This window comes from Oryx dammah, unplaced genomic scaffold, assembly GCF_014754425.2.
Source record: "Oryx dammah isolate SB20612 unplaced genomic scaffold, SCBI_Odam_1.1 HiC_scaffold_27, whole genome shotgun sequence".
Classification (NCBI taxonomy): Eukaryota; Metazoa; Chordata; class Mammalia; order Artiodactyla; family Bovidae; genus Oryx; species Oryx dammah.
In genome coordinates this window covers 45,988,334-46,110,229 of record NW_024070211.1, presented here as the reverse complement: position 1 = coordinate 46,110,229, position 121,896 = coordinate 45,988,334, and the positions used below count along the sequence as shown (strand labels likewise).

At 41.7% G+C, this 121,896-nt stretch overlaps 3 protein-coding genes across 11 annotated transcripts; all 3 read left to right on the top strand.

Moving 5' to 3' along the window:
- The first annotated feature begins 3,327 nt into the window (after positions 1 to 3,327).
- LOC120854627 (28S ribosomal protein S33, mitochondrial-like) lies at positions 3,328 to 4,178 on the top strand. Its single transcript, XM_040228821.1, has 2 exons — positions 3,328 to 3,374; positions 3,517 to 4,178. Exon 2 carries the CDS (start codon positions 3,597 to 3,599, stop codon positions 3,915 to 3,917), a length of 321 nt encoding a protein of 106 aa, XP_040084755.1. The 5' UTR covers positions 3,328 to 3,374; positions 3,517 to 3,596; the 3' UTR covers positions 3,918 to 4,178.
- Positions 4,179 to 9,764: 5,586 nt separating this feature from the next.
- CFLAR (CASP8 and FADD like apoptosis regulator) lies at positions 9,765 to 60,235 on the top strand. 9 transcript variants are annotated; one of them, XM_040228814.1, is made up of 11 exons: positions 9,765 to 10,203; positions 10,702 to 10,773; positions 28,567 to 29,174; positions 31,275 to 31,380; positions 32,929 to 33,064; positions 34,057 to 34,142; positions 38,972 to 39,029; positions 43,656 to 43,705; positions 44,390 to 44,471; positions 57,417 to 57,933; positions 60,071 to 60,235. In XM_040228814.1, the coding sequence occupies exons 3-11, from the start codon at positions 28,813 to 28,815 to the stop codon at positions 60,207 to 60,209; spliced, it is 1,536 nt and encodes a 511-aa protein (XP_040084748.1). In that variant the 5' UTR covers positions 9,765 to 10,203; positions 10,702 to 10,773; positions 28,567 to 28,812; the 3' UTR covers positions 60,210 to 60,235. The 9 variants fall into 9 exon arrangements, with proteins under 9 accessions (XP_040084748.1, XP_040084747.1, XP_040084746.1 ...); XM_040228813.1 differs by having other exon boundaries at positions 10,676 to 10,773; XM_040228812.1 differs by lacking the exon at positions 10,702 to 10,773 and having other exon boundaries at positions 9,767 to 10,203.
- Positions 60,236 to 92,407: 32,172 nt separating this feature from the next.
- Positions 92,408 to 100,417, top strand: LOC120854625 (caspase-10-like). The gene is made up of 5 exons (XM_040228811.1): positions 92,408 to 92,780; positions 95,309 to 95,662; positions 97,200 to 97,293; positions 99,430 to 99,563; positions 100,202 to 100,417. Exons 2-5 carry the CDS (start codon positions 95,316 to 95,318, stop codon positions 100,206 to 100,208), a joined length of 582 nt encoding a protein of 193 aa, XP_040084745.1. The 5' UTR covers positions 92,408 to 92,780; positions 95,309 to 95,315; the 3' UTR covers positions 100,209 to 100,417.
- The last annotated feature ends 21,479 nt before the right edge of the window (positions 100,418 to 121,896 follow it).

The following is a 121,896-nucleotide window of genomic DNA, read 5'->3' as shown; positions in this document are numbered from 1 at the left end:
AACTGTTGCATCTATAGATGTATTCTTGATACATCCATGGAGAGAGATGTACTCCATGTCCACCTACTCCTCCACCCTCTTGAGCCCCTTCTGTTTCTTCCTTTTTTACTGCTGACTACTGTTCCATTTTATAGATATACTCACATGGTTAATCCATTTGCCTTTTGGTGAGTATTTAAGTTATCCCTAGCTTTGGATTATTATTAGAGGAGCTGCTATAAAAATTAATATGCAAGTCTTTGTATATATATTATATATTATTTCTCTTGAGTAAGTGCTTAGGAGGGCTTTTGTTTTATTATATGCTAAGTGCAGCCATGAAATTAAAAGACGCTTACTACTTGGAAGGAAAGTTATGACCAACCTAGATAGCATATTCAAAAGCAGAGACATTACTTTGCCAACAAAGGTCCATCTAGTCAAGGCTATGGTTTTTCCAGTGGTCATGTATGGATGTGAGAGTTGGACTGTGAAGAAGGCTGAGCACCGAAGAATTGATGTTTTTGAACTGTGGTGTTGGAGGACTCTTGAGAGTCCCTTGGACTGCAAGCAGATCCAACCAGTCCATTATAAAGGAGATCAGTCCTGGGTGTTCTTTGGAAGGAATGTTGCTAAAGCTGAAACTCCAGTACTTTGTCCACCTCATGTGAAGGGTTGACTCATTGGAAAAGAGTCTGACGCTAGGAGGGATTGGGGGCAGGAGGAGAAGGGGACGACAGAGGATGAGATGGCTGGATGGCATCACCAACTCAATGGACATGAGTCTGAGTGAAATCTGGGAGATGGTGATGGACAGGGAGGCCTGGCATGCTGCAGTTCATAGGGTCGCAAAGAATCAGACACGACTGAGCAACTGAATGAACTGAAGTGTACTTTATCACAAATAGCCAAACTGTTTTCCAAGTTTTATTATGTTACATTTCTGCCAGTAATGTATGTTGTAGTTATTTCACATTCTCACTGATTCTTTGTATTGTCAACTGTTTGGATTTTAGCCATTCCTGTAGGCTTTTAATTTTCATTTCCCTGATAACTAATGATATTGAATAGTTTCTCATGCACTTATTGGCCATTGCGTATCTTATTTTGTGAGGTAGCTGGGCAAAGTTTTTGCCCATTTAAAAAATGAATCATTTGTTTTATTATTCAGAGTAAGAATTCTTCATATATTCAGGCTTTATGTCCTTTGATGATATATATTGAAGCCCTAATCTATGGTTTGCCGTTTCATTTCTTTAAATAAAACAAAACAAAACATTTATTTATTTATTTGGCTGCTCCAGGCCTTAGTTGTGGCACCCAGGATCTTTAGTCGTAGCATGCAAACTTTTAGTTTTGGTGTTTGGGGTCTAGTTGCCCGATCAGGGATCCAAATCCACGCTCCTCAGTGGCAGTGCAGAGTCTTAACCACTGGGCTGCCAGGGAAGTCCTATTTTTATTTTTTTTTAATGAGGATATTTTGAAGGAAAGATTAAAATTTTTAATTTGTAAATGTTTTCCGCTATGAGCTGTGCTTGTTTGTGCTCTAAGAAATCTCTGCCTACCCCAAAGTTTCAAAGATTTTTCTACTCTGTTTTCTTCTAAGAATTTTATAGTATACAGCAATGAAAATCAATTAACTGTACTGACATACAACACAGTAAATCTCAATGAACATAATATTGAGCATAAAAAGAAAGGCACAAATAAATATGGTTTGTTTTCATCCATATAGAGTGCAAAAATAGTAAAAACTAAGCTGTATTGTTTAGAGATGCATAGGTAAATGGTAAAACTTATAAAGTCAAGAAAATTCTTATCTCCAAATTTGAGATAGTGGTTATCTCTTAGGGGAGAACGTGGGTTATGATAAAGGATGGGCTCACAGGGGCCTCTGAAATGATCCTATTTTGTGCCTTTGGGTGGCAGTTACATGGAAGTTTGATTTACCATTCATTATTAATATATGTATTCATGTTTAGTGCACATTTCTGAATTTGTTTGCATTTCACAATCTTCAAACATTCAAGGAGCCTTAACTACATTATTATTCTTAACTCTGGGATTAAAAAAAAAGAAAAGAAAACCTTAATAGAAGGGTTAGAAAATAGAAAAAGTATCCCCCAAAATACAGATGAAAGACAAATAAAGAAAATAGGACAAAAAGTACAGAGCAAGTTCAGGATGGGCAATGTTAAAAAGAAGGAAAGAATGAAAGGAAGGAAGGAAAATAAAAGAAACAGACAAAAATGGATAGGAGAGATCACCAGCTAAATACTTAAAGTCTCCTAGAACTTAAGGATGTATTTCCAGATTGAAGACTCTGAGTATGAAGCACAGCAAAGTCAAATAGTGGATGTACAGCATGTACTGTGAAATTTCAGAATACCTAAGAATAATGAAAAGATGCTACATACTTCTTATACTAGTCATAGTCCTCCAGAAAAATAGGACCAATGGTGTATAAAGAGATTTAAAGTGATTTACTTTGAGGGATCACCTCATTGGTTATGGAAACTACATCCTATGATTTGCAAGCTAAAAACCCAGGAAAGCCGGTGGTATAAGTCTTCATTCCAAGCCTGAAGGCCCAAGAATTGGGAACACTAACATTCGAAGGCAGTAGAGGATGGGAGAGAATACTTGCAAGTGAAAGTGAAAGTGTTAGTTATTCAGTCATGTCCGGCTTTTTTTTGACCCGATGGACTAGCCCATCAGGCTCCTCTGTCCATGGAATTTTCCAGGTAAGAATACTGGAGTGGGTTGCCATTCCCTTCTCCAGGGAATCTTCCTAACTCAGGGATCAAGCCAGGGTCTCCTGCATTGCAGGCAAATTCTTTACCGTTTTCAATAAGAGACTTGTATCTAGAAAATATAAAAAATTCTGACAACTCAATAATAAAGAGACAAATAATTTTTAAGTGGGTAAAGGATCTGAATAGACATATCTCTAAGAAAAATATACAAATGACCAATAACATGAAAAAATGTTCAGCATCATTAGTCATCAAGGAAATGCAAACCAAAGCCACAATGAGATACCATTTAATACTCACTAGGAAGGCTAGAATCAAAAAGTCAGATAATAACAAGTGTTGGTATGGATGTGGAGAAATTGGAAATTTCCTATACTGTTAGTGGGGATGAGAAATGGAGTGGTCACTTTAGAAAACAGCCTGGAACTTCCACAAATGATTAAAATAGAATTACTGTATAAACCAGCAGTTCTACTCCTAGCTATAAACTCAAAAGAAATGAACATATGTCCATGAAAATACTTGTACACAAACGTTTATAGCAGTATTCTAGCCAAAAACAACCCAAATGTCCCTTTACTAATGAATGTCTAAACAAAATGGGGGGAAAGGGATTACAGGAGAGAAGGTCACAAGTAGGTAAGGCCCTACGTGACTTTTAGGGGGGCTCTGTAGTGAGTTGTGGGCGATGGCCTTAGAGACCGAAAGGGGGTCTCCAACCTTGTAGAGTCGTCAAGAATAGGACGAGTCAATTTCATTAACCAGCTCGGAGATTTCACAGATAAAGTTGAAAGTTTCCGTAAAGGGACATACGAGGATCCTGAAAAGTCCTAGGGCCTCTTATTCCTTGCTGCTCAAGAAATGTCTTCACTTTCAGAATATGCCTTGCACATGAGTCGTCTGAGTGCCCGGCTATTCGGTGAGGTTGCCAGGCCTACTGATTCCAAATCCATGAAAGTGGTGAAGCTGTTCAGTGAGCAGCCTTTGGCCAAGAGGAAGGAGACTTATGACTGGTATCCAAATCACAACACTTACTTTGCACTCATGGGGATACTACGTTTTCTTGGCCTCTGCAGAGACGAACATCAGGACTTCAAGGATGAGCAGCTGCGTCTAAAGAAGCTTCGTGGAAAGCAGAAGCCAAGGAAAGGAGAAGGGAAAAGAGCAGCGAAAAAGAAATAGTGCTGGTCCATCAGGGGAGGACTTCTCTCTCAGCAGCTCAAAGTAGGAGGAAGTGTATTTACGGTCTGTCCACATCCTGGAGGAGTGTCAGCTTCCCAGGTTGAAGACTGTTTGGAGGAACACCATCATCTCCGCATTGAAATCTAACCCAGTTGAATTGTGACTGGTTTCATTGTAATTCTGCAAAATTATCTGCCTTGGTTCTATAATCTGAGGTTTACCTTATTCCCCAAAGAAATGGAATGCATGACTAAAAAAAAATAATAATAAATAAACAAAATGTGTTATATTCATACAAAGAAATATTCAGTTCAGTTCAGTTCAGTTCAGTTGCTCAGTCATGTCTGACTCTTTGCAACCCCATGAATCATAGCATGCCAGGCCTCCCTGTCCATTACCAACTCCTGGAGTTCACTCAGACTCACATCCATCGAGTCAGTGATGCCATCCAGCCATCTCATCCTCTGTCGTCCCCTTCTCCTCCTGCCCCCAATCCCTCCCAGCATCAAGAAATATTATCCAGCCATAAAAAAGAATAGAGTTACTGACACATGACATAATATGGATGAACTTGAAAAATTCTGTGTGTGTTAAAACCTACCTTGCACTCCTGGGATAAATCCCACTTGGTAGTGGTGGAAACCACACTTATTTTTAAATGTTACTGGATTCAGTTTGCTAGTATTTTGTTGAGGACTTTTGCATCCATATACATAAGATTGCCTGCAGTTTCCTTTGCTGTGATGTCTTTGTCTGGTTTGGGTATTGTAGTAATAATGGTCTCATAAATTGAGTTGGAGAGTATTCCTTTCTTTTTATTGGTTAAATTGTGTCCTACACCCTTGTCCCTACCCAAGTACATAAAGCCCTAACTCACATTCTGTAGGTTGTCTTTTCATTTTCCTGATTGTATCATTTGAAGCATGAAAGGTTTTAATTTTGAGGAAGTCACATTTATCTATTTTTTCCTTTATTGCTAAGTCTTTGGGGTCATATCTAAGAATCCTTTGCCAAATCCAAGATCATTAAGTTTTACCCCTATGTTTTTCCTAAAAATGTATAGTTTTAACTCTAATGCTTTAGTCTTTGATTAATTTCACATTAATTTTTATATATGGTGTGAAATAGTGATCCAACTTTATTCTTTGGCCCATGGAAATATATTTGTCCCAGTGCTATTTGTGGAAAAGACTATTTCTCCCTTGGATAATCTCAGCACTCTTGTCTAAAATCAGTTGACTATACATATATGGGTTTATTTCTGGGCTCTTAATTTTGTTTCATTGATCTATATATCTATCCTTCTGCCAGTACCACACTATTTTATAATTCTTTTTTTTTTTAAGTTATTCCTAAGTTTAGATGCCCTTTATAAAGTTGTGGATTCTCTGGTATCCATAGCCCTAATTCCTAGGACCTCACAATGTTACTGTAGTCACAGATAAGGTCTTTAAAGAGGTAAAGGTAAAATGAGGCTTTTAGGATGGCCCTAATCCAATATGACTGGTGTCCTTATAAGAAAACATGCAGAAAGACAGTGGCATACAGAGGAAACAGCTTGTTGGGACACAGCAAGAAGACTGCTGTCTAAAGTCCAGGACAGAGCCCTCTGAAGTAACCAACCTTACTGATGTCTTGGCTTCAAACTTCTAACCTCTACAACAGTGAGAAATAATTGTCTGTTGTTTAAGTTACCCAGTCTGTGGTGTTGTGTTATGGCAACTTGTTTTGCAGTGCATCCACTTCATGTGTGAGACTTCAAATTGTAGGGAGGGGGGGGCTCCCACATACAATCCCAGGCTGCAAATTGATATCATAGTCAGTTTGCATGAAAAAACCGCAGTTCTGGCTTTTCTGTAACTTTTACAATGCCTATTGTTTCACCTTGTGAGGCACAAGATTTTCCAGACCCCAGAGGCTAGACAGGTCCACAGGGCTCAAGAAATTCCAGGACCCACTCCTTTTCTTATCTAAAGTGCCACTGGACTTGGTGGTAACAGTTGGTATGCTTGCAGGCAGGTATGTAGTCCAGGAAGGGTCAAAAGTCGGTCAGAGGCGCGCTCTCCTACTTCTGAAGCCTGAACAAGACAGTTTCCATTTTAATTTGTCTAACACGACCCCAGCAAACTAATACACTCCTCTTCTGTTTTTTGGAAGAGTAAAGATTATTCTTCCTTCAGAGTTTGGTAGAATTTACAAATGAAACTGAATCTGAGCTTTTCTTTGTGGGTAGATTTTTAAATTTCTTCACCTTTTAAAAATTAATTAATTAATTTTTTATTTTTGGCAGCACTGGGTCTTCATTGCTGCACAAGGGCTTTCTCTACTTGTGGAGAAGGAGGGCTACTCTCTAGTTGTATAGATCTACAAAATGACAATCTGAGTGATTGTCTATTTCTTCTTGAGTCAGTTTTGATAGTTTGTGTCTTCCTAGGAATTTGTCCATCTAGGTTATCTAATTTGTTATAGTACAATTATTCAGTGTTCCTTTATAATCCTTTTGGTTTCTGCTGGATCAGTAGTAATGTACCCTATTTCATTTCTGAGTAATTTGAAATTTCTTTTCCTCTTGGTCAATGTAGCCAAAGATTTGCAATTTTTTTCACTTTTTCAAAAAATTATTTTTGGAGACTTCCCTGGTGGCCCACTGGTTAAGAATCCACCTGCCAATGCAGTGGACATGGGTTTGAGCCCTGGTCTGGGAAGATTCCACGTACTTCAGGGCAACTAAGCCCAAGAGCAGCAACTACTAAAGCCCAGGCCCTAAAGCATGTGCTCAGCAACAAGAAAAACCACTGCAGTGAGAAGTCCACACAACACAACGAGATCAGTAGCCCCCACTCACTGCAACAAGAGACAGCCTGAGCACAGCAATGAAGACCCAGCACAGTTAAAAAATATATAAATTAATTAAATTATTAAAAATCAGCTTTTTGCTGGTTTAATTGATTTTCTCTATTGTTTTTCTATTCCACTTTAATCTGTATTATTTTCTTGCTTCTGGCTGCTTTAGGTTTTGTTTGCTCTTCTTTTAACCATATCTTAAAGTTGAAGTTTAGGTTATTGATTTGAGATCTTTCTTTTTGCTTATATGGACATTTAAAGTTATAAATGTCTCTCTAAGCACTGCTTTAGCTCTACTTCACAAGTTTTGAAATGTGCTTGATTTTCATTCACCTCAAAGTATTTTCAAATTTTCCTTTTGATTTCCCTTTTGACCCACTGGTTACTTAGGACTGTGTTATTTATTTTCCACAGACTTGTTTTACCCATTTTCCCTGTTATTGGCTTCTAATTTCATTTCACTGTGGCCAGAAAACATACTTTATATTATTTCTGTTCCTTTAAATTTATTGAGGTGTGTTTTAGAGCCTAGCAGATGGTATAGCCTGGATAATATTCCATGTGCACTTGAATGTATATTCCTATATAGTGATAATGTACATTCTGTTGTTGGGTGGAGTGTTCTATGGCTGTCAGTTAGGTCTAGTTGGTTATGGCATTGCTCAAGCCTTCTATTTTTCTTTTTGACTATCTGTCTAGTTGTTCTGTCTGTTATTGAAAGTAGAATGTCAAAGTTTTCAGCTGTTATTGTTGATTCTTCTATTTCTTATTTATTGTTCTAAGAACCATTGGACCTATGGAAGTCTCCATAGATTTTTTTTTTTAATCCAGTCTAGCAAACTTCCCTTTTGATTGGATCATTTAATCTATTTTAATTCAATGTTATTATTGTTACAGCTGGATTTGCATGGCTCATTTTTCTTTTGGTTTTCTATTTGTCATATGTCTTTCTTGTCCCTCTGTTCCTCTTTTGTTGTTTTCTTTTGCATTAAGGAACTATACTCTAATAAAGCATCTTAATTTCTTTAACCATTTTTCACTATATATTTTTTGAATTGTTTCAGAGGTTGCTCTGAGGTTTACCATATATAATTTATCAGAAGCAGCTTTGGATTTACACCAGTTAATTCCAGTTTTATATAGAAACATTACTTGTATATAGCCCTACTCCCTTCTTCCTGCACCACCACCACTTTGTTGTATTTTATTTTATATATATATATAAAAAGTATCAATTAATGTTATACAACCAACAATACATTGTTATTATACTACTTTACAGTCTGTAATCATTTCTTTATCCCAATGTAGCTTTTCTCCCACCCACCTCTTTTGTGCTGTTATTAGCAAATACATTACACATATTAATTTTATGTTATAGGCACAATCATCCATTCTATTTTTTTAATAAAAATTCATTTATTCTGTCTCTTCTATTTATACAATTGCCTTTTCTGATGTTTTGTTTTTCTTTTGGTATAAATTTGAATTACTGTGTGGGATTACTGCTTTCAACCTGTTATTTGTTTTTCTCCTTTAGTATTTCTTGTAAGACACATCTGCTAGCAAAAATTCTCTCAGTTTTTGTTTGTTTGGGAAACCATTTCACCAACTTATTTTCATAAGACTGTTTCTTGGAGCACTTTGAATATATTATGATATTGCCTTCTGGTTTCTCTTGTTTTTCCTTAAAAGTTAGTTATTAATCTTAGTGGCATTAACTTGTAAGTCATGAGTCATTTTTCTCTTGCTGATTTCAAGATTTCTTCCTTTGACTTTCAGCATTTTTGCTGTGTTGTGTTTGTAGATCTCTTGCATTCATCCCATTTGGAATTTGTTGAGTTTCCTAGATATGTGACATAGTTTTTCAATAAATTTGGAAAGCTTTTAGCCATTATTTCTTGGAATATTTTTTCTGTTCCTTCTTCACTCTCCTGTCCTTCTAGTACTCCTATATGCACGTGCTGGTGCTTAATGATGTCCACATTTCTCTGAGGCTCTTTTTATTTTTCTCTGTTCTTGGGAACATAATCTCTATCTATCTATCTTCAAGATAGCTTATTCTTTCTTCTGCCAGTTTGAGTTTCCAGTTAAGCCTCTAATAAAGTTATTTTAGTTATTGTACTTTTCAAATTCAGAAATTTCTGTTTGGTTCATTTCTATAATTACAGAGTCACATCCCTGCTTTAGGGGCTGATTATATCTCTATTGATATTTCTATTTGGTATGACATTATTGTCATTCTTTAATCATGCTTTTCTTTAGTTTTGTGAACATGCTTATAATAGCTACTTTGAATTATTTTTCTGGTAAATCCGACATCCTGTTGCTCTCAAAGACAGTTTCTGTTGCCTATTTTCCCAATGTTTGGGTCATACTTTCCTGTTTCCTTGCATGCCTCATACTTTTTGTTAGAAACTGGACATTTCGTTTTGTATCTTAAAAATTTAAACAGTTTATTTTCTATTGGGATATAGCCAATTAACAGTTTTGTGATAGTTTCAGTTGAACAGCAAAGGGACACAGGCATACATATACATGGATCCATTCTCCCCCAAACTCCCCACCCATCCAGACTGCCACATAACTTTGATCCACCTGCTATACAATAAGACCTTGCTGGTTATGTTTTAAATATAGAAAGGTGTACAGAAAACTGGACATTTTAGATAATATAGCAACTCTGGGTACTTGTTTCCTCCTCACTCACCAGCCTCACCAACCTCTCTTATTGTTGCGTGGGTGCTTATTTATTTAGTGGCTGACTGAATTACTTAAGTGAAGTTTACCCCCTCCCACCTCCAACCCCTACCGCTTAAATTTTGCTAAACCTCTTCTGATGTTGTTATCTGGTATTACAGAAATTCAGGTAGGGCTCTGGGAAATGGAATATTTTCATTTCCAGTTATTTTTGCAACTTTCCTGTAAGTTTAAATGTATTTCAAGAAAAAGTTAAGAAACTTAAAAAAATATCAGAAGAAAGTAGTTGTGAAGAATAAAGCATATAGCGCTTTTACATTTGCTATTTATTATTTTCCAGTACATCAGCAACAAAGCTACTAGTGCTTGTTGCTAGAGACAACTAGAACTGCTTGGTAAGCAACCGCCCAGAGTTCATAGCAAACACGTAGAGAAGTAAAAACAGGAAATAGCCGACAAAGGGGCTGTGGCCTGGCACCGGTTCTGCTGGAAGGGCGGGGGAGTGGGGTCTCTGGGTCTAACATGGTGAATGTCGGACCATCAGACTTTCATAAAGTGAAAAGTTTTTATCGAGAGAGACAAGTCCAGGGAGAGGAAGGCCAGAGCGCTTGCGGACTGGACAGGAAAGCCACGTCTGCTTTCAGGCTTTCGGTTTCTTTTTCTCCATCTTGCCTGCGGATTTTCAGGCGTCGGAGTGAAGTCTGGGTTGCCGCCAGAGGAGAGCCTCGCCGCAGGCTGGACGGTAGGTGCACCCCCCCCACCCCCACCCCCACCCCGACCCTCCCACGTTGCCTCTCGAGTTCACCAGGACCGGCGCTTCCTGGCACTGCGCCTAGGCGGGGGTGTGGGGCAGGGGGCAGGGGAGGGGTGGGACTTATAGCAGGTGACTCAGTCCTGGAGAGAGAGAGAGAGAGAGAGAGATATTATGTTCATGAATTTTTAAGTTTTTAATTGGAGGACAATTGCTTTACAGCGTTGTGTTGGTTTCTGCGGAACAACCACCAAGAATCAGCCATAAGTATAGTACATCCGCTCCCTCTTGAGCCTCCCTCCCACCCTCCAGGCCCCCGTCCCACCCCTGCAGGTCCTCGCGGAGCGTGGGGCTGAGCTCCCTGTGCTATACAGAGCTTCCCACTAGCTGTTTTACACATCGTAGGGTATAAATGGCAATGCTACTCTCTCAGTTCCTCCCACCCTTCTCCTTCCCCTCACAGATCTGTTATCTTCGGTTTGCCCCCAGGGCCCCAGACCAGCTGGAGCGCCCCGAACCCCCAATTCCCTGGAGGGCCGCCTGAGTCTCCCAGGATCCCAGGTGCCCGTTTGGGCGCGCGATTGCCCAGACCCAGAGACTCTCCCAACAATGAGTTGCCCCATTGTTCTGGGGTTCTGCGGTGCCCCAGAACCGCAGCTTTGGCGGCAGATCCCCAGCGTCTTGTAAACTTTGCTTAAGGACATCCCGAGGGTTGCTCCCTTCCGGGCGTGACCTGATGAAAAGTTTGGCAGCCTTCCTTTGGCAAAGTTGATGAGAACTGGGACTTTCTGTGCTGTAGTGTGTGTCTCCGCAGAGCGACTGCTAGGACGGGAATTTTTACTCTTTTGCAATAGCCTGGTGAAGTAGGTTAGGGCTGCTCTTTCCTAAAGCAGTGTGTGATGTGTGTTTTGGCAAACTGGAAGAACAGCTTGCCTTAGGAAAGTTCGCAGTGACTGATTGATAAGACTTTTTGTAGAGCCTTGAAATAAACTTGTTCCTACCTCCCCCGCGTTTTCCCTTAAAAGGAACTGGGGAATGTCTGGTCAGGGCATATTTTTTAAAATATTAACAGTGGAAGGCAATAGAACAAAGGCCACTGAAATTCAGAACAAGGTTTTAGTTGAAGGTTACAGGAAGTAAGTTCAAGGACACCAAGATTCTCCAATAGTTTCATTTGTTGACATTTGAAATTTGTTTACATGTTGAGATGAAGAGCCAATAGAGAGCTTACTGGACACCGACAAAACATGATTTAAAACTAAGACAGGGCTCTGAGGGTTGACCTGCTTCAGGTAAGAGATTTCAGATAAGATAAACGGAGTTCTGGGTAATTTCCCTTCAGTGGTTCCCCTAAATAATCTTTAAAAAGTTTCTTTGGGAGAGCAAAAAAAAAAAAAAGAAACTTGGCCTAACTCCAACACTTGAAAAAAGACTAGGGTTTGTAAGGGAATTTTGAATGTGTTTGCCCTACAGAAGTTGCATTTTTAGTGTTAGCACTTGTTCTACTTATAGCTTCTGGGTTGGACATCCTGATTAAAATGGCTTTTCCTAAGGACTTCATGTTTTATATTTGAAAGTGACATTTGCACTTCATTTAACACTGTTATTTATCATCTGGCACCCGCTCTCCAAGGTGAATCCACCTGCAGGCCTGCAGGGTCCCCTTGCCCCTGCCCCCTGGGAATCTTGCACAGTTGCGGTGTTGCGGGGGACAGTCATGGGTAGTTCTTCTGAGTGGTGGCAGTGGACTTGTTCATAACTGTAAAGGAAGTATAGGTTTGGTCCCTGGGGTGACCTCAAGCCCCATTACCAGCAACAGCTATGCCCACTGTTGTCTTGGCTTGAGACAAGTAATCCCCAACCACCCCGCCGCCCGCCCCACACACACACCCGCCCAACGCCAGGTGGGTTCTTTGCCCACACAAGGGAGAGTCTACTGTCTGGAGAGACAGCATGTGATGTGCACCTGTAGAGTTTTTAAGGTGTGGGGGCAAAGAGCTCTGGAGCAGGAAGTTTGGTTTGGGCTGTGGTTCTGGCAGGCTGCCAGGCAGGAAGCCCACAGGAGCTTCATGCCCGCCTTGGAAGCCACCGCTTGGTGCCTCAGATGCTGTCCTCCGGTTTCTGGTCTGGCCCAAGTATAGTAAGTCCCCAAAGTTCCATTCAGAGAGAATGTTGGTAAGTCCAGTTTGTTCCTAAGTCCAATAAAGTTAGCCTAGGTACCCAACTAACACAATTGGCTATACAGTGGTGGTGGTGGTGTAGTCACTAAGTCATGTCTGACTCTTGTGAACCTATGGACTGTAACCTGCCAGGCTCCTCTGTCCATGGGAATTCTCCAGGCAAGAATACTGGAGTGGGTTGCCATTTTCTTCTCCATGGCTATATAGTACTGTACTGTAATAGGTGTATAGTACTTTTCAAACAAATAATACATAACAAACATAAAACCAAAGCTTTCTGTTTTGTTGTTGCTCTGGGGTAAATGATATAGTCATTAATCTTTTTTCTTCTTTGGTTTTTTTAAATCATCCATTCCTCAGTTTCTTTTTTTAAATTTTAATTTGTATTTTTTATGATAGGTCAAGAATTCTCTTACTTTTTTTTCTTTTTAATTTTGACTGCACCAAATGGCATGTGGGATCTTGTTCCTCAACCAGGGATAGGTATGATCTCAGGTGGCCTCAGCCTGCAGTGACTTGTAGGGGAACTTCTGTTCCCCGGCCAGAGGTTGAGGCTGGGTCACACCAACGAGAGCACCAAATCCTAGCCACCTGACCAGCGGTCAGTGACAAGGCCCTGGTCCTTTGGTTTTGAGGAAAAGAATTCCCACAAAGACAGAAAGTAATGAAACAAGTTAAATATTTATTAGGAGGAAAAAGAGTACCATATGTGTGAATAGACTCATGGTGAGAGTCCCTGAATCAGAGTGAGAGTCCCTGAATCTTGCCCTTGTGGCAGTTTTAATCACTTTTATGAAGCATTTCTTCTGGTTTTCCTGTGGCCAATTATTTTGATTTACCTGGTTCAGAGTCTGTATTTGGTATATCTCAAGATCCTCCTCCCATGTGTGTGCATGCATTGTTAGCTAAAATAGATTCTACCACAGAGGTGTTTGGGTAGAATATCTCTTGGCCTTCTTCTCTTTTGACCTCTAAGTAGCCTTTCTGCACATGTATAGTCTAAGAGGTCTCCTGACTTTGAGAATGAGAAATGTGTGGCCTGCACAGGGCCCAGCCTCCTCGCTGTCTCTTTTTTTAAGGACTAAGTGATATCATTTATATAGTAAACATTATACTAGTCCTGAAGGAGATTTATGTGGAATCATTTATGTGGAATCATTCAGGGAACCTCAAGGAGTAGAGAAACCTGAATTAGAAACCTGAATTAGGCTATGAGAAAAGTTTGCCTGCGTGCTCGTCGTGTCCAGCTTTTTAAGACCCTTTGGACTGTAGCCCGCCAGGCTACTCTGCCCGTGGAATTTTCCAAGCAGTAATACTGGAGTGGGTTGCCATTTCCTTCTCCAGAGGATATTCCTGACCCAGGGATGGAACCGACATCTCTTGAGTCTCCTGCATTGGCACGTGGATTCTTTACCACTATGCCACCTGGGAAGCTGGAGAAAGGTTTCGATATTAATTTGTAGAGGTGGACAGTAAAGAGGACATTCCAGATGGAGGTAAATATTCTTGCAAAGTTACAGAGTTAGGACAGAGATTAAAGTATTAGGGAAGGAGTTGGGGACAGTCCAGCTAAATTTAGGGGTTTACCTGCTATGTAAGTTTTCTGTGGCTGCCCTCAGTCTTCCTTTCTTAATTGTCCTGCTATTCTTGTCTTAGAGTTTCTGTTCACAGGGAATGAATCTCCTATCACTTTTACCCATCTTCCTCCTGCTTCAGAACCCAAGCCTCTTGCATTGAAAGCACAGAGTCGTAAACAGTGGACCTTCAGTGATGTTCCAAGAAAACATTTTAAAGCTTACAGTACAGTACTTTGAAAGTACAGTAGTACAGTAAATAGCTGGCCCACAGGGGCTGGCATCAATTGAATGTCCTGGGCTTGTAATACTGTACTACTGTATTCGATACAGTGTGTGTCCTCAGTCACTCAGTTGTGTCCGACTCTTTGTGACACCATCGGCTGTAGCCACCAGGCTCCACTATCCATGGACTTTTCCAGGCAAGATACTGGAGCAGGTTGCCATTTCTTACTCCAGGGAAGTTTCTCAAACCAAGGAATTGAACCTGCATCTCCTGCATTAGTTGGCGGATTCTTTACCACTGAGCCAACAGTGAGGCCCGCATGGAGCCTCACCCAGTTCTTAAACAACAGCATTGTTACCCCACAGAATTGCAAAATCTTCCTTTCACAAGCTCTGTCTCCTGGATCTGACAACCAGGTTCTGAGCATGTTTCTTATTCTACCACCATCTCCATCTTGCTTCCTTGTCGATTATGTAAGGATGAGTAGGCATGACACAAGTGCCTGCCTGCTGGGGCCCTGTAATGATGAGCAGTCTGTTCGAGGCCTAGGAGGGTAAACTTGGCAGTCCTGGCCAGGACTCCACTACAACTTAATGTAGATGAGTGGGAGCTTACCGCATATGACAGTACTCAAGAAGAAAGTAGGTAAGGGAGGGGAGGTAATTTGGAGTGCTTGTCCTCTCTAGGGGAAGTTTGCCTTAGTGAAAATTTGCTTTGATTCAGGAGGAGTGGGCCAGTGCATTAAGCAGTTTTCCCTAGTGACTCTGCTCATGTTTCAGTACAGTTAGATGACTCACCATCTCCTTTTGGTCTAGATTCTTTCTCCTTCTGGGATTCTTTCATTCCCGCATTTTCTGCAGCCCATAGGAATCAGAGAAGTGATGTGAGGTAATGTTATGTTGAAATTTGTAGGAGTTTCCATGAGAGTCATGGGGCTGAGCTTCATCAAAGAACTTTATAAGATATACCTTCTAATTTTATGTCATTTTATAATTGAGATAACTATAGCTTGTGGGCAATTTGCTGTAATTGAAATGTATGATTGGGAAGCCAAATATGATAATTTTTTAATGCATCCTCTTAGCCACTGATGGGCTTCCCTGGTGACTCAGTTGGTAAAGAATCCGCCTGCAGTGTGGGAGACCCGGGTTCAGTCCCTGGGTCGGTAAGATTCCCTGGAGAAGGACATGGCAACCCACTCCAGTATTATTGCCTGAAGAATCCCCATGGACAGAGGGGCCTGGCGGGCTACAGTCCTCAGGGGTTGCAAAGAATTGACACAACTGATTGACTAAGCACAAGCACAGCACAGCCACTGGTACATTATGTATTTTCATATACATAATGTATCAGTGGGTAAAAGTATGCATTAAATATTAAATTAAAAAATGAAACATATGAAAAATTTAAAATGTGCAATAAATAATTCCAAATTGGAATGCATTTATGTTTCTGCTTCAATACATGGTCTTCTAGACCGTTTCTGCAGCATTCCAGAAACCAGGACCCACGTGATGATCTCTTACTAAGCATGCTTCTTTAAATAATGGGCACAAAATGGCATTTTGTGCACTATCTTAGGGTTAAAATGCCTATGGATGGAGAAAAGCTGCTTTTGTTATATTGGCTGCTCAAATTGCCACACACAGAGCCCACACTCACAGGTTCTGTACACAAATGGAGGAGGAGGAGACGGGTCCTGTGGATGCACTGAACTCCTATAATGTGGTCAGGATCATGTAACCTTTTCTTCATTTATCTCTTTAGAAGCTTCTGGATGACTCTCTCAGGCACTTTGTCTTCATATGTCAGTGGGGATTCCCAGACACCTGAAAGTTCCAGGTTTACATGCTGCTCTCTGCAGCTGGCAAGGCAGGCTTCTCCACTTTGCCACTCAGTTGTGTTGTGTTGCTGGGAAATTACATTTGCTTGCATGCTGTGGCTCAGTGAACATGACCTTGCTTTCAGGCCATGCCATGAGCCAAGCAGTACAGAGAAGGGACTATTAAGTGTATCTGTCCTGGAATAGGTTTAAGTATGCCAGGAACCAGTCATACTGGCAGTTATGCTACTGGGAACGTTACGTGCTTTTGATACCAGATGGTTTGTGGGCAAAGCTGGCATTCTGTGAGAAACATTGAAAAGCCTGATAAAGTGACATTTTACTGTCACCTACTGGGGCTATGCTGGGTGCCGCAAAGCTTTATATACATAATATGGTGATTGAACAAAGGAGCTGCTGACCAAGTCTGGGTGAGTTCTTCCCGGAAAACCTTTACATGTAGGAGACACTTCAGCTGGCCCTGCAAGCTGAGCATGGTAATCCAGGCAAAGGTGCAAAGGTGTGGGTAAGAACTCCTTGTTGAGGTTGGTTTGAAGCTGAATGTGCGAGGTGTGTGTTAATGAGAGGTAAAGGCAGGTGCCCGACCTGGAAGAGTCTTGAATGCAAAGGAAATTGGAACCTGCGATGGGAGATGAGTCATTGAAAGGTCTGAATTTAGGAAAGTGCTTTGGTCTAAGCACAAACTTCAGAAAGTTCATTCTGATAGACCTCTTTGGAGATGGAGAGACCACAGGCAGGAGGAACAGACAGGCTAGCATGAGAGATGGATGCTAGGGCACCCCCTCATTTAAGAAGCAGGTACAGAAAGAGTGCTGAGGGGTTGGAGAAGGTCAGAGGGAGACAGTGTAAAATGTAGTGGTGTGAAGTCAGCCAAGGGAGAAGAGTTTCAAGGAAGAGTATCAGAACGCTTGGGTAAAAAATGACTTCCCTGTGACCATGGATTTGGCCACTAGGAGGCCACCAAGGCCTCTAGAGGAGCACCATCAGGTGAGGACACTCAGGTGAGTGAGCGGGTGAGTGAGGCAGTCATTTCAGGCCCATCACTTAAGGGGGTGTGAAAAATCAAGATACATAATATTTTAATGCAAGATTTTGAAAACATTGACATGAATGCCAAAAATCCACGATGAAGCAAATATCAGATTTCTCAATAAAGACAGTATCCACATTAATGACGTTTCCTTTGTTTTGGGTTCCAGTATGGCACTGAGTGTCACTGTGGAAAGGGTGTGGGGTGGAGGGGATACCAGTGGAGGCATCTTGAGTGAATTGAGACACTGAAGGACCTGACGCATTGCAGTCTCTCCCTTTCTGAAATCCCAGCTTCACATGAAGGGAGAAAGAGTGAAAGATTGGTTAAGTCTAGGAGATCTCAGGAGGAACAGGTTTTTTGTTTTCTTTATTTTTAAGATGGAAGAGACTGAACATGTTTACAAGCTGAAGGGGGAGGAGTCCCTGAAGGCAGAGAGAGGTTCATGAAACGGTGGAGACAAGAGGGCAAATGGGGAGTGGATGGCCCAGGAAGGTATGGGACAGCAGGGGAAGGTGGAAGGTTGCAAGAGATCACTCAATCAACTGCAAGGTTGATCAATGAGAAGTGGCTCCAGTGTGTGGTGTTTGGATAGAAGAAAGCTGTGAGGGTGGAAGGGGTGAAGGGGCTTTTCAAAGGAACTGACCGCAGTCCTGAAATAGCATGCCAAGCAGCAGTAAGGGGCCAGCCGATGTTGAAAGTCACACAAATGTGGGATGATTGTCCCCCTCCATTCAGCACGACTTCTACTCTAAATTTGTGAGTGGTGGACGCTCACCATCTGAAGATGGGATGCTGGCGTGACCATTCCTGTTTGTCAGTGAGGAATTTCGTGGACAATGGAAATTTTAGTGCTCAAACTGGAAAGTTCTGGCATACCAAGGTATTGCAGAGCTGGTGGTGAGGAGGCAAAAGGGCAAGAGAATTGAGGTGCTAGCCGGAAAAGGGTTTGTAGCCCTTGCTTCTAGGTCCTGTCTGGGAAGCTAAGAAAGTGAGGCCGTTGCCTTGAAGCGAATTCTGAATCTATTCACTCATTCAAATACTAATTGAGTGCTTACTAGGAGTCAGGCACTGGGGTCTGTGCAGAAGATCTAACCACAAAGACAACAATGTTCTTTTGGAATATCCTTCTGTCAGTTGATGTCAGTTGGTGTTCAGGACCCGTTCTCATTTAGGTCTAGAGAGTGGAAAACCACAAACTGCATTTCCCAGACTCCTTTACAACCAGGATGTTAATTAAGGTACATGTGGGCGGGATCTGTAAACAAGTGGAGGAGAGACCAAGTAGCTGGCTGCTCTTGGTTTCCCTGCTGGCAAGCATGGCGGTGGTGATGGGGTTCAAGTCCAGTCACCAGCTGTGGGGACAGAGGAGGCAGATGGGGGGCTGATTGACCCTCTGATCTTGGGATCATTGACTGAGCTGTTTATTTTTTTTTTAAGATTTCTTTATTTTATTTTTGGCCGTGCTGGGTCTTCCTTGCTGGATGCGAGCTTTCTCTAGTTGTGGTGAGCGGGGGCTACTCTTTGTTGTGGTGTGCAGGCTTCTCATTGCAGTGGCTTTTCTTGTTGCAGAGCACAGGCTCTAGGGCACATAAGCTTTAGTAGTTACAGCACATGGGATTAGTTGCTCCTCAGCCTGTGGGATCTTCCTGGACCAGGGATCGAATCCGTGTTCTCTGCATTGGCAGGAGGATTCTTAACCACTTGGCCACCAGGGGAGCCCCGAGGTGTTCTTCAGCTCATTGCTACTGTTGACAGCCTCCTGCGTCCCCACTGCCTGGGCCAAGACGAGGTCTTTCTGGGAGCCCTGGGAATCTTTCTCAGAAGCTCAGTTAGGAGACCATTCCTCAAGCCCTTACAGCACTTTTGTAAGCACCTGTATCCACCTATATCAATGTTTTTCTACTCAGAACACCTGGAGTGGTTTCTTCTTCTAGAAGCTGAAACCCTTTCCCTTTCCATTAACCAGTGGAAAGGAACCCTCATGACTTACATCTGCTTTATTTAGTGTATTCAGTGATCATTCGCAACTAGTTGAGAAGTGAAACTGGAACTGCTCTGACTCTGAAGGTGGGGGACAGTTTGTACCATTGTGGAAATTTTGTGTGGGTGAGGAGACGAAGGAGAGACAGTCATTAAATTGAAATTTGCCAGAGAGGAGGTGACAGAAAGGGGAATTCCTTAAAAATTCTACAAACACACACAGCTGCCAGTTTTGCCCTGCTGGGAAAGGTGAATGACTTAAGACAGTGGGCGTGAAAGAACACTAACAGAAGTCTCAAGTCAGTCCGGAGGGCTGGGTGTTTGAAAGAAGGAAAGAGAAAGAATTGGGCTTGGACAGCTCCTTTGTCTCTAAGTGAGGTGAAGCCATTGACTTCAGAGGAGGTGTGTGGTGCTGAACTAGGAAGCTTAGGCGGGACGGGGCTGGTAAGTAATGAGCATTCTCCTTTCACCAAACTCTAAAGAACTCATTCTGCCTGCCACCCCCCTCCCCATCCCTTCTACCCTATCTTTAAAAAGTATATATTTATTTGATTTTGGCTGTGCTGGGTTTTTGGCATTGCTGACTTTTCTCTTGCTTTGGAGAGCAGGGACTACTCTCTAATTGCTGTACATGGGCCTCCCATTGAGGGGGCTTCTCCTATTGCAGAGTTCTCTGGCCCTTGGGTTTCAGCAGTTGGGACACGTGCACTCAGTAGCTGCAGCTCCCGGGCTCTAGAGCACAGTTGTGGCACGAAGGTTAGTTGCTTCGTGGTATGTTGGATCGTCCCAGATCAGGGATCAAACCCAAGCCTCCTGCATTGGCAGGCGGATTTTTTATCACTGAGAAACCAGGGAAGCCCCCCTTCTACCCTATCTCTTGAATCATGTTAAATAAAATTGGACTTGTTTTTTTTTGATGGTAACTTTGGGATGCTTCTAGGCTTTCTTGTTCTAACGATTGTCTATGTATACAACAAAAAAGCTCTGAAAGCATTTTCAATGCTATGAGAGAGTTTCTATATGGCATGCTCTGGTTGTTTTCATGCAGAACTTGTTAACTGAACTGGTAAGGGCTAAATGCAGTAGAGAGAGAGAGAAACTCCTTTTTTTAGTTCAAGAACGTATAGGGTTTCCTTTTGGCTAATTATTGTCTTCTAATTTTATTGCACTGTGGTCAGAGAATGTGGTCAGAGGTGTATTTATTTTACTGTCTGTATATCTATTGCTGAGCTTATGTAGTAAAATATTACAAATTTAGTCACTTCCCCTCTGTATTTTTATTTAGTGACATTCTGTTAATCCCAGAACAGAAACCACTTTTCTCTGTTAATTATTCATTATTACTATATGTTTTAATATTTTTAATACACATATCCCTAAACAATATATGGTATTGTTACTAACATTTAGGGTCTTAATGTAAGTTGAGAGTGCTCAGCATGTGTGCGTGCTCAGCCGCTCAGTTGTGTCCAGCTCTTTTGCGACCTCATGGACTGTAGCCTACCAGGCTCCTCTGTTCATGGGATTTCCGAGGCAAGAATACTGGTGTGGGTTGCCATTTCCTTCTCCAGGGGATCTTCCCGACCCAGGGACTGAACCTGCATTTCTTGTGGCTCCTGCATTGACAGGTGGATTTTTTACCACTGCGCCAGCTGGGAAGCCCCAAGTTGTTACTAACATTAAAGATCTTCAGTTCAGTTCAGTTCAGTCACTCAGTTGTGTCCGATTCTTTGCTACCCCATGAACCGCAGCATGCCAGGCCTCCCTGTCCATCACCAACTACCGGAGTTTACCCAAACTTATGTCCATTGAGTCGGTGATGCCATCTAACCGTCTCATCCTCTGTCGTCCCCTTCTCCTGTCTTCAATCTTTCCCAACATCAGGGTCTTTTCAAATGAGTCAGCTCTTTGCATCAGGTGGCCAAAATTTTGGAGTTTCAGTTTCAACATCAATTCTTCCAATGAACACCCAGAACTGATTTCCTTTAGGATGGACTGGTTGGATCTCCTTGTAGTCCAAGGGACGCTCAAGAGTCTTCTCCAACACCACAGTTCAGAAGCATCAATTCTTCTGCACTCAGCTTTCTTCACAGTCCAACTCTCACATCCATACATGACTACTGGAAAAACCATAGCCTTGACTAGATGGACCTTTGTTGGCAAAGTAATGTCTCTGCTTTTTAATATGCTCCCTAGGTTGGTCATAACTTCCCTTCCAAGGAGTAAGTGTCTCTTAATTTCATGGCTGCAATCACCATCTGCAGTGATTTTGGAGCCTCCCAAAATAAAGTCAGCCAGTTTCCACCGTTTCCCCATCTATTTGTCATGAAATGATGGGACCCAATGCCATGATCTTAGTTTTCTGAATGTTGAGCTTTAAGGCAACTTTTTCACTCTCCTCTTTCACTTTCATCAAGAGGCTCTTTAGTTCTTCACTTTCTGCCATAAGGGTGGTGTCATCTGCATATCTGAGGTTATTGATATTTCTCCCAGCAGTCTTGATTCCAGCTTGTGTTTCTTCCAGCCCAGAGTTTCTCATGATGTACTCTGCATAGAAGTTAAATAAGCAGGGTGACAATATACAGCCTTGACACACTCCTTTTCCTATTTGGAACCAGTCTGTTGTTCCATGTCAGTTCTAACTGTTGCTTCCTGACCTGCATACAGGTTTCTCAAGAGGCATGTCAGGTGGTCTGGTATTCCCATCTCTTTCAGAATTTTCCACAGTTTCTTGTGATCCACACAGTCAAAGGCTTTGGCATAGTCAATAAAGCAGAAATGGATGTTTTTCTGGAACTCTCTTGCTTTTTCCGTGATCCAGCGGATGTTGGCAATTTGATCTCTGGTTCCTCTGCTTTTTCTAAAACCAGCTTGAACATCTGGAAGTTCATGGTTCACGTATTGCTGAAGCCTGGCTTGGAGAATTTTGAGCATTACTTTACTAGCGTGTGAGATGAGTGCAATTGTGCGGTAGTTTGAGCATTCTTTGGTTTTGCCTTTCTTTGGGATTGAAATGAAAACTGACCTTTTCCAAATGAAAGTGACCTGGAGCCACTGATCAGTTTTCCAAATTTGCTGACATATTGAGTGCAGCACTTTCACAGCATCAACTTTCAGGATTTGAAAGAGCTCAACTGGAATTCCATCACCTCCACTAGCTTTGTTCATAGTGATGCTTCCTAAGGCCCACTTGACTTCACATTCCAGGATGTCTGGCTGTAGGTGAGTGATCACATGATATGCATGCTTCAGCAGCTTTTTGCTTTAGAAGAAATATTTGTGTTTTTTTTTGTCTGTTTGTGAGATTCATTCATAGTTCCTCATTTTGCATGGCCTTATTGTATTTCACAAAGGACTGGGACATTTTATTCAGTCTCTTTTAATAGACTTGTAGGTGGTTACCATTATTGTGCGCTAAGATTTACTGATGCTTGGAACATTATGTACATGTCTTGGTATTCTAAGAATTTTAAAAGTATATTCATTTAGGAATAAAATTTTCATGTCATAGAATAACATATGCTTTCATCTTTACCAGGTATTGCCAACTTGTTCTTTAAAGTGGCCAAATCAATTTATAATTTCTCTAACAGTGTGTACAGTTTCTAATTTCTCTATATTTTCTCTGACATGTAGTAACAGATTTGACCAATGTGAAATAATATCTCACTGTAGTTAAATTTGCATTTCTCTGAATACTATTTTGCCTTCAATATCTTTTCATATGGTTTGTGGCTGTTTGGGGTTTCTTCTTCCGGGAATTGCCTATTGCTTATTTTCTTCTTGGGTTACTTGTCATATGCTTATTGATTTGCAGAAATGCTTTCCATTACATAATTCTTAAAAAATTACTTTTGTATTTGTAGGTTATCATACTGTTCTTGGAGAATCTTTTCTAGACATTTTATGTCCAGGACTTTAGTACTTGTGGGATTGGCTTGTAAATGGTATGAGCAAAGGATCCCAGTTTATCCTCTTTGTATGTATGGAAAACTAGTTGTCTCAGCACCCTTTCTGGACATTAATGTTCTTTCCCTCTTGATTTACAGGACCACCTTAGTTGTCAGTGTGTGGATTTATTTCTGAGTTCTCATCTATGTATTGGTTGTTCTATTAGCTATACCTGTGTCATATTGCTATACATTTATAATAAATCTTGATATCTTGTAAGACAGCTTCATTCAACTGGTTGTTCTTAAAGTTTGTACTGGCTATTCTTGGCCCTTCTTCTCTATATAAGCTTAAAAATCAGCTTGCCACGGTCCATGGCAAAATTTTTTCGGTGTTTGATTGGACTTAAATTTATATAAATTCATTTGGGAATTGATATCCTGATGATATTGAATCTTCTGTCCATGATTATCGTATATTTCTTCAGTTATCTTTGTCTTAACTGAAGTCTTCCTTAAAGTTTTATAATTTCTTCTTTAGTGTCTTGTGTATCTTTTGAAAGGTTTTTTTCTGTATACCGTATAACTTTTGCTGCTTTTGTAGATAGTATCTTTTTTAAAAAAATTTACATTTTCCTCCTATTTTTTGCTAATGGATAGAGATATAATTTCATTTATTAATCCTATATCTCCAAGCCTTAACCCCTTATGCATTCTAGCATTTTGTCTGTTGGTATACTTGGGTTTCCTATGTAGAAAGTCTTATTGCCTGTGAAGATTGATAGTTGGTTCTTTGGTTCCTATGCTTATGCTCTAATTAAAGTTTTTTCTAAAAAAAAAAATAAATAAAATAAAGTTTTTTCTTATTTTAGTGCTAAGCTCTGTTCTCTAGTACAGTGTTGAATAGAAGGGTGGTCATGCTTGTCTTCAGCCTCATTTTTAAGGGAATGTTGCTAACATGTCACCACTAAGTATAATATTTTCTGCTGACTTTTCTTTTTCTCATATTAATAATTACTATTAAACTATTTATAAATTGTTGCCTCATAAGTCCCTTGCTTTAGATCCATAGATCATTGATTTTAGAGAACTCACATCTTTATTATATTCAATCTCCCTACTCACAAGGAAGGTAAAAGTGTCCATTTATCTAGGTCTTTATTAATGTCTTTCCAATAATGTTTTATAGTTTTTTTTCTGTTAATGTTTTGCGTATCTTTGTTAGACTCATTCCTACATGTTCTCTGTTTTTATACTGTTGTATATGGCACATCTTAAACAGCTTATCACTGGTTTTTAGCTGTTTTTTTCCTTTTGTATTCCTACCAGTTTGCTTTCTTACATGTTCAACTGTATATTTGAGCACACATTTTTAATGTTTTCTTTAGCATTTCGGTATGTATTATAGTCATTTTTTCCAGATTATCTAGTGCACAGTTTCTCAGTTTTGGAACTGTTTTACTTAGAGCTGAATAATTCTTTGTTGTGGGGAATATACATTGTGTAATATTTAGCAGCATCCCTAGCCTCTGTCTTGTAGATGCCAATAGCCCCACCTGGTTATGATGACCAAAAATGTCTCAGATTGACCAAAAATTGCAAATGTCCCTGAAGAGCAAAACTGCCCCTGATTAAGAACCATTGAGTTGGCCTGTCAAATTTCAAAAATTGCCCTTATCTTCTTGAACCTTTGAAGATACTTTTTTTTGTTGTTATTTTTTAAATTAATTAATTTATTTTAATTGGAGGCTAATTACTTTACAGTATTGTGGTGGTTTTTGCCATATATTGACATGAATCAACCATGGGTGTACATGTGGCCCCCATCCTGAACCCCCCTCCCTCCTCCCTTCCCATCCCATCCCTCTGGGTTGTCCCAATGCACCAGCTTTGAGTGCCCTGTTTCATGCATCGAACTTGGACTGGTCATCTGTTTCACATATGATAATATACATGTTTCAATGCTATGCTCTCAAATCATCCCACCTTCGCCTTCTCCCACAGTCCAAAAGACTGTTCTATACATCTGTGTCTCTTGCTGTCTCACATACAGGGTTATCGTTACCATCTTTCTAAATTCCATATATATGTGTTAGTATACTGTATTAGTATTTTTCTTTCTGACTTACTTCACTCTGTATAATAGGCTCCAGTCTCATCCACCTCATTAGAACTGATTCAAATGTGTTCGGTTAATAGCTGAGTAATACTCCTTTGTGTATATGTACCACAACTTTCTTATCCATTCATCTGCCGATGGACATCTAGGTTGCTTCCATGTCCTGCCTATTGTAAACAGTATCTCTTTCAATTCTGGTTTCCTCATTGTGTATGCCCAGCAGTGGGATTGCTGGGTCCCATGACAGTTCTCTTTCCAGTTTTTTAAGGAATCTCCACACTGTTCTCCATAGTGGCTGTACTAGTTTGCATTCCCACCAACAGTGTAAGAGGGTTCCCTTTTCTCCACACCCTCTCCAGCATTTATTGTTTGTAGACTTTCTGATAGCAGCCATTCTGACTGGCGTGAGATGGTACCTCATTGTGCTTTTGATTTGCATTTCTCTGATAATGAGTGATGTTGAACAGAAGATACTTATTTTTAAACTCTTTCAGATACAGGATCCTAGTATGTGAGTTTCACTTTGTCTGCTGTCATGGTGCTTTTTTTGTTTATGCAGGTGATTTTTAATCATGGACTCACCTTCAGCAGAATGTATGTCTCATATCCTCTGGGTTAGGAAGGTGACCTTATGGGGGTGGCTTGGGCTTTGCCTCTCAAGACCTTACTGAACTTCCTTAGTCTGAAAGTAGTTTTTAATGTTAATTTCTTGGTTTGGGATTAAAAGGAACTGTAACAAAGTAGTGAGTATTTGGACTGTAGCCCCACTTCTCCCTTTCATGCTCCCTTCTTTCAAGTGCCAATCACTGCTAGCCTCAGTTCACTGTCCCCAGCACCACCCCAACACATAAGCACTCGTATTTTGCTGCATCTGGTTGGCCTGAGTCAGCACAGGATCTGTAGTTTTCCTTTTGATATTTTGTTTGACTATGCCAGATGCTACCACTGAGTAATTTGGATTTTGCTGACAAACTATACTTCCATTAGTACAGAGGGAAGACAGCACTCCAATTCTCTTGCTGAGTGTACGTGACTGGCAGAAGGCAGCCTTGGGTGTAATGGCTAGAGGAAATGAACTGAGCCGATAATATTTTAAGAAGCAATTATCTAATTTTGTTAACTCTTGATGGTATTATTATATCATTGATGGTTATGAATTATAAAAATTACTGTTTTAAAAAAGGGGGAATTGGACATTTCATTTCTAATAGCTCTGTTTGGTTCTTTTTCAGTATGTCTAGTGAATGTACATAACATCTCATTGCTTTTTTTTAAAAATAATTTTATTTACTTTTGGCTGTGCTGACTTTTCTCTAGTGGCAGCATGAGGGAGCTACCCTCTAGTTGCTTTAGTTGCTTCCCATTCTAGCTTGCTCTCTAGTTGCTTCCCATTCTAGCGTGCTCTCTAGTTGCTTCCCATTCTAGTTTGCTCTCTAGTTGCTTCTCGTTACAGTGGCTTCTCTTGTGGTGGAGCACAGGCTCTAGGGCTCACAGGCTTCAGTAGTTGCAGGGCATGGGCTCAGTAGATCCGACTCCCAGGATCTAGAGCACAGGCTCCATGGTTGTGGTGCATGGGCTTAGTTGCTCCACAGCATGTGGAATCTTCCTATCAGGGATCAAGCCTGTGCCTTGGATCCTTTACCACTGAGCCACCAGGAAAGCCCCTTATTTCTTCTTGTGTTTACTTATTTTATACTTTCTAGTCTGTATAAATATTTTATAGATTAATTTATAATAATAGCAACTGCAGAATTATGACTTTTAATGAATAGAAAAAGAACTTGCTTCCTTTTTTTGGAAACTAGTAGGTAGGTTTAAAGTCTTGTTAGCCTGTGAGTAGAGTACAGATTTAGCCTCTGCAAAACACATAAAATTAGCATTAAGCTTTCAGATTAGAAAAATGAAGTAGTCTGAGTACCAGTTTTTCTACTTTGAGTAAACAATCATTTTAAATTTCATTTCTCCAGTTATTCAGAATGGCTGTGTTTAAGTGAGGCTTGGATGAATGAACATGGGATTGGCATAGACACATTAATACTTATTAACAAGCCTACATTAACTAAAGTGTCTATTTTATTAAAAACTAACCCTTTTAGACTCTTGAGAGGAAGGCTAGTGTGAATGGTATGCATGAATGGCTTATTTTAAAATAAGATATTAAAAAAATTTTTTAAATGAAATTTTAAATAAACATAATTTTGTTAATTTCAGACACTATAAGTACTCATTAATATTTCCATTGGTGGGGAACTCCAGAACTCTAGGGAAATTGTGCTTCCTCTAAGAATCTTTCAATTTTTCTTATTTTTGACAGCAAGGGCTATTTAACATCCCATATATCCCTTTTTGCTTTGATTGCCAGGAAGCTCGGGACACATTCAGAGTCTGCTGAAATCTGTTTAGGCCTTTCTGGCCTGCATATTTGCATTGTATTCTTTATCCCTCCACCTCATTTTGACTTTCTAATCTAATTATTTTCCTCCTTGTTCTCATATAATTTTTTTTCTATTTATGTGTTTGTTGTAAGATGCCTCATCTTTTGTAACCCAATAGTGTATATCAATAAATAAAATAGAATCGGTGTTCCTTTCAGTAAATCCTGCTAGTTTAATACATGTGTACACAAATATGCAGCAATAGTTATCAACCTACAGTTAGGTTGTTTTCCAATTATTTTTTGCTATGATTAGCTTTTAATCTGAAATGTTCTCTGCTAGAAACCGACAGGGTATTGTACCAGAATGTAAAAGCTTATTTAAAATAAAATATAGCTATGAAACTTTAAACAGTGATCCCCATTTATAACTTAAATTTTGAAAGAAAATAGGTTGAGTTCCAATGGAAGAAGTTAAGAATACACCCATGGCATGAACACCCCACCATTCCCACCCAATTCCTGGATCTTTCTGCAGATCTGCTCAACCTCCTTTTTTCCACTGATGCAATCAGCAATGCTAGTGACAATTGCTGTCCAGCAATGTGTTGTGAGTATGGGCTTCTGACCCTCCCAAGGGGCTCAGGGTCCAAAGAGGTGATCAAAACTTGGCAAGGCTTATGTTCAGTTATGGTGACGGGTGCGGTGAGCATTCATGATGACACTGTGTAAAGTGCCTGCAACTTTGGGGGATGGCAGCTGGTGTGAATGAAGGGTTTCCAAGTAGGAGAACAACTGGAAAAAAAAGGGTGAGGTAGAGACAGAGACCGGTTTTCTCCCATCATTTTTGACACCTTGCAGAGTCCCCTTTGCTAAGATTTGTGTTTGTTCAAGCCTACTGGGAGTTCACCAAAAAGGGGTTAACCCCCATGACCTCAGTTTCTGTGGTCCAGAGAGCAGCCTAGTCATTGGGCTTTTCCTCTGCCCCTCACCATTCATCTGACACTTTGTCATTAATTCCTTAGTAGTGATTTTCCACTTACCACACTTTACACTCTGATAAATTGTGATAAAGCACATGGGATTTTTTTTTTTGAAATAATTTGTCTCTGGTTTCATTTCTTTTAAAATGTAGGTTATCTTCTTTGTCTGTCCTGATTTTGGGATCAGTTGCTTTGTCTCCGGAAAGGATCAGTTCTGTAGACTTAACAACATGAGTTTAATCTGCTAAATTAGACCAGCAAGAAAAGAAGAGCCTACACCTGGATTTTGAGGCATACGTTATTTTGGAAGGAGGATTAAAAAAAAAAAAAGTTCCCTGTTAACCATAGAACTCCTCCATTGGAAAGGATTTTGAAAGAAATGAAGAAAACCACCAGAAATGAAATCAGTAGCTTCATGGCCTTCTGTTGACTGGACTGGACTGTTCTTCCTGCCATTCCTTGGAATGACACTGTACAGGATGTCTGCTGAGGTCATCCATCAGGTAGAAGAAGCACTTGATGAAGATGAAAAGGATGCACTTCTTTTTTTGTGCCGAGATGTTGCTACAGATGTGGTTCCACTGAATGTCAGGGATCTTCTGGATGTTTTAAGAGAGAGAGGAAAGCTGTCTTCTCTGGGCTTGGCTGAGCTGCTCTACAGAGTGAGGCGGTTTGACTTGCTCAAGGGCGTCTTGAATATGGATACTCCGACAGTGGAGGCCCTCCTGCGCAGGCACCCACATCTGATTTCAGACTATAGGTAATTCATCAGCCCCTCCGAGGCTGCACCAGTAGGAGGGAGGGAGGGAAGAAGGTCTAGACTTCAGAACCATAGAAAGGAGGACATTAAGAAAAGCAGGTTCATCCCTTTACCTACCCACCAATTTTATTCCCCTGTTGATGTTCATTCTTCTGAAATGTTTGAATCCTTAGTACATGTTTGCTTAAAGTAACCGGGTAGAAGGTCAGAATGAAACTGGAAAGGACAGATGGTATGTGTTTGCCTGATGGGTAGAATGGTAGAGAGACAAATGACTAAGAGCTAGTACTGTTGCAGGCTTCTAATTATGGGATCTGCTGTGTTCTTTGCTAGCCTGTGATGTCAGAGCTGGGCAATTTCCTGTTCTGAGAAAAGAAAACAACAAGCCTGACAGTAATCTTCCTGACCTTTGTAGAGCTTAGTGATCCTTCCTGAATCCCCTCCGGTCTTTCCCCTGCCAAGGAAGTGAGTGAGTGAGCTAGCTTTCTCTGAGTTTCTGTGAGGTCCCTGGTCCAGGAGGCTCTGGGGAGCCCGGATTGAAGGTTTCTTCAATTAACCACATCTAGACTCCCTTAAATTCAGAGAGGAATGGCCACTGGACTTCCCTTTAGTTCAGACAGCCTTTGAACTGTTCCTTCCTCCTGGTCACAGAGCATTCTCTTGGAGGCTCAGAGGAGCACAGAAACCACAGGAAAGGCTGCATTTCTGTGGAAAGAAAGATAATTTGTAACCTTAAATTTGTGATTCTTTTTTCTCTGGACCACCCTGGTCTTTAGTTATATCATTAAGGTATATTTGGAGATGATATACATGATTAAAAACTGTATTAAAGAGAGTTGCAAGCAGTGTGGCCCTTGGAACGTGGATGAGACTTGAGATTAAAGGTCTGTTTGAAGCCTCAGAACCAATTACAAGCCACATAGGCTGAGCCAGCCACTGCCATCAGTTGGGCCTTCATTTTCCTACTTGTGAAACTAAGAATAATATCTGATTTCACAAGTGTGTTTGTAAGGATTGATTGTGATAATTTAGTTTGTGAACTATTTTTAAAAATTATTATATTTTAAATTATATAAAGAACTTTTTAAAACCAGGTAGCGCTTTACCAATATAAGGGTTAATTATTGTTGTTGCTGTTTTTCTTAATCATCTTCCATTTCTCCAACCATTATATGATGTCAGAAATCTTAAAACTTTTCAGGAAGCACTGACTGGGTTTTTGTGAAAAAGTCAGGGGACTCTCTCCGTCTTCTGTTTCCTTGCTGTAGTGAATGGAGGCAGTTTGGGGACCTCTGAGGAGAGAGGCCAGGGAGTGCTAGATTCATTTATTCATCTATTGAGTGGGCTTTATTGTGGGTTGACATATGCGAGGTGTTTGGTAAGCGCTAGAGCAAAATGAAGAATCTTCCATCCTCAAGAATCTGAGAGTCTAATTGGGAAAATGGGCTTCTAAGCAGTGATGCCAATGACCAGGCACTAATGACAATCATGAGATGTCCTTGGGAGCCCCAATAAAGCATGCTGGTACTCCAGCTGTAACAGAGGTGGCTATGTGAGGAGGGGCTTTCTACCCAGTCACAGTTCCCAGGATGTAGGTGCCTTTTACCCTTTGAGTTCTGGAGCGAGCCAGGACAGCTTAGGCGTTACTTTGCTTCACAATCTTGTGATTGAAAGTATTGTCCCTGTATTAGCAGCTTCAGCATCACCCGGGAATTTGTTAGACTGAGAGGATGAGATCATTTTGAATTCTATTTACATCTTTCATCTTAGTCATTTAGGTTCTTCATTTATTTCACTTATAACTTCTGCGAGAGCTAGGGGATTCTTTGGGGAAGTTTTTATTCTCTTGTTCTTTTCATAGCAGATGGAAAAAGAGGTACCATGTTCTACTGAACACTCAGAAGGGATAAGTTTCCTTTTTGAATTGCCTTAAGATCTCCTGGGGTGATCTATGCTTTCTGTTTTCTGGGGGACACATTCAAAATAGGGGCAAGAATTAGTATTTTAACCAATTTTTGGCCTAGAGGAGACCTATACTCTTAGTATATTCTCACTAGGACTTGTGTCTGAATTTACTAAAGAACCTTGTCTGGTTTTCAGGGTGCTGATGATGGAAATTGGTGAGGATTTGGATAAATCTGAGGTGTCCTCACTAATGTTCCTCATGAGAGATTATACGGGCCGAAGCAAGATAGCCAAGGATAAGGTGAGTTTGCTTGCTTTTTCTTAATTCATGTCCCTAAGAGTCTTATCAGAAGTTGGGAGTTGTTCTCTATAGTATGAAGAAAGGGACTCGGCACTTAAGCAACAAGGCCCAAATTGAGGGTGAAGGTGGGAAGGGAGCAGAGTATGAGGGTTTTTTCATAGTAACACTGATGGGAGGAAAATTGGTTCATGAATGGAGAGGCAATAGAGTGATGTTGGCTGGTGTGGCCCTGGGTGTTTCATCTTTGTGTTTTATCCTTTATTTATGTAACATCCTAGGTCTGGCTTATATACTCCAGCTTCTCTCCCTGGTTTGGCAAATCATTTGGGAGGGTTAGGAGTCCCATCTGCTCACACTGAGTGGAAACAGATGGGAAGTGCTGTGCACTGCCATCTTGCTCTCTGCTGTCTCCCTCTCCTCAGCCAGTTCAGGGTCCGTGTGGAGTCATCAGGCTGCGGGGGAGATGGGTAGGGGAAGGTCCTTGAGACTGATGAATCCAGAGAGTGGCAGAAGTATAGATTTGCAATTGAAAATGAGCTAGGGGTGAAATCTCAGGGATGCTGTGGTCACTGGAAAAGTATTTAGATCCCAGCTGGCCTGATAATTACTTCCAACCTGTGGACAGGCCAGGAAGAGCTCGGGTCTCTAGTATCAGGGACCTGCTTCTGAGGACTCTGGTAAATCATTGCTTAAGAATCTCCTCACGTTTCTTAATGATTGTTGTTTCATTTCTGAGATCTAGGAATATAGGGCAACTGTATGCCCCCATTATCAAATGCAAAATGGAAAGTAAAATAAAAAAAAAAACCTCACTTTTTGGCGTTCCCTAATCCACTTATTTCTCAATCATTTATTTAGATTTAATTATGATTATTAATTGAAAAATAAAGATAGCACATTAGTAACCAAATGTTAAACAGAAAGAAAATAAAACCAAAAGTGATGCCTATTTCTGAAATGTAGTTCTTTCACAATCCCTATGTTCCAGGCTGAACAAGTAGCAAAATACCCTAACCTTGTAATTTTACCACCTCATGTCTGTCCACTGTATCAGAATGAACTGGAGTTTCCAGCATTGATTAAAATATTTTAGGAACTTCAAGACTATATCATTTAGAATTTTTCTAGTAAAAACATTTCCCCAGCTACCTTCTCACTTCTCTTTTTCAGTAAATCCCTTAGAGTTTTTCAGTATGACACCAGCCTGGCTTTTGGGAAGAGAATTAACACAGGAGGATTTTATTTTCAGGCCTGCTTTCTTAATCCTTCATGCAAAAAAATGACTCATGCATCTATTCCCAACCTGGGTGCAGGTTGGTCCCCCCCAAAGACTTACCTCTTTCCTGGGTAAATTCCAGGAGTGTAATTTGCTCATGGCCTTGGAGAGACAATAAAACAAAGCACTCTGGTTTAGGATCCTTGAAGGTCACTCAGACGGCTCCTCTGGTCACATTTTCTCATTGTTATAAATTATGCAGCCTGAGGTTTGCATATGAGGCCTGATGGTCAGCCTTACTGACATTTGTTTCTTGTTAATGGTTCTCTTAGAGTTTCTTGGATCTTGTGGTTGAATTGGAGAAGCTAAATCTGGTTGCTCCAGATCAACTGAATTTATTAGAAGAATGCCTACAGAACATCAACAGGATAGACCTGAAGACAAAAATCCAGAAATACAGGCAGTCAGGTGAGCAGCATTTTGGCCCTCTCTGTGGCCTAAGGAAGTACCTATGTGTAGTGGGTTAGGTTGGTAGAGATTCACGTGTACAATGGGTGGATGGAACAGAACCCAAATGTCCATGGCCCTCACCAGCCTGACGCTAGCAATCAGAATCCTTTATATCCTCTATACCCCATATCTGCTAACTTCATCACCCAGCACCCCTGACCACAGAGTCTTGGCCCTCTGCAAAATGCCACCAAGCAGTTGTTAACATTCTGGTCTTCAAGAAGGAGTCGGCACCCCAACTTTCTGCACTGGCTGGTGGCACTGTGTGCACTCAGGGCTTCTGAGTCTATGCCAAGCCCTGCTGCCTTGCCTGACCACCATCCAAGCTCTGGAGACATCCTGTCCCTGGGGTCCTGTAACTGCCTTGCATATAACCTCCTTGTGGAAAGGGGCATCTTTTCTGCTGAACCCCTTCCATAAAGGGGACCAGTGCACACTGGCCTTCTCTCTCACGGCACCCCTTCCCGTGTCTCTTATTTATTTATTATTTTATTTTATTTTTAACTTGGAGGCTAATTACTTTACAATATTGTGGTGGGTTTTGCCATACATTCACATGAATCAGCCATAGGTGTATGTGGTCCTCATCCTGACCCTCCCTCTCACCTCCCTCCCCATCCCATCCCTCTGTTCCCATGTCTTTTAGACTCACACTCCGTATGGGCTCTGCTAGCAGTCTACTGAGGGCATGACTGATACTCAGTGATCTGCACACAGCCCTCCCCCATCCCCATGAATGATTCAAGATCAAGAATAAGAGTATCACTTTTAGTCTGTTCTTAATGACATTGGGAGAAGAGTCATCTGATCTGACATTTTGGGTTCAGTAAGTGGCTGGAAAGTTTTGGGTATTTTGAAAGATCATGACTGACTCTGAAATGAGCCATTGTTGAAGATTCATTTGATGATAACTTGTCAGTCTTAACTCAGTGCCTGTCTTCTGCTTGTAGCTCAAGGAGCGGAAACAAATTATGTAAATGCTCGTCAGGCATCTCTGCCAAACTTGAGTGTTAAAGATCCTTCATATAACCTAAGGGTGAGTCTGGGGCAAATGTGTGGAATCCTGGCATGAAACAATTTCAGAACTTTGATAAAAATGTACATATTATCCTCACATGTATTTCATTTAACATCTGAAAAAAATTGTGACATAAATATGCATTGTTTATAAAATATGTATAAATTCTTATCATTTCAAAGCTAATGTGTTTATTGAGATAACTTGGAAAATACAGAGAACTATATATAAAGGAAAGAAGATAAATCACCTCCATGTTAACAGTTGTTCTCCTCTAGTCTTTTTTCCCTATGTGTTTATGTGTCCACATATACAAACATTTTTTCCATTGTTTGTGTGTTCCTTTGAAAATTTACGTTTTTATTTTTTAATATTTATTTATTATTTACTTGGCTGCACCAGGTCTTAGCTGTAACATGTGAACTCTTTGTTGTGGCATGTGAGACCTAGGTCCCTGACTGGGGATCAAACTTGTGTCCCCTGCACTGCAAGACAGATTCTTAACCACTGGACCACTGAGGAAGTCTAGAGAATTTAACTTTTTAAATAAAATAAGTAGGACATACCCATGGACAAAAAATTCAAAATGTGCTAAAATGATTTTTTAAAGTCTGTTTCCTCTTACCTAGTTCCTTTCCCCAGAGGCAGCTATTGTTACCCGTTTCTTTCTCTGACCATTTGGAGATAGCCTGTGCACATATCATATTAATTTTTATTTTATTCTTCTTCTGTACAAGTGGTAGCACACTATGCCCACTGTTCTGACCTGAGAATTCTTAGAAATTTTTTCGTATGAATCATATGGGCCTGCCTCTATTTAATCATTGTTTTTAGTGATTGGACATAGTTTCACTTTCTGGCTGTATCACAATATGTTTTATATATGTAGATTTAGATTTTTTTCTAATCTTTGTTATAAGACAATACTTCACAATAAATATCCTTGTATTTACCTCTTTGTGCATTTGCTTTTCATTGAGCTTATTTTAGTGATTTCAACAAACGTGTAAAAGTGTTCTTGTCACTGAGTGACTGATCTGTGACCGTAAATAACAGATAGTCACTTCTGGTGGTTGTGTTAGTCAGCGGTGCAAGGGCATCATCAGAATAATTGTTTGGTTAATCTTTCATATTGAGAATTTAATCTCATTGTAATCTCATCCTCATCCACATATAAGGATATATGGAATGTGTAGTCAGGACCACAGTTTATAATTTGTGATGAAATCATAAACACTTTCATAAAAGTATGTGATGAAAATATTGACTATACCTGTAATAAAAATAGTTTTGTGGAGAAGATAAGTTGTAAGAGAGCATTAAGCAATGGAATTTCTGAACTCAGATGGATGGTGGTAGGCATTAACTGCCCAACCCTCTCATTAAATAAATAAGGACGTTTAGGCCTAAGTACCTAAGGGCCTCCTTTGAGGCTGAGCTGGTAAAGAGTTGGCCTGCAATGCAGGAGACCTGGGTTCAATCCCTGGGTTGGGAAGACCTCCTGGAGAAGGGAAAGGCTACCCACTCCAGTATTCTGGCCTGGAGAATTCCATGTACTGTATAGTCCATGGGGTTGCAAAGAGTCAGACACGACCAAGCAACTTTCACTCAGGCCTAAGGAACATTGATTGCCCACTCTACCTACCACCAGACCTATGCCCATCCATGGTGCATCTTCCTTCTACACCATGGTGCATTTTTTCCAGAATTAAATATGCTTTTCTTTGTCCTTCTGAACCTCTGTGATACCAAATCATGAGAGAAGACTGATTTAGGATTCAGATCCCGATTTTCTGAACTTTCTTTGCTGTGATGTATCTAACAGAAATTATACTGTCATTCTTAGTTAAAAGCCTGCTGTATTTTTATTATTGCCTTTCTACTTTGTTAATGCAAGTAATTGGATTCACTGTCTTTGTGGCTTTTTAGGAACCCACATGCTCTGTAAATTTTGCCTTAAATTTGCTATATTAATCTGTGGCCTTGGTCATTCATTCATTTAGTTAGCAGGCACTATGGCGTATGAATTCAGTGAATTCCTCACAAGATTTAAGAGCCTGGTTGTTAACTCATACAAGTTTACAAAGGTGCTTTTAAAATTACAGTAGCATTTGCCATCTCAACTTCCAAAGATTCCTGGATGCCCTTAGAGAAGTCTTATCCACTTACCCCACCCTCAGTGTCCTATGTCTTTATTCTAAATGCCCCATCTTTTTATAAATTTTGTCCAAATTTAGCCCCTGAGTTCAAATACTTCCCTTTATGTGACAAAATATCTTTGGAAGTGTTACAGTTAATTTCCAGAGATATAAACATTTCCTTGTTATTATTGATTTATAATTTAATTCTGTTTTGGTCAAATAATTACTCTGTATGATTTCTGTCCTTCAGAACGCACTGAACTTTTTGTTTGCTTTTTATGGCACATTGACCTGCCTCTTGAGAAATCTGAATGCAGGTCAGGAAGCAACAGTTAGAACTGGACATGGAACAACAGACTGGTTCCAAATAGGAAAAGGAATACGTCAAAGCTGTATATTGTCACCCTGCTTATTTAACTTCTATGCAGAGTACATCATGACAAAAGCTGGGCTGGAAGAAACACAAGCTGGAATCAAGATTGCTGGCAGAAATATCAATAACCTCAGATATGCAGATGACACTACCCTTATGACAGAAAGCGAAGAGGAACTAAAAAGCTTCTTGATGAACGTGAAAGAGGAGAGTGAAAAAGCTGGCTTAAAGCTCAACATTCAGAAAACAAAGATCATGGCACCCGGTCCCATCACTTGATGGGAAATAGACAGGGAAACAGTGGAAACAATGTCAGACTTTATTTTGGGGGGCTCCAAAATCACTGCAGATGGTGATTGCAGCCATGAAATTAAAAGACACTTACTCCTTGGAAGAAAAGTTATGAGCAACCTAGATAGTATATTCAAAAGCAGAGACATTACTTTGCCGACTAAGGTCCATCTTGTCAAGGCTATGGTTTTTCCAGTGGTCATGTATGGATGTGAGAGTTGGACTGTCAAGAAGGCTGAGCGCCGAAGAATTGATGTTTTTGAACTGTGGTGTTGGAGAAGACTCTTGAGCGTCCCTTGGACTGCAAGGAGATCCAACCAGTCCATTTTAAAGGAGATCAGCCCTGGGATTTCTTTGGAAGGAATGATGCTAAAGCTGAAAGTCCAGTACTTTGGCCACCTCATGCGAAGAGTTGACTCATTGGAAAAGACTCTGATGCTGGGAGGGATTGGGGGCAGGAGGAGAAGGGGACGACAGAGGATGAGATGGGTGGATGGCATCACGGACTCGATGGACGTGAGTCTGAGTGAACTGCGGGAGTTGGTGATGGACAGGGAGGCCTGGTGTGCTGCGATTCATGGGGTCGCAAAGAGTTGTACACGACTGAGCGACTGAACTGAACTGATACAGTCTATTTTGGTGAATGCTATATGCACTTTGTAAAAAAAAAAAAAAAGAATATTCTCAACTATTGAGTGAAATATTTGATACATTGCAATTAGTTCAAGCTGGCTGAATGGTTTTCAAATACATTCTTTATCATTATTATTAAAAAAAATTACAGTGGCATTGTAGGATACGTGATACCAACATATGAATTAACAAATTGTGGGACTTCCCTGGCTGTCTAGTGGTTAGGACTCTGTGCTCCCACTGCAGAGGGCACAGTTTGATCCCATGTTGGGTAACTAAGATCCTGCAAGCCACGCGGTGCAGCCAAAAAAAAAAAAAGTTGTAACTCTGTACTGTAACTTTTTTTATATTTATCTAGAGTAAATCTAGCTTTGATTTGATGTTATATCTCTTTAATAGTATATAAAAGTAAATGCACTCTCATGTGGGGTTTCAAATTTTAACATCATTATCCTCTGGCTAAGTCATTGGTTATTACTGATAAAAGCAATTTGTGTGTTTTCTTTGATTTAGATGCACAGACTTAGCTATAGACACAGCTTAATAAATAGTGTACTTCTCTCTTTTGGCTAGGATAGCTTCAGAGGAGAACTGTCATTTGAAAGCTGAGCGTATCAGATGGTTGACAGTGTGTGCTATGTGTCCCTTACACAGGACCTGTCATCTGAGAAGAGAAAGGGTCTGTTCAATCTTTCATTCTCTGATTCATCCCGTTCTGGCCCTCAGAGAGGGTGGCTAATGTTCAAGAGCCACACCCACATGTGGCTTATGCATAGCTAGGCATTATAGAAAAATAAAAACTGGACATTTATTAAGCACTTCCGTATGCTTAAAAGTCACTGTGCTGAGTGCCTTGTATACATTTAATCCTCAAAAATATTTATAAGGTAGGTACTATTATTGTCCTCATTTTGAAGATAAGAAACAGACATATAGTTAAAGAATTTGCTCAAAGTTACATAGCTAATAAGTGGCAGAATTCTACCCCCTCTCTTAATCATACCTGTACCTTGCTTCTGTGTTAAAGATCAGGCTGAATGACCTGATCTTTAACACAGAATGTTGAATGTCGTAAGTTCCAACAGCTTGTTCTAACTTTGAGTTATTGTGGCAACTCTTCCTGTACCATGACGTCTGACTTTATTGAGCTGTTTTTGAAACATTCTAATCTGCTAGTTCAATATATTTACACATTTATTGTATTTTCACTTTGAATTGCTGCTTTGGTCATGGACTATAGTTTTATGGAATTAATGTCTCTTGCTAGTTTTCTTTAGATAATTTAACAGTGAATGTGATACTTTTATTTATTCCTAAGTAAGAATCCTATCAAGATATTTAAAGAGGTGTAATATAATATGTCTCTGAAAGATGAATGGGGAGTGTGACCTGGTTTTTTATGTTTGAAGCTCCAGAATGGCTGGAGTAAAGAACAAAGGCCTATGATGGGACCACCTGACATTCAAAGTAAGACCAGCTTTTCTTTATATTCACCTTTATAAATGCTTAATAATTCAAGTACAAAATGTTACATGTTTAGAGTTGGCCATTCCTTTATCTACATATTTTAATTAAGCTCTCAAAATGAACAGTTAAACTCTTAAACTATATTCATTGACATTTCTAGTTATCCATCAAATTAGCTTATTTGAATGTAAATACCTCTGACTTCATCATTTTGACTATATATTTTAAGAGATGTGACATTTATACCTCAAACAGAACTCTAACCTGGCCATGTTAAACATTAATCTAGCTGTGGTCATAAGCCATGTTAAACCAAATATCTAGGAGCAGGAAGAAAAAAGGTTACTAGGATCTTGTTTTATAGCCCATTTAATAAATGTAGATACTGTAAGATGACATTCTCTACCTCTACAAATAAAAGAATTAAAAAAAAAAAAACCTAGTCATCTGGTCCCATCACTTCATGGCAAATAGATGGAAAACAATGGAAACAGTGATGGACTATTTTCTTGGGCTCCATAATCACTGCTGATGATGACTACAGCCATGAAATCAAAAGATGCTTGTTCCTTGGAAGAAAAGCTCTGACCAACCTAGACAGCATATTAAAAAGCAGAGACATTACTTTGCCGACAAAGGTCCATCTAGTCAAAGCTATGGTTTTTCCAGTAGTCGTGTATGGATGTTAAGAGTTGGACCATAAAGAAAGCTGAGGGCTGAAGAATTGATGCTTTTGAACTGTGGTGTTGGAGAAAACTCTTGAGAGTCTCTTGGACTGCAAGGAGATCCAACCAGTCCATCCTAAAGGAAATCATTCCTGAATATTCATAGGAAGGACTGATGCTGAAGCTGAAACTCCAGTACTTTGGCCACCTGATGCAAATAACTGACTCATTTGTAAAGACCCTGATGCTGGGAAAGATTGACGTCAGGAGGAGAACAGGATGACAGAGGAAGAGATGGTTGGATGGGATTACCGACCTGATGGACGTGAGTTTGAGCAAGTTCTGGGTGTTAGTGGTGGACAGGAAAGCCTGGAGTGCTTCAGTCCGTGGGGTCACAAAGAGTCGGACATTACTGAGCGACTGAACTGAGTCATTTCAACCAAAAGATTTAAGAAATATAAGATCTCTCTCATTGCTCTTAAAACATCAGCTCTTGATGCTATCATTTTCAGGAAGGGTGCTTTTTGCTTGTCTTGAGTCCTCCTTGAAGAGAGGGCTGAGTCTTACTGTAGTGGATATGATTGCACTTAAGAGGCGGGGCTGCTTAGACAGGTAAGGAGGGCTCAGTCTTCCCTGAGGAGCTTGGAATTTGTTCTGTGTGCAGTGGCGATCCTGAGTGTACCGAGCAGGGTGGTGGCCTGATGGAAGATTCCTTTATGTGGCAGGCCCCTTGCAATCCCCTGACTCAGCCAATATACTGTCTGTGTGCACCTCCAAACATTCCGCCCACATCAGCCAGGTGGAGCAGGTCATGCCCATCATTCCATGCATAAAAGTTGGCCCTCCAGCCAGAGCTGTTGAAGAGTGAGTTAATTTCTGACAGCATGTTTCTTAAAACACCAGTGAGGTGGTGAGAGTTAGCTGTTTAAATTGGGAGACTTGGTAGATTTGGATAGGAATTTAAAATAATCAGAGCTCTTTCCACTGGGCTCTGTGATGGCCAGTTTATCCTTGAAGGTAATAATACAGGTGAGGTAGATGAAGCTATCAGTAGCCCTGCATATCCTTAGGAGAGCTGGTTGCCTGCTCTTGCTTGGATATGGTTCATTTGCTGATAAAAGAGAAAAGGATCCTGATAACTTTCCCTCAATCTAATAGAAGTTTAATCAAACCAAATGTTCCTATTATTTTGGACTTTCAGATAGATTTCAACTGGATGATGACTACAATAACTACAATTTTAACACTTTTAGTAAGTGCTAAGTACCCTGAGAAGTTTCCCAAAGAAAGGCAATGCCAAAGAATGCTCAAACGACCACACAATTGCATTCATCTCACACACTAGTAAAGTAATGCTCAAAATTCTCCAAGCCAGGCTTCAGCAATACGTGAACCGTGAACTTCCAGATGTTCAAGCTGGTTTTAGAAAAGGCAGAGGAACCAGAGATCAAATTGCCAACATCTGCTGGATCATCGAAAAAGCAAGAGTTCCAGAAAAACATCTACTTCTGCTTTATTGACTATGCCAAAGCCTTAGACTGTGTGGATCACAACAAACTGTGGAAAATTCTGAAAGAGATAGGAGTACCAGACCATCTGACCTGCCCCTTGAGAAACCTGTATGCAGGTCAGGAAGCAACAGTTAGAACTGGACATGGAACAACAGACAGGTTCCAAATAGGGAAAGGAGTACGTCAAGGCTGTATATTGTCACCCTGCTTACTTAACTTATATGCAGAGTACATCATGAGAAACGCTGGGCTGGAAGAAACACAAGCTGGAATCAAGATTGCTGGCAGAAATATCAATAACCTCAGATATGCAGATGACACCACCCTTATGGCAGAAAGTGAAGAGGAACTAAAAAGCCTCCTGATGAAAGTGAAAGTGGAGAGTGAAAAAGTTGGCTTAAAGCTCAACATTCAGAAAGCTAAGATCATGGCATCTGGCCCCATCACTTCATGGGAATTAGATGGGGAAACAGTGGAAACAATGTCAGACTTTATTTTGGGGGGCTCCAAAATCACTGCAGATAGTCATTGCAGCCATGAAATTAAAAGACGTTTACTCCTTGGAAGGAAAGTTATGACCAATCTAGATAGCATATTAAAAAGCAGAGATATTACTTTGCCAACAAAGGTCCATCTAGTCAAGGCTATGGTTTTTCCAGTGGTCATGTATCAGTGTGAAAGTTGGACTGTGAAGAAAGCTGAGTGTAGACGAATTGATGCTTTTGAGCTGTGGTGTTGGAGAAGACTCTTGAGAGTCCCTTGGACTACAAGAAGATCCCACCAGTCCATCCTAAAGGAGATCACTCCTGGGTGTTCATTGGAAGGACTGATGCTGAAGTTGAAACTCCAGTACTTTGGCCACCTCATGCAAAGAGTTGACTCATTGGAAAAGACCCTAATGCTGGGAGGGAATAGGGGCAGTAGGAGAAGGGGACAACAGAGGATGAGATGGCTGAATGGCATCACCGACTCAATAGACATGAATTTGGGTAAACTCCGGGAGTTGGTGATGGACAGGGAGGCCTGGTGTGCTGCGGTTCATGGGGTCACAGAGTCGGACACAACTGAGCAACTGAACTGAACTGAAGTACCCTGAACTGAAATGGACATGTTACACAGATTATTTTGTGTGTTTTCTTTAATTCTGTTAAGCCATGATTGTTAAAATATAAAAAAGTGAAAATTTCCTCTTAATTCTGAGTATCAGACATAACCACTATTAATGTTTGATCTGTGTACCTCTAGTAAGTATATGTAATATACACACACAATTACATGATTTTAAGTACATTGGCTCAATATTAAACATATTATTCAGCAATCTGTTTTTCACTTAATATATCCTGCATATCTTTTCATGTCATAAAATCTCTATTTGTTTTAACATTGCATAGCATTCTATGTACCATTATTTAACCAGTTTCTTGTTAGTAGACTTTCAGGCTCTTTCTAGCTTAGGGCCATTACAAACAGTCCTTCAGTACCTCTCCATGACATTTTTGCACACTTGTTCTGTTATTTCCTTAGGAGAGCATTGGTTTAAAGGGTATTGCTAATTGTCCCTTAAATAGTCTGTTTCAGCTTATACAGCATTACCATTTGAAAGTGCTCATTTCCCCAAACTTGACCAACACTGGCCTTTCCTTTGCCTGTCTTTAGATATAATTCCTCATTTCTGTAGCAATCTTATAAATCAGGTGCTCATCTCGGAGATTAAAAAACAAAACAAGACAAAACCAAACCCCAGCAAACCCTGAGCCTTCAGGAAGAAACTTGCCCCATATCACAGAGCCTATCAGTGATGGTGCTAGGGTTTCAGCCAGCTCTTCATGGCTTCAAAATGGGTGGTTTCTCCACTTCCCTGGGACTAGTAAAGTCATTTTTTATCTACTTTGCTTTAGGCTCATCTACATTTGCTAAGCCCACTGTGCAATATCTTGCCATTGACATTTTATTTTACAATTTTCCATTGACACTGGATTAAGAAAACATGGCCATCTCTTTCGTTAAGTGGCAAACTCACAAAAGCTTTTTCTTCTCTGAGTCTCTAAGGCTGTTCCCTTGAGGCATTGTGTGCAATTTCAGCACATGCAGTAAAGCTATTGATATGTTGGGAAGTAAGTTTATCAGATTCTCCCTATCAGGTTAAAAACTACCCCGTCACTGGGCTCTTACCTGGAAAAGGGCAAGGGAGAACCTTCTTTCACTTCTATTTAGGTGGTTTTTCTACTCAAAGCCTGTTTAGCATGGGGACTTGTGTTTTGTTATCAGTTAAGTGTTTCAGTGTGAGGGAGGTTAGAAGCTTGGGGCTGAGTATAGCTGGGGAAAGAAGAGATAGTAGAGGGGAAGAAAATTGGGAAAGAGAACAGGTGTGACATAAAAGCTAGCAGGGACTAGGAACAGTCTTGGTTCTCCTTCAGTTTTGTAAATGATTTTTCTCTCACCCCCAGGAGAACCAGTGAAGAGACCCATTCAGGAATCAGGAGCATTTTTGCCTCAGGTACAGAATAAATAATATGACTTGGTAGTGTAAGCATAGTATCTGTGGAGAACACTGATGGCTTTACAAATAGCTGTCTATTAAGAATTCTTTGTGACATTAGGATGCTGAGGATGCTATTCTGAGAACGCTTCTGTTCTAAAGGGGAACCTTGGATGTAGCAAAGAAAAAGATGTTGAAGTGGATTGCATTAGTGAACTTTGGAATACAGGAAAATTCCAAAGTGGCATTTCTCATCTCAGCTGAGTGATTGCTGAGTAAATAAGTAAGCAGTGACCCTGAACCTTAACTTGTTATGACTTTTTCTATGCTGGTACGTCTTCTCTATAACAGAAGGCAATAGAAGGCCTCCTTTTGCGTTGGTTTGGAAAAATATCACTTGTACAAACTCAGGTTGCTATGGAAACTTATGACCCATCTTTTCTCTGTGTTTTACGTTATCTTTATCTCACAAAGTTAATGTGTAAAGGCACTGCAGGTTTCATTAAAATTAATTAGAAACTAAAATAACTGGTTGATGTTGAAGGGAAATGTCAGTCGTGGTGACTTCAGCCTGTGCCTATTGGGTAACTCATTTGCCAAAAGGAAATTTAAGGAAATCCAAAAGAAAAGATAGTATGGGTGGGACCTTGAGGTAAGAGAACACTGTTTAGCTTCTTTGACAATCCCTGCTTTCCTTTCCAGCACATAGTAGAAGAGAGATATAAGATGCAGAGCAAGCCCCTGGGAATCTGCCTGATAATTGACTGCATTGGCAATGATACAGGTAGGTGTGGGTGCTCCGGATGAATTGATGCTCCACAGTGAGATCGAGGCACACACAAGCAGTATTCGTCAGAGGCATCAACACCTCCTGCTGCTTAACAAACCACTGCCCAAAAATGTGGTTTCACACAGGAAGGGTAGTTTCTTACTCATGTCTGGTGGGGATGGGGCTGGGGAGCTTCGTTGCAGGTGTACATCAGTGGTGTCATCATCTGAGGGCTTGGAGTTGTCTTTGGATCCTCTATGTATGGCTCGTGGATGACGGAAGTGAGTGGAGGAGCTCAGAAGGACTTTAGGGACAGGCTATAAAGTGATACGTATCATTTCTACCCACAATCCTTTGATTAGAACTCATGGCCCCATCCAACCACAGTAGACAAGGAACTGAGTCTAGCTGTGTGTCAGGAGGAAAATGAAAGGAAGTTGGAGGAACCCATAGTGCTGTCTCTGGCACAAAGGCAAATTTTGTGAAAGTTGGGGAGGTTCTGTCTTGTCTTTCCATGCTAGAGGCTGCAGCAGGAAGGAGTCCTGAAATCCAAGGAGGGGTTAAAAATGGAAGGTTTTTCTGGGCTTCAGTATTATCAGATGCCCCATCATTTCACCTAGATAGATCTTTAAAGCTTTTCTGGGGAATATTAAAAACAGGACAAATTTGTGCTCATTTAGAGGCAATGTTTCTGCCACCCTGGACTTTGGTTATTGGCCTGAGTCTATACTACCTGTTTATCCTTGTTTGGATTTGAATGGATTCATTTGCTCAGTTGTTGGATGTCTGACTCGAACTGAATCAATCACTGGTGATGTATCAAAAAATAATGAGAAGAGCTTATATAAGTGCAATAAAATTTGGTTTCATTATTTATCTCTTTCTTGAAAGGATTGATCGTTTCATTTCCACAGTTTCAACATTCTCAGAATGAGTCAGAACTGTCTTTTTTTAGGCTCACTTAAAATGTTACCATGGTGGAACTTGCCTGGTGGTCCAGTGGCTATGACTCTGCTCCCGGTGCAGGGGGCCTGGGTTCGATCCCTGATTGGGAAACCAGATCCACTTGCCTTAACTAAAGATCCTGCATGCCCCCCAAAGGTCAAAGATCCTGTGTGCCACCACTAAGACATGGTGTGGCCAAATAAGTAAAAATAAATATATATATATTTAAATGTTACTATGGTGAGTTTTATGGGAAGAGAATCCAAGAAAGGTCCAATTAGCAACTATTACACTGAATTTCCTAGGATTTCAGATATGATCTCACTTTCTCCTGTCCTATATTTAGTTAGATGTGAGAAATGCTGTCTCTTGAGCTGTAGATGTGTCCTGTGTTTATTTAGTTTTATTTTCTTAAATTGATGTGTATTTGATGTACAAGATTTGTTCTTCTGTTTTAGCCCTTTAGTATTCCCTTAAGAATGAGGAAATGTTTTCTCTGAAAGAGATTTTGTAATCGTCCTCCTGTTTTGGTTGTAACCAGTTTTGTTTCATTCATTAGCGAAAAGTTCCCAATTAGACTTGGTGCAGGATGTATAGCTGTTGTATGAGGAGAATCACAAAGATAAAGCCATGACTTGTGATTTTCATGGCCAAATTCCAGTGTTTACATCCCTTGTTGAGTTATGAACCTCTTGTGGGCCGGGACTGAGTGTGTATTTGTATTTTTCTGTGTTACAGAGTTGTGATCAGAGTTGAGCCCTGGGATACCACCATGTAGGTGTGAATCGTGGCTTTGCCTAGTCCTGGTTTGTTACCTGGGGCACTTTTTCTAGCCTCTCTGTAGCTCCATTTTTCTTCTGTAAACTGAGTTCATAACAGTACACACCTCATAGGGAGATTGGGAGGAGTGAGTGAGTCGTCTTGTAAAGAACTTAGGGCAGTGCCTCACACACACACACACACACATTTAGCAGGCTCTAAAATATCCATTTTGTGAACATTAGTTAATGTTATTTGTCCGTTTTGTTTGTTTAATTTTAGTTGTAAGTCACTGGGCTAGAACTCGCCATGGCTTTGAGCTTAGCACATGGAGCCTGACCCCAGACCAGTGAGAGACCAGAGAATTGGGATCCAGAGGCCTATATCAGTATCTGCAAAATAGCTCAAAGATATTGTCTGTTGATGGGTACACAGGACTTTGCCCCAACACTGTTCTTGACTTAGTTTCTCCCTGGTCTCGCATTCCCTCCATTCTTTCGTTTCCTGATTAACAGCTGCTTGAATCTGCCCATTGGAACTCAGGGAGGGTCATGGAAGCTGGGTGAAGGCTGTTTTCTATAATCAAAGAAATGCAGGGCCCCACAGGGCCCCTGCAAAGTATCACTCTTATCCCCATTTTCAAGATGAGCAACCAGAGCACAATAAACTCCCTTTCTAGCTTTTCTCATTAAGTAATAGCGCTGGGGTTTGAAAGCTTGACTGCAAAGCCTCTGTTTTTAGCTACTTTTCTGTAAGTTCCATGAGGGTGGTGAGCTTCTGCTATGTGTCTTCAGAACCTGGCACTGGGTGGCACATGAGAGTTCAGTAAATATTTGTTGGGTGAGTGAACGAAGGAATAAGCTCTATTGGTCTTGGTATGTTTCTAAAATCATTCCTTTGTACCTGTAGAATTTAGCAGACTCCCTTATACCTATCTGTTCCTGTCCTCAAAAAAAACGAGACATCTATCCAAAGAGTATGTGATTTCCCCAAAGCTTTATAGGTTTATTCTTCCTTTATTCCATAAATGTTTATCGAGCACCTACTATGTGCAAAACACCACGCTTGGCCCTATGTGAAGCAGGTATAGAGGCCACAAGGTAGAGACTGGCCTCAGAGCCACATTGTGAACAAAGATAAGGTTATCATTTGGTGGCTCATTCTTTAAAAAACTTTTTTTTAACTTTTTTTTTTAATGGCTCATTCTTGAGAAGAATCTTTAGAGAAGTCAGTAACCTCTTCTTGGAACAGACGCAGAGGCTTAAGGATTTGGGGCCAATTGTCTCAGTTCAGTGGCTTTGTGCTTGGCGTCCTCGGTGTGGCGTCACTTGGTCAGAGACCTAGCAAAGTTAGACTTGCACGAGGTCCTGCTTCAAGGCTCCCTGACAGAGCATCTTGTTAAGGAGGGGAGAAGTGAGAGCCCCAGATCACAGACACATGGACTCTGGACCTTGACCTTGGGCTCTGGCTGGGCTTTTTAGGCTGAATGAAAGATGGTGTTTGCAGATTTTAAGAGGATGTGTATATTCGTCTTTTCTCCCTCACTGTTTCTGAAAAGCTTGAAGATTTTTGTGTGCTCTTTTAACTAGGCTAAGATGTAGATTTCTCTAACAGATGCTGCACATTTCTCTGGGAAATTTGTGCAAGTAAACTTTCTCTTCTGTCAGAGCAGTAGTCGTTCTGAAAGCCGAAAGTTGATCACAGAGAGAGCTTTGCAAGGGTGTTGACTGGAGCTTGGCCGCTCCTTGGGGTTACGCAGCCCCTTTCCTCGATTTCACTTAATGGGATGGGTGACAGCCCAAATCAGCAGCATTTTCCTGTACTGATAGATGTAAACAAAACTCAGCAAGGGGAATCAGAGCAGCCATGTTGGCCTCTGCTGCTGAGCTTTGAAAACACGTGGAAGTCTGACACCTGAGATGGTGATGGAGGCTTCATTCCCATAGAGCAGCCACTGTTGCCTGCTAGCTGGAGTGCCAAGGAAGAGAAGCCTCCCCCTCTTAACTACCTTGGCATTAGCAGACTATTAAAGATAGCGTCCCTGGGAATTGGGCGGGGGGAGAGTGTGTGGAACCAGGAAGTCTGTGGTGGGTGCTTTTTTTTTTTTCCAGGCATTCTTTTTTAGTTTGGCTGTGCTGGGTCTTTTTCCTGGGCAGGCTTTTCTCTAGTTGCAGTGAGCAGAGGCTACACTCTGGCTGCAGTGCGCGGCCTTCTCATGGCGGTGGCTTCTCTTTGTGAGGAGCACGGGCTCTAGGGCCTGTGGGCCTCAGTAGCTGCGGCTCCTGGCTCCAGAGCACAGGCTCAATAGTTGTAGCACATGGGCTTAGTTGTTCTGCGACACGTGGGATCTTTCCAGATCAGGGATCGACCCTGTGTCTCCTGCATTGGCAGGCAGGTTCTTTACCACTGAGCCACCAGGGAAGCCCTTTCTGAGCATTCTTATCCTCTGAGACTTAAGCAACCATTCAGTTGGAAACCTAGAATCACTAATGAAATTTCCCTTTAAATCAGTGTGTGTGTGTGTGTGTGTGTGTGCACGCTCCCGGCCATGTCCAACTCTTTGCGAACCCTTGGTCTGCAGCCCTCCAGGCTTCTTTGTCCATGGATTTCTCCAGGCAAGAATACTGGAGTGGGTTGCCATTCCCTTCTACAAGGGATCTGCCAGACCCAGAGATCAAACCTGCGTCTCCTGTGTCTCCTGAATTGGTAGGCGGGTTCCTTACCGCTGAGTTACCTGGGAAGCCCTTTAACTCAGTGCTACATAGCAAACCCTTTTTTCAGACATCATAAATCTAGGATATAAAGAATTTTAGGTCCACAAGCCCTTATTGGAGACCCTTGTATTTCAAAATTTAAAAGTTTAAGAATTCAGAATGATGATATGGTACATATACTGTAATATAGACCCCATTCCAGTGGGGTCTAGTGTAGTGCCCCATAATCTGTGATTATTTCTACAGCAAAAGGAATGGATATTTGCACTAAGTGGAATAAAGACTATAAATAGCTTTTCATTAGTTCAGGAAAGATTTTGCTACAAAACAAGTTAGGGAAAAGAACTTAAGTTTTTCAGAGCTTCTGGAGTTTTGGGATTGTGGAAAAGGCGTAGTGGGTAAGTGGAAAAGCAGAGGACTTTAAGGCTGCCTAAGGGGCCACAGAAGCCTCTCTTGACATGCACTTGACAAGTTTATTATTAATATTGTTTTCTCCTAAGAAAAGCTAGCCCTGAAGGAATTACTAGTCATCATCTGTAGCTTAAAAGAAAAACGACGTTTGTAAAGTAGCTTATAATTTTGTGTGTCCAGTAAATGGATTGTCCAGTAAAACCCCCCCGAGCGGTGTATCTGAACCAATCGAAAGTCAGGTTTAAATAAGCCCCGCCCCCTCCACTCCCCACTTCCGTTCTCACTCTTCTGTCTGTATTCACCATTTTCCTTCCACTTGGAGGCCTTTCCTTTGCCCTGGTGTGTTTTTTTGGGGGAACCACAGCTGAATTACACCTTTCCCATAATTTCCCTTTCAGGTGTCTCAGACTGCACTGACTTTCCCTACTCTGATCTCCTATTTTACGTAAACTCCTGCTGCTCTATGTGACATGTCAGTCATTGTTTTATGCACATTTATACACATCCAAGCACCCCAAGCCCTGCGTCCCAGCACCCGGCTCACCACCGCCCCTTCTCCTATGTGATCATTCTGCTCCATGCCCTGACACACGTGGGGTGGCCACCAACCACGGCCACAAGCACCTTCGTCCCACACTGTCACCGATCCACACTGATGCCCAAGGCCCCAGCAGAGCTGTTGAGGAAACCTCATGCAGCGATGGCAAGCACCAGTCAGCCCACAGGGGCTCCTTTTCCGCAGGGGATTCTGCCGTCGCCTCATGTTGGTGCACTTCATCCGCCGTCCACTTCACCTCTGAAGAAAACAGTCTGTAAACAGACATGAAACCCTTTGGTGATAGAGGAGCCCAAGATTGGGCTAAAAGGAGACTGTGGTGTGCGATTACCCCTGGGGAGAATTCCTAGGGGAAGTGGATGACAGGTTGGGGAGAAGGGATGGAGTGTATCCTGGGTAGACAGATAGTTGGGAGGCAATGGGAAACTACTGGATGTCATAACTAGGTGAGGGGGGTGTGTGTGTGTGCCCACATACCCACCTTTGGTTAGGAGTGGGGAGGGAGGTCTTCTGGGTAAATCTTGCCTCACTGTCGTAGGACTGAGAGCTGTGGTCAGGCAGGTGGAGTACCATATTGGTCAGGTAGTCCACCCTGGCAGGCATCTCTGCCTAGAGCACGCCTACAGCCTCCCATCTGGTTGGCAAGGTTTTCCCGGCTGGCCCCACTGGTATCTGTGTGCTCTCTTACTTCCACTGTGCGGCGGTGTGACTACCAGCACAGGTCCACATTCATCTTCACACCTATGCCTCCTGGGTGCCTTGGTCTGCCTCCCAGAGCCCACTTAAGACCAGGACCTTCTTGGAGCCACCACTGGTGCACGAGAGTCACAGCCAGCCCAGGACCTGGCACAGTGGCTAAGCCTCCCATAGCGGTTGCTGGCATGAGGCATGTGGTAAGGAAGGTGTGTTCGTGGCCACTGGCCCCACTCGTAGATGTAGATACTCCTTCCGCACCTTCCGCTGTGGCCACCATCGTGCAGCTGCTCACACCCATGGCGACCGCCCCAGCCCACCCCAGCCCATCCCTAACCCCACCCAATCCCTCCCCACCTTACCACAACAACAGCAGGAGCCCCAGCACAAGCCCAGGAGCATCACTACAGCCACGAGGGGCACCAGCCACAGCCCCTCAGCAGGCAGGAAGGCAGGCATTGGGAGGCCCAGGTGGGTCATGGTGGAAGTGGTGCTGCTGAGAGTCCAAGCAGTGGCGGGGGCATCCGAGAAGGAAGAAGCTGGTGGTGGACAGCTTGGAGTGGGCAAGGTTGCCGCTGTGGCCTAAAGGTTTGTCCTAGGGAACAGTGGAGGTGGTCTGACCATGCTTGGGCTAGAGCTGCAGGGCCCCAGGGGGGCTGCTGTCACAGCACTGAGGCTGGCAGAGCAAGCATGAGCTAATAGGGTGGTAGGGTTGCACCAGGGAGATCAGTAGGTGGCAGGGGGAGAGGAAGAAGAAAGGCTTCCTTGACCGGGAATCAAACCTGGGCTGCGGCGAATTCTAACCACTGTACCACCAGGGAGCATCAGGGGTTTGCCCCTGGCCTGCTCCTGCTGAACCCAGCACCTCCATGCCACCCACTCTGTGCCACCTTGGTGCCCACACCTGGCCCAAATGAAGTAGGACAAAGGCTAACAGAGTTTTGCCTAGAGAACCCACTGGTCATAGCAAACACCCTCTTCCAACAACACAAGAGAAGACTCTACACATGGATATCACCAGATGGTCAATACCGAAATCAGATTGGTTATATTCTTTGCAGCCAAAGATGGAGAAGCTCTATACAGTCAGCAAAAACAAGACCAGGAGCTGACTGTGGCTCAGGTCATGAACTCCTTATTGCCAAGTTCAGACTTCAATTGAAGAAAGTAGGGAAAACCACTAGACCATTCAGGTATGACCTAAAGAAAATCCCCTATGATTATACAGTGAAAGAGACAAATAGATTCAAGGGGTTAGATCTGATAGAGTGCCTGAAGAACTATGGACAGGGGTTCATGACATTGTACAGGAGACAGGGATCAAGACCATCCCCAAGAAAAAGAAATGCAAAAAGGCAAAATGATTGTCTGAGGAGACTTTACAAATAGCTGAGAAAAGAAGAGACGCCAAAGGCAAAGAAGAAAAGGAAAGATACACCATTTGAATGCAGAGTTCCAATGAATAGCAAGGAGAGATAAGAAAACCTTCCTCAGTGATCAGTGCAAAGAAATAGAGGAAAACAAAAGAATGGGAAAGACTAGAGATCTCTTCAAGAAAATGAGAGATAGCAAGGGAACATTTCATGCAAAGATGGGCTCGATAAAGGACAGAAATAGTATGGACCTAACAGAAGCAGAAGATATTAAGAAGAGGTGGCAAGAATACACAAAAGAACTGTACAAAAAAGATCTTCATGACCCAGATAACCATGATGGTGTAATCACTCACCTAGAGCCAGATATCCTGGTATGCTAAGTCAAGTGGGCCTTAGGAAACATCACTATGAACAAAGCTAGTGGAGGTGATGGAATTCCAGTTGAGCTATTTCAAATCCTGAAAGATGATGCTGTGAAAGTGCTGCACTCAAATATGCCAGCAAATTTGGAAAACTCAGCAGTGGTCACAGGACTGGAAAAGGTCAGTTTTCATTCCAATCCCAAAGGAAATGCCAAGCAATTTTCAAACTACCGCACAATTGCACTCATCTCACACCCTAGCAAAGTAATGCTCAAAATTCTCCAAGCCAGGCTTCAGCAGTACGTGAACCAAGAACTTCCAGATGTTCAAACTGGATTTAGAAAAGGCAGAGGAACCAGAGATCAAATTGCCAACATCCTTTGGCAATCATAGAAAAAGAAAGAGAATTCCAGAAAAACATCTACTTCTGCTTTATTGACTATGCCAAAGCCTTAGACTGTGTGGATCACAATAAACTGTGGAAAATTCTGAAAGAGATGGGAATACCAGACCACCTGACCTGCCACCTGAGAAATCTGTATGTGGGTCAAGAAGCAACAGTTAGAACTGGACATGGAACAACAGACTGGTTCCAAATTGGAAAAGGTGTACCTCAAGGCTGTATATTGTCACCCTGCTTATTTAACTTCTATGCAGAGTACATCATGAGAAATGCCAGGCTGGATGAAGCACAAACTGGAATCAAGATTGCCAGGAAAAATATCAATAACCTCAGATACGCAGATGACACCACCCTTATGGCAGAAAGTGAAGAGGAACTAAAAAGCCTCTTGATGAAAGTGAAAGAGGAGAGTGAAAAAGCTGGCTTAAAACTCAACATTCAGAAAACTAAGATCATGGCATCTGGTCCCATCACTTCATGGCAAATAGATGGGGAAACAATGGAGACAGTGACAGACTTTATTTTCTTGGGCTCCAAGATCACTGCAGATGGTGACTGCAGGCATGAAATTAAGACACTTGTTCCTTGGAAGAAAAGCAATGACCAACCTAGACAGCATATTAAGAAGCAGAGACATTACTTTGCCGACAAATGTCCGTTTAGCCAAGGCTGTGGTTTTTCTGGTAGTCTTATATGGATGGGAAAGTTGGACTATAAAGAAAGCTAAGTGCTGAAGTATTGATGCTTTTGAACTATGGTGTTGGAGAAGACTCTTGAGAGTCCCTTGGACTGCAAGGAGATCCAACCAGTCCATCCTAAAGGAAATCAGTCCTTCATTGGAAGGACTGATGCTAAAGCTGAAACTCCAATAGTTTGGCTACCTGATGCGACCCTTGATGCTGGGAAAGGTTGAAAGCAGGAGGAGAAGGGGATGATAGATGATCAGATGGATGGCATCACTGACTCGATGGACGTGAGTTTGAGCAAGCTCCAGGAGTTGGTGATGGACAGGGAAGCCTGACGTGCTGCAGTCCATGGAGTTGCAAATAGTTGGACACAACTGAGCAACTGAAATGACTGATCCAGTTTGCTTCCCCAACAAGAGTGTGGACTTCTTGATGAATAAAAACTGCATGGTTTACTTCATCTGTATCCTGTAACTACAGTGTTTCTCTTAACACAGGAAGAGGAACTTTGTAAAGCATGAGTTTTGAGGTCAAGCGAGTTTTAATAGATGAGAATAATTTGTTCCCCTTTAGGAGCTTTGCGATGCATGTTGGCCTTAAAGCTTCTGAGCAGTCTTTACTTCTGAGTAAAGAAACCTGGTTAAGTATTGTCAATCTTGCATTTGTCCTTCATGTTTGACCTCAGAACTCCCCTTTCCACTAAGAATATGCTGCACACTTGAGTTGCATTCATGTGCTTTGTAATAACTTGAGCTGGGTTTATTAATGTTACTCAATAAGTGATTGTAAATAGACTGGTGAGGCAGCCACCCTTTCTTTTTTATTCTATACATTTATTTAATGAATCCTATTTTGTAGGTAGTATTAAGATAAATGTGAGCTCATTTCAGTCAAAACACATTCTAACTGAATGGAGTCATGACATTTTACTGTATTTAATTTTTTGGATTTCATCTCAGTAGTCCCCAAACTGGTGGGCAATGCTGATTCTAGCTTTTCCCCAGCGGCCCTGTGCTGTCAGGCCAGAAGAAACCCCTCTCCGGAAGTTAATAAAGGAACAGCTGAATTTTACAGAGATAGGGCTGGGTCAGGTGTGGAGTTTCCAAGATGGGTAGGAGAAGTGGGACTTCTGCAGGTGGTTGAAGTTTTATTTTCCAAACTCAACACCCACATTTTTCTTCCCCTATTTGCCAAGAAAGACAGGGAAGTTACTGTTGATACATGGGAGTGCAGAATCTAAATCTGGCCACTCTGAGTCCATTTTAGTTAGCTTTCACTCTAAGGGGCTTCCCGGGTGGCATTAGTGCTAAAGAACCTGCCTGCCAATGCAGGAGACATAAGAAACATGGGTTTGATTCCTGAGTTGGGACGATCTCCTGGAGAAGGAAATAGCAACCCACTCCAGTCTTCTTGCTTGTGCAACCCTATGGACTGTAGCCCGCCATGGAGTCACACAGAGCCGGACACAACTGAAGTGACTTAGCGCACTGGTTTCTAAGGAAGTAGGTTCCATACAAGAGAGGCATTGCAGGCAGGTTCCATGATTTGTGGTGAAGTGGCTGCCTTTATATTCTTTAAAGCTAATATCTTTTAAAAAATTTTATTTACTTATTTTATATTTATTTTGGACTGTGTTGGGTCCTTGTTGCTGCACACGGGCTTTCTCTGGTTGCGGTGAGCAGGGGCTGCCCTGTTGTGGTGTGCTGGCTTCCCGTTGCAGTGGCTTCTCTTGTTGCAGAGCACAGGCTCTAGGCTCGCAGGGTTTGGTAGTTGCAGCACATGGGCTTAGCTGCCCCATGGCATGTGGGATCTTCCTGGACCAGGGATCAAACCCATGTGCCCTGCACTGGCAAGTGAATTCTTAACCGCAGGACCACAGGGGAAGTCCCCAAACTATTATCTTATATTTGAATAAGCACTCACAGTTTGCAAAGCATCTTGACAGAAATTTCAGTGGATCCTTACAGCCACCTTCTGGAAGACATGGTTTAGTCACTGATCCATTTTATAGATGAGTAAGTTACAGATGTCATTTCTTCAAAGCCACCCTATCATGATCTTGATCCTGTATAGACTGGCTTATATCCATGTTCTTGCTGGGTCAAGAAAAAACAACAGCTAGCCTCAGTCCTCATCATCTGATAGAGAAAAGGTGTGTTATTAATGGGAAATGCCAGCTGGGATCCCTTCAGACCGTGTCCATTGAGTGACTGTTGCCTCAGGAATATTTTAAGGGATCCTCTGTCTTTGTCTGAGGCCCATTCAGGTCTGGTGTTCTGATTGGCCTTATACTTGGCCTTGAGGACCTGTATGGCTTTTGGATCTGCTTCTAGCTTTATTCTTTTTCCTTCTGTTCTTCTAGACCGCAGATTCCCATTTCCTTCTTAGCTCTTCTGTTAGTGTAAGTTAGCCTGCTTTCAGGACCAGACAAGGTTTAGACCCATATGTGGGTGGAGGAGTCAGGACTGGAACTCAGACATTGTCATTCCAAGACTTCCTCTTTTACCCAGTTTCATGCAGTGGCCTGCCGACTGCCTTGCGACAGCCCAGCCAGAGCCTGCGGGCAGCCCAGATCAAAGCAAGAAATTAAGTAAGGCGCAGGAGAGCATGGGTTCTATGAGACAGCCTGGCCAGAGCCTGCGGACAGCCCAGATCAAAACAAGAAATTAAGTAAGGTGCAGGAGAGCATGGGTTCTGTTCAGACCCCTGCATACAAGGATGGAAAGGGAGGAAGTGGCTTTCTTTCAAGGGCTTTGATAAGGGAGTCAGTCTATCAGTGAAAAGAGGCTTTTGAGAGGACTAAGCCAGTCTGAGACAAGTAAACAAAAGAGCTTTGAGTCTGGTGTTTCTCTGTTTGCTTCTGCCCCCTAGGGGAGAGAATGCTCCATGATTAGAGAGTGACTCCTGAAAGGGAGAGTTTGGAATAAAGCAGAGGGGATGGCACTGGGGTCCCCGTCCAGGTTCTCTCACGGTACAGCCCCACCTGAGCACAGAACTGGGCACTGAAGCCTTGCCTACACCCTCAGAAACCTTGCCTAGCGGGAGGTGCTGCTGCGCCTTGTCTAGCACTCCGAGACCCTATGCAGACAAGTGAGGTTGCTTGTCATAGGATTTTAAAGAGATTGGCCCCTTCTTTATATCTCTTCATTATGGCGTTTTATGTGTATATATATATACATATAATTCAATGGTTTTTTTGCCCTTACCTCTTGGTCTGGCAGAAGGACAACAGTGAATAGTTTAACTACATTCTTAGGTGATGGTTATCATCGTTGCCTTTTGCTGACTTACTGGTGAATTGAAAAGGGAAGTGAAAGTGTTAGTCACTCAGTTGTATCTGACTCTTCGTGATCCCATGGACTGTAGCCTGCCAGGCTCCTCTATCCATGGAATTCTCCAGGCAACAATACTGGAGTGGGTTGCCATTCCCTTCTCCAGGGGATCTTCCCAACCCAGGGATTGAACCTAAGTCTTCCGCACTGCAGGCAGATACTTTACCATCTGAGCCATCAGAGAAGCACAAAATATAAGGTGGGAGGGAGGTTCTGTGGCCGTCGGATCGAGATTTAGATCTGCACTCTGCAATTGCACCCATTCCTATGAACTGGGTTATTTTAAGAAGGAGCCCCTTGAACAAAAGTTTTGGTTGAAAAGAAAAAGTGTTTTTCACTCTCATGTAGATGAGAGGTGGGCTCAGTCCATGCCTGAGGCCAGATGTGGTGGTGGCCTCAGGGAAAGAGAATGTAATGGGACAGACCATGGATGTGAAGCTGGGACATGAGTCACATAAGGCTTCTTTGTTCCTGAAATTCTCCAGGTAAGAATACTGGAGTGAGTAGTCATTTGCTTCTCCAGGAGATTTTCCCGATCCAGGGATAGAACCTTCACTGCAGACAGATTCTTTACCGTCTGAGCCACCAGGGTGAAGTCTCAAACTATGAAACAAAAAGCAGAAATAGACAAGCAATGGAGATGAGACCATGTTTAGGATTGTGACCCAGTGTCTCTTGACCTTTCCTTACTCCTATGTTGTTTTTCATCTTTGTTTTTTCCAGACATTCTTCGGGACACCTTCACTTCCCTGGGCTATGAAGTCAGGCATTTCTTATATCTCACTATGACAGATATAACCAACATTCTACGCCAGGTTGCCCAGATGCCCCAGCATCGAGACTCTGACAGCTTTGCGTGTATCCTGGTGAGCCGAGGGGGCTCCCAGAGCGTGTTTGGTGTGGATCAGACTCACTCTGGGGTTCCTTTGGATCACATCAGAAGAATGTTCATGGCAGACATGTGCCCCTCTCTCTCAGGGAAGCCAAAGCTCTTTTTTATTCAGAACTATGTGAAATCAGAGGGCCAGCTGGAGGACAGCAGCTTCCTGGAGGTGGACGGGCCGTCAGTGAAAAGTGCAGAATCCAAGGCCAGGCAGCCTGGGGCCTACCAAGATTTGATTCACCGAGAAGCTGACTTCTTCTGGAGCCTGTGCAAAGCAGATGTGTCCCTGCTGGAAGGACCCTCCAGCTCACCCTCATTGTACCTGCGGTGCCTCTCCCAGAAACTGTGGAAAGAAAGGTGAGCCGCCCAAGCTGTAGTGGATCCTGGCCCCAGTTGTTCTGCTGCCAAGATGGAAGGGTCTTCCCAAGTGGTGCTAGTGGTAAAAAACCCACCTGCCAACACAGGAGACATAAGAGATGCGGGTTCGATCCCTCGGTTGGGAAAATCCCCTGGAGGAGGGCATGGCAACCCACTTCAGTATTCTTGCCTGGAGAATCCCATGGACAGAGGAGCCCGGCAGGCTACAGTCTCTAGGGTCGCAAGAGACGGACACGACTAAAGCGACTTAGCATGTGCACATGCACCAAGATGGAAGTGCCACCGTTTGATGCCCTTGTCTTCAGGGTTTTTTTTTCATCCCTTGTTGCGGTTGCCTTAAGAGTCTGAGATAGATTCTGCACAGTTTATGAATGCTTTGTGCCTTAGAAGGATATTTAGTAGAGCTTGTGGTTTGGATATTTTCCTTCAAAATTAAGAAATGTTTGTTTTTTCTTATTACAAAAGCAATGCATGCTCCTTACTGGGAAAAAAACCACCACTACCCCAACAAACCATTAGATATAGATGCTGAAGGCAGAACATAACAAGCGGTTTTAATCCAACTTACCAGAACCAACCTGTTAACCAAATCTCAATATATTGCCTTCCAGATCTTTTTTGGATCCCATACAGTTATACATAAACATGTGTTTTAAGCCAAAACGAAATCATAATCTACTGTTATTTTATAACATGCTTTTACTTTGTGTAACAGCTTATTTTTACATGTCAGGAATCATGTTTCTATAGCATTTTACTATGCAGAGTAGTCCCTAATATGGTTATAGCATAATTTCCTTGGCCAGTCTTTAGTCATTGGGCAATGTTTTGTATTGAGCAATGTTTTTACATCTTTTTAGGTCAGTATTTGTGCTTATTCCTAATTGTTTTATTGAAGGGAAAATTCCCAGAAGTGGAATTACTGTGTCAAATGACAAGCATTAAAAAATATGTTTACTTATTTCTGACCTCACTGGGTCTTCCTTGCTGCACTCAGGCTTTTCTTTAGTTGCAGAGAGTGGTAGCTGCTCTTCCTTGCAGTCTGCGGACTTCTCATTGCAGTGATTTCTCTTGTTGCAGAGCACAGACTGTAGAGTATGGGCTCAGTAATTGTAGCACACAGGCTTAGTTACCCTCTGGCATGTGAAATCTTCCCAGAACAGGAATCAAACACTTGTCCCCGGCATTGGCAGGCAGACTCTTAACCATTGGACCACCAGGAAAGTCCAATAAGCATGTTAAAAACCTTTGATACATCATATCAGATTGTCTTCTAGGACAGATAGACCAGCTTTTCAAAAAAATTTTGGCCATGCTGTGTGGCTTGAGGGACTTTAGTTTCTCAATCAGGGATTGAACCCAGAACCCTGGTAGTGAGAGCATTGAGTCTTAACCAGTGGACTGCCAGGGAATTCCCATAGGCCTGCTTTTATGAGACTGTCTATATCCCTGAGTTCTCACTAATACTGTGTGCTCTTTTATTTCCCCACGTCTTGACAATTTGATGGGTAAAAAATGGTACCAGATTGTACAGGTTTGCAAGTCTTTGTTACTTGGACATTTTTGGTGTTTATTGGCAAGAATACTTTTCTAAGGGAACCATTAGTGGTCTGGTGTTCCTTTAGGTGGAAGCAAGCCTCACTGTGCCTCAGATGAAGATTAGTAGTCCCTTTTCAGTTGCCCACTAATTACAATTTAGAGTATCTCCAAGTCACTTGTGAAAGGCATCTTTTGTCGCTTGGGAGACCCTAGGAATAAATCTCAGGGCCCGGGACACCTAGCCTCGTCAGGGATGGCTCAACAGTAAGGGGAGGGCTAGAGCAGCGGTGACTCAGCCTTCCAAGGTGGAAATGCCATGGGCCAGCCACATCGTTGGCCTGGCCTTTTACATTCATCCTGCATTTGCACAGAGTTGCCTCTTGGGGGAGGGGACTGTGGTCATCAAACAAAACTGCTGCAAACCTGTTTAGATCATTTGCTAAGCAGCTTGTAGACTATTTAGAAAGGAACAGTTTACAGCACTTTCATATCTGTTAGTTGATTTCATTCTGATGATAATTTGTCTCCTCATTGATAATTGCATGGGATTAATTTTTGCCTTTTACGTTCCCTCCAGAAAGCACTCGCTCCTGGAGCTCCACACTGAACTCAACAGACTGGTGTATGATTGGAACAGCAAAGTGTCTGCTAAGGAGCGATACTACGTCTGGCTGCAGCACACTTTGAGAAAGAATCTCTTCCTCTCTCACAAATAAAAAGTCAAAGTCACGGCGGGTGAGAACCTGATTCCTGTTGTGTCTCCATATGGCAGAAAGCACAGAGAGAACAGGCTGTCTTGTGTCTCTTCTTATAAGGGCACTGATCCTGTTCCTAAGGACTACACTGACATGACCTAATCTCCTCCCGAAGGCTATCTAATACTATCATATTGGAGTGTGGTCACAGACATTCAATTTAAAATACTGGCTTTCAGATCTGAGGTTGCCTGTCTGTCTGGGATTCACATAGCTTTCTACATCTAATTAGGTAATGCCTTTCCTTTGGAGAAGGAAACGGCAACCCACTCCAGTGTTCTTCCCCGGAGGATCCCAGGGACGGGGCTCCTTGGGCTTCCCCGGTGGCTCAGTGGTAAAGAATTCACCTGCAATGCAGGAATGAGTCACAGGAGACACAGGTTCAATCCCTGGGTCAGGAAGATCCCCTTTGAGGATGCATGGCAACCCACTCCGGTATTCATGCATAGAGAATCCCATGGACAGAGGAGCCCAGCAGGCTATAGTCCATGCGGTCCCAAGAGTTGGACACAACTTAGCAACTAAACTACCACCATCCAAAAACAGTAGAGCATTTTTCACAAATGTTCATGAAACATTTACCACAACAGACTATATTCTGGGCCATAAAATAATATATTTAAGAGGATTGAAACCACACAAAATATATTCTCAGGCTGAAGAAATTAGCCTAAAAATAGCATCTGAAAAATCTACAAATATTTAGAAATTGGATGGCACACTTATAAATATCCCTGTTCAAAAAAGTCTAGGGAAATTGGAAAATATCTTTAATTGAATAAAATGAAAATACAAATAGCAAACTTTGTGGCATGCAGCTAGTAAGATTGATCTCTAGTTCGGCAGAGTTGGAAAGAATCTGACATGACTGAGCCACTGAGCATGCATGCACTAGCTAGAATGATAAGGGAAGAGACAAGACACAAATTAGGAGTGTTAGTAAGGAAAGACATCACTACAGATCCCATAGGGACATTGCAACAGCAATAATATTTATTGGCAGCTTTATGCTGATAAACTTTTATGAAATTGACTGTATCCTTAAGAGACAAACTGCCAAAGCTCACTCACGGTGCAAAGAACCACATGGAGGAGATTCTGGCGAGCTACATGGGATCTCAAAGAGTTGGACATGACTGAAGTGACTTGGCACACATGCATACCTTTCCTCCTTGGATTGGAGAGCATGACCTGGAAGAGTATCATTGCTTAAAATATCCTTAAAGGAGGACCTCCCCAGCAGTTCAGAGATTAAGACTCTGTACTTCCACTGCAGGGGACTTGAGTCTGATCCTTTGTTGGGAAACTGATCCCAAGTGCCAGTTGCCACTTGGAGAAAAAAAAAAATACAAAGCAAGAAACAAAACAGGAATAAAATAGTTATTTATTAAATTATATTAAATTATATTATGTTGTCTGTTTACTTTTGTCACTTTTGTTAATACCATTTGTCAGCCCACAGATTTCAAGGAGAAGAGTGTTAAGGGTTTGCTTGTGTGTTTTGCTCACTGGCAAGGGTTATGGAGTGGAGCAGAGGGACTTTGATTCCAGGAGCAGGCCTCCAAGATGGGAGGAATAAGGACTTGCCAGCCGTTGCCTACTTCACAGAATTGTCCCAAGGATGAAATGAGAGAGCCTTTATGATCATACCCAATGACTGCACTGGTGATGCCATGCGCACATAGCTGTTATTAATAGCACACTGTGGAGGAGTTATTTTGAAAACGTTGAATCAAAGCTTGAAAACTGGTAAGGATTTTGGCAGGTTGAGATGGAGAAGAGGATACATTACAGAGGAAAGAGATCAAATGAAGGAGCAGGGGAAATGAAAACATGTTTTAAAAACTGGGCGTAACTTTTAGCTGGAGTGTAGAATGTGAGCAATGGTGACAAGCCAGGAGGTGCCTGGCATGTGGTTGGCATGTGAAGAGCTGAAAAGACCCCCATCTCCGTCTTTTAGTCAGCTCTCAAGTAAGTTATTTTTCCTCACTTTAATGCTGGAGTCTGAACTACTTTGACACTTTTGTATATAAGCATTTGATTATGAAATGCCTTATTTCATTGAGTATAGTTTTTAAGTGAAGTTTTTTAGGCATGCTAAAAGAGAATTATATTAGGTATCAATATAATGGATACTCATGTACCCACAACCCAGCTTAAAGGAAATGTTCTAAAATCTTCAGAGAAGACTCTGAAGATATTGCTTAAGTAATAGCCCTAAATATAAAAGAGACAAATATATTAAAATACTTCAAACTTTATAATAACCCCCCAACTGAAAATTCATCCTGTGTTCAGTAATAGGGGCATGACTATGCTGAAAAGTCCAGTGGTTGGAATTCTATATAACTGTTAATATTATATATACAAATAATAAAGGCTTACATAAGTTGTTCTTAGCTCATCACATGAATTATCTCATTTAATCCTCAGAACAGCTCTGTGAGGTAGGTATTTTTGTCCCCTTTATTATTTATTCCCACTTTATAGATGAGGAAGGTGAGCACAGTGATATTAAGTAGATTATCCGTGGTCACCCCCCGCTGAGGGTATAAACTCAAGCCATAATCAGAGCATTTAGAAACTGTATTTATTTATGTATTTGGCTGTGCCAGGTCTTGGTTGCAGCACATGGGATCTTCAGTCTTCACTGTGGCATGTAGGATCTTCGTTGCAGCACGCAGGAATTTTTAGTTGTGACATGTGGGATCTAGATCCCTGAGCAGGGATTGAATCTGGGCCCCCTGCATTGGGAGTGTGGAGTCCTAGCCACTGGACCAGCAGGGAAATCCCAATAGAGCCGTTATTTTTATAAGTATATTTAAAGCAAAAACAAACCAAAAAAAGTCTCAGGAAAACAAAAGCCCAGAAAGAAATATTCCAAAAGTGGTATACTGATGACAGGACTATGGCTGATATTTTTTCTGTTTTCTAAATCCTCATCTCTATATATTTGAGAATACTGCTTTCTAAAGTAAAGACTAGGTAATTCTTTCAACTTTTGACTCATTGGTTCTTCGATGCTAAAGAAACAACTCTTCTCTAGTTCTGTCTTCACTTCTCTGTCTGGTCTTTAGTCCTTTTCAGTAGCAGGATCCCTGTTCTCAGGGCTGCTGTTCTAGGCCGCTGGCTAGGAGGACTGTCTCATCAACCTCAGTTCCATTCCAGCCCCCAACTCCTTCCATCCTTTTCCATGAATGAGCCATGGTTGGTGTCACTTGACACCTTTCTTCTGTCTGCAGTGTTTGAAATGGGGATCTCTTCGCTAAGATTCTAGGAGCAAGTTTTCAGGACTGAGGTCAGCCTTGTCAGTTTGTCTGTGTAGCAGACCCTGCTTACTGTCCCAAATACTGTTCTCTTTATCCCTAGTAATAGAAGTCTTAATTTGATACTGAGCACAAAGCTTCACAGAATACAGCCTAGTTGTCCAGGTTGTGCTAGTACTAAACAGTTCAGTTCAGTCGCTTGGTAGTGTCTGACTTTTTGCAACCATGAACCACAGCACGCCAGGCCTCCTTGTCCATCACCAACTCCTGGAGTTTACCCAAACTCAGGTCCATTGAGTCGGTGATGCCATCTAACCATCTCATCCTCTGTCGTCCCCTTCTTCTGCCCTCAATCTTTCCCAGCATCAGGGTCTTTTCAAATGAGTCAGCTCTTGGCATCAGGTGGCCAAAGTACTGGAGTTTCAGCTTCAGCATCAGTCCCTACAATGAATATTCAGGACTGATTTCATTTAGGATGGACTGGTTGGATCTCCTTGCAGTCCAAGGGATTCTCAAGAGTCTTTTCCAACACCACATTTCAAAAGTATCAATTCTTTGACGCTCAGCTTTCTTTATAGCTCAACTCTCAATCCATACATGACTACTGGAAAAACCATAGCCTTGACTAGATGGACCTTTGTTGACATAATAATGTCTCTGTTTTTCAATATGCTGTCTAGGTTCGTAACTTTCCTTCCAAGGAGTAAGTGTCTTTTAATTTCATGGCTGCAGTCAACATCTGCAGTCATTTTGGAGCCTCAAAAAATAAAGTCTGACACTGTTTCCACTATTTCCCCATCTAATTGCCATGAAATGATGGGACCAGATGCCATGATCTTAGTTTTCTGAATGTTGAACTTTAAGCCAACTTTTTCACTCTCCTCTTTCACTTTCATCAAGAGGCTCTTTAGTTCTTCTTCACTTTCTGCCATAAAGGTGGTGTCATTTGCATATCTGAGGTTATTGCTATTTCTCCCAGCAATCTTGATTCCAGCTTGTGCTTTCTCCAAACCAGAGTTTCTCATGATGTACTCTGCATAGAAGTTAAATAAGCAGGGTGACAATATACAGCCTTGACGTACTCCTTTTCCTATTTGGAACCAGTCTGTTGTTCCATGTCCAGTTCTAACTGTTGCTTCCTGACCTGCATACATATTTCTCAAGAGGCAGGTCAGGTGGTCTGGTATTCCTATCTCTTTCAGAATTTTCCACAGTTTGTTGTGATCCACACAGTCAAAGGCTTTGGCATAGTCAATAAAGCAGAAATAGATGTTTTCCTGGAACTCTCGCTTTTTCGAGGATCCAGTGAATGTTGGCAATTTGATCTCTGGTTCCTCTGCCTTTTCTAAAACCAGCTTGAACATCTGGAAGTTCACGGTTCACGTATTGCTGAAGCCTAACCTTCCTACAAATGCTGTAGACCTGAGTTCAATCCCTGGGTCCAGAAGATCCCCTGGAGGAGGGCATAGTGACCCACTCCAGTATTCTTGCCTGGAGAATCCCCATGGACAGAAGAGCTGGTGGGCTACAGTCCATGGGGCACAAACAGTAGGACATGACTGAAGTAACTTAGCATACATACACACAGTCTGGCTTATACCTTGTTATTTGATTAAAATGTTTATGCCTGTTTTAAGTTTAAAATAAAAATTTGTTTAGATCATTTTAATTTGTAATTATTGTTTAAAAATGTTTGTATGTATGTATGGTTAAAAATGTAATGTTAAAACCTGAGCTGATCAGCCTGATACTCTGATGACCTCAAGGGGTGGAATGGTGGGAGGAGATGGAAGCTTAAGAGGGAGGAGTTATAGATATACACTGTGACTGATTCATGTTATGTGGCAGAAGTCAATATAACATTGTAAAGCAATTATCTTATAATTGAAAATAAATAAAATTTTAAAACCTGAGCTGACCTAAGTTTTTGATATGTCTGATGATGTCATTTCTTTTCTTTTATATTTTTGTGGTTTCTGTTGGAGAGATGTAGATGCTTTGTTAAGACATTAGTGGGACTTGGACACTGTCCTCATAAGAGAGGTAATCCTCATAACAGATATAATCCACAAGGAAGAGTTCTAACTGAATCATTAATATAGACCAGCTTTTGGACCTGGTTTATAGTGGGTACAAGTTTGAAAAATACATACACAGAACTGGGTATAAAAAAGAAATAGTAAATCTGCACATATGTTTAGAATTACCAAAGATAATGACTCCAGATGACCCGCTGTTTGTAAATCCACAATTTCTTGTTTCCCAGCCAGACCCTTTCTTGTCTAGCAGCCCCAGAGGTGGAAATGTAGGACTCAATCAAGGCCATTAAATGAAATGTCTAATTTTTCAAGAATTTATTCTCTCCTCTAGTCCAAGAAACACTTACTCTAAACATCTTCTTGTGCCATACCAAAGCTACCAGACCCATGCATTCAAATTTTTCCACTTTGGCTCTATCAAACACTTGATAAGCAAACATTCAAGAAATATAAATTCTCTTCAATAAATCCCTCTGCAATATCAGCTGGTATACACCAAGGACCACAGATTAATCGAACTCCCCACTAGATACATGGAGGGTCACCTAAAAAGTAGATTACAGGTGAACAAGTACTTGTATATACATGCTCATAGCAGTAAATTCAGAGCAGTCGGAAGCAACTCGAATGTATATCAGCAGATGAATGGATTAAGCAAACGTGGTATATCCATAAAATAGTTATTTATCCATAAGAAAAAATTAAGTACTGACCAATGCTACAACACAGATGAACCTTGAAAACACTATGCTAAATAAAAGAAGTCAGACACAAAAGGTCACATATTGTATGATAGCATTTATGTGAAATACCCAGAATAGGTAAATCCATAGAGAAAAATAGCAGATTCAGTTCAGTTCAGTGGCTCAGTCGTGTCTGACTCTGTGTGACACCATGAATCGCAGCACGCCAGGCCTCCCTGTCCATCACCAACTCATGGCCATCGAGTCCGTGATGCCATCCAGCCATCTCATCCTCTGTCGTCCCCTTCTCCTCCTGCCCCCAATCCCTCCCAGCATCAGTCTTTTTCAATGAATCAACTCTTCTCATGAGTTGGCCAGAGTACTGGAGCTTCAGCTTTAGCATCATTCCTTCCAAAGAACACCCAGGACTGATCTCCTTCAGAATGGACTGGTTGGATCTCCTTGCAGTCCAAGGGACTCTCAAGAGTCCTCTCCAACACCACAGTTCAAAAGCATCAATTCTTCAGCACTCAGCTTTCTTCACATTCCAACTCTCACATCCATACATGACCACTGGAAAAACCATAGCCTTGACTAGACGGACCTTAGTCGGCAAAGTAATGTCTCTGCTTTTGAATATGCTATCTAGGTTGGTCATAACTTTTCTTCCAAGGAGTAAGCGTCTTTTAATTTCATGGCTGCAGTCACCATCTGCAGTGATTTTGGAGCCCCCCAAAATAAAGTCTGACACTGTTTCCACTGTTTCCCCATCTAATTCCCATGAAGTGATGGTACCAGATGTCATGATCTTAGTTTTCTGAATGTTGAGCTTTAAGGCAACTTTTTCACTCTCCTCTTTCACTTTCATCATCAGCAGTTGCCAGAGACTGGGGTAAGGCGGTATTGGGGAAAGACTGCTTAAGCAAGGACAAGGTCTCCTTTGAGGTTCTTAAAATGTTTTGGAACTAGATAGAGGTAATGGTTGCATAGGGCTTCCCTGGTTGCTCAGAGGTTAAAGCGTCTGCCCGCAATGTGGGAGACCTGGGTTCAATCCCTGGGTCAGGAAGATCCCCTGGAGAAGGAAATGGCAACCCACTCCAGTATTCTTGCTTGGAGAATCCCATGGACGGAGAATCCCATGGAGGAGCCTGGTAGGCTATAGTTCATGGGGTCACAAAGAGTCGGACACGACTGAGCGACTTAACTAATGGATGCATTAACACTGTAAATGTACTAAATGTCACTGAATTGTACACTTTAAAATAGTACATTGTATGTGAATTTCACCGCAAATTTTTTAAAAAATGGAAAAATGAGATTAAAATAATTTATTAGTTGTTCCACAAACATTTCTCCCCAACTTTTTCTTTTTTAAGACACCTTATTTTTTAGAATAATTTTAGGACTACAGAAAATTTGTACAGAAAGTACAAAGTTTCCATATACTCTTCCACTCCCCACAATTGTCCTCTATTAACACCTTGCATTATTGTGGTACAGTTGTTACAATTGAGGAACAGTAGTGATACATTTGTATTAAACTAAAGTCTACTAGCATTTACATTAGGGTCACTCACTCCAGTGTTCTTGCCTGGAGAATCCCAGGGACGGAGGAGCCTGGTGGACTTCTGTCTATGGGGTCGCACAGAGTCGGAAACAACTGAAGTGACTTAGCAGCAGCAGCAGCAGCAATGTTGTACAGCTCCTGGTTTTGACAAATACATAGCATCAGGTATGTACCATTAATGTATCATACAGAACAGTTTCATTGTCCTAAAAATACTTTGTGCTCCACTTATTCATCCTTCTCTCCCCCTAAGCCCTTTACTACCACTGATCTTTTTACTTTCTTTATAATTTTTCCATTTCTAGAATGCCATACAGTATAATATCCTTTTCAGACTGACTTCTTTCACTCAATAAAATGTGTTTAAAATTCCTCCATGTCTTTTCACAACTCGATAACTCAGTTCTTTTTATTTCTGAATAATACTTCATTGTTTAGATACACCAGAGATTGTTCACTCACTTACGGAAGGGTATCTTGGTTGCTTCTAAGTTTTGGCTTATGAATAAAGCTGTTAGAAACATTTGTGTGCTGATTTTTGTGTGAATGTAGGTGCTCAACTTATTTGAGTGAATACGCAGGAGAGAAATTGCTGTATTGTCTGGTAACCCTATGTTTAACTTCTGAAAAAATGGAAAGACTGTATTCCTAAGTGGCTGTACTATTTGGCAGAGTTCTTTTGCCCCACATCCTTGCCAGCATTTGGTGGTGTTAGTGGTGTGCGTTTCAGCTACTTTATAGATCTGTAGTGATGTTATGTGTATATATATATACACATATATATTTAATTGAAGTATAATTGATTTACATGTTATATTCATATCATTCTTTTAATTTGCAATTATTTAACGACAAGATGATGAGTTCTTTTTTAATCCTTATTTGACATCCGTATATCTTCTTCCAACCAGAAATTGAACCTGGGCCCTTTGGCCCAGTGAAAGTGTGGAGTCCTAACTACTAGACTAACAGGAAATTCCCCATATATTTTCTTTGTTGAGATATATATCAAAATCTTTTGCCCATTATTTTTATTTTTAATTGGAAGATAATTGCTTTGCAGTGTTGTGTTGATTTCTGCCATATGACAATGCGAATCAGTCATAAGTATACATATAACCCCTCCTTCTTGAGTCTCCCTCACACCCTCCCATCCCACCCCTCTAGGTGGTCATAGAACACCAGGCTGAGCTTCCTGTGTTATACAGCGACTTCCCACTTGCTATCTATTTTACACATGGTAATATATGTGTGTATATATATAACATATATACACATAATATGGATTCTTTACTGTCTGAGCCACCAGGGAAGCCTCTGTGTGTGTGTGTGTGTGTGTGTGTGTGTGTGTACACACATACCTATATTTCAATGCTATTCACTCAGCTCATCCCACCTTCTCCTTCCCCTCTTGGGTCCACAAGTTGGTTCTCTATGTCTGCCTCCATTGCTGCCCTGCAGATAGGTTCATCAGTACCATCTTTCTAGATTCCATATGTATGTGTTCATATATGATATTTGTTTTTCTCTTTCTGACTTACTTCACTCTGTATAACAGGCTCTAAGTTCATTCACCTCAGTTCTACTGATTCATACTTGTTCCTTTTTATGGCTGAATAATATTCCACTGTATATATGTACTACAACTTTCTCTATTCATCTGTCGATGGATGTCTAGGTTGCTTCCATGTCCGGGCTATTGTAAATAGTGCTGCAATAAACACTGGGGTACATGTGTCTTTTAGAATTATGGTTTTCTCAGGGTTTATGCCAAGTTAGTGGGATTGCTGGATCATATGGTAGTTTTATTCCTAGTTTTTAAAGGACTCTCCACACTGTTCTCCATAGTGGCTGTAACAGTTTACATTCCCACCAAAAGTGCAAGAATTATCCCTTTTCTCCACATCCTCTCCAGCATTTATTGTTTGTAGATTTTTGGTGATGGCAATTCTGATCAATGTGAGGTGATACCTCATTGTAGTTTTGATTTGCTTTTCTTTAATAAGGAGCAATTTGAGCCTCTTTTCATGTGTTGGCCATCAGTAAGTCTTCTTTGGAGAAATGTCTGTTTAGGTCTTCTGCCTATTTTTTAATCAGGTTGTTTGTATTTCTAATATTGAATTCCTTCTATATTTTGGAGATTAATCCTTTGTCAATTTCTTCATTTGCAATTATTTTCTCCCATTCAGAGTGTTGCCTTTTCACTGTTTATTGTTTCCTTTGCTATGTAAAAGCTCGTAAGTTTAATTAGCTCCCACTTGTTTGTTTTTGTTTCTATTTCTAGTATGCTAGGAGGGGAGTCAAAGATCTTGCTGCAGTTTATGTTAAAAAGTGTTCTGCCTATGTTCTCTTCTAAGCATTTTATAGTTTCTGGCCTTACATTTAGGTCTTTATTCAGTTTTGAGTTTATTTTTGTATATCGTGTTAGGAAGTTTATGCATGAATTCAGTTCAGTTGCTCAGTCGTTTCTGACTCTGCGACCTCCTGAACCGCAGCACGCCAGGCCTCCCTGTCCATCACCAACTCCCGGAGTCCACCCAAACCCATGTCCAATGAGTTGATGATGCCATCCAACCATCTCATCTTCTGTTGTCCCCTTCTCCTCCTGCCCTTAATCTTTCACAGCATCAGGGTCTTTTCAAATGAGTCAGCTCTTCACATCAAGTGGCCAAAGTATTGCAGTTTGAGCTTCAACATCAGTCCTTCCAATGAACACCCAGGACTGATTTCCTTTAGGATGGACTGGTTGGATCTCTTTGCAGTCCAAGGGACTCTCAAGAGTCTTCTCCAACACCACAACTCAAAAGCATCAATTCTTCAGTGCTCAGCTTTCTTTATAGTCCAACTCTCACATCCATACATGACCACTGGAAAAACCATAGCCTTGACTAGATGGACCTTTGTTGGCAAAGTAATGTCTCTGCTTTTTAATATGCTGTCTAGGTTGGCCATGACTTTTCTTCCAAGGAGTAAGGTCTTTTAATTTCATGGCTGCAATCACCATCTGCAGTGATTTTGGAGCCCAGAAAAATAAAGTCCACTTTTCCCATCACCACTTATTGAAGAGGCTGTCTTTTTTCCATTATGTATTTTTGCCTCCTTTGTCAAAGATATAGTGCCCATAGGTGCATGGGTTTATCTTTGGGCTTTCTGTCTTGTTCCATTGATCTATATTTTCTGTTTCTGTGCTAGTACCATACTATCTTGGTTGCTGTAGCGTTGTAGTATAGTCTGAAGTCAGGAAGGTTGATTCCTCCAGCTCCATTGTTTCTCAAGGTTGCTTTAGCTATTGGGGGTCTTTTGTGTTTCCATACAAACTGTAAAATTTTTTATTCTAGTTCTGTGAAATATGCCATTGGTAATTTGGTAGAGATTGCACTGAATCTGTAGATTGCTTTGGGTAGTATAGTCATTTTCACAACATTGATTCTTCTAATCCAAGGACATGATACATCACTCCATCTGTTTGTATCATTTTTTATTTCTTTCATCAGTGTCTTATGGTTTTCTGCATACCGTTCTTTCATTTCATTAGGTAGGCTTGTTCCTAGGTATTTTATTCTTTCTGTTGCAGTGGTGAATGGGATTATTTCCTTAATTTTTCTTTCTGAGTTCTCATTGTTAGTGTATAGGTATGCAAGGGATTTCTGTGCATTAATTTTGTATCCTGGGAATTCACTAAATTCATCGATTAGCTCTAGTAATTTTCTGGTGGTATCTTTAGGTTTTTCTATCTATGATATCATGTCATCTGCAAACACTGAGAGTTTTACTTCTTCTTTTCTAATCTGTATTTTTTCCTTTTTTTCTTGTCTGATTGCCATGGCTAGGACTAGTGGCAAGAGGGGGTACCTTGTCTTCTTCCTGATCTTAGAGGAGATACTTTAAGTTTTTCACCATTGAGGATAATGTTTGCTGTGGTTTTCACGTACATAGCCTTTTTTATGTTGAGGTCAGTTCCTTCTATACCTATTTTCTTGAGAGTTTTTAATCATAAATGGGTGTTGAAATTTGTCAAAAGATTTGTCTGCATCTATTGAGATTATCATATGGTTTTTATCTTCCAGTTTGTTAATATGGTTTGTCACATTGATTGATTTGCATATGCTGAAGAATTCTTGCATCCCTGGGATAAACCCCACTTGATCATGGTGTATATACCATGATCATACACCTCTTAATATGTTGCTGAGTCTGTTTGCTAGTATTTTGTTGAGGATTTTTACATCTATGTTTATCAGTGACATTGGCCTGTAAATTCCTTTTTTTGTGTGTGATGTCTTTGTCTGGCTTTTGTATCAGGGTGATGGTGGCTTTGTAAAATGAGTTCAGGAGTGTTCCTCTCTCTAGAATGTTTTTGGAAGAGTTTGAGAAGGATAGATGTCAGTTCTTCTCTAAACATATGATAGAATTCACCTGTGAAGCCATCTGGCCCTGGGCTCCTGTTTGTTGGAAGATATTTTTTTAATCACAGTTTCAATTTCAGTGCTTGTGATTGGTCTGTTCATAATTTCTATTTCTTCTTGGTTCAGTCTTGGAAGGTTTTACTTTTCTAAGAATTTGTTCACTTCTTCCACGTTATTTATTTTACTGGCATATACTGCAAGGAGATCCAACCAGTCCATCCTAAAGGAAATCAGTCCTGAATATTCATTGGAAGGACTGATGTTGAAGCTGAAATTCCAATACTTTGGCCACCTGATGCAAAGAACTGACTCATTTGAAAAGACTCTGATACTGGGAAGAATTGAAGGTGGGAGGAGAAGGGGACGACAGAGGATGAGATGGTTGGATGGCATGACTGACTCAATAGGCATGAGTTTGGGTAAACTCCGGGAGTTGGTGATGGACAGGGCATGCTGCAGTCCATGGGGTTGCAGAGAGTCAAACACGACTGAGTGACTGAACTGAACTGAACTGATTTGCCCTATACATAGAGTGCCTCATGAACTATGGAATGAGGTTTGTGACATTGTACAGGAGACAGGGATCAAGACCATCCCCATGGAAAAGAAATGCAAAAAAAGCAAAATGGCTGTCTGGGGAGGCCTTACAAATAGCTGTGAAAAGAAGAGAAGTGAAAAGCAAAGGAGAAAAGGAAAGATATAAGCATCTGAATGCAGAGTTCCAAAGAATAGCAAGAAGAGATAAGAAAGCCTTCCTCAGCAATCAATGCAAAGAAATAGAGGAAAACAACAGAATGGGAAAGACTAGAGATCTCTTCAAGAAAATTAGAGATACCAAGGGAACATTTCATGCAAAGATGGGCTCGATAAAGGACAGAAATGGTCTGGACCTAACAGAAGCAGAAGATATTAAGAAGTGGCAAGAATACACGGAAGAACTGTATAAAAAAGATCTTCACGACCCAGATAATCATGATGATGTGATCACTAATCTAGAGCCAGACATCTTGGAATGTGAAGTCAAGTGGGCCTTAGAAAGCATCACTACGAACAAAGCTAGTGGAGGTGATGGAATTCCAGCTGAGCTGTTTCAAATCCTGAAAGATGATGCTGTGAAAGTGCTGCACTCAATATGCCAGGAAATTTGGAACACTCAGCAATGGCCACAGGACTGGAAAATGTCAGTTTTCATTCCAATCCCAAAGAAAGGCAATGCAAAAGATGCTCAAACTACCGCACAGTTGCACTCATCTCACATGCTAGTAAAGTAATGCTCGAAATTCTCCAAGCCAGGCTTCAGCAATATGTGAACCATGAACTTCCAGATGTTCAAGCTGGTTTTAGAAAAGGCAGAGGAACCAGAGATCAAATTGCCAACATCTGCTGGATCATGGAAAAAGCAACAGAGTTCCAGAAAAACATCTACTTCTGCTTTATTGACTATGCCAAAGCTTTTGACTGTGTGGATCACAAGAAACTGTGGAAAATTCTTCAAGAGATGGGAATACCAGACCACCTGACCTGCCTCTTGAGAAACCTGTATGCAGGTCAGGAAGCAACAGTTAGAACTGGACATGGAACAACAGACTGGTTCCAAATAGGAAAAGGAGTACGTCAAGGCTGTATATTGTCACCCTGCTTATTTAACTTATATGCAGAGTACATCATGAGAAATGCTGGACTGGAAGAAACAAGATGGAATCAAGATTGCCAGGAGAAATCTCAATAATCTCAGATATGCAGAAGACACCACCCTTATGGCAGAAAGTGAAGAGGAACTAAAAAGCCTCTTGATGAAAGTGAAAGAGGAGAGTGAAAAAGTTGGCTTAAAGCTCAACATTCAGAAAACGAAGATTATGGCATCCAGTCCCATCACTTGATGGGAAATAGATGGGGAAACAGCGGAAACAGTGGCAGAATTTATTTTGGGGGGCTCTAAAATCACTGCAGATGGTGATTGCAGCCATGAAATTAAAAGACGCTTACTCCTTGGAAGAAAAGTTATGACCAACCTAGATAGTATATTCAAAAGCAGAGACATTACTTTGCCAACTAAGGTCCATCTAGTCAAGGCTATGGTTTTTCCTGTGGTCATGTATGGATGTGAGAGTTGGACTGTGAAGAAAGCTGAGCACCGAAGAATTGATTCTTTTGAACTATGGTATTGGAGAAGACTCTTGAGAGTCCCTTGGACTGCAAGGAGATTCAACCAGTCCATTCTGAAGGAGATTTCTTTGGAAGGAATGATGCTAAAGCTGAAGCTCCAGTACTTTGGCCACCTCATGCGAAGAGTTGACTCATTGGAAAAGACTCTGATGCTGGGAGAGATTGGGGGCAGGAGGAGAAGGGGACGACAGAGGATGAGATGGCTGGATGGCATCATGGACTCGATGGACGTGAGTTTGAGTGAACTCCGGGAGATGGTGATGGACTGGCATGCTGCGATTCATGGGGTCGCAAAGAGTTGGACACGACTGAGCGACTGAACTGAACTGAGTCTCTCATGATCCTTTGTTTTGATTGATTTGAGCCTTCTCCCTTCTTTCTTGATGAGTCTTTCTAATGGTTTGTCAATTTTATCTTCTCAAAGAACTAGCTTTTAGTTTTTGATCTTTGCTATTGTTTGCTTCATTTCTTATTTATTTCTGCTCTGATCTTTTATGATTCCTTTTCTTCTGCTAACTAGGTGGAGGTCTTTTGTTTTTGTTCTTGCTTTTGGTGTAAGGTTAAGTTGTTTATTTGATGCTTTTCTCATTTCTTGAAGTAGGATTGTATTGCTATAAATATCCCTCTCAAAACTGCTTTTGCTGCATTCCATAGGCTTTGGGTCATCGTGTTTTCGTGTCATTTGTTTCAAGACTTTTTTTTTTTTTACTTCCTCTTTGATTTCCTCAGTGACTTTGGTTGTTTAGAAGCATATGGCTTAACATTCATGTTTTTGTAATTTTTACAGTTTATTTTCCTGTAATCAAGATCTAATTTCATAGCATTTTGGTCAGAAAAGATGCTTAATATGATTTCAATTTTCTTAAATGTACCAAGGCTTGATTTGTGACCCAAGATGTGATCTACCCTGGAGAATGTTCCATGTGTATTTGAGAAAAAGTGTATTATGCTGCCTTTAGATAGAATTTCCTGTGGATATCAGTTAGATCTATATATGTTATTTAATGTGTCATTTAAGGTTTGTGTTTCCTTATTAATTTTCTGTCTAGATGGTCTGTCCATTGGAATAAATGTACTCTTAAAATCTACTATTATTGTGTTACTATCACTTTCCCCTTCTATAGCTGTGCATTTGCCTTAAGTATTAAGATGTTTCTATGTTGGGTACATACATATTTATAATTGTTATATCTTTTCGGATTGATCCTTTGATCATTATGTAGTGTCCTTCCTTATCTTTTGCAGCAGTTATTTTAAAGTCTATTTTGCCTGATATAAGTATTGCTACTCCAGCTTTCTTTTGATTTCCATTTACATGGAATATCTTCTTCCATCCCCTTATTTTCAGTCTCTATGTGTCCCTGGGTCTGAAGTGGGTCTCTTGTAGGCAGCATATACACAGTCTTATTGTGTTATCTATTCATCCAGTCTGTGTCTTTTGGTTGGGGTGTTTAATCCATTTACATTTAACATAGCTATTGATATGTATGTTTCTATGGCCATTTTCTTAATTGTTTTAGGTTTGTTTTTTTTGGGTTTTTTCCTTCTCTTATGTTTCCTGCCTAAAGAAGTTCCTTTAGCATTTGTTGTGAAGCTAATATTGTGGTGCTGAATTCTCTCGGCCTTTGCTTGTCTGTAAAGCTTTTGATTTCTCCATCAATTCTAAATAAGATCGCTGCAGGATAGAGTAATCTTGGTTGTAGGTTTTTCCCCTTTCATCAATTTAAATATATGCTACCACTCCCTTCTGGACTGTAAAGTTTCTGCTGAAAAATCAGCTGATAGCCTTATGGGGATTCCTTTTATGTTATTTTTCACTTTTTTACTTTCCACTTGATGCTTTTAATATTTTTTCTTTGTATTTAGTTTTTGTTAGTTTGGTTAATATGTGTCTTACAGTGTTTCTCCTAGGGCTTATCCTATATGGGACTCTCTGTGTTTCCTGTCCTTGGGTGACTATTTCCTTTCCCATGTTAGGGAAATTTTTGACTATACTCTCTTCAAATATTTTCTCAGACCATTTCTCTTTCTCTTCTTCTAGGACCCCTATAATTTGAATGTTGGTGCATTAAATCTTGTCCCAGAGGTCTCTGAGAGTGTCCTCAATTCTTTTCATTCTTTTTTCTTTATTCTACTCCTTGACAGTTATTTCCACCATTCTATCTTCCAGCTCACTTATTCATTCTTCTTCCTCAGTTATTCTGTTACTGATTCCTTCTAGAGTATTTTTAATTTCAGTAATTGTGTTGTTTATCACTGTTTGTTTATTCTTTATATCTTCTTGGTCCTTGTTAAATACATTTAATACATTTAAATAGAATAAATACATAAAATAGAACACATTTAACACATTATGTGTTAGCAGTTCAGTCATGTCTGACTCTTTGCAACCTCATGGAGTGTAGCCTGCCAAGTTCCTCTGTCCATGGAATTCTCCAAGCAACAATACTGGAGTGAGTTGCCATTTCCTTCTACAGGGGATCTTTCTGACTCAGGGATCAAACCCAGGCCTCCTGCATTGCAGGCAGATTATTTACCATCTGAGCTACCAAGGAAGCCCATTAATACATTAAATAGAATAAAATCCGTTCTACTTTTAAGATTTTGGAACTTCTTTATTATCATTGCTCTAAATTCTTTTTCAGATGGGTTGCCTATTTCCTCTTCATTTATTTGGCCTTGTAGGTATTTACCTTTCTCCTTCATCTGTAACATATTTTTTTGTCATCTCTCTCTTTTTTTTTTTAATGAGTGGGACTGTGTTCCTCTCTTATTAATTGTTGGCTTAAGGTTTCTAGCACTGGAGTTTGTACAGTTGGGTAGAGGTAGGCCTTGGTGTTGAGATGTGGACCTCTTAGATAACTCATTCTAGTTAACATTCCTTTGTTAGTCCAGCAGTTTGAACTTGGTGTTCCTACCACAGGAGCTCAGGACTGATCACTGGACTGTGAACCACAATCCCACAAGCCATAGTTCAGTTTAACTCAGTTCAGTTACTCAGTCGTGTCCACCTCTTTGCAACCCGGTGGACTGCAGCATGCCAGGCTTCCCTGTCCATCACCAACTCTTGGAGTTTATTCAAACTCATGTCCATCAAGCCAGTGATGTTATCCAACCATCTCATCCTCTGTCATCCCCTTCTCCTCCTGCCTTCAATCTTTCCCAGCATCAGGGTCTTTTCCAATGAGTCAGTTCTTTGCATTAGGTGGCCAAAATATCGGAGCTTCAGTTTCAGCATCAGTCCTTCCAATGAATATTCAAGACTGGTTTCCTTGAGGACTGACTGGTTTGATCTCCTCATAGTCCAAAGGATTCTCAAGAGTCTTCTCCAACACCACAGTTCAAAAGCATCAATTCTTTGATGCTCAGCTTTCTTCATGGTTCAACCTTTACATCCACACATGACTACTGGAAAAACCACAGGCCAAGGCAAAAAAAAAAAAAAAAGGAAAGGAGCAGAATAATAACAAAGAATAAAAAAATAATAAATTTAGAAAACTAACAGATATATTAGAGAAAATATGAATCTATATGAAACAGGTACTGGAGGGTAAAATCAGACTTCAATGGCAAAGAGAAAAAAATAATACCAAAAAATAAAAGGAAGTAGAACAATAGCAAAGAGTTAAAAATAAAATTGATTTGGAAAACCAGCAGATATATTAAAAAAAATTAAGAGTATATGTATGAAACAATCATTGGAGGGTAAAATCAGAGTCTGATGTAAGGAGAGAAAAAATACTAAAAAAAAAAAAAAAGAGAGAGTAGAACAATAATAAAGAATAAAAAAATGTTTCAAAAACTAACAGAAATAATAGAAAAATAAGAATATATATGAAATAACCACTGGAGGGTAAACTCCACTGTGTGTGTGTATGCTCAGTATTGTCTGACTCTTTGTGACCCCATGGGCTGTAGCCTGTCAGGCTGTCTGTAGAATTTTCCAGGCGAGAACACTGGGCTGGGTTGCCATTTACTCCTCCAGGGGATCCACCCAAGGATTGAATCCACATCTCCTGTGTCTCCAGCATTGGCAGGCAGATTCTTTACCAGCTGAGCCACTGGGGAAGCCCAAACTCCACTGGCAAACAACAACAACAAACCCTGAAAACAAACACGGAAGCAACCTAGATGTGCATTGACCGATGAATGGATAAAAAGTTGTGGTACATATATACCCCATGGACTATTACTCAGCCATAAAAAGGAATACATTTGAGTCAGTTCTAATGAGGTAGCTGAATCTAGAGCCTATTATAGAGTGAAGTAAGTCAGAAAGAGAAAAACAAATATCGTTTATTAATATATATACATGGAATCTAGAAAGATGGTACTGATGAACCTATTTGCAAGGCAGCAAAGGGCTTCCCTGGGGGCTCAAATGGTAAAGAATCTGCCTGCAATGGAGGAGACCCAGGTTGGATCCCTGAGTTGGGAAGATCCCCTGGAGAAGGAAATGGCAACCCACTCCGGTATTCCTGCTTGGAGAATTCCATGCACAGAGGAGCCTGGTGGGCTACAGTTCATGGGGTTGCAAAGAGTCGGAAATGACTGAGCAATTAGCACTTTCACACTTTCAGTGGAGAAGTAGACATAGAGAACACTTGTGGACACAGTAGGGGAGGAGAGGGTGGGACAAATTGAGAGCAAAGCATTGAAACCCACACATTACCATATGCAAAATAGAGAGCCAGCGGGCATTTGCTCTGTGAAGCAGGGAACTCAAACCTTGTGCTTTGTGACAACCTAGAGGGGTGGGATGGGGTGGGATGCGAGAGGGAGGTTCAGGAAGGAGGGGGCATACGCATGCTGATGTGTGTGCTGAGTCGCTTTACTCATGTCTGACTCTTTGCCACCCTATGGACTGCAGCCCGCCAGGCTCCTGTGTCCATTGGATTCTCCAGGCAAGAATACTGGAGTGGGTTGCCATGCCCTCCTCCAGAACATATGTATACTTATGGCGGATTCATGTTGCTGTATGGCAGAAACCAACACAATTAGAAAGCAAGTATCCTCCCATTATAAATAAATAAATTAATTAATTAAAAGACAGAAAAATATCTTGGCTGTGGGGAGCAGGGCTTAGGTGGGGAAAGGCTAAGCAGTGGTGAGGCTTAGTCAGAGGTGGGGTTTAGGTGGGGGTGGGGTCACACCAGGGGGCTTCCCTGCCAACCCTGAAGCACTCTCCTCAGCTGGCTTGGCTTTTTCTCCTCCCTTTTCCCTGTCACACCCAGAGAACGTACCCAGGCAGAGAGGGGCCCTCGGAGTGGGCTGAGAGGAGCCCCTACTTGCCACAACTAGAGAAAGCCCACACACAGCAATGAAGACCCAACACAGGCAAAAATAAATAAATAATTTTTTTTTAAAGCTTGATTTTGACTAGGTCCCATTTGTTTTTGTTTTATTTCCATCATTCTGGGAGACAGATCTAAAAAGATACTGCTGCAATTTATGTCAGAGAGTGTTCTATCTGTAGGAAAATAGTACCTGGCTTACATTTAGGTCTTTAATCCATTTTGAGCTTACTTTTGTGCCTTAGTGTTAAAGAATGATCTAATTTTTCTTTCTTTTTTTACATGTAGCTGTCCAGTTTTCCCAGCACCATTTGTTAAAGAGACTGTCTTTCCACCTTTGTCAGACTAATCGACCATATGTGCATGGGTTTATTTCTATGCTTTCTATCCTGTTCCATTGATCTCTGTTTTTATTTCTGTGCAAGTACCATACCGTATTTTGTTGGCTATAACTTCGTACTGTTGTCTGAATCTGATCCTGATTCCTCCAACTCTGATTTTCTTTCTAAAGATTGTTTTAATATAGGAGTAGTCATTGAAGCTACAACATTGTCAAAAGAAAAATAGAGAGAGAGAAAACAAGAGAGTGATCTTTGGGGATATACACATTTAAGTACCCCCATAGAGTCTAAGGACCACTGGTTTGGTAAGTATGGTTAGTGTGACTCATGGATCTTGTAGGTTATATATATCCTATGCTATATTAAGCTTGATGTGCCTGGTAGGTAAGTTGGGAATTTTGAATAAACACATCTGTATTTTTTGTTTCATTTTATACAGAGCACATATTACTGTAACTTCAAAATATAAAATAATTGCTTATTGTTAAAAACATCTCTTTTAATATATATAAACACAATGTATTCACTTTAAATGTAAATGACATAATATTTTAACACTGTTCACTTTTTATGTATGCAGTCATGCCTATACCTATATGTCTCAGTGTGATATTTGAGTCATTTCCAGTTTTTTACTGTCTGTATGATGATACAAGAGATATCTTTTCCTCCTTAGTTGGTAAGGACTTCCTGCCCCAGACCTAGGATTCTTACTCCCTCTGCTGGTGTAGGTAAGCTATCTTTCAAGACTGAGCATTATTATAAGTCTCTTGTATCTTCAATCTCTTACTTTCTTCTTTGATTCTTCAGTCTGAAAATAAACTTTGCTTTCCCCTTCAAATAAACTCCCTTTCTTTCAAACCACTGCCTTCTATGAAGTTTGGTGGTGGTAGTTTAGTTGCTAAGTCGTGTCCAGCTCTTGCAACCCTATGGACTGTAGCCCGCCAGTCTCCTCTGTCCATGGGATTTTCCAGGTAAGAATACCGGAGTGGGTTGCCATTTCCTTCTCCATCTGTGAAGTTTAGGTTAATCTATATTCTCCATTTCACCTTTCCCATTTATTCCATACTCCCCTGCAATCGTGATTTCACATTACTCATTTAAACAAACCTACAAGATCCATGAGTCACACTAACCATACTTACCAAACCAGTGGTCCTTAGACTCTATGGGGGTACTTAAATGTGTATATCCCCAAAGATCACTCTCTTGTTTTCTCTCTCTCTATTTTTCTTTTGACAATGTTGTAGCTTCAATGACTACTCCTATGCCAATAACAAGATGGATATTTAAGCCCAGACTCTTCAAGTTCAAATCTCACCCTTTAACTTTCTGGTAGAATTTTCCACTTGATTTTCCCTCTGGTACCTCAAACTCGGGCCTCCCAGGTGGCTCAGTGGGTAAAGCATCTGCCTGAAATGCAGGAGATGCAGGTAGACGTGAGTTCAATCCCTGGGTCAGGAAGATCCCCTGGAGAAGGGCATGGCACCCCACTCCAGTATTCTTGGTTGGAGAATCCCATGGACAGAGGAGCCTGGTGGGCTACAGTCCATGAGGTCACAAAGAGTCACACATGACTGAATCAACTGAGCAGGCATGCAAGGACCTCAAACTCAGTATATTCCAAACATAAAAAAATCTCCATTCCAAAACTGCTCTTTTACCTGCATCTCCAGTTTTAGGTAACAGCATCATCCCAACATCATTTTCTTCCTAGTCTACCCTCTCCTGTGTTTCTATATCTGGCTAGTAACTAAATCAGGTTGGTTTTGCATCTACAATGTCTTTTCCATCTAGCCCCATCATTACACTTCCTCTGCCTTCATTACTCCACTGAACTATGACAATAGCTTTCTCACTGATATTGCCCCCAGTCTCTCAATCCTATGATCACATGTTAGGGAAATTAAAATGGAGATAGTCTTATTCAGGCTTCGAAAGTGGAGGAGCAGGCCTCTGACCAACTTCTGAATTGCCTGGAACCTACCGCCTGCATGCAAGCATAATTGTTACCAGCAAGTCAAGTGGCACTTTAGATAATAAAGGGTATAATATTTAGATAATAAAGGTCTTAGAATTTCTTAAGCCCTGGGATCTAGCCGACATCATCCCCCAACACCACCACCACCACCAGGGTCTAAGGAATCTTCTGACTCACAAGGTGAATTAAACAGCACTGTAAAAGTTAAAGGAAAACCAGAGTTGCACATTTGTGCACCGACAGATGATCATATCAATTTTCGGACCAAGATTATAAGTAGGAACTCCCAAAGCCACGATGCAAACTCTCACCTGTGGGTTGGACGCTCTGTCTGAGACCCTTCTCTGTTCAGACTCCGGACTGCTGTTACTTCGGACTTCTCCAGGATTGCTGTTACTTCGGACTTTTCCAGCGCTGTTCAAGTCTAGATGTAAGTTTCTGTGTAATTCGGTGATGTATATGCTGTTACTTCTCTCTATTGTTTCTTTTTCTTTTCTTCTAACCACTGTGTATTGAAATTTAGTTAAACTTCTACTAAAAAGTGAAATTATTTCTTTGTTTGTAACTAGAGTTTTCTTTTTACAATGAATTCTTCCAACCTAAAACGAAAGTAAAACTTGTGGCAAAACATCATGTCATACACAGCAACCGAAAAAAATCTTTCTCGACATGTCTTTGTCATTTTTCCTCCTTAAAAGCCATCGAGATTCTCCAGTGCATACACAATAAGACTATGGCTGGAGGTTGGGATGACGGACAGGATGGGAAAGTAGGGTGCTTGCTGGTTTTAAATCTTAGAGTCTAAAGGTCTAGAGAACTCCAATGTCCAAGAGGAGAAGACAGAATCTTGGCTCAAGAAGAGAAAGAGAGAATTCACCCTTTCTTCTCCTTTTTTGTTCTGTTTGGACCCTCAGTGGCTTGGATGATGCCCACCTACTTTGGTGAGGGCACAATTTTTTTTTTTTTACTTAGTCTATTGATTCAAATGTTAATCTCTTCTGAAAAACGTCCTTATAGACACATCCCAAAATAAGGTTCACTTGATCTCTGGGCATCAAGCGCAATCTAGTTGACGCATAAAATCAACTATAACAAGGCTGTTTGTGACCTGGGATTGTGACATATCTTAGATCTTCCTTTTTTTTCCCCTCTCTATTGAGCTATAATTCACATTTTATAAACTTCATCTTTTTAAAGCATACAATTCTGTGGGTTTTAGTATATTCACGGCTGTGCACTCATCACCAGGACCTCATTTCAGAACATTTTCATCTACTTAAAAAGAACCCATACCTCTTAGCTACTATTCCTTATTCCTCCCTGCTTCCTAGTCCCTGGATTACCACTTTCTGTTTCTACATACTTTCTTATTCTGAATATTTCATATAAACAGATCATTCAATATGTGGCCTTCTGACTTCTTTCACTTAGCATGTATTCAAGGTTCATTTTTTTGTAGAATATATAAAAGGACTTCATTTACTTTTATGCCTGCATAGCATTTCAATGTATGGATATACCACATTTTGTGTGTCTATTCATCAATCAACGAACATTTAGATAGTTTCCACGTTTTGGCTGTTATGAACAATGCTGCTATGAGTATTCATGGGTAAGTTTTTGTGTGGATATATGTTTGTAATTCTCTTGGGTATAGACATAAAAGTGGAATTGTTGGGCTATAAGGTCAGAGTTGAATTGCTAGGAACGCTTATGTTTACCTTTTTGAGGACTGCCAAACTATTTTTCAAAGTGGCTATACAACTTCACACAATCACCCCTCTGTAGCTTGGTTCAAATATTTCCCTTGAGTACTTAGAGTACTAGGATAAACGTTTAAATTTTCCTTTAGGTGTCTCTATTCTACTTCTGCCTTTCAGGCTTAGCTTAAATACCTCCTCCCACAAGGCATCTCCATCTGGATTCTTGCCTTGTTTTGTTGGGCTCCAATAGCATTTAGATGAGCCCCTTTTGTGGCATTACCCCGCCCAGTTGTTACAGAAATTACATGACCTCATATGGAGGTAGTGGCCGTAGTAGCTTTGGGATCCAGAGCATAGGATTTGGAGTTAGAGAGGCCTAAGTGTCAGTTCTGAATTTCCAATGCTTCTTAGGATTGGGATGATGGCAAAGTACTTTTTCTCTCAGAACTTTGACTTCCTCATCTATTGAATGTGAATAATAACACTGACCTTAGAGAATTCATGCTTTACACATAGGAAGAGCTTGCTAAATATTTAATATTATTGAACAAAAGTTGGGAAAGTAATGTATTTCATGAACCAGGTGAGAAGCGATAGTTTCATCAAGTTGCCTCCCCAGATGGTGAAATTTGTTTAATTGAAGAAATGAATAGAAGACCAACACTTAGAGCTCATCTGTCTTTTGGTTATCTTTTTTAAAAAATTGTAGTAAAATACACATAGCATAACATTTATCATTTTAACCATTTTCAGGTGTGCAATTCAGTGGCATTAGTATAGCCACATGGCTATGCAATCACCTCCGCTCAGTCTTGTCTTTCTTGGGCACAGAAGTTCTTCAGATCATGCCTAGGATTTGGAAATGGTGCTCTAATAATTTATTTCAGAGATAAAATGTCTTTCTAAACTTTTCTATCTGGAGCTCTGTGCATTTGATTTAGCTCAACTTTTGTGTGGTGTCTTAAAGCCAAACTCACTGGTTTAAATCTTGGCTCTGTCACCAGCTCCTTTTGTGATCTTGGGCAAATTGCTTAGTTGTGTCTTAATTTTCATGTCTTAAAAGAGGGGTCACAGTATTTATTTTAGAGAGTTGTTGGGATAATTAAATGAGTAAATAGTTGTCTGGCACATAGCAGTTGGGATACAAGTGTTGGGTAGTGTTTTCACGATGTGATATAATGCCTTTGAGGTCTTTTTCCTGCTGAACTGAAAGTGCTGGAAGGGCATAGACATCACCAGCTTCACCTACTGTTAATTGAGTTCCTTGCAAATACTTTCAAAAACGCTTATACTCCAGCCCCTGACTCCTCCTTTTTTTTTTTTTTTTGGCCTTAAATTTTTTTGTTGTTTATTTGCACATGTCCTAAGATGGCTGACAACTACTTCATGAGCTATCTGAGTTTTAGTGTGTTTGGGGAAGTAATGGTTAGGAAAAACCAACACTTACTTTTTTGACTCATTGTTGTGGGGAGTGACCCCAGGGAAAGGCTAGAGCATTAAGTGCCTTCCAGAAATTCATCTGTGGGGGCTCTTGGCTTTCCCTGGGAAAATCTCCAGCTCTACAATGGAAAAGTTGTTCATCTGCCATTAGCAGACGCTATTTGTCAGAATTATCCTAACCCCAGCGACTTAGCAGCAGCAGCAGGAAAGGGGAGGAAGCAAGGCAAGCGAATTACAGATGACATCAGCAATTTGTAAAAGTTACCAAAATCAAATGATCCAGTTTTCATTTGTCGGGTCAGAAACTAGTTGAATTCACCTTCCATACAAAGGGGAGCTTCCTGGAACTTGGAGTATGAAGAGGATTCTGACTTCTTAGGTTCTGTTTTCAGAAAATTGTTCCACGAATTTTTAATCTCCAGAGGCTAAATGAAATTTGATCAGAAGTTACACTGTCAATGCGCCATCCCCATCCCCACCCCCACCCCACCCCACCCTCACCCCCACCCTCACCCCCACCCCGGGCTACGTCTCATATGTCAGCCTTTTCCCTTGCTTGATGTCTTAGAAACTTGCAAAAACTTTCATATTGTCAGCAAAGGCGGTATTTTTGCCTGGATTTACTAACTGTACCAGGGGGAAAAAGTTTAGAAAACCCCTGGAAGGCTCCAACACAGCCCTTTCCTGGTCGAGATTTGCTATTTCATAAACAGAGACAAAGTCTGGCAGACTCGCCAGAGCCAGAGATCAGAATCTTCAGGAAACTGCAGGACAAATTTATGGTGTTAGAATACATCTCCAAGAATCCAGCCATATTGCTTCTAGTCTCAGTGTTACAACAAGGGAAGACCCTATGGATGATCACATTAAAAAGCCTCTTTTTTTGGTTTGTTTTTAACAATAAAAGTAATATATACTCATTGCATAAAATTTGAGAAACTCAAACAAGAGCCAAGAATAAAATTTATATTGTCTGTAATTATACTGCTGCTGCTAAGTTGCTTCAGTCATATCCGACTCTGTGTGACCCCATAGACGGCAGCCCACGAGGCTCCCGGTCCCTGGGATTCTCCAGGCAAGAACACTGGAGTGGGTTGCCATTTCCTTCTCCAATGCATGAAAGTGGAAAGTGAAAAGTAAAAGTGAAGTCGCTCAGTCCTGTCGGACTCTTAGTGACCCCATGGACTGTAGCCCACCAGGCTCCTCCGTCCGTGGGATTTTCCAGGCAAGAGTACTGGAGTGGGGTGCCATTGCCTTCTCTGGTAATTCTACTACTCTTTGTTATTGATTTTTTTCCTACGTTCTTCCTTCAGAAAGCTGTTTCTTATTTCGAAATACTGTTGCATAGTGAATATATACCTCAAGTTCTTAAAGAATGAATAATTGCATGGAAAGGTTTGTTAATTCACTGTTCCTCTGATTGGAATGACATTTACTGTAGAAAATACCACAGTTGATGAACTAGCCAGATGGAAATACTGACTTCCATAATTTGTCATTTCTTGGTACATGCATTTCTCATACGTAGAAGAGTGCTCAATCCATTAATATGAGATAACTGGTTTTCCTTAATAAACAGTAAACTTTTAATATTCAGATTACCTGTCCCTTGCTGCAAACCTCTGTATAGCCTTGCTCTCCCTCTCTCCCATCACCCTCCTCTGCCTCCTCGGATGTTCTCACATGGTCACCTGAGATGCTGTCTCCCAGGCTTGAAGTCCTAGTAATTCCCACCAAATAAACCTAACTCTCAACTTTTAGGTCAGGTGTATGTTTTTTTTCAGTTGACAGTTTTGGCTCGCTGATGAAGGGACCAGAACAGATTCCTCTCCTTTGCCTGAACTCTATGAGGACCTGGAACCTTGTGCCCACCAGCCTCCTCAGGAGTCCAGGCAATTCTGCGTCTCTCCTTGTTCTAGGATCGCCCATCTTTGGTCTCTGATCCTAAGTTGTATTCAGTGGGAGAAAATGTTACCTTGAAATTTGGTTTCAAGAAGAGGTACCTGGGTCACTTAGTTTTAACAATGAGCGGGAATACCCTCAGTCGGAGGTCTAGGAAGATTTTGCTTGAGCAGGAAACCCTCAAAGTTAAGGCACTGGGAAGACTCAGCTTGGATACTGAGTGGTGGATAATCTCAGTTTAGAGACTGGGAAGACAGCTCAGTTAAACACTGAATAAGGTAGGACTGGGGTATTGGGAGGAAGACTGGCCTGTCATTTTCCCTTGAAATGGCTACCTTACTAGAGTTTGTCAGAATAAAACCAAAATTTATGACAGCTTTTGAGCTCCAAGAAGGGACTCTCTCCTCCTGGTTGGCCTTTCTCAGGCAACTGAGAAACTTGCAGGCGTGGTGGAGGCAAGTTGGCCCTATGGGGAAATGCACTCACGTAATGAACAATCTGCTCAACCAGGGACGCGAATAACCTGAGATCTGAGCACCCATGGAAGTCTTATACTCCACTGGGATACCCGAGGCATGAAAAACTCTGGGGCTAAACCAGAGGAGTAAGCCCCTAAGCAGCACACTGGGCCCACCACACAGTCATCAACAGCAATTTTATGTCAACAAACTGGTTTCAGAATGGGAAACAAGGTTTCCAAAACAATAGAAAAAAGAATGAAAGATCACCAGCCTCCAACTAATACCCCAGCCAGGTTCCTGTACAATACATATGGAGATTATACTTGCAAGTATCTAATTGGCTGGGGAAATTATACTAAAGGAGACATCAACTTAAAATGGCCAAATTAGGGTTATTTTCACATTCCCAAACTGATTTTTTGCATACAGTCAGAAAAAGCCGTCCATAAGATCAAACAGACTGAATGGAATGCTTATTTTGATTGGTATTTAGAAGCTTCTAAAAAAGGAAATGATACAGTAACGTCTTTGGAGGAAACCAAAGAAAGGTTGTTTGAAACTATATCCGAATTTTAAAAAGTTTCTAGGGTTAATCCTACCTCTTGCTCTGTTCCTCCTTTGGCTGTTGTTGTTCAGTTGCTAAATCTTGTCTGACTCTCTGAGACCCCATGAACTCCACCATGCCAGTCTCCCCTGTCACTATCTCCCAGAGTTTGCTCAAACTCATGTCCTTTGAGTCGGTGATGCCATCCAACCATCTCATCCTCTGTAGTCCCCTTCTCCTCCTGTCCTCAATCTTTCCCAGCATCAGGGTCTTTTCCAGTGAGTTGGCCCTTCTCATCAAGTGGCCAAAGTATTGGAGCTTCAGCATCAGCATCAGTCCTTCCCATGAATATTCAGGGTTGATTTCCTTTAAGATTGACTGGTTTGATCTTGCTGTCCAAGCAACTCTAAAGAGTCTTCTGCAGCTCCACAATTCAAAAGCATCAATTCTTTTGTGCTCTGCCTTCTTTATGGTCCAACTCTCACATCTGTCCATGACTACTGGAAAATTACAGCTTTGATTATACTGAGTTTTGTGAGCAAAGTGAAACTCTGCTCCTCCTTTATCTGAACTGCCTAACCCAGAAGATTTGTCTCTCTCTCTCTCTCCCCTGTTAACTCCACCTCCTATCATTTCCCCTTCCGCAGTAAAGGAAGGCAGAAAATCAGAAGTAATCATAGCTCCCTTCAGGGAGAAACCTATTACTGGAAGGGGCGAGCCATCCTCAGTGTTTACTTGTACACCTTGGACCCAAACAAAACTTAGAGCTCTAGCTAAGGAATTTTCTAAACCTAGTCAAGAGTCGGACATGACTGTGTGACTCCACTTTCACTTTTCACTTTCATGCACTGAAGAAGGAAATGGCAACCCACTCTGGTGTTCTTGCCTGGAGAATCCCAGGGACCGGGGAGCCTGGTGGGCTGCTGTCTATGGGGTCACACAGAGTCGGACATGACTGAAGTGACTTAGCAGCAGCAGCAGTCAAGATCCAGCAGGATTTGCTAAGGAACTTGAGCTAACCATTCGAATCTATAAGCTGATGTATTTAGACCTGTATCAGTTAATACATCTATTGGTTTCTGAAAGTAAAGCAAAGGAATGGATAGAGAGAACAGGGTGGAAGACTGTTTAGCAGATTTTGATTTACATACCTCATAGAATTGAGATAACTGCAAAAGGAATTAGTTCATTAATAACTCAAGAATATTCCAGAGCTTTTCCCACAAGCAGTGAATTGATCAAAGATTCAACAATGTAAACAAAGACCAGATGAATTGATTCCAGATTACTAAGAGAGGTTTGAGAAAACTTTTAAACAATATTCAGGCATGACACCTGAATCATTCTCTAACCACCAAAATGATCCTTTATTCCACTCTGCCTTTCTAGAAGGTTTGGATGAGGAAGTGGCTGCTTGAATTGAGACATAATTTAGGTTGGTCTGCATTATAGACAAACACCCTTGCCATGCTGGCAGACAAACTTTTCAAAACCACTAAAAAGAAAAAGACACCTTTGTAAAAATTATGAAACTTCAATTGTGCCAATTAAGTAAACCAGGACAGCTGGTGGTTAACAAATCTCTGTTTGATCCACAACTGACAAAGAAAGCTTTTACTGCAACTGGCCTGGTCACCTAAGAAGGGCCTGCAGAAAATTTAAAAGAAAATTTGAGGACAGACTAAACTGGGCTACTCTGAGAGGAGGACAAGGGGAGTCTTTCCCTTTCTCCTTTCTAATACCCTTGGGGAAGTGGAAATGAATATTCAAGGAAAATTGATTAAAGCCCTAGTAGATTCCGGAGCCATCTCTTCAGTTTTGTGTGCCTAGTTGCTCAGTGGTGTCCAGCTTTCTGCAACCCCAAGGACTGTAGCCAGCCAGGATCCTCTGTCCATGGGGCTTCTCCAGGCAAGAATACTGGAGTGGGTTGCCATGCTTTCCTCCAGGTTAATCTTCCCAACCCAGGCATCAAACCCAGGTCTCCTGCATTGCAGGTGGATTCTTTACTGTCTGAGTCACCAGGGAAGCTGTACCAAAATCAAAGGCTCCCTTCCTTGCAGTAATACTTCAGTGCAAACGGTGGGGGTTTCCAATGCCTCCAGCAAGGCTTTTAAATCACTGCCTTTAGAATTTTACTTACAAGAACTTAAATAGAAAACATTCTTTTTTTCCCAGTAGAAATTGCCCCTATTCACCTGATAGTTTATTAGAAACTTATGAAGCCCATATTTTGTTTACTGCTAAGGGAGAAATGTTTTTAGACCTAAAAGATCAATCAGATCTTTCTCTCATCACTTAATGTTTGTGGTCCATGATAAAGGTGAGGCAGAGAAAGAAAAATTGCTAGGCTTGGTACCTAAAGAATTATGGGCATGTAATTCCACTAACATAGGGAGAATACATTCTACATCACCTGTTAAAACTACCATGGACCAAAATAAACCTCTGCCCAATATTCGCTAATATCCATTGAAGCAGGAAGTTATAGAGAGAATGAAACACTACTGCCTTAGGGCATCCAAATTATGATTTACTCTTTTTCTTCTTTGTCCATGAAAACAAGGGAACTGCACTAGGAGTATTAACCCAACAGCACAGTAGCCACTATCGACAAATAGGATACACAGCCCACAGCTAGATGCAGCAGCCAAGGGCCTTTCTCCTTATCTCTGAGCTATCACTGCAACAGCTCTGATGTGTCAAACCACAGAGGAGATAGTTGTGAATCACCGTCTCACTGTCTTTGTTCTGCACTCTGTCGATGCCTGACTAAACTCTCATCACACACAGCATTATTCAGCAAGTCGATTAATCTCTCATGAGATTGTCCTGCTCTCACCAAATATAACTCTCCACAGGTGTAACAAACAATGCAGCTACCTTGCTCCCAGAAAAATTGGATGATGCAAAGCATGATTGTATTGCCTTTATTGACAATCTTTTATCCCCTAGGACTGACTTTCAAGAGAGTCCAATGGATAATCCTGATTTTATGTTATTTACTGACAGTTCATATTTACAAGGACCTCATGGAAAATACCAGGCTGGCTGTGCTGTTGTTTCCCCAGTGTCTATCTTTGAAAATGGTCATTTGCCTAATGTCTCTTCCGCTCGACAGGCTGAGTTAATAGCACTAACCAGAGCCTGTCAGTTGGCAAAAGGAAAATCTGTCAATATCTACAAGGAGAGCCACTATGCTTTTGGAGTGGCGTATGATTTTGGTATACTTCGGAAACAAAGAGGGTTTCTAACATCCTCAGGACAGCCTATCAAAAATGGGAAACAAGTAGTGGAGTTATGAGATGCAATTCCGCTACCAAATGTGCTTGATATTATTAAGGCCATTCAAGGACGGACACTGCCGAGGCAAAAAGAAACTTTAGCTAGTCAGGCCGGCAAGGCGGCAGCCTCTCAAATTATTCACGACCAGCTAACTACTGCCTTTCCCTTTCGGTCTCCCAGTAACCTCTCTAGCATGTTATTAAGATTTCAGAGAACAGCACCAGACAAGGAAAAAAACACCTAGATCCAGAAAGGAGGAAGATTCAACCCTAAATGAGAGTTGTGGATAGGTCCGAACAGGAAGCCTGTCCTTTTGTTTGGAGCTCAGTATCCTGTTTTACAATATATTCATGAGTTAACTCATTGGAACCCAGATAAGATTTGTGTTATGGGGCAAACAATATTTTTGGAAACCTTCCTCTACTACAGCTTGGGAAGATCTATTCAGGATGCAGTGCGTGTCTAAAAATCTAATCCAGGAAAGCCATTGCATAAGTTCTCAGGGGAGTTTTCCGTTACCTACAGGCCCTTTGGAAATGTGGCAGGATAGGTTCTATACAGATGCCTCCCCTGCAAGGTTATCAACATGTTCTTGTTATGATCTGTGTGTTTTCACACTGGGTTGAGGCATTCCCAAGGAGAAGGGCCATGGCACAATCGGTAGAGAAGCTGCTTTTACAAAGAGTGGTTCCCATCTGGGGAATCCCCTCAGAACTACATAATGACAGAGGAACTCATTTTACTGGACAAATTGTTAAGGAAGCCTGTAAAATTTGGCCAATTATGCAATACTTCCACTGTACCTATCACCCCCTGTCTTCTGGGTTAATAGAAATGACAAATGGAAAATTAAATCTCAATTGCCTAAAATTACGGTTGTTATTCCTTATGCTCACCTAAGGCTCTTCCATTGGTCCTCCTCAAACTCAGATCCACTCATTTTGGCAAACATCATTTCTCTCCCCTTGAGATTATTACAGGGAGACAAATGAGACTGGATGAAGGATCATATGATCCCACATTACTAAAGGGAGATATATTACATTATTTCAAGTGTTTAATCAAATTATTGGCAGATCCTTCTAAACTTGTTTCTGAAGCTTATCACAGTAATCTATCTTCCAATGAAGATCAGATGTCCTATGACTTACAACCAGGAGATTATGTATATTGGAAAAGATGTCAGTTAAAGGACTCCCTCCAACCTAGATGGAAGGGCCCTCCCTTATCAGGTTCTTATAACAAGCTCATGTGCAGCAAAACTGAAGTAAATTGACTCTTGGATTCATCTTTTTTCCCTAAAAAAGGGCTTCTGCATCAGGCTGGCTTGTAGAGAAAATTGTTGAGCTCAGACTCATCTCAAAGCCATGCTCTCATAATAATAAAGTAGCAATGCCAGAATGACCAGAAGACAACGTCAGAAGCAGACAGCTGTGCCAAGATGTTAGACCTGACTGGTATGATTGTTCATTATGTTTTCTTCTTGATTTCTTGGACTTGGACATGAATCAAAACTTTCTGCATCATGGGCCCTCTCTTATGCAAATTTTAGAAATCAGTTAAATTGTTGGGTTTGTGGTCAGTTACCTGCATCCAGCACCTCTGGTTTATCTTGGTGGGTTTCTCCCCCCAAGGCTCTGACTGGATGGCTCTTAGAAAGTTTATTTTAGAAAAAAAGAATTATAGTTTGATCTGGGCTATTACTGATATCACTCAATGGGACCCACTCACTTGGCCAGACTAACATGCATATTCTGACCCTGGCCGTAAATATGAATTTTCCCTTATGGTTACTCAAGCTCAACCAGAAGAAGAAGCTACATTTCAATCAAAAAATGTAAACTCTAGACTGTTAGGAAGGACACTTCCTCAGTTATGGGTTGGGTTTATCTGGCTAATACCAGGGTCTGGTCATCTAAGCCTAAAGGCCCCCCAGTCTGGGAACAATTAAATCATACTAAAGATAATCAGCATTATAACACTAAAAAAATTAGGCTGGATGCCTTATGAAAATTGCCAGTGTATCATATATCATTTCCCTTAAAGACAGTGATTGGTACAGAACAGATTGGGTCAGACGACCAGAAATATACTGGGTGGCAGCTAACGAGACTTAGTGGCTTTGAGGGACAAATCTCTGGCCCTGGCTTCCAACAGGATGGCTAGAAACGTGTACTTTAGGATTCCCTTGGGCTCAAGTCCACTTACGTACAAATTTAGATGTTACTCCAGCAAATTTACCATCAATATGAGCCTGATGGACCAAGAGATCTGTATTTCACTGGTATGATCACTTAGCAGCTATTTTTGTGCTCTCAGTAGGATTGGAAAAAGTTATTTCTTACACTAAAGCCTTAACAGAATTCACTCAAAAGGCCTTAAATGATAGCAACCAGCTTTCTAAATTTTGAGGTCTCTATGATGAGTAAAGCTGTCTTACAAAATTGTGTGGCCCTTGATAAACTCAACACCATCTCAAGGGAGCACTTGTGCCAACATTCAAACTGAATGTTGTGTTTGCATACCAGGTGAGTCTTCTAAGGTAACACATTTAATGAGTCACATGAAAAATCAGATTACTACCTTAGATGATCCACTTCCTAACCTTGGTAATCTTTTGGGAAGATAGTTTGGTTCTGGAAGCACATGGCTTAAATCCCTACTTGTAACTTTAATAACTTTATTAGCTGTATTACTTGTAATCTGTCTACTTTATAAGGGTCTTCTTGCATTATACACTGTGTAACCAGGCCTTAGGCCAAATTAATGATAGCTAAACATCTTAAAGAAATAGGCCACATTTATAACAGAATAATAGTAATAGTGTGATTCTAGGTATGGGGAGAAGCAACGAGGGAAATATCTCCTGGATCCTAATAGGTTAGAAGATAGAGGATCCAGAGAATCTTTTATTATCTATCAGTGGGCCTAATCCAGAAATTAACACCTGGAGTGACATATCAATAAGAATTTTCACCTCATCTGGGATGAGCCTCCCAGCACAGTAGGACAAAAAAATGGTTGTGAAATGTCTCCCAATATGGTCAAATTTCCCACCATGGAGAGGGACTGTGAAATGAAATATTAATATTTCCTGCTATACCAGGAAACAATATCACAGCCATCAGGGATTTCAACCTTCCAAATGTAAATTTCTGAGCCCAAGTAGAACAATAACTCTATTTGGCAGCCATCAGCCACTTCCCCAGTAAGCGCTGAGGAGCTGGATGTGTGGGTGTTGGGGGGATGTGTGGGAGAAAGTTTGCCACCCCTTAAGGTGAATGAAGAATTAAAGATGTGAACAATTAAGAAGCAGGATTTGGCCGCAGATAGATGAGATGCATGTGACAGGAATGAATTCAGTGAACCCAGACACTTGCATAATCCTATACATAGAAGGGCACTAAATCCCTTAATGAAAAATAACTGGGTTTCCTTAATTAATAATAATCTTTTAATATTCAGATTACCTGTCCCTTGCTGCAAACTTTTATTATATAATAGAATATTATGTAATATATAATATATATAGACTATATGTATATAATTTAAATATATAGTAATACATAACCTGGCTCCTTCCCCACTCAACACTGCCCCCACCACCAACCCCCACCTACCTCCTCAAACAGTTCTCTCAGGGTCACCTGAGATGCTGTCTCCTGGGCTTGAAGTCCTAATAATTCCCACCACATAGACCTAACTCTCCCAGTGGGGACATTTTGATTTGGGAGAACTCAGGGTCAACTGAGTTCCAATGAAAGCTCTCTCCAGACCTCCTAAAAGGGTTAACAGTGTTTGAATCAAGTTTTCTGGGCTATGGGTTTTTGAAGTAACCTCCCAGTGAATTTCATCTTTCAGCACTTCTAGAGAAGTCTAAGGCCTGGAACAGAGAAGGTAAAAACTGAGGGAGGGCCTGGGAAGTTGGGGTGCTGTGTTGTCCTCATTCTCTAACCTGCGATCCCCACCTCCTTATATCTTTCAGGCAGGTCATGGCATCGCCAAGCCAAAGTTTGAATTCCACTTTAGATGATAACTGGCAAGTGAACTTTCGAGAGAAGCTTCTGATTATTGACTTGTCCCTGGGGGATCGAGATGTGGAGTGCTTGAAGTTTCTCTGCCAAGACTACATCACCCTCAGCAAACTAGAAAAGTGCAGCAGAGCCTTGGATATTTTTGAGTACCTGCTGCAACAGGAGCTGCTGAGTGAGGAAGACCCCTTCTTCCTAGCAGAGCTCCTCTACACCATAGAGCAGAAGATCCTGCTGCAGCACCTTGACTACACCACGGAGCAGGTGGAATGTTGGCTGCAAACCCGCCGCAGGGTCTCCCACTTTAGGTGACCAAGATCAGCATGGCAGGGCCATTGGGCTTTGAAAGGCTGGGGTTAAGATCTTTAATCTTAAGATCAAAAATGAATTCGATTTTAAGCTTTTTTTCCCCCTTGGATGGTATGGTGATTCTAAACCAGGAGATTTCTCAGCTTCAGGTGCTAATGAGAAGGGAGGCTGGGAGGTCAACAAAGCTTTGAAACCCAGCCCCGGGCCTGAGAGGGGCCTCCTTTTGTTTTGCTTCTCACTGAGGAAGGAAGCCCAGCTCCAGGCAGCAGGCCCTACCTCCAGCCTTCCTCTTTGTCATCCTCCGAGCTCTCAGCCTCCTCCCTCCTGTGAGTCACTGGTGTGTCTGCCGTTTGAAAAGAGAGTAATGCGAGTGCTTAGTCACTCAGTCATGTCTGACTCTTTTTGACCTCGTGGACTGTAGCCCACCAGGTTCCTTTGTCCATGGGGATTCCCCATGCAGGAATACAAGAGCAGGTTGCCATGCCCTCTTCCAGAGGATCTTCCCAACTCAGCCACTGAACCCAGGTCTCCTGCATTGCAGGCAGATTCTTTACCAGCTGAGCTACCAGGGAAGCACACTTAGAGCCAAATTGACAAAATGAAAAAGGAGATGTGTCTCTAGGGTAGGGAGGGACATCATTTATGCATGCCCAATTTGGGGGTGAAACAAATGGGACAGGTAAAATATAGGCATTTTGCCCAAAGAGGTAAAATAAAGGCAACAGACCTGAGGCAACACTGTTATAAACTGTCCACTGACATAATATCTACATCAAACAACCTCACAAGGAGGAGCCTTTGTGATATTATGTTATAGTTTGGACAATTAGACTGCTTCAGGTCTTAATGCTTGAACTGACTCCTAGAACCGAGTGACCCTCGGGTCAGTGAGAGAGTTCTGGAAATTATTATCTCCATTCTGTTGGTTAAAGAGCTGAGGAACGGTCGTGGGCACACAGAGCTGTTAATGTGTGAATGAAGTACTCAGTTTTTCTTTTTTTTTGGCCACACGGCGCAGTATGTAGGCTCTTAGTTCCTCCACCAGGGATTATACCTATGCCCAACACTAGACTGCCAGTTCCTAAATTCAGTTTTTCCAATCGTTGAGTGTATGGCTTTCCAGAAGCTGGGATAGTTTCCTGTCTATAAGTGAACTTCATATTCACTGGCATTGGGTGCTCCCTGATGAGGGCCTATAAAGAAAGCCTGCTTTCTGGAAAGGGGTCTGGAGAAGGGCGGGCATGCCACAGTGGTGTTTTACGCCTTCTTAGTGGGATGTGAGACAGCACTGGACCTGGAGTCAGAAGACCTGGAATCAACAAGGCTCACCATTAATTAACAAGGCTCATAGTCGAATAGGTCAAATTGAAATACTAAAAGTTTTTGTTTTTAAATCTATAAAATGAGATTAATAGTTGTCTACTCACAGGGCTGTGATTATTCAAATGAGAGAGAACGTTTGATAAAAGCTTTCCATTTTCTGCCGGTCCTCAGCAAGTGTGAGGCTTTAACTTGTCTCTTTGGTTTCTGTCTTAGAAACCTGCTCTACGAACTGTCAGAAGGCATCAGCTCAGAGAACCTAAAGAGCATGATCTTCCTTCTGAAGGAGTCAGTTCCAAATGTCCAGATGGTGAGTGAGCCATACCCAATGGGATCTTTGGGAACATCGCCTTAATTAGTGCTTGGGAAGATGTTGGAAAGGGAGACAGTATCAAACAAGGGTTAGAAACATGGATTGTGATGTGCCTGGAGTCTAGTTCCAGACTAACTCCTGAATGTGGGGCAAGTGACTGAACGTTTCTGAATCTCCATTTTCTAATACAGCCTATTATAGACAATTATATTACTTCCTTCCAGGACTGTGAAGAGGATTAGATGTAATAACGTACATAAACTATTAGCTGGGGCCTATATTTTGCACATAGTACGTGTGTGCATGCTAAGTCCCTTCAGTCATGTCCAACTCTTTGCCAGCCTTTGAACTGTAGCCTGCCAGGCTCCTCTGTCCATGGGATTCTCCAGGGAAGAAAACTAGAGTGTGTTGTCACGCCCTCCTCCAGAGGATCTTCCCAAACCAGGGATCAAACATCGTCTCCTACGTTGCAGGCAGATTCTTTAGCAGTAAGCCATCAGCGAAGCCCTTTGCACGTAGTAACCATGCAGTAAATGACTGACTGCTATGGGCATTCACTGTGTCTTATGACATGGAACTGTGCAAAGGAATGAGAAGGTGGTAGCTAATGGCAGAGTGGGATTCAGTTGTTCATCACCTCCATTTGTTGAGGTTTTCAAGGGAGACTATCCTCTTCAGTGGACTCTGCAGTGTCTTCCATGAAGAGTTTTGTGAAAATCAAATGAGACGAATGTTTGAGGGTGTGCTTTCTACAGGGTCGTACAGGAGCTTGGAACCAATAGTAACTTTTTAAATATTAACATAATGCTGTCTGCTGATATTCTTGTTAGGTTGATCACAATTAAGGGCTGGAAAGTAGCTGTACATATCTCTTCCAGGCCACAGAACTTTTTATTTTTTGAGTTTCTAACAGCTTGTGACAAGCCAGTTATTTAATTTGGGAAGGGGGCAATTTTCAAGTTTTACCCTATAACATTAATTTTGTTATTCAACTGTTATTTTCATTAGGTTTTAAGTTATATAATAATTGATAACACAAAAAAAAGATGTGTAAAATGTATGGAAGTTTTAAAATGTAGAACCTAGTGAGCAGCCATGGATCCCCTGTCCAACTCAGAAATGAGCACATCACCCATGCAAAAAGCCTGAGTGTAGCCCTCCCATATCACATTCTTTCCAGACTAACTGGTATTACTGACAAATAATTTCTTCTCTTTTTTTTTTTTTTTAAACTTTTTGGCTGTGCTGTGTGGCATTTAGGATCTTAGTTCCCCTGACCAGTAATCAAATCCTTGCCCCCTGCCAAGTCTTAACCACTCTTCCCTGGGACTGCCAGGGAAATCCCAATAACTTCTTTTTTAAAGAAAAATCACTGAGCTGTTTTACATGTGGTAGGTATAACAAGGACCATGTTTAATAATCCATTAAACATGTTTCCTGGTGTCAGACCTGTAGGTTAACTAATCTGCAGTTTAATTCTCTGTTTCGGCTATACTCTTTGAGTCCCTCCCCCATCCTACCCCCCCAACCCCCACCTCTTCAGGGCCCTCAGGAATTTTAGCCTCTTGTGACTTTCCATTGTTTCTCTCTTCAGTCTTGATCCCAAAGATGGGTTGTGGGATCCTCAGGAACGGGGACTGAGTCTTACTCATTGTTAGAGCCACAAAACATTGCATAATTAGTGCTCTGCCCCTTACTGGCTCTGTGACCTTGGACAAGTTACTGAATTTCTCTGTGCCTCAGTTATTTCATCTTTAAAATGGGGATAATAATAGCATCTACTCATCAAATTGTCTCTGAGTAGTTAGTGAGTTGTGTATATTTGGTATGTGGTATCCCTGGGTCAGGAAGATCCCCTAGGGGGAAATGGCACCCCACTCCAGTATTCTTGCATGGGAAATGCCATGGGCAGGAGCCTGGAGGTTAAAGTCCACGGGGTCCCAAAAAGTTGGACATGACTGAGTGACTAACACGCATACACACATTTACAGGTTGTGTAGAGACTTACAGTTTCTATACTGTCTCCTTCCCCCACACTATTTTAGGTCCTCCTGGATATATACTCTGCCTTATTTATTAATGCAATGGATAATCAGTAGGCAAGTAAAAGTGACTTCATTGATTCTCTTGCAGACCTCTAGAAGTTTCTTGACATGTCTGGAGAAACAAGCTAAAATAGATGAAGATAATGTGACATTACTGGAGAATCTCTGCCAAAAAATTGTGCCAAACCTTATGGAAAAGCTAGACAAATACAAAAGAGAGAGGTAACTAGCTTATGCTTGCTTGCTTGTTTGCATCAGACCACAGGAATTCTTAAATCAATTGGCCATGTATGATGTTTACTCATCACTCTGATAATATTCTCTTGAAATCTATTTGCTCATTCAGCACATGTTTATTGGATGCATACTTTGTACTAGGCACAGTTTTAGAAGTTGGAGCTTACAGCAAAGTATAGGGCAAAGCTCCTACCCTCTTGGCACTTAGAGTCTAGTGGGAGAAAGTGGTTTTAGACAAATGTCTTCTGATTCTTAAATAGAAATGAAAATAACAGAAATGGTTTTGAATGAAATGACATAAAATAGGAGGCAGAATGGCACAGGAATTAAAAGTGGAACACATGGAGTCAGATTGCCAGAATTCCACTTATTAATGGTTCAGAGGCCCTTTCCTCAGCTCCTCTATGTCTCACTTTTCCCATCTGTAAAGTGAGGACAATAATTGTACCTGCTTTGTGATTTATTTTTGAGGATTAAATGATGTAATTCCTTAAAAATGCATGTCTGGCACAGAGTACGCATTCAATACACATTGCTAGGAATATGTTTGTTAGAAAGTCATAAAAATTTTCATATTCTCAAAAATTACTATCAGAGAATTTTATTTCTTTTTTGTTTTCCAGAAATTAAATGAAAAACCAGAGGCTTCAGGCTGCTTTCACACTACATAAAAAAGCAGAGTTCCTTGCCCCACAGGAAAAACAGTGACCATGGAAGAGAGTTTTGATTGGTTCTTAGACTTGAAAGACCCTTTGGTCATCACTTCCAGCCTCCCAGGCATCACAGAAATCATGGCCATTCATTCTAGTAATAAAACTTGCCCAGTTTTCTAACACAGATTCTGTCTTTTTTTTTTTTTTTTTCTTTCTGATAAGTCTAAACAGTAAAAGCTTTCTTTACTGAAGCCTTGGAGTGTAGTCTTGAGTTTAATTGTGCACCCTGAGAAAAAAGAGATTGGCCTCAATTTGGGCATCTGTGAAATAAAAGGTGGGACCGGGTATATTTTAAGATTCCTTTTAGCTCAGAACCACTGTCAGTCTCCCTTGTATATGCCCACCTACTGTTATAATTCTGTGTCTCCTCTGCACAGGCTTGTTTTGGACACTGGTTGATGATGAGATGGTGGTTCACTGCCCCTCTCTCTGTCCTCCTCTAAAATTTGGTCCATGCCACACTCATTTCTTGCTTTAGTGTGAGGAAGGTGTTTGTGCAGGAGCTGCTTCTCTTGGGCCGTGAGCAGGATTGGCTCTTGGGAGATGACAGCCCAATGTGAAGACAGACACATTCAGCTGCTCTGGGAGCAGAAAACTTACAATCTTGGATTAAATTCCATATTGGGGTCAGAACGTTTCAGATGCAGAACACCCACCTCAAGCCAACTAAAGCAAAGAAGAAAATTTGTTGCTTCTTTCACCTGAAAACACATAAATGGGAAGACTCCCTTCAAATGTGGCCTGAATTGGGCTGAAATCTGCACACAGCATCGCTCTTGGCCAGGGTCCTCAGGGTTGGTCCCTGACTGTAGAAGATGAGGGTCCATGGCTCGGAATTCTCAGGTTTATTGTCGGGGCCAGTGGTTAATCTGTATCAAACCTGCTCCAATGCATCCTCTCAACTTGATACCTCTGGTGAGATGTTGTATGTGATAAGTTGTTTTTCATTTTAACTTTTTTTTCTGGCAGGATCTGAGTCTTGTCCAAAGTCTGACGTTTGCTCTTAAAGATGTGGTAAAAGTGACATATTTATATCTTTCAGAGGAAACGAAATTTCGTTTCACAGGAAAGGAAATGAAATTTCGTTTCCCAAAGTAGAACCCTTTTAAAAAAACAATAAGGGAATTTCCTGTTTAAAGAAAGACCCATTTGGCAATATAAACATTGTATTTAACTGCTGGGAGCCAGCGTGAGGAATCCCACCCATGACAAGGTCATGCGGAAAGGCCTGTTGGGCAAGGCCAGTCAGGCCTCAGGAGTTCCCTCTGAGTTTCCCTGATCATCTACACCCCCCAAAATAAAACCCAGAATCTGCCTGCCTTATTGTATTGTACGTTTCCACTCTTCTGACACTCTCTGGAAAAAGTTAACTCTGGGCTTTAGTCTTCTGCATTTGAAAGGAGTGTTTCAGCTCAACCCCCTCTGATAACTCTCTAATTTGCCTAACAGATTCCCCCGGACTTTTTACATTGTGAATTGCTTACAGCCTCCCAACGGGGAGAGGCACAAAGCTTAAAGCATCTTAAAGATATAGAGCCTTTTAGAGTTAAAAATCATATTGGTGACGGGTTTCACTGTTGACTCAATGATTGCTGCCAGGCTTCCATATTCTGTATCTTTTAGGCACCTGGGAGGATGTTAATCAATGTAATCGGGATATAGAAAAGGGTATATAGTAGTTTTGATGTTAGCAACACTAGACTTTTGAGTTAATTACTTTTCTTTTGTTATAATCACTGTACTCCTTTTGCTTGTTATAAATTGCTGTATCTTTGCTATGTAAGAATGTAACTTTATTTAGTGTTTTCTGAGAGTGGCATCAGACTTTGGGAAGAACAACACTTTTAACACAAATAAGTCCTCTGGTTAACAAACCCAAGAACCATATGGCCTTTTGGCCAGAAGATGATGTAAAACACCTAAGACTTGTGTATACAACTAGATATGCACAGAGAAAAGCCTGGTTTTGATGAGAGTCTGGGCTGCTAACGCTGCATAACTTTGTGTTACCCATTGATCTCTATGTATAAAAAGCCTTCTGAACAATAAAGGATGGACCAGTTTTCTCGGACTGTTCTCTCGAACTAGTTTCTCGGAAACCTGGTTCCCCCCCCCACCCCCCACCCCCCGCCGTGTCTCTTTCTCACTCTCCCTCCCTCTTCTTTACTCTATTTTCTGGCTGAATTCCCATCTGTAGCAGGGAGGCTCACCACATTCTACTTATTTGCCCTGGCTTCTAAGATCCACGTGGAAAGGAGCCTAAGGCGGGGCACCCTTAGGCATTTAACATAACTTTTGCATATACAAAATTTTAAAAGAGTTTTTCTATTAACAATTTTAGATTGTATTAAAGTTTACTGTTTAAATGTATTTTTGAACAGGTGTTATCTTTACATTGTTCAAAGATAAGAAAATATGAAAAAGTGTTCCAGAAGAGTCTTGCCCCCATTTCTATCCACTGAATATTCCATTCTCCCTCCTCTTTATCCCATAGATATTTTCAGGGTTTCTTACTGCAAATGCAAATACAACAAATACAAATATAGGTGCATTTTACAATAGGCATTTCTTAAAATAAAGTATACCCTCAACACTGTGAAACTCACATTTCTCATTTGGTCTTATTTAAAATGTTTGTTTAAGATGCCTGGAAATATTGCTACAATTCTTGACTGGGAATAACTCTATGAACTTTGTGAACCAACCACTTGTAAATAGTAGTAACTGCCTTACCAATAAATAAAGAAAAAATTTCCCTGTTTACTTCCAAGTAATATCTTTGATTTTACTTAATAACTTTTTTCTGCTTATATAGTGATATATGTTCATTGTGGAGTATTTGGGAAATACAAGAACACACAAAAAGGGAGAGTTTATTCACTTATAATTTCATTTTGGCATACACTTTCCCTTTATTTCACACTGCATTTGTCCTTGATCTTCCCTATCTCCTTTAAGTGAGCCTCACCTCCATGCCCTCTCAATCACGAATCCACAACACTTTGTCATTACCAATATCTGTACTTCCAGCCAAGTCTCAGTTCCAAGTGTGCCCCTCTCTGACAACCACCTCTTCCCGTTCAGTCATTCGGTCTCACTTACTCTGGGACTCTCCCTCTAGCTGTCTTCAGGGCTTCCAGGGCCTCCAGTCAGTCCGCTGGCCGTGTCTGCCATCTTTCCAGTGTCAACATTGCCCCTCACTCCCTTTTTTTCTGTGTGTCATCATTAAACTCACTGTCTTACACCAACCCTCAACACCCTTGCCTTTAGAATCTAAACTCTAGAATCCAAACTCTGGTTGATCCCATAAGTCCGTTCACTCCATGTTTGTCCTAAAATTCTTGGCTGTGGCTGGTGTAAAAAGACATTGCAGACCTGGTCTCATTTAAAGCCGATGACTACAACCCTCGGATAGATGTTCAGTGTCTCCTGGAAATCCTGTGGCCCTTTCTAGTTCTGGCAGGCTTTTGCTTTCGCAGGTTATTTTACACCTTCTTTGGTCTGCGCAGACCTCTGTCATCCTCACATCCCTCATGGTCACGTGACGGTCTGATTAAATTAAGGAAAGTGATCGGAAGAGACTTCTACCTTCTACCGTAAAGTCTCCCTGCCCACCTGCACATTAAGCCTCCTTGGCTGATTTCTCTCCTGTCAACAACGGGTGAACTGCGCTTGTTACTCCCAAGAGTTTACGACTTGTATAGGGACTGTGCCTTCCCGCTTACTCAAAGCTGTCACCTCCAGAACCTTCCCTCCTATCTCCGTTACCCTCAGTCCTTCCCAGATCATTCCCCTCAGGATACAAAACATGCTGTAATTTTTCCTTCAAAACAAAAACAAAACTGACACCCCCCCCCCCCCGCACCCGCCACTGCCCCCACCACCACCAAAGCCTATCTTCTGTAGGAGGCTCAGAAGTAAAGTCTGAGTGGAGGATTCTTGTGCCAGAGGTTTGCTCAGGAAGTGCTCTCTGAGACACCAGCAGGAAGAGGGGAGCAGGATAGGGAAGAGGAGGAGGCAGGTAAAACTGAGGCCATGCCTCTGTTATCTCAGCCTGGTCTGGCTGGAGAACTCTCGACTGGAAATCATCCGTAGAGTCCCACTCTACCAGGGGCCAGGGAGCCAGGCTTTCATCTTCTCTCAGACCCCCCATCCTTGGCTAAGAGCTGCCCCAGGTTGGGGAACTTAAAACTTCCAAGTAGAGGGCAGTCCCTAACATAGCCCCTCACACAAAGGTGTGAACCTTTAGAACATCCCCTCTCAGCTGGCAAGCTCATGGGGGTAGGGGAAGGTAGGGGGCAAGGTGGGGAGCCCAGGGTGATTAAGGAGGGTGAGAGGAGACCTGTGAGGAGCACTGCCAGCACCCCCTGCATCCCTCTTGAGCCCACATCCTCAGGTCTGCCCAATGTTTGCATGGGGCCACAGTAAAATCTGGGGCCCGTAAATCATATGTATGAAGATAAACACCCAATAAACTATTCTCTTCTCCTGCTGCTTCTTTGGAATGACTTGAAAGGCCAGGTTAGGATTTATTACTTTTGTGGTGTGCAGCATGTCTGCCCCTGGTCCCCAGCCTGCCCCTTTTCTGTCTACCCTCAGCTCCTTCCAGATGACCCAAAGCCCTCATACATACAAAGGAACATGAAAAATGTCACAGAGTTAGCTCAATGTTCCCTCAAGCCCACAATTTTGTGGAAGAATTTTCTATGCTCTCAAACTGAAAGGTCAGAACTATTTCTTTAAAAAGCCTTACCTTTTCTTTACTAACCCAGTCCAGATCTATCATTTGTGAATTTATCTAAGCAGAAACACTCTCTTCTCCAGACTATTTTAAACACATCAAAACAATGTTGAAAAACTAAAGAATAAACCACAAACTGGGACATGATATGTGCCATATATCCATCTATCTACATATATAGATAAGTCTGAAAAGGGATACAGAAATACATGGAACCAGTACCTGCTATTGGAGAAGGTGATGGCACCCCACTCCAGTACTCTTGCATGGAAAATCCCACAGACGGAGGAGCCTGGTGGGCTGCCGTCTATGGGGTCGCACAGAGTTGGACACGATTGAAGGGACCTAGCAGCAGCAGCACCTGCTATAGTTTTGGTGGTAGTTGCTTCTGGGGTGGTGATATAATTAACATTGCCAAGGCAGAGATAATTTTGTTGGCTCACTTTTTATTGTCCTGAGCCATCCTATGGCAAAGTAACCACTCTGATATATAGCCTGGAACAGGATGTCTGCAGATGGGAAACTCCCTTGGGATGCCTCTGAGTGTCCCAAGCATGTTCTGATAAATTAGCATAAACCAAGGAATTCAAATGCAGACCCAATTTTCTACATCTGTGAGCCCCACTCCCACCCTTGGCTGCTGCTATTTCTCCAGCCTCCAAATGCACAATCAAAAGCTCAGTACTATATCTGATCACTCTGCATTGCTGCTTATTTCATCATTTGAAAGAATCCTCACCATTCCCCACCTTATCCTCACTCATGCCTTCCTAGCACCCCAGATCCAGGCACCCTGCCAGGAAACAGTGAGTTTGTTTTGGCTAGGGGCTTCTTGCTGCTGCTGCCAAATTAGCAACTCCAGGCCTTGGGTCTTGTCACTTGCTGAGGCTAAAAATGAGGACTCTGTAACAGTGATAGAGAGGTGTTACTGTTCCCATTTTATAGATCAGAAAATCAAGGCTCAGAGATGCTAAGCAATAAACAAGGTCACACTGCTAGAAAGTAGGGAGGACCAGATTTCAACTCTATTCAGTTGAGCTCCAAGTTTATGATCCCGACCTTTCTGAGTGCAGCACACTGCTCTTGTGAAAATATTTCCTGAAGGACAGAAGCCTGCATTGGATAATTTACATCCTATCTTGTTTCTTGGGAGCTTCCCTGGTAGCTCAGTGGTAAAGAATCTGCTTGCCAATGCCTGACAATGCAGGAGTCTCAGATTTGATACCTGAGTCAGAAAGATCCCCTGGAGATGGAAATGGCAACCCACTCCAGTATTCTTGCCTGGAAAATCCCATGGACAGAAGAGCCTGGTGGGCTACAGTTGCAAAGAGTCAGTATGACTTAGCAACTAAACAACAATAACAACAACTCTGTTCTTGGAAATGGAAGTCTGGCCTTTCCACTTGAGTTATCACCCTGAAATGGTCTAGGACAAGACAATTTAATCCACAGTTTCAAGCCTGTGAGAAATGACTTCACCCAGGTTAAAAATAGAATGTGGAAAAGGACAGTTCTGATATTTATAGGAAACGTGATTCATCCTGCCAGTAACTGGGAGCACAACTGTCTGTAGAAGAGTTAGGTGGGTTCAGTCTTCTCAGGCTCTAGCACTGGCTCCTTAGGTCTACCATCCCTGCGGGTGATACAGCCACATCCCCTTGTTTGCTCTTTGTATTCAGTAGGAAGTTTCTGATGAAAACAACTCAGCAGCTGGAAGAGAACACATATAGGAGCACTGAACAGGCTCTCAGAGCTCAACAATCACCCCTTCAGGGTCCACCTGCACCTTTTTGCCAAAATTTTGTGAAAATATTTCCTGAAGGACAGAAGCGATGCCGAGCAGAAATACGAAAACAGTTTGGAGGAAACAGAAAAGAGTAGCCTTATTACTTACACCAGGCAAAAGGGAAACACGGTGGACTAACACCTCAAGAAGTGTGCCCCTCCTCTTTCAGGAAAAGGGAGAGATTTTACAGCCTCGTGAAGGTCTTGCATTTTTTCTTTTTGCAAATGTTCAAAATGGCCACAGCTGGCATCAGGCAACTCAGCAATGGGATCTGGTGTCCCTGAAGTTATCCGCCCATGACCTTCTTTCTGAAACACAGAATGGTACAAAAGAGTACGGGGGGAAGAATGCCAGGTTCAGAGCACAACTCATATGAAGTCAGAGAGTAATTAGCTTTGTTTAGCTTTGTGAAGGACAAGTCTAGCTACAAGTATTTGTTAGTAGCAATGGCTAAAGAATAACCAAGATTGTTTAACTCTTATAGGCCTGTTTGGCTGGTATATGCCAAAGGCCGTTCATTCATTTCTGTTTTATGCTGCAGACCCTGATGCCTGGCCTCCCAGGGTACAGGCAGGGCAGTGTTTAATAGTCCTGCCTAAAGACCAAGGTACTTGAGAGCTAGCATGTCCTGAAGCAAGAAGTCATCCTGGCCCCTTGCCAGGAAAATCCCATGGACTTGCTGCTACTCCCTTGCAGCAAGTAGCACTTTTCTATTTTGAAGCCATAGAGTTTAGAATTCTCAACTCATCTCTCTTCTATACTCTCTCTTATTGTTCCTACTTTTGTTACACATGTGTAAGTATTTATCTCTTTCCTTTCATCATAAACATCCTTTTAAAAGTCCTATTTCTTTTTTTTTTTTTCAGTACATAAGTAACTAAGGATGAAAATCTCTAATAAAATTGGCAAACCAAAACATACTTTAGGAACACACTGAGGAGGAATTTTAACCTGTTAGGGAGAATAACTTCACCACATCTTTCAAAAGTTGCACAATTCTAGGACAGAGTGATTCATTACTCTTCCAAGAATTTTCCCCAGAAACAGTCATGTTCATCAAAATCACATGTTCATTACTGCACCATGTATAGTAGCCCAAATTGGAAACTACCCATAAACTCCTCAAGTTGGAAATTATTCCTTACAGGGAGAAATGGCTAAGTAAATGTTACAAGTATACGATGATATGCTAGGTATGAATTGAAAGAATGAATTACGATTCTACGTACAGACCTGGAATGACGCCCATTATATCTTGATAAGTAAAAAGAAAGCGAGCTGTAATATGTATGATTATAGCCCCCCACTGAATATTGTTGTTGTTCACTCAGTCATGTCCCACTCTTTGCAACCCCATGGACTGTAGCCCTGCCAGGCCCCTCTGTCCATAGGATTTCCCAGGCAAGAATACTGGAGTGGGTTGCCATTTCCTTCTCCTGGGAAGCCCCAATTAAATATTATTATATGTTAATATATATACAAATATATATGGGCTTCCCTGGTGGCACAGTGGTAAAGAACTCGCCTGTCAAGGCAGGAGATGCAGGTTTAATCCCTGAGTCAGGAAGATCCCCTGGAGGAGGAAATGGCAACCTACTGCAGTACTCTTGCCTGGAGATTCCCATGGACAGAGGAGCCTGGCGGGCTACAGTCCACGGGGTCGCAAATAGTCGGACATGACCGAGCTTGCACGCATATACACATATGCTGCTGCTAAGTCGCTTCAGTCGTGTCCGACTCTGTGCGACCCCATAGATGGCAGCCCATTAGGCTCCCCCGTCCCTGGGATTCTCCAGGCAAGAACACTGGAGTGGGTTGCCATTTCCTCCTCCAATGCATGAAAGTGAAAAGTGAAAGTGAAGTCTCTCAGTCGTGTCAGACTCTGTGCGACCCCATGGACTGCAGCCTACCAGACTCCTCCGCCCATGGGATTTACCAGGCAAGAGTACTGGAGTGGGTTGCCCTGCCTTCTCCGATATACACGTATATATTGTACATATACCACACAAATATACATATAACATATACATTATATATTACAGCCCAGTCAGGAATGGAAACCGCATCTGTAATTTAATTTGAAAGGGAAAATGTAATAGGAAGAATGATTAACTAGTTGAAAAGGTTAGCTGCTCAAGGTAAAATGTCTCCAGGGCTGAGGGTGAGTACCCAAGGAGGGAAGAAATTTGGAAGACTCCTCCCCACGACCCCAAGGTTGGGAATCAGAACTGGTTGAAGATGTGCTGTGTCCACAGATGACAGAGAATTTCCCTGGAGGGCATAGAGGGGCGGAGGGTGTGTGTGTGTCACGAGCCAGAGCTTCTCTACAGTTGGCAAGCAGGGCTGGCGAGCAGGGGACTGCCCACTGGGTGCCCAGCCAGTTCTCAGGTCCCACAGGTGCTCTGCAAGCCTCCAGCAGCTGTGCTTGACGGGGGTGGGGGGAGAGGAGCAGCCACACCAGGAAGAAAAGTTTCTCTCTCTCTGCTTTCGCTTGTCCCTCCAGCGCCCTCTACCTACAAAGTCTAAGAGTGTGCTGGCTGGCAAAGGTATTTTACAAGATATAGCTACAGAATCATCAAGCCAGGCTAATAAGAGTGGATTTGAACTGAGAGGCAAAAGACTGTTTGCTTCTGGCGTGATATACTGATCTGCTTCTGTAAACAAAATGGTATATGTGACATATTATGCACATAGATGATATAATAATAATTATTCACAAGTATTATGTGTTTACTCTGAGTGCCAGGAGCTGTTCTAAACATTTTGCAAGTATTTTTATAAACTTAGTTGCTCAGTCGCGTCCAACTCTTTGCGACCCCATGAACTGTAGTCCACCAGGCTCCTCTGCCCTTGGGGATTCTCCAGGCAAGAATAGTGGAGTGGGTTGTCATGCCCTCCTCCAGGGGATCTTCCCAACCCAGGGATCGAACCCAGGTCTCCTGCATTGCAGGTGGATTCTTTACTGTCTGAGCCAACAAAGATTGTTAATATCTCTACTGAAGCATCAAGTTGTTCCATCATTTCCCAAGGTCACACAGCTAGCAAGTAGCATAACAAGAATCACGATGACTTTACAAGCAAAGAAAAAAGACTAAAAGAATCAAGATGTTATCAGTGGTGACCTCTCAAGGTGGCATCAGAAAGGCCACAGGAGAGGTTTTCATTTTTTATTGGTGCTTTAAATAACTAAATACAGTGATAAAATGACTGCTTTTTAATTTTGTTTTTGTATCTGGGTGAGGGCCACCTCATGTGAAGAGCTGACTCATTGGAAAAGACTCTGATGCTGGGAGGGATTGGGGGAAGGAGAAGGGGACGACAGAGGATGAGATGGCTGGATGGCATCACCGACTCGATGGACGTGAGTTTGGGTGAACTCCGGGAGTTGGGGATGGACAGGGAGGCCTGGCGTGCTGCGGTTCACGGGGTCGCAAAGACTCGGACACGACTGAGCGACTGAACTGAACTGAACTGAACAGAGGAGTCAGGGTTGTATTTTTCCAAGAAGTAACTAAAATAATTAGGAAGTAGCAACTCCCCGTGCCAGGCAGTAAGAAAGGAACAGTCTAGGAGAAGGGCAGGCAGCGAGTGAGGGAGGGAGTGGCAGTGTCCTGAGGGAAAGACGGAAGAGTTTGAGTCACCACGAGCCCTGGCAGCTGGTTCGCATTGTGTGCGGTGTGATCTGTGCCTGGCTTCTTGCCTACCTCCCCAGCCCTACAGCCTCAGAGAGTAGGTTGCCTGAGGTAAGGTGAAGTCACTCAGTCCTGTCCGACTCTTTGCGACCCTGTGGACTGTAACCTACTAGGCTTCTCCATCCATGGGATTCTCCAGGCAAGAACACTGGAGTGGATTGCCATTTCCTTCTCCAGGGGATCTTCCTGACCCAGGGATCAAACCCCGGTCTCCCGCATTGGAGGCAGACGCTTTAACCTCTGAGCCACCAGGGAAGATCTTTCTTGTAAGGTGAGGTAAGGTGAAAGATTGCCTGAGGGAACGCGTGTTTATGGAGCACTTGTAAGGTAATATCCATAAGCACCACTCTGCAGGGCAACCTTATCAGATCGTCATTTTTATCTCTAGTTCCCACATGAAAAGACCCAGCCTGGGAAGCAAAGAAAGGTGTCCAGGTCCTCAGCGACAGGCCAAGTTGAATGCTGATCCATCTGATTCCAAAGTTCAAGCTCACCCAGCCGCTTTCTAGGTAGTGAAAGGCTAGGCTTCTTTCCCCTAGCTGCCTGCCTCTAGAAGGCTGACCCTGGTGGCTGACCCAGCAGATTTACATCCTTCCCCGGGGATTGAGGGCTGCAGGTTCAGGTGTCAGTAGAGGGAGAGCCAGGCCAGAGGTGGTGACATTGGCTTTCAGTGAACCATCACTTGTCCTTCCTTCTAGGAGCTGCTCCTGAGCTATGTCCATGTTCAGACTGTGTGGAGTTGGACCTGGGCAGTCTGTGCATAGCTGGCCACTTGAACTTTGGGAACGTGGATGTGGGCTTTGAATTTCCAGAGAAAGTTTCAGAGGAAAAGAAGTGTCAGTCGCCACCGCAGTGCTCAGTCCTGACACAGATGCACTTACTAGAGTTGGTGCCAATTGGGACCCACTCATGCTGTCTTTGCTGACAAAAGTCTGTACAATCAAAACTGATTTTTCCAGTAGTCATGTACAGATGTGACAGCTGGACAATAAAAAAGACTGAGCGCCGACGAACTGATGCCTTTGAACTGTGGTGCTGGAGAAGACTCTTGAGAGTCCCTTGGTCAGCAAGGAGATCAAACCAGTCAATCCTAAAGGAAATCAACACTGAATATTCATTGGAAGGACTGATGCTCAAGCTGAAGCTCCAATATTTTGGCCACCTGGTGCAAACATCTGACATATTGGAAAAGACCTTGATGCTGAGAAAGATTAAAGGCAGAAGCAGAAGGGGACGACAGAGGACGAGATGGTTGGATGGCATCACTGACTCAATGGACATGAGTTTGAACAAGCTCCAGGAGTTGGTGATGGACAGGGAAGCCTGGCGTGTTGTATGTAGTCCATGGGGTCACAAAGAATAAGACACGACTGAGCAACGGAACAACAACACCTTGCCTTTGGTTATTAGTCCACTCTAGTTACCAGCAGGCTGGGTAAGCATGGAGAAGGGCAGTGTTTAGCCAGCTTCTTGTAGGAACTAGTCACCTACAGTGCGGGCTCCAACCTCAGAGGTGGGACCACCGGTGATACTGGATGGTGCATAGTCGTACATTAAACACCAGGGGACTACAAAGTGAAAAGTTATTCTCTTTATAGTTCTCTTATATCATTGGGGGAAAAAAATCCATTGTTGGGACTTCCCAGGTGGTCCAGTGGTTAAGAATTTGCCTTCCAGTGGAGGGGACAAGGGTTCAATCCCTGGTTGGTGAACTAAGGTTCCTCATGCTTCAGGGCAACTAAGCCTGTGCACAGAGCTCTGCAATGAAGACCCAATGCAGTCAAAACAAAAACAAAAAAAAACAAAAACCCATTGTCACTGCCAAACTACCTATTTTGTCTCAAACTTTGCTCTTTTTTTTTTTCTTTCCCCTTTTTGTGCATACACAGCATGCAGAACTTCCCTGACCAGATATCAAAACTGTGCTCCCTTCTTTGGAAGCATGGAGTCTTAACCCCTGGACCTCCAGGGAAGTCCCTCATTTCTCATTTTCATCAAGGAAAAAACTAGGCAGTGGTATCTAACTAGAGGTTAGTAAACAGTGTCACATTTTAATTTTATTTATTTTTACAGCTCCTTTTCTGTAGCAAATGTAATGCTTCTACATTTATAGTTCAGTTCAGTTCATTCAGTCGCTCAGTCATGTCCGACTCTTTGTGACCCTATGAATCGCAGCATGCCAGGCCTCCCTGTCCATCACCAACTCCCGGAGTTCACTCAGACTCATGTCCATCGAGTCAGTGATGCCATCCAGCCATCTCATCCTTGGTCGTCCCCTTCTCCTCCTGCCCCTAATCCCTCCTAGCATCACAGTCTTTTCCAATGAGTCAGCTCTTCGCATGAGATAGCCAAAGTATTGGAGTTTCAGCTTTAGCATCATTCCTTCCAAAGAAATCCCAGGGTTGATCTCCTTCAGAATGGACTGGTTGGATCTCCTTGGAGTCCAAGGGACTCTCAAGAGTCTTCTCCAACACCACAGTTCAAAAGCATCAATTCTTCAGCACTCAGCCTTCTTCACAGTCCAACTCTCACATCCATACATGACTACTGGAAAAACCATAGCCTTGACTAGATGGACCTTAGTAGGCAAAGTAATGTCTCTGCTTTTGAATATGCTATCTAGGTTGATCATAACTTTTCTTCCAAGGAGTAAGCGTCTTTCAATTTCATGGCTGCGATCACCATCTGCAGTGATTTTGGAGCCCCCCAAAATAAAGTCTGACACTGTTTCCGCTGTTTCCCCATCTATTTCCCATGGAGTGAAGGGATCAGATGCCATGATCTTCGTTTTCTGAATGTTGAGCTTTAAGCCAACTTTTTCACTCTCCTCGTTTACTTTCATCAAGAGGCTTTTTAGTTCCTCTTCACTTTCTGCCATAAGGGTGGTGTCATCTGCATATCTGAGGTTATTGATATTTCTCTCGGCAATCTTGATTACGGTAGTGACATAAAATTTCCTTTTAATATTTATTTGTGTCAAATTTTATTTAAGTAAAGAAAGAATCAGTTAAAAATTAGATAAATAAAAGAATGAGTAAATGGGGAATAGGAAAGAAATTGTTGAAGTCATTCAGGAATGGCTGAAGTGGGCAATGTGGTGCCATTCATGAGGAAGCCAGGCTGATCTGAGAGGCAGCACCTAAATGGCCCAGCTGATGATCAGCTATGGAAGCCCAGACTCTTTTGGGAAAGTTCTGGAATGAGGCTTGGTTAGAGATCAGTGATTTTAGTGTAATATAGGACTTCTTTTATATCTGAGTCTCACTGCACATATTCTTTTTCAGTCTGGGAAACTGTGATGTGTGGGAACAGACAGACTACCAACAGTTGACAGGAAGCCTGACTTTTCTATTTGGATGCAAGGAAGTGTTTGGTAGCCAAGGAGACATTTGTTTACCAGTGGGAGATCCCAAAGCCCCCCATTTCCTGGTTCTTCTTCCTGTGGTACCTCTTGGGACATTTAAAGCTGTTTTTCCTGGTATTTAACTCCACATTTATATCCAGCATACTTATAGTCTGTCTTTTAATTAATTTTATCGTGTAGGTCACGATCATTAATTGTGTTATTTGAATCTCCTACAGCCCTACTGCTTTTTCTCTCTGCCCTGTCAGTTGTGAGAGAGGTACACAAATATCTCATACTTTTACTGGGACTTTCTACTTCTTATTTTAGTTCTGATCACTTTTGCTTTATGTTTACTTTGATGTTATATAATGATACCAGTTTTACATCCTGATACTTTTAGTGTTTCAGCATCTTTACATTTGACCTCTGTCTGTTATAAGCAGTGTATTGTCAGTTTGTTTTTTGTTTGTTTTTGTTTAAACAAAATCCGGTCCTATAAGTCTTTTCTTAAAATTAGAATTTTTAGTCCATCTCTGTTTAATGTACTTATTTATATAATATGCATAGCTTTTATAATTTATGTGGAGTTTTGTGTTTTCCTTGTGTTTGACCTGTAAAGTTTCGGTTTTATCCATGTGCAAGAGCTATAAACCTAATGCATCTGTATGTAGCTTTATGTTTATATATAAATACTTAGATAATATTATAATAAATGAAGTAAAAATTGGAAAGAAATACAAAATCAATACAAAACAAATACCAAAGAACGATGTGATGTGACTTTTCAATGAAAGAATAAATTGAGCTAAAAAAGCATCAGTTATTGCTACACTTCACTTAAATCTTCATAGTCTTTGACTTTCTTCATCAGATTCTTCACCATTTGGAGTCTTTTCAATAGGTCTCAGTTTCTTTTCTCTTGTAGGATCCTTTTCTCTAGCTTTATCGAAATGTCTAGGAAGGTCTAGGAGGAAAAAAAGAAAATCAGGAGACAAGAAATGTAATTTTTTTAATGTAAACTTTTTTTCAACATAATTAAGATTTATACAATTTTCACACAACAGTAGGACACAATTTCTATTCAAGTTCCCACAGATAGTAAACTAGAAAACACTGGAACATATCCAAGGACATAAAACAAGGTGCAGACATTTGATGTTCTAAAGATATTGAAATTGTACAGAGTATGTTCTCTCATCACTGTGTAATTATGTTAGAAATCAGTATCAAAAGATACTGCTGGTAAAGAATCCACCTGCAATGTGGGAGACCTGGGTTCGATCCCTGGATTGGGAAGATCTTCTGGAGGAGGGCATGGCAACACACTTCAGTATTCTGGCCTGGAGAATTCCATGGACTGTACAGTACATGGGGTCACAAAGAGTCAGAAATGACTGAGTGACTTTATTATTCTTCATTAAATAGAGTAGGGAAGCCAGAAGAGGGGCGCTGTCATGCCCTGAGATGGTCAGTTCAGTTTAGTTCAGTCGCTCAGTCATGTCTAACTCTTTTTGACCCCATGGACTGCAGCTTACTCAAATTTATGTCCATCGAGTCAGTGATGCCATCCAGCCATCTCATCCTCTGTTGTCCCCTTCTCCTCCTGCCTTCAATCTTTCCCAGCATTAGGGTCTTTTGCAATGAGTCAGTTCTTCACATCGGTTGGCCAAAGTACTGGAGTTTCAGCTTCAGCATCAGTCTTTCCAATGAATATTCAGGACTGACTTCCTTTAGGATGGACTGGTTGGATCTCCTTGCAGTCCAAGGGACTCTCAAGAGTCTTCTTCAACACCACAGTTTGAAAGTATCAATTCTTTGGTGCTCAGCTTTCCTTATAGTCCACCTCTCACATCCATACATGACTACTGGAAAAACCAAAGCCTTGACTAGATGGACCTTTGTTGGCAAAGTAATGTCACTGCTTTTTAATATGCTGTCTAGATTGGTCATAACTTTTCTTCCAAGGAGTAAATGTCTTTCAATTTCATGGCTGCAGTCACCATGTTCAGTGATTGTGGAGCCCCCAAAATAAAGTCTGTTGCTGTTTTCCCATCTGTTTTCCATAAAGTGATGGGACCGGATGCCATGATCTTAGTTTTCTGAATGTTGAGCTTTCAGCCAACTTTTTCATTCTCCTCTTTCACTTTCAACGAGAGGCTCTTTCGTTTTTCTTCATTTTCTGCCATAAGGGTGGTGTCATCTGCATATCAGGTTACTGATATTTCTCCCAGCAATCTTGATTTCAGCTTGTGCTTGGTATTTTGCATGATGTACTCTGCATAGAAGTTAAATAAGCGGGGTGACAATATACAGCCTTGACATCTCCTTTCCATATTTGGAACCAGTCTGTTGTTCCATGTCCAGTTCTAACTGTTGCTTCCTGACCCACATACAGATTTCTCAGGAGGCAGGTCAGGTGGTCTAGTATTCCCATCTCTTTCAGAATTTTCCACAGTTTATTGTGATCCACACAGTCAAAGGCTTTGGCATAGTCAATAAAGCAGAAATAGATGTTTTTCTGGAACTCTCTTGCTTTTTCTATGACCCAAAGGATGTTGGCAATTTGATCTCTGGTTCCTCTGCCTTTTCTAAATCCAGCTTGAACATCTAGTTCATGATTCATGTACTGCTGAAGCCTGGCTTGGAGAATTTTGAGCCTTACTTTGTTAACCTGTGAGATGAGTGCAATCGTGTGGTACTTTGAGCATTCTTTGGCATTGCCTTTCTTTGGGATTGGAATGAACACTGACCTTTTCCAGTCCTGTGGCCACTGATGAGGTTTCCAGATTTGCTGGCATATTGAGTGCTGCACTTTCACAGCATCATTTTTTAGGATTTGAAATAGCTCAACTGGAATTCTATCACTTATACTAGCTTTGTTCGTAGTGAAGCTTTCTAAGGCCCACTTGAGTTCACATTTCAGGATGTCTGGCTCTAGGTGAGTGATCATACCATCGTGATTATCTGGGATGTGAAGAACATGTATAGTTCTGTGTATTCTTGCCACCTCTTCTTAATATCTTCTGCTTCTGTTAGGTCCATACCATTTCTGTCCTTTTTGTGCCCATCTTTGCATGAAATGTTTCCTTGGTATCTCTCATTTTATTGACTAGATCTCTAGTCTTTCCCATTCTATTGTTTCCCTCTATTTCTTTGCACTGATCACTGAGGAAGACTTTCTTATCTCTCCTTGCCATTCTTTGGAACTCTGATCAAATGTGTATATCTTTCCTTATCTCCTTTGCTTTTCACTTCTCTTCTTTTCTCAGCTATTTGTAAGTCCTCCTCAGACAACTATTTTGCTTTTTTGCATTTCTTTTTCTTGGGGATGGTCTTGATCCCTGTCTCCTGTACAATGTCATGAACCTCTGTCAATATGAAAGGGTAACAGGCAGGAATGCCAAGGTTCTCCAAACAGAGGAAATAGGCTGCAAGTGTCAGACATTTTTATCTCTCTTAAGCAGCAGGAGGAAACAAACTAGCGATATATTTTTCCCTTCGCTATACAATTTAAAAGGAGGTTTCTCTTAAAATACTGTGTTGCCATAATGACACCTGGTTTCACCTGAAGTTAACTATTCTCAAACCTCAAGTTAACCAATGCATTTTTCTTATGGAAATGTTTGTTTTCAGTTCAGTTCAGTTCAGTCGCTCAGTCGTGTCCAGCTCTTTGCAATCCCATGAACTGCAGCACGCCAGGCCTCCCTGTCCATCACCAACTCCCGGAGTTCACTCAGACTCACGTCCATCGAGTCAGTATCCAGCCATCTCATCCTCTGTCGTCCCCTTCTCCTCCTGCCCCCAATCCCTCCCAGCATCACAGTCTTTTCCAATGAGTCAGCTCTTCACATGAGGTGGCCAGAGTACTGGAGTTTCAGCTTCAGCATCATTCCTTCCAAAGAAATACCAGGGCTGATCTTCAGAATGGACTGGTTGGATCTCCTTGCAGTCCAAGGGACTCTCAAGAGTCTTCTCCAACACCACAGTTCAAAAGCATCAATTCTTCGGCGCTCAGCCTTCTTCACAGTCCAACTCTCACATCCATACATGACCACAGGAAAAACCATAGCCTTGACTAGACGGACCTTAGTCGGCAAAGTAATGTCTCTGTTTTGAATATGCTATCTAGGTTGGTCATAACTTTTCTTCCAAGGAGTAGGCGTCTTTTAATTTCATGGCTGCAATCACCATCTGCAGTGATTTTGGAGCCCCAAAAAATAAAGTCTGACACTGTTTCCACTGTTTCTCCATCTATTTCCCTATGTTTGTCTTAAGGTATGTTAATATACTATGCCTTTACCCAGACTCTGTCTTCAAGTTGATTCCGCCTAATGGCTCAGAACCTACTTGACAAACCAGTATGTTACACTCAGACACTGTCCCCCTAATCTATGTAAACGAGACTATTTGTATGGTACCCTGCCCTTCTACAAGATTCAAGTCAATTGTTTCATGGTCCAGGATGGCTTGTCTGGTGCCAAGATTATCCCAAAATACATCTGATGGATGAGGGGCCTGGTGCCGTTCTGAGTTTGAAGACATTCCTTTCTTTCATTAACAGACTGCTAGTGACTATAAACGGCACCCGACTCCAGTACTCTTGCCTGGAAAATCCCATGGACGGAAAGAGCCTGGTAGGCTGCAGTCCATGGGTTGTGAAGAGTCGGACACGACTGAGCAAATTCACTTTCACTTTTCACTTTTATGCATTGGAGAAGGAAATGGAAACCCACTCCAGTGTTCTTGCCAGCAGAATCCCAGGGACAGGGAGCCTGGTGGGCTGCCGTCTATGCGGTCGCACAGAGTCGGACATGACTGAAGCGGCTTAACAGCAGCAGCAGCAGCAGCAGTGACTATATAACACCGAGCTGAAGACTAGCAGGGGGGGCACTCTTTCTGCCCCCTTCTGATGCCTATGTCAGAAGTTTTCTCTATATTCTTTGTACTTTAATAACACTTTATTACACAAAAGCTCTGAGTGATTAAGCCTTGTCTCTGGCCCCGGATTGAATACTTCTTCTCTAGAGGCCAAGAATCCCGGCGTCTTTTCGTGGTTCAGCAGCAACCGTTCATCTTGGGGGCTCATTCGGGATCCTTCAGGACTAGGTAAGGATGCTTGGAGCTCTAGTTCTTTGTTCTCCTAGCGAACACATTTTCTTCTGTACTTTACTAACTCTACGGTGTGCTTGTGTGAATGAATGAAACACCCTGCACGAAGCAAGTGAGGAGCCCTGCTCTACGGTTCCAGGGTGATCTCATATGGCTTATGGCAGAAACCTGTCGGGGGTTTATACCAATCTACCAGTGCCAAGAGGCACCCAACGTCTCCTTCAGGGACCAACCAGAAATGGGCAAAGAGTGTGGACTGAACTCTCCTTTCTTGGTCAAACTTTTTGGTTTCTTTGACCATTTCATAACTCCTTGGGAATTAGAAGAACTAACCTAATCTATCCGATGATAGACTTAGAAGGGACTTGTGATCTATGCTGTTATGTGTACTGTTACTTAGGTCCCAAACTTGGATTGGTAGTCAGGAAGCACCTAGCCTCGCTGGGAATCATAAGTTCAGAATCTAGATGAAGTTCTAGCTCCAAGAGCATCTCTGAGGTTAAAGGTTACTCAGATTGGAACTACAATGGGTTTTTTCCTTTGGTAACGCTGGCTCTTAGTGGACCAGAGGAGGCTGTTATACTGGTGTGGTGACACTTGGAAGGAACATCTCAGTTTTATGTTTGTATCGATCTTATTGTAGTCAGAAATATACTCAGGGTCGTGCAAAGGCACTCAGGTGACGAATGTTTTCCCCAGCAGTCTTAGCTTGGGAGGCATTCTGGAAGGTTGCTCTGATTGCACCCCTTTTGGCATCAGAGACAAGCAAGGTTTTAATGGTGAGGAGCTGGACGGCAGTCAAGGATGCTATCAGGTCCACCCCTGGTGCATCCCCACCCCGTCTCGGTGGTAGAACCGGGAGGGACGAGTAGGACGCCTGTGCTGGTAAGGGACAGACTAAGTCTGACCAGGAAAGAAAAGCTTTTTGTGTGAAGTCTATCTACACCCCCATCTAGAGCAGGGAAGGATGCCTCCAGTAGAAAGATGGTGCTGGTTGCTTTTTTTTTTTTTTTCCTTACAGATGGGAGCTAACAATTCCAGCCTCACTCCTTTGAACTGTATCCTGAAAAACTGGGATAGATTTGATCCCCAGGGCTTAAAGAAGACACACCTGGTCTTCCTATGTGATACTGCATGGCTGTGGTACCCACTGGAGGATGGTGAACGGTGGCCAGTTGGAGGGTCTCTTAAGTAAAATACTGTTTTACAATTAGATCAGTTCTGTAGAAAACAAGGGAAATGTGTAGAAATAGCATATGTGTTTCCCTTTTTCTCTCTGTGAAATATGCCAGACTTGTGTCATAAGGATATACGTTTGGGTGTGACACCTCCAGCTCCCTCCTGCCCTCCTACTTTGCCCCCATACCTGGGGCTCCCAACTGAGCAAATGGAAAGTGAGAGAACCCCCCCAAGAAGGATTGCCTTGGTCTTAGTGGAAACCCAAACTGAGATTCAAACGGCCCAAGTAGAGGTCCAAACAACTCCTGTCTCAGTACGACCTCAGACTACTCTGGTTTCAATAGAGACTCAGACCATCGAAGTAAGAGATGAGATGGAGGACAGGAGACAGATAAAGAAAAGCACTTGTGCAGAGCAGCCAGAGAGGCTGAGGAACAGCCATACAAGCTGTTGCCTCTTCATGAAGCACCCACCAGGAGAAATGATCAGTCTATGAGAGTTAATAATCAAGAAATACAAAGAATCAGTGAGGATCTGGGAGACTATTTAGAGGACCCAGGAAAATATATTAGAGCTTTTAAAGGTGTTACTCTGCTTTATGACCTTACTTGGAAGGATGTGTTGTATATCTTGGGACAAACACTGACTCCCAACTCAAAAAGTCGAGTTTTGGGAAAAGCAGTTGCTTATGGAGATAAATGGCTTGGTAATGAATCAGTAGGGAAGAAGGAGGATGAGATAACTGCCCTCCCCATTGGGAATCAGGTAGTTCCAATTACAGAACCAGATTGGGACTACAACACAGCTAAAGGAAGATGGGGTAAGAGTCATTTTGTCAGATGTATTCTTGAAGGACTCAGGCAGGTGTGTTCTAAGCCTCTAAACTATGGCAAATTGGCAAACATAGAACAGGAGGAGAAGGAAGCTCCTGGTAAATTACTAGATAGACTGAGAGAAGCCCTTTGCAGATTCACTGAGATTGATCCTGAAAGTGAAGATGGAAAAGTGATCTTAAAGGATAGATTTCTCACTCAGTTGGCTCCAGATATCTGCTGTAAGCTATTAAAATGGGCATATGGACTAAATCAGTCTTTAGATAATCTGTTACAACTGGCTCAGACAGTCTATTATGGTAAGGAATATGAGGAAAAGAAACAAAGGCAGAAAAAAGACAAAGGAACAGGTGGAAGCTTTCACAATGGCTATGAGAACCGTTTTTAAACAGCCTGAGAAAAATGCCCGAGGGACCCAAGTAAAAAGGGATGGGCTTGCTCTTACTGTGGAAAGGAGGGGCACCTCAAGCGGGATTGCCCTCAGGCATCCAAGCCACCCCCGACTCCCTGTCTGGTCTGCAAAGGACCACACTGGAAGAGAGACTGCCCTCAGAGGCGTAGGTTTCAGGGGTCAGACTCTCAAGACAATCAGGACTGAAGGTGCCCAGGGGTTCCCACACAAGCTCCCGTCCTAATTACACCTGAGGAACCCCGGGTATTAATAACTGTGGGGGGCCAATTCATCGATTTCCTTTTAGATATGGGGGCAACTTACTCTGTGTTTACTGAAGCCCCTGGCCCACTTTCTCCTCGACCCACTTCTGTAATGGGACTGTCTGGACGAGCCAAAAGGTATTATTTCAGTTATTCTTTAAGTTGTAACTGGGATTCTGTGCTATTTTCACACGAGTTTCTGATCGTGCCAGAGTCTCCCTCACCCCTTTTGGGGAGGGATATACTGAGCAAGGTCCATGCCTCT

What these genes read in the sequence shown, in the direction of transcription:
- CFLAR (XM_040228814.1), top strand. Translation starts at nt 28,813, where the DNA reads ATGAAATCAGTAGCTTCATGGCCTTCTGTTGACTGGACTGGACTGTTC. An exon ending in CATCTGATTTCAGACTATAG is followed by an intron (nt 29,175 to 31,274) that starts GTAATTCATCAG and finishes TCTGGTTTTCAG; the next exon opens with GGTGCTGATGATGGAAATTG. An exon ending in CCAGAAATACAGGCAGTCAG is followed by an intron (nt 33,065 to 34,056) that starts GTGAGCAGCATT and finishes TTCTGCTTGTAG; the next exon opens with CTCAAGGAGCGGAAACAAAT.
- LOC120854627 (XM_040228821.1), top strand. Translation starts at nt 3,597, where the DNA reads ATGTCTTCACTTTCAGAATATGCCTTGCACATGAGTCGTCTGAGTGCC.
- LOC120854625 (XM_040228811.1), top strand. Translation starts at nt 95,316, where the DNA reads ATGGCATCGCCAAGCCAAAGTTTGAATTCCACTTTAGATGATAACTGG. An exon ending in CGCAGGGTCTCCCACTTTAG is followed by an intron (nt 95,663 to 97,199) that starts GTGACCAAGATC and finishes TTTCTGTCTTAG; the next exon opens with AAACCTGCTCTACGAACTGT. An exon ending in CAGTTCCAAATGTCCAGATG is followed by an intron (nt 97,294 to 99,429) that starts GTGAGTGAGCCA and finishes ATTCTCTTGCAG; the next exon opens with ACCTCTAGAAGTTTCTTGAC.